The sequence below is a fragment of the Scyliorhinus canicula genome, chromosome 4 (assembly GCF_902713615.1).
Source record: "Scyliorhinus canicula chromosome 4, sScyCan1.1, whole genome shotgun sequence".
NCBI classification, from domain to species: Eukaryota; Metazoa; Chordata; class Chondrichthyes; order Carcharhiniformes; family Scyliorhinidae; genus Scyliorhinus; species Scyliorhinus canicula.
The window spans coordinates 24075602-24212657 of NC_052149.1; the positions used below are offsets into that span (position 1 = coordinate 24075602).

Sequence of the window (137056 nt, forward strand, 5' to 3'; positions counted from 1 at the left end):
GATGGCAACCCTTCCTAGACCTCTTGGATCAGAGATAGAAACTGAGGCCATGACAGCAGCAACCCGGGAGGGGAGGGGAGGGCGGGAGGGGGGGGAGGGGGGGGGGGGGGAGGGGGGGAAAACGACGAAGGAAGTACCGGTAGCGGCGGTGGCACGGGCAAGGCCTGCCCGAGGACGCTGCTAGAAATGATAAGTTGGTCTGACTGTCGGTTCGCCGGCGGGGGGGGGGGGGGGGGGGGATGCGCGGGTAGGGGGGGGGGGGGGGGGGATTCTTTTTCTCTTTATTGTTAAGTAGGGGGGTTTGACTTTGTGTTGTTATAATTTAAATGTAAATGTAGGGGGGGTTAAAATGTTTGTATTTTGAAAAATTCAATAAAAATTATTTAAAAAAAAAAAAAGAGAGTGGCAATCTGCCAGAGATTGCCACTCTGAGAAACTTAAGCTACTCCGAAAGTGTTAAAAGGAAAAAGAACTCCAGACTGAACCCCCACACGGTGTATCTTCCGCCGTGTCCGGATTCGCCCACCTCCCCCTGCCAGTGTCTGAGCATAGAACATAGAACATCTCATTTACTTACCGTGGAAACTTACCTTTTCCCTTTCACTGGGACCTTTAATCTCACCTGCTGTACGGCAGATGATGGCATAAAAGGGGGCCTGTTCTCCTTTGCTCCCGTCCTTTTGCACTTTGTTGGAGCCGTGGGTGCGCTTTGCTTCTTCAGTCTCACCGGCCTGAGTCAGGAAGATCAGATGAGACGGGCGCTTTACAATTTAAATGCTGGTGGCTACTCCGAGGACTTGTCTTTAACATGAATGAATAAAATATGTTGATTTCTGTTTAGGTCACAGTATTTTAGGTGAAAGTAAGTGGCTTTTGAGTACACAAGCGTTTCATTTCTTTGCTATGTTACTCCGCAAAATTTAAATTCTATGCATTTGGGAAATAAAATGTAAATATTTTATCTTGCCTAGATGAAGGAATATTAAATTTTCAGAAATACCACACACTGAAGCCATGGCCTCCATTGAAGATGTAGAGAGGGGTAGAAAAACAGAAGGAAGCATACAAAATGCTGATTCAGATCTAACATAAAACAGAGGGTAGGCAGCGAGAATCCACCCATATGCAGTAATTCACAAAATTTTGTTGTTGAAAGTTTTGTATTCAGCCAGCACCTTTTTGTTTGACAAATTGCTGTTGCAATTTAGTTACATTTTGCCCCCACACCTGCATGCATTTGTTCTGTACTCTATAATTTGGATACTTTAACCTTAGTTCTCCAAAATTGATGCTGTTCTTACAAGCTGCAGTGTTCCCGTTGGTTTCTTAAAGTGGCACTACCACTCGGTTTAGTTCATATTCATTAACTCATTAGGCCTTAGTTTTTTTAAAACATGAAGATTATTGAAATATCTAGTGCTTTGCTCTTTCGAGGTCTACTCATCCTCATGGAAACTCAGTGTGGAGATTGCTTTTGTCATTGGACCAGTTGAAACTTCTGTGATGACATTTAATGATTGTTGCCTACCTCATTCCCTATGCTCTACTTCTGCTAACCATCTGCCGATGGTGGCTTAAATCTACAGGCTGCCAATCGCCATTTCTGTGTTTAGCACACTCCTCTAATGTCCTCCAACTTTGCTAACATGGAAAGACAAAAATAGTTTAAGGTACTTGTGTAACTATAAGTTATTTATAGCTGTGGTTGTTGCTGGAAAACTGGCTTTGTAGTTAATCATAGGGAATGGAATAGCAGAGGTTGGAAGTGTGGATAATAATGAGATGGAATAAGTAAGGGGAGAGAGTATGGGGCAGAAAAAGGAAAGGGACAAAGGAATGGGCAGGAAATAGGAGATTAAAGAGCAGTGGATGAGGTGAAAGTGGATGAAAGAGTTTAAATTGAGGAAAGGGTTGGTGCAAAACAAGTTGGGAAGGAAATGATGGTGTTATGGAGGCGTGAAGGGGTAAGGAGCATATGGGGGCTAATGCGGAAAGTCGGCAGTGAATGCAAGTGTGAGGGAAGAGACAAAGGGAGAGTGGGAAGGTTAGAAGAAGTGAGGAAAGTGAACGCAAAATAGCAGTAGTAACAAGGGGTAGGCAAGCAGAAGTGGAGGAGACAGGTAGAGGAAGGGGATGAGGTTGAAGGAAGTGTCGGGAGTGGGGAACCAGGGAGGATACAGAGTGAAATAGGAGCAAGTTGGGAAAGGGAGAAAGGAACAACAGAGAATAGGAGGCAGAGTAGGGCTGGTCGGGCAGAGACTGGGCAGGCGGCTGGACCACCTGTCGCTTGGCATTGCTTTTTACTACTATTTTGGAAGTGTGTATGTTAATGGGAAGGATGAAAACCAAAGGAAAGAAGTAAAGGGGCCAGATTATAGCTCTTTGAACTGAATGGCTGTGGGAATTCATTCATTTTGAATACATGGGAATAATAATAATAATGATACAGAAGATAAATCAGTTCCTTCTTTGGTTTACATAATTTATTCACAATTTTTCTGTGTAACACCTTCATTGCTAAATCTTTCATTACAGTAAGAATGATGGGAAAGTTTCTCTTCAGAATGAAGTAAGTATATCATGAAAATATATCACAATGTTATTCATTTAAATTATATATTTGCTTGGTTGCTTGGGAATTAAAAAAGTTACCCCTCCCTGCAATTTTTCAGAAAGAAGGGAAAAAAGAGAAAGCAGTTGTGGATGGTGTTTTCTTTGGAAGGATTTGGCAGATCTTGAAAATAATGGTGCCTGGAATGGTTTCACAAGAGGTAAGTGTTGCATGGACATGTTTATTCAAGTGAAGGCTGATACTTAGTGATTTGTCAGTTGGGTATATTAAACAAAAATAAATCAGATGTGACTCCAAGGAGAGGTGAGAGACCGGCTTTCTGAGAAAGAGGGTGATGTGTTATCTGAGTTGGTCTAACATCGACTGCAACTGGATGCAGTGAGACGCTAATCAGGCTTCCGACACAGGAGATGGTCCAACACTGTTTTATTGAACTTGCTTGTTGCTGTACATAATCTGCTGTGGGTTGACACTCTATTAATCTAAACTGATAACCTCTGACTGGCTTGACCAGACTAGCTCTCTATCACGTGGAGAAGGTGCTCATGGCCTTGTGCACTCTAACTATCTCTGCAGCTGTATCCAGTGAGACGAGGCAGAGTCTTAATGCCTCGTGTGTTTTCTAGTGGTAGTGTCCTGTCTGGTGATTGGTTGTTCTGTGTCGTGTGTGTTCATTGGTTATCCTGTGTGCCAATCACTGCCTGTCTGTATCTCATTGTATCCATGAGTGGATATTATGACAGAGGGGAAACCCAGTGGCTAGTAAACCTGAGGTGTTATGCATCCCTTCCTGTTGGTTAGGGAACATGAAGAGCTGCTTTGATGCAGGTTATCTACTCTGTCAACCAGGAGGAGACGATGCAAGCTAGTGGCTGAGGAAGAGAAAGAGACCAGAAGAAAGGAAAAATGTTTCAGGTTGAGTTTCATGCAATTTTAACATTTTGAGAGGCTAGTGGTTGATGTCTCATGGCTGAACGCTCATCAAAGTTTAGGCCAATCAATAGAATCCTGATATAACAACAAAATACTGTAGATGATGGTAATTTGAAACAAAAAAACACAATATGCTGGAAATACTCAGCAGGTGTGACAGCAACTGTGGAGAGAGAAAAACTGAGTTATCACCTGGAAACAGTACGTCGATCTGTAACATTATTGGCTCGAATATTCTGTGGAGTGGCACTCGCAGTAAGATTGCCATTCTGCTTCTAGATACTTCATCAGGCTCAGTCAGGGCACTTGAGAGTTACAAGTTAGCCAGGAAGGACCTAAAGGGAGAGTTAAGAAGAGCGAGGAGAGGACACGAAAAGTTGTTGGCGGATAGGATCAAGGAAAACCCTAAGGCTTTCTATAGGTATATCAGGAACAAAAGAATGACTAGAGTAAGATTAGGGTCAATCAAGGATAGTAGTGGAAAGTTGTGTGTGGAATAAGAAGAGATAGGGGAAGCGTTAAATGGATATTTTTCATCAGTGTTTACACTGGAGAAAGACAATGTTGTCGAGGAGAACACTCAGGTTCAGTCGACCAGGCTAGATGGAATTGAGGTTCAAAAGGAGGAGGTGTTAGCAATTTTGGAAAATGTCAAAATAGATAAGTCCCCTGGGCCAGATGGGATTTATCCTAGGATTCTCTGGGAAGCCAGGGAGGAGATTGCAGAGCTTTTGTCCTTGATCTTTATGTCGTCTTTGTCGACAGGAATAGTGCCGGAAGACTGGAGGATAGCAAATGTTGTCCCCTTGTTCAAGAAGGGGAATAGAGACAACCCTGGTAATTATAGACCTGTGAGCCTTACTTCGGTTGTGGGTAAAATGTTGGAAAAGGTTATAAGAGATAGGGTTTATAATCATCTTGAAAAGAACAAGTTGATTAGCGATAGTCAACACGGTTTTGTGAAGGGTAGGTCATGCCTCACAAACCTTATTGAGTTTTTTGAGAAGGTGACCAAACAGGTGGATCAGGGTAAAGCTGTTGATGTGGTGTATATGGATTTCAGTAAGGTGTTTGATAAGGTTCCCCACGGTAGGCTATTGCAGAAAATAAGAAAGTATGGAATTGAAGGTGATTTAGCGGTTTGGATCAGTAATTGGCTAGCTGAAAGAAGACAGAGGGTGGTGGTTGATGGCAAATGTTCAGCCTGGAGTTCAGTTACTAGTGGTCTACCACAAGGATCTGTTTTGGGGCCACTGCTGTTTGTCATTTTTATAAATGACCTGGAGGAGGGCATAGAAGAATGGGTGAGTAAATTTGCAGATGACACTAAAGTCGGTGGAGTTGTGGATAGTGCTGAAGGATGTTATAGGATACAGAGGGACATAGATAAGCTGCAGAGCTGGGCTGAGAGGTGGCAGATGGCGTTTAATGCGGAAAAGTGTGAGGTGGTTCACTTTGGAAGGAGTAACAGGAATGCAGAGTACTGGGCTAATGGCAAGATTCTTGGTAGTATAGATGAACAGAGAGATCTTGGCATCCAGGTACATAAATCCCTGAAAGTTAAGTTAAAATTTGGAGATATATCAAAATTGGAAGTGTATTTCTTTAAATTACAGGACATAAACAGGGTTTTTTCAAGTTGGCAGGCAGTGAATAGTGGAGTGTCGCAAGGGTCAATGCTGAGGCCTCAGTTATTAACAATCTGTATTAATAATTTGGATGGAAAGACAGAATAATATATCTAAGTTTGCTGATTTTCCAAACTCTGGCATGCCGATGTTCCCCTATTCAAGCGATACGGAAGACGAGGAGAATTTGAACCCTGGACCCCACCCTCATTTTGCGCTCCCCGGTCTTACAATTCCACTTTCCCAAGTCCTGACTCTCACTTCTGATCCCATTACCAATGAAACTCCCGCTAACGTATCCCCCGTAGCCACACGCACTCGGTCACAGATGCAAGCCGTAAATATCGAACAACCCTTCTCTACGGAAGACATGATAATTGACTAAAAGGTGTTGATTAAAAGATCCACAATAAGGAAATTATAGAAGTGAAGTTAATGAGTTACCAATTTAGAAACATGCTGGGAATAATGACTGGATTTTAACATTGTTTTTGAACAAAATTTAGATGATCAGATGATGTTAACTAACTACTGCTTGGAATGTTGTACTGGCCTTATTATGATAACAAGTGGTTCTTCTAAAGGACAACAAAATGCGTACTCGAATTGTTTTTAAACTAATGGCAAAACATTCATAATTCCTCTTGCAAATGTTCCCAAAGTTGTTCAGTTCACACAGTTTAAAAGAAAGTAACTTTACAAATAAGAGTAATTGAAATATGAATAAGTTTTTAGATTGCGTGAAAAGACGTAAATGACATCACGCCAAATTCTCCGCCCCTTAGATTCTGCAGGAAACATTAACTAGTTCAACAGACAGTTGGTCTTTTCTGAATTGACAAAGAAAAAATACTTCTCAAAGAATAGCTAATACCTCTAAAATTAATCAGTGCAAATTGACTTAAATGGAATAACACAGATAAAGTTTTCGAAGGAGAATGAAAAATTTTTGTTCAAAATTTGTCTAAGTAGTAGATGACATTTTATATCTGTAACTATGAGGTGATGCATTTTACAATTTTACAGCCCTTCGCTGACTGCCTCCTGATTTTGTAGCTAAGTTTTGACTACAGCATTAGAGCTAACTATCCCTCTAGTGGCTTAATTTGGCAATAAGCCTTACTGAGTTCAGATGAATAGAGTTGTCACAGCAACAATAACTATAGACAATTGATGGAATGTCAAACTATCTTTCACCGTCTCCAGTATGCTGATTCGGACACCCCACCTAAAATTTGATCTATACCTGGAATCCCTACTTTGCTGTGAATTTAATCCTTTGAGAACTAAGTTTAGCTAAGTAGTAGCATTTTAACAATTCACCCAAGGTTTCCCATGGCAGCATAATCTAAAATTACAAAACATCATGGTGCTGTAAAAATAATTATTTTATTTCTTTGAGTTGGCAATATATGTCTGGCACCTACACCATCCAAAAACTTGCCTGATGTATTCATAATCAGAGCACTTGTTAGAATGTTTATAGACTTAATCCATGATGCATACTTGTCAAACAATTTAATTTATTCACTTGTGGCTAAAACCTGTAAAAGATGCCATTTTCTTAAACCTCAAATATTTATATTTCTTGCAACTAATACATTCAAGAGCTCATCGTAGCTCTTTTATTTATTTATTTATTTATTTATTTATTTATTTATTTATTTATTTATTTATTTTTATTAAATGATATTTTATTAAGGTATTTGAAATTTTTTATAACAGTAGCATAAACAATGACATCAACATGGCAAAATAAACATTTCATCCCCCAGCCCAATCTTCACGTACCTCAACCATACAACAACAATCTGCACCCCCACTTTGGAATACTGCATCTGCTGACATTTTAATTTTCCCCGAGAAAGTCGACGAACGGCTGCCACCTCCGGGAGAACCCTAACATTGACCCTCTTACAGCAAACTTTATTTTCTCGAGACTGAGAAATCCAGCCATGTCACTAACCCAGGTCTCTACACTCGGGGGGGGGGGGGGGGGGAGCGGACAGAGCGGGGGGCGGACCGGGGGGGGGGGGGGGGGGGGGGGGGGGGCGGACCGGGGGGGGGGCGCCCTGGGGGAGGGCGGCCACCGCGCATGCGCTGGTTGGCACCGGCCCAACTGCGCATGCGCGGGACCCGAGTCTCTGGCGTCCCCTAGCACATGGCGCCCCGGGCGACTGCCCGAGTTGCCGGTGCCTTGAGCCGGCCCTGCCTTTATCTCTCCTCCTTGCTCGTCTTCCCACTTGCCCTTAAGCTCCTCCAAATCCGCCTCCGAATGCTTCTAGTAAATTCCCCTCTCCCACCCAGCATAGCTCTTTATTTTAAATAACAATCCTAATTTCCCAGTGTCTCCCATATTATTGAAACAGTAAAGTTGGAAAATCACCTCACTTATTTTCATGTCAGCTTGCAAGGGATATCAGTCTTGTGTCACTAAAGTAATTTTTCATTATTGATTTAAAATACATTGGGAAAGTAATTGGGCTGACTCACACCTGCTTTTGGTTGTTATGAGTGCTCTTAGAACTCCAAAATAGCATCCATGATATGTACATGGTGAATGCCCACCTGAAGTATGCAGATCAGGTTGATCATAATATCACACTGATTTGACATCAGCGGTGCCATTTTGGAGCTGGACACTCTCTAACCTTGTGCGGCTGAACACCTGTCAACCAGCTGGAAGAATCACCACCTGCCTCATCAATATTATCAAAGGGACCATCAAGTACTTACAAGTTAGTTGCTGGTTGGTTTCTTCTGGCTGCTGCAATGATTCTACAAATATTCGGTGTTCTTATCCATTGCTTCAAGTCGCAAAAGCCTACAGCAAGTAGTGTGGCAAGTACATAAGGAATTTTTTGCAGAAAGTCGTTGCTTCCAGACATGTGTGCATTAGTAGACTTTCTCCTTAAAATGCAGGATGACCTGGGAGAGTGAACTGAGTACAGAGCAGGTAAAGCTGCTGAAAATGGAAGGGGTGGGATGGCTGCAGGGACAAGCGATGCATGCGGTGCACATTGGGGCATGTAAATCAGAATAGTACGAGATGAGGGGGAAGTGGAATGTGAGAAGGAAGATGAAGTACTAGGACACAATCCTCTCCAATGGTTTCAACCTTGCGCGCTGGTCATGGCCTCACCAATGGGTGGCCCAATATTGGACAGTCTCTTCCATGGATCCTCAGTTTAACATCAAAACCCAGCACTTCTGACAGTATGGCACTCTCTCAGTAACGTACTGAAGTGTCAGCCTTAATTTATGTGTTTTTAAAAATGTTTTTAAAAAAATATTTCATTTGATACACTACAATGAACCAGGCTATGTGCATCGGGTACAAAATACAAGACATTTCCCTTGATATCGACCCCCTCTCATCCTTTTGTTGTTTTAAGATATTTTCTTAGGTCACTTATTATACAGTGGTTAGTTATCCCCTATTTACATGTATGCGGCGCTTCTCTTCTCCCCCCCCCCCCCCCCCTTGTCATTTGCCCCCACTCCCATCTTATTTTTGGTGTTTCTTTGGCGGTTCCGTCTGGTTTAGCTCACTGGGCTAAATCGCTGGCTTTTAAAGCAGACCAAGCAGGCCAGCAGCACGGTTCGATTCCCGTACCAGCCTCCCCGGACAGGCGCCGGAATGTCGCGACTAGGGGCTTTTCACAGTAACTTCATTGAAGCCTACTCGTGACAATAAGCGATTTTCATTTCATTTTCATTTTTCATTTTCCCCTCCCCCCGGCGCTCTGTTGGCTGTTGGCTTTGAACAGGTCCTGGAACAAGTTGATGAATGACCTCCACGCTCTGACCCTCGGAAAGTGAATTTGATATTCTCCAGGTGGAGAACTTACGACCGGTCTGCCAGCCAGTCTGCAGTGGGTGGTGCCGCTGATGGCAGCTGAGCAGGATTCTTTGGCAGATGATTAGTGAGGCAAAGGCAAGGGCGGCAGTCCCCTTCCCCATGAATAGTTCTGGCTGGTCCGATACCCCGAATACTGCCACCCTCGGGGACGGCTCCACACTCACCCCGAAAACCGTGGACATTGCCTCGATGAAGGCTGTGCAGAATTCGACAAGTCTGGGGCATACCCAGAACATGTGAGTGTGGTTGGCCGGGCCCCTCTGGCACTGTTGACATTTATCCTCCACCTCCGAGAAGAACCCGCTCATTCGGGTTCTTGTCAGGTGCGCTCTGTACACCACTTCCAGTTGCATGAGGCTTAGCCTTGCACAGGAGGAGGTAGAGTTTGCTCTGTTCAGTGCTTCGCTCCAGAGTTCCCACCCTAATTCCAGTCCTAATTTTTCCTCCCATTTTTCCCGTGTTTCATCCAGTGGCGAGTGTGACCTTTTTAATAGTCGTCCGTACAGGTTCCTGCAGTTCTTCCGCTCCCCCCCCCCCCCCCCCCCCCCGATTATCCGCATCCAGTAGTTCCTCTAGCATTGTGTGTCTCGGGGTCCATGGGTATCGTGGGTATGCTGTCGTCTCCTTGCGGAGAAAGTTCATAACCTGTAGGTGTCAGAGTTCATTCCCGTTGGGTAGCTGCAGTCTTTCTGTCATTTCCTCTAAAGTCGTTAGCCTGTTCTTGCACAGGCCTGGCTGGATATAGAATGCTTGCAGCATCTAAATCAGATGTTAAAGCTTCACAGGATCACGAGAAAGGATGTTCAGACCTGTTCACTCCAGCTGAGGGACCAGAGAGAGAAGAGGCTCCAACCTTCTTGGGAGAAATATCCAACAGAATCCTGCACCGCTCCTGCTCACATTTTGTGAAAGATTACCAACCCCAATCGAGAATAGAAGATGTCCCAGAATTTACGAAGAGGGGATTGGTTGCTAGCCAAGTCCATCAAAGTGACATCACGGACTATGCCACAGAGCATACTGAACCAAGGAGTCTGCCTGGACCAGTCCAAATAGCAGCTTGCAGCGGGAGTTTCAGTTCAAAACCAAAAGTCTGTAACTTTAAAAACAGCAGCCAGCAAAAAGGGGCCAGTAAGACAGAGATTAAAAAGGAAAACAAGGATTGGAAAGAGGCTCCTGACATTTTACATCTGAAAGGGCAGAGAAAAGAGCTTGGTGTTCCTTAAAGGAGTAATGTGAGGTGAGATTTGAAAAATAAGGATTGAGTAACAATATATAGATGTTGGAGTAGGTGTGAAGACTTGAGATATTTTGTCACTCCAGACATAGTGTTCTGATTCAACTAAATCTCTTGCTGTTGTGAACCCTGCACATCACCCATCAGTTGGAGTAGCAATGATGAAAACCTTATAATTTAGTACTTCCTTAATATTGATATTGAATGGAATTAAAAGAGAATTTTAAAATCTAGACTTGTGATTTTTTCACCAAATGTTTTTCTCATTTTTCTGTAGTGACAAATGTTTGTGATACTATTCATTGATGCAGGCACAGAACTGTACCCGAAGTATTAGACAGTGTTCAATTGCTCTGGTCCATTTTTCCGACTGAAGCTGTCACTACTCAGATAGTGTGCATGGGCTGTTCAAAAATTCACAGCTGAATCTGATTTTATTTTCGCTTTACATCCGTATGCAGCTTCCACCATGTAGCAATCCAGGAGACATGAAGAGGAAGGTTTAAACAGATTTATGCTGAACTCCAAGAAAAGCCGCATCCATGAGTGTCCCAGCCCAGTGCTAAAGGAACTCTGGGTCAGCAATTAAAGGGCTCAGTACGGAGCCCCGGATTGGCGAGCATCCACCCGTTACCACGGGAACTCGTACTCCACGAGCCCCTCGGGGCGGGCGATACGTGATTCCCTGTGACCCTTGTGAGGGTTGTCACTTGACGATGGGGTTTCCTTTGTCTATTTGTGCACGGCCCTGAATCCACTGTCCGTGGAGCCGGATCTGGGGGTGTGAAGCAGATGGAAGATCGTTGCTGCCTTGCCGAGCATCAAAGGGTCACTGGTAGGGGCTCTTTCTCGATGTTGACTTTTGGCAATGGGTTAGTCACCTCACTCAGACTAGCTGGGCAGCACTTTTGGGAGCTGGTGTGGACACATTGGGCTGAAGGCCTTATGTGCTGTAAAAAAGAAATAATAAATAAACAAACATATATGTATTGTTGTAGAATAGTATTCAAATTGTTACTACATCTGTGTCTTTTTCTATTCTAAAATTTGGATGCAGTGCATATGAATTTTCCCTGCTGTTTGATTTCCTCCCATACTGTGTGTATTTCCCTTGCCAGAAGGCGTGAATGGAGAATGTTTTCTGAACTACTTGCCAATGCAGTTCCCAATTGAGTTGCTAGGCTTTGGTTATTTCTCTCTTCTCCTCGTTCCCAAGCTGCCTTGCTTGAATCAGGTGAACATTAAATACTTGTTTTCTCATTCCAGACTGCGTACCTGATGCTCATTGCAGCAATGCTTGTTGCTCGAACCTACTGTGATGTCTGGATGATTCAAAATGGGACCATGATTGAAAGGTACGTTTGCAGATTTCCCTATTCATGGCATCTCAATGTCTGCATGTAGTTATAGGAACAACTGGAATGAGAGTTTTATTTCTGAGCAATTAACTTCAGTTTTGGACCTGAATCCATGCTACCCTCAGTTGGGAAGGTAGATTTGTACAAAGAAGATTGGGGTGAATTTCCATGAGTTGAGTTATGCTCCTTTCACACCAATGGAAAACAATTTTCATCCAACTGTGATCATGCGACTGTGATCATGCGAATTCCTCCGGGAAAGCTTTCTGGGCCACTTCATTTGCTTAACCATTGGCACAGTAATTGATGCAAATTCCATTTAAATCCAGTATACTGTGCGAGAATGCCTGGGAATTAGAATGTAGCCTTTATAAAGATAGGATAGCCTAGCACTCTTCTTTGCGAGGGTTCAGCTTTGTCACCTAGAAACCATCTGTTTACATGTTTTTCCCCCCCTGAAGAATTTGGGGAAGGCAAAATATCAAAGTAGTCAAGGTTTAATGACAACTTGCAACATATCAGGCATTGATCACTAGGATCATCTGTATGTTGTTATACATCTGTACATTCAGTGAATGGGTGTTGGAAGGGTTGTTCAGTGTGGAGCTTGAAAGCAACAGGGATATAATTACTGAAAGAGCAGTGCATGCAGATGAGCATGGCTGAGGATCTTCATGCATTTTATTTAAAGGGTTTTTTCTAAGCCTATTTAGAGTGATAGTGCACCTGTATTTTGATCAAGTTAGCATTGCATAATTTCACACCTAATCTCAGTCTCGTACTCATGTCATGGTTTGCAGTGCAATTATTGGTCGGAGCACCAAAGATTTCAAGAGATACTTATTCAACTTTGTTGCAGCAATGCCAGCGGTAAGTTTGTTTTCTGTTATTTGTTATATCAACAGTTTTAGATAGCTATTGCTGGATTGATGGTGATAAATGGGCGCATACATTACTGTATCTACATTTTCTAATACCTCATTTACTTTGCAAATTGAAGAATTGTAAAGATTACAAATTAAAAGTTGGATGAATATTTCCGTTTGGATATTCTTGTTGGTCAAAATTTTAAGCTGTGCCTCTTAAATTCTGTTTTTAGCGATGCTAATGTATAATTTATGTTACTTCAGATATCTTTGGTAAATAATTTCCTGAAGTTTGGCTTGAATCAGTTGAAACTTCGATTCAGAGTAAGACTCACCACCTACCTGTATGAGGAATACTTAAAGTAAGTCTGTAGCTATTGGAATAATATAGTATGGTATAGTAAATTTATATTGTTATTTAGAAATAAGACAGTCTTGTGCATTCTGACTATTTTAGAAGTAAAGTTGAAATGTGCATGAACAGCAAGTTGCATGAATAGCTTGTCATTACCCTGTTTGACAATTATTAAACAACAATATCATTTCAAATACATGTTGAACAAAAAAAAGTTGCTTCTTGCATTTTAAAAGATGTCCAAGTAATTGATTTTAATCTGCAGTGGTTTTCAAACAAGTTGGTAGTGGGGTTGAGGGGAGCGCACAGAGGAGTGATTGCAAAACACACATAAAGATCTCACGACCAGAGTATGTTAGCTATCAGGCTACATCTGTATGCCAGCACTCAGCTGGTTGCCTGAAGTGACGGGGAAAGTAGCAGCAATTTGGTATGTGGAAGAGGAAATTCAGAGAGCCTAAAACCATGGCCAATGCGAAGCATGTCATTAGAGAGGATGTTTCAGGAGGGTCTGGGGATGAGGGAAGCTGCAGCTTCACTTTTATTTTAACTACTTATTTTACAGCAGTTAGGTGGCTGAGGGGCATGCTGGAAGCAGGTAGAAAGCAACCTCGTGCATTAATGCAAATCGTCAGTTTGAGGAGCTTGCTGGAAGTTCCTGAGCTGCGAAGCAGCAACAAAGGAAAGCTTTTCACTCACCTTGCAAGGCCTCGACATTTTTCTGGACAATTGGACCAGCTTTCATCTTGACGGAAACCATGCTGGATGCTCCACTCAGTCTTGGGTATAAAATGTAAGCAGGATCCCATTGATATATTAGGCCCCAGATTTGCATTAATTCTTGAGGCCCCAACAGCTTCCAGCAGGCACCTCATCACCTAACTGCTGTGAGCAGCTAAAATGATGGCCAGTGCAACTGCAGTGACCATAGACCATAAGACGTAGGAATAGAAGTAGTCCATTCGGCCCATTGACTCTGTCTGCCATTCAATGAGTTCATGGTTAGAAGTCTCACAACACCAGGTTCAAGTCCATCAGGTTTATTTGAAATCACAAGCTTTCAGACGCTGATCTTTCATCGACTTCACCTGATGATGGGGCAGTGCTCCGAAAGCTAGTGATTTCAAATAAATCTGTTGGACTTTAACCTGGTGTTGTGAAACTTCTTATTTTTAAAGTTTAAAAAAAAAACATTCAGAGTACCCAATTATTTTTTTCCAATTAAGGGGCAATTTAGCGTGGCCAATCCAACTACCCTGCACATCATAGATATCATAGAATTTACAGCGCAGAAGGAGGCCATTCGGCCCATCGAGTCCGCACCGGCTCCCGGAACGAGCACCCCACCCAAGGTCAACACCTCCACCTTATCCCCATAACCCAGTAACCCCACCCAACACGAAGGGCAATTTTGGACACTAAGGGCAATTTATCATGGCCAATCCAATTAACCTGCATATCTTTGGACTGTGGGAGGAAACCGGAGCACCTGGAGGAAACCCATGCACACACGGGGAGGATGTGCAGACTCCACACAGACAGTGATCCAAGCCGGAATCGAACCTGGGACCATGGAGCTGTGAAGCAATTGTGCTATCCACAAGGCTACCGTGCTGCACATCTTTGGGTTGTGGGGGTGGGACCCACGCAGACAAGGAGAGAATGTGCAAACTCCACACGGACAGTGACCTGGGACCTCGGCACCATGAAGCAGCAGTGCTAACCACTGCGCCACCGTGCCGCCCCCTGTTGTGCGACTTCTTACTGTGTCCATCCCAATCCAGCGCCGGAATCTCCCCATCAATGAGATCATGACTAATCGGATATGGTAATCTTCAACTCCACTTTCCCACTATCCATTACTCATTTAAAAAACTGTGTCTCAATCTTGAAAATACTTAACAACCTAGCCTTTACCGACCTCTGGTAAAGAATTCCACTGGTACACTCCCCTCTGAAAGAAGAAATTCCTCCTCATTTCAGTCTTAAATGGGCGACCCCTTACTCTTAGATTATGTGCTCTGGTCCTAGACTCCCCCACAAGAGGAAATAACCTCTTGGTATCTACCCTGTCAATCCCCCTAAGAATCCTACATGTTTCAATTAGGTTGCCTCTCAATCTTCTAGACTCCAATGAGTACAGACCCAACCTACTTAACCTCCCTCTTAAGAAAATCCCTCCACACCCGGGATGAACCTTCTCTGGACTGCTTCCAATGCCAGAATATCTTTTCTTAGATAAGGGGACCTAAACTGTCCACAGTATTCCAGGTAGTGTCACACAACACAATGGGGAATATCTTCAATGTGAAGACGGGACTTCAACTCCACAAGATGCAGTGGTCACTCTTGCTGATACTGTCCTGGACAGATGCATCTCCGGCAGGCAGGTTGATAATGATGAGTTCAAGTATGTTTTCCCTCACTACCTGCCACAGTCCCAATCTAGCTGCGATCTCCTTTAGGACCTGACCAGCTCGGTCTGTGGTGGTAGTACTGAGCCACTCTTGGTGATGGACATTGAAGTCCCCCACCTAAAGCATATTCTGCATGCTTGCCACCCTTCGTGCTTGCTCCAAATGGTCTTCAACATGGAGGAGCACTGATTCATCAGCTGAGGGGGGACGGCATGTAGTAATCAGCAGGAGGTTTCCTAGCCCATATATGACCTGGTGCCATGAGACTTCATGGGATCTGGATTTGATGTTGGGGACTTCCAGGGCAACCCCCTCCCGATTGTACACCACTGTGCTGCCACGTCCGTTGAGTCTTACCTTGTCTTTGAGACAGGACATACTCCGGAATAGGGATGGTGGTGTCTAGGACATTATCTGTAATGCATGATTCGTGAGTATGCCTATATCAGGCTGTTGCTTAACTAGCTTGTGAGGCAGCTGTCACAATTTTGGCACAAGCCCCCAAATATTAATAAGAAGGACTTTGCAGTGTCGACAGGGCTGGGTTTGCCATTGTCGTTTCCGGTGCCTAGGTTGATGCCGGATGGTCCATCAGGTTTCATTCCTTTTTCGTGTTTTCTTTGTAGTGGTTGAATACAACTGAGGGGCTTGCTGGGCCACTTCAGAGGATATTTAAAAGTCAACCACATCACGTTGGTCTGGAGTCACATGTAGGCCAGACCAGGTAAGGACGGCAGGTTTCTTGTCCTAAAGGACATTAGTGAACCAGATCGTTTTTTACAACAATCGACAATGAATTCATGGACATCATTAGACTTTTAATTCCAGATGTTTTTATTGAGTTTAAATTCTACCATCTGGCATGATGGGATCCAAACCCGAGTCCAGAGAGGATTACCGTGAGTCTCTGGATTACCCCAGCAAAAATGCCACTGTTTTCCCTTATCCGAGTGTACTGCCGAAGACTAGGGTGAAAATTAATGGGACACTGGCTATGTAATGACTTGATTCATTGGGTACTTGAATCGTTCCAGAGGTTGGAAGCTTGCAAATGTTCCTGCAACAATGGGACCAAATCTCTGCAGATGAGTTTTGCCTTGCACCAGTGCAATTTAAAATAATGACAAGTACCAATCTTGGTTCTGCTTTGAGCTGTTTTGTAAATTTTTGATGTGCACAATTATGTGCATTGTACACAAATTTCCAATTCTCTCACAGTCCTTGCTTTGATTGGCAAGAACTTGAGTCAAAGCATTTGGGTTTTTATTGGAACAGAGAAGGCTGAGGAGAGACCCAATTGATGTATATAAAATTTTGAGAGGCCCAGATAGATTGGAGAGGAAAGCCCTATTGCCTTAGGTTGAGAGGCACATAACAGGGAGCTGTAGATTATGGGTAAGATGTAGGAGGTTTAGATGGGATACAAGGGGAACTCGTCCAGAGGGTGGTGGGCACCTAGAACCCGCTGTCTGAAAGCGTAGTAGAGACAGAAGCCCTCATTACATTTTAAAAATACTTGGATATGCAGTTGAAGTGCTGTAACTTAAAGGCTACAGACCGAGAGTCAGAAAGTGTAATTTGGCTGGATGGCTCCTTGTTGGCTCTCACAGATACCATGGCCAAGTGGCCTCTTTCCGTGTTGTAAATTTCTATGATTTAAAATTTATACTTTTAGAGGGTTGCAGAGTTTGTTGCCTGCTAAGCTCTTAATTCCCCCTTCCCCTGCCACCTCTGAGTAAAAATTGATCTAATTGATTTGTTCAGTTTCCATCTTTGATCCCATTGACATCTGCCACTCAAAAAACCAGTTGAGTCCCAAAGTCTGTTGTGCAATTTATTTAATTGAGGAAATTTACTAGAAGCTACAGTATTAAGTCAATTTTTAAAATATTTTGAATTAAAGTTTCACTTACGTTTTTGTCCCAACAGAGGTTATACCTATTATAAAATGGGTAATCTTGACAACAGAATAGCAAATGCAGACCAACTATTAACTCAAGATGTGGAGAAGTTCTGCAACAGTGTAGTAGACTTGTATTCAAATCTCAGCAAGGTAAGTTATATGCATCGCTTCCCTTATCCTCCAGGAATTACCACAAGTTATAAACTTAAAATTGGATGATTCTATTTATATTTCTATCCTCTGCGATTGTTAGTTTTTATGAATAATTTTGTGATTTTAATGTTTATTCACCGTACTCTTGCCACATCATTTCATAATCTAATTTTTGACCTGTGGCTTTTCTTTTCAGCCCCTTTTGGACATCTTTCTGTATATATTCAAACTAGCAAGTGCAATAGGTGCTCAGGTAAGTTGAGAATAAGTGATCTAATTTTTTAACTAATAGGGCTGCAACATCTTATTTTAACTTTGTAAATACATGAGAGAAATTTTCTACAAACACAGCATGGAGCACAGTGGTTAGCACAGTTGCTTCACAGCTCCAGGGTCCCAGGTTCGATTCACGGGTTGTGTCACTGTGCGGAGTCTGCACGTTCTCCCCATGTCTGCATGGAATTCCTCCGGGTGCTCCGGTTTCCTCCCGTCGTCCAAAGATGTGCAGGCTAGGTGGATTGGCCATGCTAAATTGCCCTCCGGTAAGGTGGGTTGCTGGGTTACGGGATAGGGTGGTGGTGTGGGCGTAAGCAGGGTGCTCTTTCCAAGAGCCGGTGCAGTTTCGATGGGCCGAATGGCACTGTAAATTCTATGATTCTATGAAATCTTTCTTGTGGCATAATTTCAAAAATACCTAACCTAAAATTCCTTGATGAGCAATACGTTTTGACTTAACTAAATATGATAAAATCCTTGGCATTTTGATGTTAAAATGGTGATGCAGCTGGTGAGTAATTAGTTTTGGGTGTAAATCTTTGCTCGTTTTGGTATGCATGTATGAATATGCCCTATTGATATTACTGCAAAAAAGGAAATGTATTTTTCAATTAATTACTGTCTTCGTTTTAGGGCCCTACAAGCATGATGGCTTACCTGATCGTTTCAGGCCTGTTTTTGACTCGCCTTCGAAGACCAATTGGTAAAATGACAGTGTCGGAACAAAGATATGAAGGCGAATACAGATATGTCAATTCACGGCTTATCACAAATAGGTGAGAAGCATTTGGTACCTTTTTTTTGTATTACTTTTTCTGAGTTACAAAGCCAGAGCTCGGAGTGTGGACAGAGGCGAACCCCTAATCCAGCTCCTTGCCTGCTCCAAAAACAAATTCAAATTGAATCCAGTTCATGGTCCTCAAAAGAGAGACATGCCAGATCTGAGCCAAAAGGCAGAGCAGATACTACACTTGATCTTAGCCAAAAGGCAGAGAAGTGATTGCATTTGGTACTTTTGTAATTGTTTCATAACTATATTTTAATTGTTGATGTGGAACATTTTCATTGTCAAGATATGTGATATGTTTCAATGAACCCTCTCGCCACTTTCTCCCTCCACCATCCCTTTCCTATCTTTTTCCCTCTCATTCCAGCTGCAATAGATTTATGGGAGTGGTCTGTGCTGGCATGCTGTTTTACCTTCGCTATACCTTTCGATATCTGAAATCGAGGAAGTCTGGGTCCATATCTATACACTTTGGCTTTCTGTAGGATGACCTGTTATGCACTAATGTACTGCTTGATTGTTAAATGTTTGAAGCTAAGTACAAAGGGCTTAATATTTGTGGAAAAGGTGTGGGGGAAACCAAAATCAACCAAAGAATTCCATGAGATCAAGATCATGGAGTTCCTTCCGAACTTACTGGCAGGATCACGTTATAATTTTTCTTTCTTTTGTTTCCTGCTTGGCAGCCACCTAAATTGATACCCTGGTCAGTGATTTGAAGTTAGCGATCACAGCAGTTGAGACCACAGGCTGAGGAGGGCCTGGAGATTTCCTTGATGGGGCCGGGGGAGCACACTTGCTACTCCCAGTCCACTAACAGTGATGAAAAAACACTCACCTTGTGGAGCTCACAGCGCCCAGCTTCTTTACATTGCTGGGTTTCCTGACTCATGGAAAACCTGTGCAGCAACAATTCAAGTTAAATCGGTGTAGGAACTTGATTTAAATATGCCATTTCGCCATGGCACAACACTCGTACACAAAACCTGCATCTGTAACATGTAAGATGTATCTATGGTGAGTTGGGATTGTGCTACCCATCATTTTTAATCTGCTGCTCATTGTGGAAGGGGTATTAATAGCAAGTCCAAGGTGTATGCTTACAAGAACCAGAATAAATTATTAGTACTTGTGTTCTTACAGTGAAGAAATTGCTTTTTACCATGGGAACAGTAGAGAGAAACAAACTATACATACTACGTTTAAAAGGCTGGTAAGCAATCACTTTCATTCTGTGCAAATCTTTGTAAAGTTGTAATTCAATAGATCTTGTAGTTACTTTTAGACTTGGTGGTGAATTGTGAGATAAACCAGAATTCTAAGAACATGACCAACTCTGATAAGATTCAACAGAAAATTAATCTTCTTGGAGATTACTGTGGTTGTAATATGCTAAATAGCAGATATGTTCACAAAATATTGGGGAATAATTTAATATTTTTCTACTTCCAATTAAAGTACCAATGGCAAATAATATATACCAGTGTAGTCTGATGTCACTCCGTAATGATTCTCATAGGTTTCATATTCATCATTTTATACCCCACAGTTGTTGAGATAAAGGGTTTCAGCGAGCCTGTTCACAATTAAATGTTGTCCTTCTCTTTCTGCAATTTCACCCATAACAGCATTCTCATTGAACCATGGAACCTTGCAGAGTAGTAGGAGGCCATTCAGCCCATCATATTTGCAATGGAGTTTTGCTATTGCAGTGTGTGTGTGTGTGTGTGTGTGTGTGTGTGTGTGTGTGTGTGTGTGTGTGTGTGTGTGTGTGTGTGTGTGTGTGTGTGTGTGTATGCATTTTGTGGCCCCTGAATCACAGCTTTAGCAGTCACGTGTACCGCTAACTTTACCCAGTTCCAGGAAACCGTACCTAGCAAAAGGCAGTTATATTTTTTGGGGTTTGTGTCTGACAGGCTTTTTTCACAGGCACGGCTTGCTGGGTGTTAACAGCTAATCCTTCTGTGGCAGGTCTGAAGCAGCTACTGTTGCACAAGTTTAATCATCTTCTGATACACTCCTTTTGAACTTCCCTTTTCTGAGCTAACTTATTCAGAAGGCAAACTTTATAAACCTTCATTTCGTAAGTCTACCTTTTGGTGTGCAAATGCAAAGTTCACACCTTGTCTCTTCCTTTGAACCTTTAACACCTTATCCAAACCCTTTAGATTCTGTTCCCTATTGTTACCAACTTGCCACAGGTAACATCTGTTCACAGTGTTGCTAGGTTCATCAAAATCTCAAAGGTACTACAGTAGTGCCATCAGAATAAGCAAACTGTCCCTGCCTTAAGCAGCTTACATTTTGCAATAGTTTAAAAAAAATATATAACCAGCAGAAAACATTCCACTTTATTGGGCTTCCCTAGTATTTTCATGTCATCACTATTTTTCCTGACGGCGGCAGTGAATGTGGGTGTGGGAGAGAATGTTGTCTTATACCCTGTCTCAGGTTTCTCACTTGCTCTCAACACCCCATATTAACACATTCTCGGTACCCACTCAGAGTGGGCAATGATGAGTGAGTGAGCATCCTGAAACTGCGAGTGAGCCAGACGTGCGCACACATACTGACCCTTTCACTTTTTTTTCAATTTATGAAAATTAATGCTCGAACATTGCTTTGCATTTTCTCACAAATTATTTCCTTCCTTAATACCTCACTTTTTTGATATCCAGTTTATTGTGCCAAATATTATCTTTCTGGAATTTTCTCATTGGTCCCTTGAGTGAGGTTCCCCTGAGGGAAAAGGGTCGACAAGCCTATTCTAGGTGTTAACAGCCGTGGGTTTGAAAGGTGTTGTTTCAGGAGCTTTGGTGAGTTCCTGCAGTGCATTGCATTTTTTAGATGGTATACACTGCTGCCACTGTGTGTTGGTGGCGGAGGGAGTGAATGTTTGTGGAATGGGTGCCAATCAAGTGGGTTGCTTGGTGAATGGTATTGAGCTTCTTGAGTGTTGTTGGAACTGCACTCATCCAGGCAAGTAGAGAGTACTCCATCACATTCCTGATTTATAACCTGTAGGTGCTGGATGGGCTTTGGGGAGTCAGGAAGTGATTTAGTCTCTGTAGGTCTCCTAGCCTCTGACCTGCTCTTATCGGGGCTGGTTTAGCACAGTGGGCTAAACAGCTGGCTTGCAATGCATAACAATGCCAGCAGCGCGGGTTCAATTCCTGTACCGGCCTCCCCGAACAGGCGCCGGAATGTGTCGGCCAGGGGCTTTTCACAGTAACTTAATTGAAGCCTACTTGTAACAATACGCTATTATTATTTATTACTATTATCCACAGTATTTATATGGCTAATCCAGTTCAATGGTAACCCCCCAGGATGTTGATAGTGGTTTAAAATATTAATTGTATTCTTACTCGCACTGTCATCATTATGTTAAATGCCTCTATTCAACGTTCTCTAAATTCTCTCTCACCAGTGGAAATCTTGTATCTCTCGTTTGATACTAATTTCTCCTCTCTGTTAATTATCCTGAATGTATTTTTGATAGTTCAAATGAAAAAAACAATGTCGGCTGGAGAAACACTTTCTTAAGTTTTGTTCTTTCACAGTTACTTTTGAAATTATCTGAAATAAGAACTGGGCTGTACATCATAAATCTTTATGTCCTTGTATGCATTAATTATAGTAATTTTCCTTTCACGATGGGTCCATAAGCCAGACTAGCTATTTGCCTACAGTTGGGAGCGCCAGGGCCCTCACATTGCATGTCTTGGAGCCAAACCTAATACTTCTGAAGCCTGTGGGAGGCTGAGTTTCCTAATGGGCCATGACTGAGGACTTGCCAATGGGGAGGCTGTGTAATGACAAGGAGAGATTTACACATTTGACCCTCTTCGGCTTCAAATGAGAAGCAAACTTCCACATACGAGCAGAAAGCATATTAAGTCTCTTCACCCACTCATTACACACATCACACGGATGTGTAAAGTCTGGTGCTATGGGAGTATACCCTGACAAAAGGTTTGGAGTGGAGCTCAAAGGCGATTGATGTCTCTATGTAATCTGTCCAGTAATTCCTCCAACCAAGCTAGTGCCTCAATTGTGGAGGTCGAGAGGAGACCCAGAATCTCCATAGGTTTTGCTCAGGCCTCTGCCCAGGAGAGGACACACCAGTGTCAAAACAAAGTATTAACACAACATGGGAAATGAAATGAAATTAAAATGAAAATCGCTTATTGTCACGAGTAGGCTTCAAATGAAGTTACTGTGGAAAGCCCCTAGTCGCCACATTCCGGGCCTGTTCGGGGAGGCTGTTACGGGAATCGAACCGTGCTGCTGGCTTGCCTTGGTCTGCTTTCAAATCCAGCGATTTAGCCCAGTGAGCTAAACAGCCCCTGAGATAGCAGTTAAGACTACTGAGACTCACTCAATTGAATAGGGGCAGTGGGATGTTTGCAATGGTGGGAGGGATGACCGTATCCCATCGGTCGGCCACTGTCCACCTCAAAATGGGCAGCCCCTGTCAGTGAAGTGCTGTCCTGCCACAGTCCATTTGCCTCAATGGGTGCTTGGTGTCTCTGCTCAATAAGTGCATGGAATCCATCACAACTGGCAAATGAATGGAAGAAACAAAAATAAAAGACAAAGGCCAACTCTTTGATTGGCAAGCTGGAATGTCAGGACCAAATGCACAGGATTGACTGATGGCTTGCAGACGACTCAATGGATTGTCCCCTTGAAGTAAAGTGCAACAGACTGCAAGGCGGTGCGCCAATGGTTACTTTGCCAGAATATCTAAATGTATTTCCATACAGCAAATGCTAGGGGCATATATGAAGGGATCAAAAAGTTAACAGGTCCATCAGCAAAGAAAATGGCTCCATTGAAAATAAAGGCAAGGGCTGACTGACTGCAATAAACAATTGGAGTGATGGGTGGAACACCACCATGAGTTGTACTTGTGAGGGGGAGGGGGGGGGGGGCGGCGGGCGGCGGGGGGGGGGGGGGGGGGGGGGGGGTGGCGAGGGGGAGGACACTTGCCGAGGAAGTTCTGGACACTGTAGAAAGCCTCCTGCCTGTCATGGCAGAGCTTGATATTGAACCCATAATGAAGAAACTGAGCAAAGTTATTTACTTGCTTGCTGTGGCCAAAGCTCCAGGTGCTAATGCTGCACTGCCCAAACTGATCAAGCATGGGAAGCTGACAATCTTGCAGCATCTGCACAAACTTCTTCATCTTTGCTGTGGGGAAAGGGCAGTGCCCCAGTAAAGGCCTGATGAGAAAAGATTGTAACTTTGTGCAAGAACACAAATGACGTAAAAGTAAGGATGTTACGCTTCAGTTATACAAGGCATTTGTGAGACCACATCTGGAGTACTGTGTGCAGTTTTGGTCTCCTTATTTAAGGACAGATGTGAATGCCATGGAGGTGGTTCAGAGGAGATTTACCAGATTGATACCTGGAACAAACGAGTTGTGTTCTGAGGATACGTTGGAAAGCCTGGCCTTGTTTCCTCTTGAGTTTAGAAGAGTGAGGAGTGACTTTATTAAAGTATAATAAGATCCTGAACGCTATTAACAAGGTAGATGCAGAAATTATGTTCCCTCTTGTGGATGGGTCCTTAACCAGAGGGCACTGTTTTAAAATTAGTGGTCACTCTTATAGAACAGAGATGCAAATTTATTTCTCTCAGTTGTGCAAATTTGGAATTCTATCCTCAGAAAGGGAGGGGGGGGGGGGGGGAAAGAAAGCAGGGTCACTGAATGTTTTTAAGGAAATAGTAGATGAATTCTTGTAGGGCAAGGGAATTGAAGGTTATCGGGAGTAGATGGAAATGTGGAACTCAACACCAATAGATCAGCCATCGGAGCAGGCTCGAGAGCTGAATGACCTACTTCTCCTCCTATTTTGTCTATTTGTGCGCCCACAGCGAATGCAACAGTTATCAAGGTACCTCCCTGCTGAGCAGCATGAGGAATCAATTTGCCTGTTTTACTCTGGTCAGACTGCAGATCCTGGTTGACTGCATCTACTCCAAATCCCAGTATCGTTTCTGAACTGGAAAATCTACAATTGACATGAGCTTCTTAGGCTGCTGCAAGAGAAATGCATTGAACCAAGCAAGACTCCTTTTATATCACCTTCATGACCATGTGAACAGAGACAGTCTATTAAAACTGCCAGAGAAAATTGACTGCCCGCTGAAACTACTCAATGTCATCTCTCTCCATTACAACCTGGTGGATAATGTTAGCTGTGATGGGGCAACTTTGGAACTCTTTTGAGAGCCACCGTGAGGTTAGACAGGATGTGTTTTGACACTGATGCTCTTTGGCATATTCTTCTCTTTGTTGCTGTAATCTGCTTTCTGGTCACCTATGCAGTGTGTCTACTTGCACACTGGAACTGCCAGAAAGCTATTCAGCTGTGCTCACCTGAGATCCAAGACAAAAGATGTTCCAAGGCTTCGTCAGAGAATTTCTGTATGCTGACCATGTCACGGTTTTTTTCCATTCTGAGGAATACCTTCAGTAGTAAATGGACAGACTCTCATGACTATAAGGAGTTTGTTTGGCTATCAGGATCAAAGCAATTGTTGGCTGGATTTCAAGAGTTTGTGTAAAAGCTTGAAAGCATTCAAGACAAAGGAATACTGAGGGCGGCACGGTGGTTCGCACTGCTGCTTCACAGCTCCAAGGACACTGGTTCGATTTTGACCTTGGGTGACTGGAATTTATACATTCTCCCCGTGCGAGTGTGGATTTCCTCCGGGTGCTCTGGTTTCTTCCCACAGTCCAAAGATGTGCAGGTTAGGTGGATTGGCTTTTCTAAATTGTTGGGAAACCTGGAGGCAGATCCTTGATGAAAACAGCTGCGGAAAAGCATTGTTTAAAAGAACATTTTAACGCCTATCTTTTTACGAGGGAGTTTGGAAACACTCGTGCGACAATCATCAGGGGGAGAATTTGAGGAAAAATCCACCAGCTTGATTGATTGGCATCTGCCACTGGGTTTCAGAGTGGGATGTTGTCTGACCACAGTTAGCCTGTTGGGTTACAGGGACTGCGTGTTTATTGAGAACATTTAGCGTAATATATATATTGTAACCTGTGCTATCCTTAAAATCTGTGTACATGTGCAAAGGTTCCTGGGCGTGTAGGAGTATTGTTTAGAAACAAACAAAACAAAACCTTAAGAAGAGAGCCCTGAGAAAACAGATATCAACAAGTCCTGTAGCTTCTCAGCCCACTGTCTCCCATCGCAGAAAATGTGACAAAGGTTTCCAATGGGACTTAGAAGCCACAACAGGCTGCACACAAAAATGATCACCACGGCACAAACCATTGTCTCGCGATACTGAAGGCTGCCATCACTTCCTTTCAAATGAGACCAAGCACATGTTAGGTCACATGCAAATATTTGGTTACTTGAATTGTGCGTACAATTGTAAAGCAATTTATGTATTTACCTGTTAACCTGTTCAAAATAATATATTTATGATATAGTTGCCACATATGGGGCGGCACGATGGTGCAGTGGTTAGCACTGCTGCCTCACGGCGCCAGGGACCCGGGTTCAATCCCGTCTCCAGGTCACTGTCCATATGAAGTTTGCACATTCTCCCAGTATCTGCTTGGGCCTCACCCCCACAACCCAAATATGTGCAGGATAGGTGAATTGGCCATGCTAAATTGTCCCTGAATTGGAAAAATAGAATTCGGCATTCTAAATTTATAAAAGAAAACAATAGTTGCTGCATATGTAACAAGGCACTACTGTGGTGCTAAGCTGGAGTGTTAGGCAATATGTACGAGTTATTCTGGTTGTCATATCTAACATATCCCGACATGGACTTGATGGGCCAAATGCCCTCCTTCTGTGCTGGAATGACTCCATGCCACATGCTAAGTGTTTCATAGAATTTATAGTACAGAAGGAGGCCATTCAGCCCATCAAGTCTGCACCGGCTCTTGGAAAGAGCGCCCTACTTAAGCTCATGCCTCCACCCTATCCCCGTAACCGAGGAACCCCACCTAACCTTTTTGGACACTAAGGGCAATTTATCATGGCCAATCAACCTAACCTGCACACCTTTAGACTGTGGGAGGAAACCGGAGCACCCGGAGGAAACCCACGCAGACACGGGGAGAGCGTGCAGACTCTGCATAGACAGTGATCCAAGCCTGGAATCGAACCTGGGACCCTGGTGCTGTGAAGCAACTGTGCTAACCACTGTGCTACCGTACTCCCCAATATCACATCATTTTGCGATTTCATAAACTAGAAACATAGAAAATAACAGCAAGAGGAGGCCATTTGGCTCTTCGAGCCTGCTCTGCCATTCATTGTGATCATGGCTGATCATCCAACCCCCACCCCCCCATATCCTTTGATTCCCTTTAGCCCAAAGAGTTATATCTAATTCCATCTTGAAAACATACAATGTATTGGCCTCAGCTGCTTTCTGTGGTAGTGAATTCCACAGGCTCACCCACTCTCTGGGTGAAGAAATTACTCCCCATAGTTCTAAATTGTTTACCCCGTATCCTTAGACTGTGACCCCTGGTTCTGGATTCCCTCAACAACGGGAACATCCGTCCTGCATCTCTGCATTTACTCTGTCTAGCCCTGGTAGAATTTTATAGGTTTTATTAGATACCCCACATTCTTCTGAACTCCAGTGAATATAATCCTAACTGACTCAACCTCTCCTCATATGTCAGTCCCGCCATCCCAGGAATTAGTCTGGTAAACCTTCACTGCTCTCCCTTTTATAGCAAGAACATTCTTCACAGATGAGGAGACCAAAACTGCAGACAATATTCCAGTGTGGTCTCACCAAGGCCCTGTATAATTGCAGCAAGACATCGCTGCACCTGTACTCGAATCCTCTTGCCATGAAGGCCAGCATTCCATTTGCCGCCTTTACTGCATCATGCACGTGAATGCTTACTTTCAACAACTGATATACAAGAACACCCAGGACTTGTTGCACTTTCCACTCTCTGGCAATAGCCATTCAGATAATAATCTGCCTTCCTGTTATTGGTATCAAAGTGGATAACTTGACATTTAGCCACATTAAACTGCATCTGCCATGCATTTGCCCACTCGCTCTACTTGTTCAAAACACACTGAATCATCTTTGCATCCTTCTCACAGCTCACTCTCCCACCCAACTTTGTGTCATCTATAAATTTGGTGATGTTACATTTAGTTCCCTCATCTAAATCATTAATATATGTTTTGAATTGCTGGGATCCTAGCACTGAGCCCTGCCGTACCCCACTAGTTACTGCCTGGCATTTGGAAAAATACCCATTTATTCCTACTCTTTGTTTCCTGTCTGTCAAATAGTTTTCTATCCGTCTCAGTATACGACCCCCAGTCCCCTGTGCTTTACTTTTACACATGTACGCAATCTCCAGTCTAGCATGGTCTATTCTCTTGTTGGTTCCTCAACATCCTGTTGCAGAAAACTATCCCATATACACTGTAGGACTTCCTCCTCTACGGCAGTGTTTTTCAAACTTGTTTTGCCGGGACCCATTTTTGCCAACCGGCTGACCTTCACAACACACGTCGATTTACCTTTGCGATACACGCAGACCAAACTTCGCAACACATGCCACGTTGCTTACCCTTAATGCGAAAGGGGAGCCTGCTTGGTCCTCACAATCTCATGTGAATCAGATTCAAAGGAGCAGAGGGCAATGCATATATCAGGTGCAGCTTCAGCCAATTCCTTTTGTGCCGTCTTCATCTTTATGAAAACTGAAAACCCAACCTCACACATGTAGGTCGTCATGAAGGGCAATAGCAATAATCGCGTTTTACTCGGCGCCTGATAGCCTTGGGAGATGCTACACCAGAATGGTTGACAGCCTCATGGGCTTTTGGCATATTTTTAATGTGGCATTGCAGGTCAGCTACAGCAGCTAAGTTAATAACTGACTCTGGGGTATCAACATCAAAAGGAATTTGTCACCCACCGCTTCTCATTCAAAATGTGAAACTTCTCTCACTTGGCAGGACTTCTCTGCTTATAACACACATGGGCATTGCATCCTTAGTTACATTGGCACTATTGACAAAACCATGCGTCAAGAAATCATCTTTATACTGCTTTGTTCCCACGTTAATTTCTTCTTTATAGGCTGATTTAGTACAGTCGGCTAAACAGCTGGCTTGTAATGCAGAGCAATGCCAGCAGTGCGGGTTCAATTCCTGTACTGGCCTCCCCGAACAGGCGACTAGGGGCTTTTCACAGTTACTTAATTGAAGCTTACTTGTGACAATAAGCGATTATTACTATTATTATTAACCAGAGGCCTTGGAGCTCTGTACAGAGATAACACTAGCACTTGTTCTGGCCCTGCCCTGTTTAGGCTCTCCTAAACAGCTCTCTCTAGTAGATTCAGTTGTGAGATCTTGTCCATCACGTAAACTGCCTATTTGAGTCTCTAGCCATCTTCACAGTTCACTTGCTTTGCTTGCCAGCAGCTGGAAAATGGAAGCAACACTGCTGCGTGATTTGGTGCCAAAAGCACGTACCTGGAGGGCGCTTGACGTCAAGTGTGCGTGCAGAGCCCGTGACCTCTCTGCTGCAGCTCTAGCTGGAAAACTTTACACATCCTCATTTTCATTTATAAGGCGGCAGCGGTCACCATTCTCGATGTAAAAGCCGGTGGCGGCTGTCGGGCGCTTTTCCCACGATTGGGATCACCGTGGGAATGTCCGACTTATTGCTCTGAGATCCTCCCTACACATACCCATGACCCACACGTTGAAAAACCCTGCTCTACAGTACTCTTACTAATTTAATCTATATGCAGATTAAAGTCACCCATAATTACAGATGTTCCTTTATCGCATGGGCCTCTAATTTCCTGTTTCATGCCATTCCCAACAGTACTACTACAGTTTGGGGTTCCAAATACAACTCCCATTAAGGTTTTTTGCCCCTTGGTGTTTCCTGACTCTACCCAAACATGTCACAGATTGCCAGAGCTAGTATCCTTACTCACGATTGTGTTATTTCCCTCTTTCACTAGCAATGCAAATCCATTGCCTTTTCCTTTCTGTCTGAATACCCCTGGATGTGCAATTCCCATCTCTGGTTATCCTGCAGTCACGTCTCCATAATGTTGACTCTCTCACATCTGTTGACATCTGTTTGCCTGATTAATTCATCCACTTTATTGCAAATTCGCCGTGCATTAAGGCACAAAGCCTTGAGGTTTGTCTTTTTAACATTCCTTGCCCAATTCCCATTATTTTTCACTGAGACGCTGTTTGTTTCTGGCCCTTGATTTCTCCGCCTATCATTTTTCCTATTCCCTTTTCTGTCTTTTGTTCTTGTCCCCGTTTCCGCCTCTTTTGACTCCTTGCATATGTTCCCACCCCTCTACCATTTTAGTTTAAACCCTCCCCAACCACAAGCAAATACTCCAGCGAGGCCATCTGTCTTGGTCTGCATGGTGGCACAGTGATTGGCACTGCTGCCTCCCAGCCTCAGGGACCTGGGTTCATTTCTAGCCTATGGTGACCGTGGAGTTTTCACATTCTCCCTATATGTGGGTTTCCTCTGACTGTTTGGTTTTTACCCCATAGTGCAAAGATGTGCAGGTTAGGTGGATTGCTCAGACCAGCCAAATCAATGCCTGGGGAGGAGGGCGGATGCCCTTGCCTTTGCCTCCCTGATCGCCCGCCGTAGAATCCTGTTCGACTGGCGGTCAGCAGCACCACCCAAAGCTGCAGACTGGCTGTCCGACCTCTCAGAATCTCTCCAAATGGAGAAAATCAAATTTGCCATCCGAGGGTCAGACGACAGCTTCCACAGAACGTGGGATCCATTCACCCAATTATTCCAGGACCTGTTTGTGGCCAACGCACAAGCAGAAGAATAGCCAGGTAGCCAAGAATCAGGGGAAAGTAGCCAAGGCGTAAGAGGGAGGGATAGAGTTGGGGGGGGAACAGCTATACCTAAGAGAAAAGAAAGGAAACCAAAGGAGAAGGGAAGGGGGGCAGAAGGGGGAGGGGGGGGGGGGGGGGGGGGGGGAGAGGAGGAGACGGGGAACAATAGAGGGGAATCAGAGAAGGGGGAGGCAAGGGAATGATAGCCGGAAGGAGAGCACGGGAAACGGCAACAAACTTGGCAAATACAGTAACAGAGAGCAAGGAAAATACGGGCGAAAGACGGGACGAACGGCCGAATCAGAGATGAACATGCGACGACAACGGCAGCGAAAACCGTCCGGGAGAAGCAAGTAACACCAACACCAGATCCATTCTCGTATAGCCCTCTCTGTATTGGACATAACTGATGTAATTGTTTCTCCGGCACCCAAATGTATATGTTCCTCCTCCGTCCCCCGACCCCCCCCCCCCCTCACAAAGAAGTGCCTACTTATTTGTTAAAAATAATATTGCTAACGGTACAGAGTTGCTGTTGCTGAGCTAGTCCACAATATCATACCTGTCTTTTTTATTGTTTTTCTTCTCTTCTCTATATATTTTATTCTGTGTACATAACTGTAAATATAATTTTTTTCAAAAACCCAATAAAAAAACATTTATATAAAAAAAAAAGGTTAGGTGGATTGGCCACCCTAAATTTGCTCTTAGTGTCCAAAGATGTGCTGGTCAGGTGCGGTTACGGAATAGGGCAGAGGAGTGGGCCCAGGTAGGGTTCTTTTTCAGAGGGTCGGTGTAGACTTAATGGGCTGAATGTCCTCCTTTTGAACTATGATTCTATAGATTCTGTGGAGATTGTTCATGATCCTGTCCAGTTCCCATTATTTTTTACTGTGTAACCCATCAAATTTGTACAGGTCTCACCTCTCCCACAATTGGTCCCAATGTCCCAGGAATCCCCTTGCACCCTTTCTTCAGCTACGTAATCATTCTAATAAATCCTGCTGTTTCTGCTCTGACTAGCACGTGGTACTGGTGGTAATCCTGAGATCACCACCTTTTTGAGGTCTACTTTTCAACTTGCTTCCTAACTCCTTATATTCTGATTTTAGCATCTCATCCCATTTTTTTTACCTATGTCATTTATATTAATGTGTACCATGACCACTGGCTGTTCACCCTCCCCCTCCAGAATGTCCTGTAGCCACTCCTAGACATCCTTGACCCTAGCACCAGGGAGACAACATACTATCTTGGAGTTTTGCTTGCAGCCACAAAAACGCCTAACTATTCCCTTTACAATAGAATCCCTTATAACTATTGCATTCCCACACTTTTTACTCCTCCCCTGTGCAGCAGAGCCAACCATGGTGCAACTAATTTGACCGTTGCTGCTTTCACCTGAGAGGCCATTCCCCCACCCTATCTCCACTGTGTACCAGTCGCCGCTCCAGCCCCGCAGGAGCTGCAGTTGGAGACACTTCCTGCACGCATGCTGGCCCTGGGCACTGGAAATGTTCCTGGCTTTCCAAATGGAGCAGGAGGAGCACACCATGGCTTTGACCTCTCCTGCCATGACCTAACCCATTAAATTAAACCTTTTGGAAGATACTTAAAATGAAATAATATGAATTACTCCAAGGCCCTTCTTCCCTGGTCCTCGTTACTTCAAAATAGAGCCATTACAATGTTTAGACCACAAAATATAGACCGTTCAAACTATAAGCAATAAAAGTAGTAAATACTTGCCCGAACGACTCACCCAATCAGCTGCTTCCACTTGCCCTGTCACTTTTGAATCTTGATGTCACCTCAGAAGCTCCAAATTCCAAGCTAGCACTTCGTGTTCAGTCTCGCTCTTTCTTGTGCTCTTTTATCCGCCCAGCTCTGCTCCCAGTCTGCTTCCTTCTCGTGTTCTTTTATCCTCCCGGCTCCGCTGTTAGTCTCACACTTTCTCGGGCTCTTTTATCCTCCTGGCTCTGCTCTTTCTCGCACTCTTTAATCCACCTCCGGCTCCGCTCTCAGTTTCAGTGATTCTTGCGCTCTTTTATTTCTCGGCTTCTCCCTCTGATGGTTAATAAATGGCCATTTATTCCACATGGACTATTCCCTACACGCGTACGTTGTATTTTCACTGTCAGTAACGCTTTATATTATCTACGTTCCTTCTTGTTTTATTTACCACAATAGTTGTATTTTGATTTGCTTGGTTAATATAAGATAATGTAGAAGTCTATACACTAGTCCATTTGCATCAGATTCTGACAGGTTTGACACTTCATCTTTAATACAAATTTTTATATTTTTCACAACAGGTTGATCACCTACACAATTTCATTGTTTTCCGCTTCACCATGGGATTTGTGGACAGTATAATTGCCAAATGTAAGTAATATATGCAGTTAAAAATGGTGAGTTTTTTTAATAATAACCATCCTAATAGATGGAGAAAAATACAATGTCACCTCAAAATGTAAATCATCTTGTACTTTATTAACTTTCAGTTATTGTGCCAGTGTGCTTGAGTGCCATTTAGAAATTTATTTCTTCAAAGATATTTAAGAACATAGTTTGCTGCAACATTTCCAAAGGACACTAACATATACAGTGCATACTTTACAGAGAAGTGGTTATGCAGAAAAGGAGATGTAATGTTGAACAGTCCCAGGTACAGATGCTATCAGAACCCAATACTGATCTTGGTCAAAAAATATTATTTTGGAGTACAGTTATCTGTTTGCAGTGTTGGAGAAGTTTGGGATTGGGCCTACGTTTGTCGCATGGGTGAAGTTGCTGTATAAGAAGATCTGATTGAATGGCAGTGCAGGCTCGAAGGGCTGAATTGCCTACTTCTGCTCCTAATTCCTATGTTCTTATTGGGTGGGGGGTTTAATATGTTCAGTGTTTTTGTTCTAAAACATTGAAAAATTGAATAGAAATATTTTTAAAAAAAATATTTGATTTGTAGCGCTTCTACAATCTAAAACTTCAGTTTTGTATTTGTCCTTTTCTGGTCAAGATTTTATCGGTCAAGTTATACCCTTTTTGAAATATTGTTGGACCTTTCTTTGAACAAATATGTGGAAATTTGTATACAAAGTTGTCAGGAAGCAAAAGTAGTTGTAAGCAATCTGTATTGTTGGATCTGTATTAGAAATAAGGTATAGATTTAAGTGGGTTTAATTTAGTGTTTTTGTATAAGAAAGGGTAAAACTCATGTTAAACAAAGGTGTTTGCATGTGCTTAGAGAGTTTATGACAAAGTAACCACAAACTTAGAAACACAAGCTGTTGCTTAGCAACCAGGGGCACCTTTTGGGTTGACAGGCTTCTTGAGTTTCTTTTTAGCTAAATTCTTAGTAGTTGGAGCTTAGCAGTGACACAAAACTGTGTGGGAGGTTGAGCTGTGGGGAGGATGCAGAGATGCTTCAGTGTGATTTGAACAAGCTGAGTAAGTGGGCAAATGCATGGCAGATGCAACATAATGAGGATAAATGTGAGGTTATCCATTTTGGTAGCAAAAACAGGAAGGCAGATTATTATCTGAATGGCTATAGATTGAGAGAGGGAAATGTGCAACAAAACGGGGTATCCTCGTACACCAGTTGTTGAAGGTAAGCATGCAGGTGGAACAGGCGATAAAGAAGGCAAATGGTATGTTGGCCTTCATAGCGAGATATTCGAGTACAGGAGCAGGGATGTCTTGCTACAATTATACATGGCCTCGGTGAGGCCACACCTGGGATATTGTATGCAGTTTTGGTCTCATTATCTGAGGAAGGATGTTGTTGCTCAGAGGGAGTGCAGAAAAGGCTTACCAGACTGATTCCTGGGATGGTGGAACTGATGTACAAGAAGAAATTGAGTCGGTTAGGATTATATTCGCTGGAGTTCAGAAGAATGTGGGGTATCTCATAGAAACCTATAAAATTCTGACAGGGCTAGACAGGGTATACGCAGGAAGAATGATCACGGTGGTGGGGGTATCCAGAACCAGGAATCATAGTCTACGGTTACAGGGTAAACCTTTTTAGGACTAGATGGGGAATAATTTATTCGCCCAGAAAGTGGCAAGCCTGTGGAATTTGCTACCGTAGGAAGCAGTTGAGGCCAAAACATTGCATGTTTTCAAGAAGGAGTTAGATATAGCTCTTGGGGCAAAGGGGATCAAAGGAAATGGGAGGGAACGTGGGATGAAGCTATTGAGTTGGATGATCAGCCATGTTTATAATAAATGACAGAGCAGGCTCAAAGGATTGGAATGGCCTACTCCTATTTTCCATGTTTCTATGAGAGTGAATGTAGCTCCCACAGCCCTAGTAATGGGCAAGAAAGGAAGTCCAGAACAGTTAGTTCAAGAAAGTGGAGAAATTAAGGTACGTTTCCAGGAAGATTGAAGTAAAAAGGAACATGGAGGAACTGCCATTGGAACAGGGTACTGTTTGTTGAAGTCAAAATTAGAAGTGAAAAGTGCAGACCTGGTGGAGTTGGCTAGTGAAAAGCCAGCAGTGATATCTGAAGCACTGGGTTTGGTGATATCTTACTACAGCCTGTGAAGTAAAAGGTTGAAGCAATTGATGGCTTGACCCCTGAGAGACTGTGTGAAAGATTGAAAGCTCCTGGCTAATCTAGACAAAGAAGGAATGAAAGGCGAGTTGGAAAACCTGGATGTGCTCCTTGCTAGGACCAGCTGAGAGAAAGCATTGTTTAAAGAAGATTCCAAGGAGAGTCTTTTCAAGAGTGGAGTTTGGAAACACTCGAGTGACAATCTTCTGGGGCAATTTCTGGAGAAAATCCACAGCTGTCTGACTGGGTGACATCTACCATTGGTTTCAGAATGGAATTCTGACCACAGTTAACCTGTTGGGTTTCAGGGACTGTGTGTTTATTGAGAACATTAAAGCATAAAATATATTTTGTAACCTGTGTTGTTCTGTAAAACTGTATATATTTGTGAAGATAAGGGGGATTGAAGTATTGTATTCCAGTCAAACTTTCCATGTTTAAAAAATGTTTTTGTTTTTGAAAGCTAATTGGCATTACTGTGACACCATCCGTCTACATTTAAAAAAAAAAAAGAAAACCTACGGTCTTTTGAGCCAGAGTTCCATTCTGGGATCTTTCTGTTCACAAGTAACATCAACTGGGATGGTAAGAAAATATCCTTGGCACATTAACTGGATTTTCTAAAATGGTGTGTTTTTAAATTTATTGCAGATCTTGCTACTGTTGTTGGTTATCTGGTAGTAAGCCGACCCTTCTTGAATCTCTCTCACACTCGCCATCTGAAAAGTAACCATGCTGAATTGTTGGAGGTAAGTTTTGTTTAGCATTTAGCATATACGATCCAAGGAAGAAGTATACAGATTGTACAAGAATAAGTCTGAGGATTGGGAGCAGTTTAGAATTCAGCAAAGATGGACCAAGGGATTGATTAAGAAGGGAAAAGTACAGTACGAAAGTAAGCTTGCAGAGAACATAAAGACTGACACGAAGAGTTTCTATAGATATATGAAGAAAAAGCGATTGGTAAAGACAAATGTAGGCCCCCATACAGACAGAAACAGGGGAATGCATAATAAGGAACAAATAAATGGCTGAGCATTTGAATACATGCTTTGGTTCTATCTTCACAAAAGAGGACACAAATAAGACACCAGAAATGCTGGAGAATGAGAGGGAAGGACTGAGATCAATATTAGTAGAGAAATGGTGCTGAGAAAATTGATGCGATTGAAGGCGGATAAATCCCCAAGGCCTGATAATTTGCATCCCAGAGTGCTTAAAGAGGTGGCTCTGGAGATAGTGGATGCATTGGTGGTCATCTTACGGGATTCTATAGACTCTTGAACAGTCCCTGCAGATTGGAGGGTAGCTATTGTCACTCCAATATTCAAAAAGGGAGGTAGAGAAAAAACGGAATTATAGATCAGTAAGCCTAACATTGTTAGTGGGAAAAATTCTTGAATTCACTATCAAAGATTTTATAGCGGAATGTTTAGGAAGCAGTGGCAGGATCAGTCAGAGTCAGCATGGATTTATGAAGGGAAAATCATGCTTGACAAATCAGTTGGAATTCTTTGAAGATGTAACCAGTACAGTTGACAAGGGGAGCCAGTCGATGTATGTTTGGACTTTCAGAAGGCGTATGACAAAGTCCCGCATAAGAGATTATTGTGCAAAATTAAAGCGCATGGGATGGGGTGAAGTGTATTGAGGTGGATAAAAAACTGGTTGGCAGAGAGGAAACAAAGAATAGGAATTATTGGGTCCTTTTCAAATTGGCAGGCAGTAACTAGTGGGGTGACACTGGGGTCGGTGCTGGAGCCCTAGCTATTCACAATATATATTAATGATTTGGATGAGGGAATAAACTGTAACATCTCAAAGTTTGCAGATGATACCAAGTTGGGTGGGAGGGTGAACTGTGACGAGGATGCAGAGATCCTACAGCATTGGGCGAGTGATCAAATCAATGGCAGATGCAGTATAATTTGAATAAGTGTGAAGTTATTCACTTTGGAAGCAAAATCAGGAAGGCAGATTACTACCTGAAAGGAGTAAATTGGGAGAGGGGAGTGTGCAGCGGGACCTGGGTGTCCTTGTGCACTAGTCGCTGAAGGTAAGCATGCAGGTGCAGCAGGCGGTAAAGAAGGCTAATGGTATGTTGGTCTTCATGGCTTCGATTACAGACGCAGGGATGTGTTGCTGCAACTATACAGTGCCTTGGTGAGGCCACACCTAGAATATTGTGTGCAGTTTTGGTCTCCCTTTCTGAGGAAGGATGTTCTTGCTCTCGAGGGAGTGCAGTGAAGGTTTACCAGACTGATTCCAGGGATGGTGGGACTGCCATATGAGGAGAGATTGACTAGGTTAGGATTGTTCTCACTGGAGTTCAGAAGAATGAGGGGAGATCTCATAGAGACTTATAAAATTCTAACAGGAGTAGACAGAGTGAATGCAAGGAAGATGTTCCCAATGGTGGGTGTGTCCGGAACCAGGGGTCACAGTCTGAGGATTCAGGGTAAACCATTTCGGACAGAGGAGACATTTCTTTACTCAAACAGTGGTGAGCCTGTGGCATTCATGACCACAGGAAGCAGTTGATGCTAAAACATTGAATATATTCAAGAGGCGGCTAGATATAGCACATAGGGCGAATGGGTTCAAGGGCTATGGGGAGAAAGCAGGATGGAGTTGTATAATCAGCCATGATTGTGATAAATGGTGGAGCAGGCTTGAATGGCCAAAAGACCGCCTCCTGCTCCTATCTTCTATGTACCTATGTTTCACCCCCTACATTTAAGTGCCAAAAGGGGCAGTTTATTGCTTGCAAATACCAAATCTGTTTCCTTGCAATGTGATGAAGAGTATAACCAAATATATTATTTTAAAATTGATTAAGCTTTGCTTTCTTAGGACTACTACCAAAGTGGTCGTATGTTACTGAGAATGTCTCAAGCACTTGGAAGGATTGTGTTGGCTGGTCGTGAAATGACAAGATTGTCTGGGTAAGCTTAGTGTATCCAGCTAGATGTAATAGTTCTTATTTCTAGGTATTTTTCATTGGTTTCCTGTCAATGCCAAGTTCAAGGATGTACTAAAATTGCTTTATGTTTTAATAGAAAACATGTACAACAGCCTGTTGCTCTTTTGGCATCGGAATAATGTTGCCAATTAATAATGATGCTCTTTTTAATGAGTGGAATACTATACCAGTAGCGTCACCAATAATGTTGCCAATCGACACCAATAATGTTGCCACATTAACTAGATATGGCAGTTATTAATGATAATACTGCTTTACAGAGTCGCCAGTTATCAAATGATACCACCATAAAGCTTTACCGGATATCGATCAAAGGACTAAACAACCAGTTAGTCAGTTCAAGTTCAAAGATAGTTCATTATACACAAGGATTACTTCGACATGCAACATAAAACACTACATGTTAAACTACACCTAACAACTACAATAACCTATACTTAACTTTAGGGCAACCGGCTCTTTGCAGATGAACAAGGCCTTTGTTCGGAACTTGCGTGGCTGGGTAGAAGAAGTGGCTTCGTTTCTGCTGGGCTTATCTGTCTGGTAGCAATCGTTGGTCTTGAACTTGTCTTCTGGTCGTAATGCTACACTTGGTTTTAGGCGTAGGCCGGAGCCAAGAGAGACTGAACACATGGCTGTGTCTCTTTTTTTATCCCTCTGGGATTTTGCGCTCTTTGGGGCTGTCCTTAGCTTTGGACCCAATAATTCAACAGGCTTCGATCACTGCCTTCGATTTTGGCCAATAAAGGGCGGGTGCCTTGATTGCTGGGCATGTCCTGAGCGGTCATTGACCTTGGCTGTTTGGGCTCCCTGATTAAAGGGAGTGGCGCCAGTTAGTTTGCATCTGTATCGGTTACCTGAGTACAGTCCTTTTGTTCTGGAGAAATGGGCCATTCGAATATAAACGAGCGGGGGTTTCAATCGCGTCTAGTTATCTGGGTTGCAAACACACAAGCTCTGAGTGTGTCTGAGTCCTGGGTTGGCCATAATTCCCATGGTCCTTTGCAGGTGGCCATCTGAGATGGCTACAAGCCAGAGAATGTATTCTATCAAGTAACATCCTAACACACAAACTTAGAGGAAAATCTATTTGATGTCATGAGAACTGGAGTAGGTCAATCAATCCCTTGAGACTGTTCCCATCTTCCATTTAGATTATGGCTGTATTTGATTATGATCTGTATTTCTACTCCACTTGTCTTTGTGCCTTGGTGCATTTACCAAACAGAAATATATCAAGGCCAGTCTTAAAAAAATTCAATTGTCTCAGTAGCCATGGCTTTTTGAGAGAGAGTTCTTGATTGCAGTGATTTTTTTTCCTTATTTGATTCCTTTTCATTACTTAGCTCCAAGATTATGTCCCCTTGTTCTGGATTCCCCATCAGAGCAATTAGTTTCTGTGACACCTTTTCTCTTACATCTTGTCTCCTAAATGCTAGCGATTGTAGTATTTGTGATTTTATGACATCAGCATTACTTAAGTGTAATGTTTCTTTCATTAATATTTGCAAAAAAAAAAATCAATGTGTATAAAGTAAATTTTAGCTAACTCTGGTCAAGTACTAATGTGTGTAAGTAACTTGTTCTGAATACAGTTTCATTTGTGGCTTTAGAGGGTTAATGATCTTTGCACTTAATATTCGCGATTGCTACTTGCTTTAATATTTTTCCTGCATTAGTTCTATTAAAAACGACAGCTGTTAAATCACTAGAAATCTACTGAACCTTTCAGGTGTTATTTTTCTATTTAGCTTCACAGCTCGAATCACTGAATTAATGCAAGTTTTGAAAGAGTTAAATAGTGGAAAATATGAACGCACAATGGTTTCCCAGCAGGATAGGGGTGAGTATCTCAACAAACATGGCACACTTAGTGGTTTTTGACCATGTAAAAGAGAACAGCTTTATATCAACATAAATTTAGACATAAACAGTATCCTTTCAGTTCTTAATCTGATATTTTGAGTTGTATATGTTTTGTTTCTGGAATCTTGACCTGCGTTAAATTAGCCTAGATGACAGTGGACATTGCAAAAACAAAATACTGCAGATGCTAGAAATCCGAAATAAAAACAAAAAGTACTGGAAGTACAGAGATCAGGCGGATCTGTCCAGAGCAAAATAGAGTTAATATTTCAGGTCAATGACTCGATGTTAACCAGTGGGGTATAATAGCTGCTCTTGGTGACCCCCTCAGCTGTTAACCAGGATGCATATTACTGATTGGTATCCAGTGATTGCTACAAAAATGTTCATATCTATGAACGCTTGGCAAGGAAAGGAAAAACTTTCACAGTGGAATAACCTCCCCAAAGTCTTTTTCTAGGCATAAAAGTCACATCATAGGTAAAGAACAAATCAACTGCAGAGCCAAATTGCGGCACATAATCCAGCATTTGAGAGGAGACAAAATATCGGGGAGCTGACAAATCAGCTAATCCCCAAGTGCAGAATTCTTCCATTTGTTATTCCCTTTGTCATGCACATGCAAGATGTAGTCACTTAAAATTTATGCGTGATCTTTAATTTTCCTATTTCAGGTTCTAAAAGAATACCTTTGATACCTGGCAGTGGGGAAATCATTATTATGGATCATGTTATCAAGTAAGTGTAGTATTGTATACCGAGCTTGTGGAGTGCAATGCAAAGTCTAGGCAACTTTTGGCTTTTTCCAGTTTACCAGTAACAGTTGTTTCATAATTATTTGTGAAAATCCTTTCATATACACCCTGTTGGCAAATCATTTTACAGTTTTTAATTTTTTTTATCCATTAGGGAAAAATGTTAGCTGAAATCTAGGTTCAGTGATTTTGTTTAAAAAAATTTTATTTTTCCAATTAAGGGGAAGTTTAGCATGGCTAAACCATTAACACTGCACATCGTTTTGGGTTGTGGGGGTGAAACCTATGCAGGCACTGGGAGAATGTTCAAACTCTTCAGACAGTGACCCGGGGCCAGAATCGAACCCGGGTCCTCGGCGCCATGAGGCAGCAGTGCTAACCACTGCGCCACCGTGCTGCCCTGATTCAGTGATCTTGTTAAAGCTTATGTAAAAGTGTGAGGCTGAGAAGGATGAATAGAAAAAAGATCCCTTTTACTCTGGTTCTCTGACCTTGAATAGTGATATAAGATTTTTTTTCTCTTTCAGATTTGAACATGTGCCATTGGTGACACCAAATGGGGACGTTCTGATTCCAGACCTTTCTTTCGAGGTAAAGAATATATCTAATGTACTTGTATTTCCTTGTACTGCAATACCTTTGATATTTTGCAGTTCATTAGTTTTTGTGAACTGAACAGGGATCAATCTAATACAAAAGCTAACATACTGCGGGTGTTGAAAATCTGAAATAAAAAGAAAATGCTGTAAATACTTAGCAGATCAGGCAACATCTGTGGAGAGAGATTTATCATTCTAAACCTTCATTGGTACTGAACTGTGCAAAAACCTATTCCGTAGTCTCATTTTGTGGGATTGTTGGTAGTTGGCAATTATTATTAAGAAGGATCCAGGAGAATGATGGACAGGCTTCACATGCCACTGTACAAAACATCGGAATGAACTCGAGCATAATAAAAGCAAGAGCGTTGGATGCTGATTGTTGGGCAGATATTAATTAATTAAAGTAATTAATGCAGGGGAACCAACATTTTTTAATGTTGCATAAACCTATAGTTTTAACCTTTTACCTCCTAATAAGTGGACTGTTAAGTTTTGTTATTAGAGATGAGAATTGCCTGAAGCATACAATTAAGGTTTTACTAGTTAAAAAAGCAAAACATTTGATTAACTTAAGTTTTACTCCAAGATGCACTATTCAAGAAGGGATTTTGAAAAATGTTTTAGATGCAGAATATTTGCTTTAAATTTGTTCTCATTGTTTCAGGTGAAGTCGGGGGCAAATGTCCTGGTCTGTGGTCCAAATGGATGTGGGAAGAGCTCACTCTTCCGTTGTTTAGGAGAGGTAAGTGCAGATACATGAAAAGTTACATTGAATGTTCCAATATTATTTGTTCTCGAGTAGCACTGAGATGCAAAGTTAAGCTGTCATTTTTTATTATTAATAGCTGTGGCCCCTATTTGGAGGACGTCTGACAAAACCAGACCGAGGGAAGCTCTTTTATGTACCACAGGTAGGACTGGCTCATCTTGTTGGATCTTGATTTGTTTGACCATTTGCTTTCACTTTAATTTCATCTAATTCAATCAAATGCCTAGCTGCAAGATATGTTTCATAGAATCAGCCCCTCAGATTTTTTTGTATAGTTTAAAAAAATATATTTTTATTCTCCTTTTTCACATTGACTTCAAAGTTTACACCCCACCAACAAACAGTAAACGGTAACGAATACAATGTCAATCCCCCTGCCAACAACAACGATCCCATCCTCCCACCAACCCCCAAACAACGGCTCACATGACAATATAAGCATCAAATAAAAAGAAACCTCCCAAGAAAAGAAAGGGGAATCAGGAATCGCCCATGGTTACCATTAACATATATAATCACCCCCCCCCCCCCCCCCGAATAATATTCAAAGCCATCCAATCCCCAAAAGTGTACTGTAAATGACTCACGTGAATTGTAGACCCCCCCGCCCCCACAAACAGATTCCTCCCCTCCACTACCTCTTATAAACTCCTCCCCCCAGCATCGGTTCCTTCCCCCAACTTTTCACCCTGGCTGGACTCATTGAAACCTGTTCTGCCAGGCTCCGATGGCCGCAGCCCCTCCCCCCACCTCACTCCCGTTCACTGGCTGGCTTAAGCCAGTCAGCGTGGAGGACCCCGCCGGGGTCTCCTACCCCCCCTGCTCAGTCGCAGGGAAACAAAGAAATCCCCTTTTAACGCACAACCCCAGTATACACAGCCAAGCACCAAAGAACCATCATTGTAAATGAAAGTCCCAACTCTTCCCTTGTCCAAATATACGGCATTGACTCATTTAGTACATACACCAACACGCAGTGAAAAAATAAAGTTACATGAGGCTACACCAGTACAAGACCAGCTCTCAGTCCCATTTCTCAATTCTGCCACAGTCCTTCTGCCTTCGCAAACCCTTCCGCCACTTACAACGTCCCAAAATAAAAGTCCTTGGATTTGTAGGACACCCTCAATTTAGCTGGATACACTATGCCGCACTGCACCTTTCTGTTGTACAGTGCCTTCTTCACCCGGCCGAAGGCTGCCCACCTCCTCGCCAACTCCACTGTAAAGTCCTGGAATATGCGTATACCAGCTCCAGCCCACTGCACCACCCGCTTCTGCTTTGCCCAGCACAGGACCTTCTCCTTCACGCTGTTCCTACGGGAACAAACAGTCACTACACTTGGCGGCTCACTCGCCCTTGGTATCGGCCTTCTCGACCTATGAGCCCGATCCAGTTCGTATTGAGAGCGATTGTCCCCCTCCCCCAATAGCTTCGCCAACATCGCGGCAAAATACTCCGTTGGTCTCGGGCCTTCCACCCCTTCGGGCAGACCCACAATCCTCAGATTCTGCCGCCTGGATCTGTTTTCTAAGTCTTCCATTTTGGCTCGCAGACCCTTGTTGGTCTCTATCACCCTCCGCAGCTCCTTCCCCATCGAGGTGAGTTGATCACTGTGCTGCGATAACACCTCTCCACTTCCTTCAGTGTCTCACCTTGCTCCCGCACCTCCGCCGCTGTGCTTGATACCGCCGCCCTCACTGGGGCAATCGCCTCCCCTACCAGCACTTTCAATACCGCCCCATTTCCTTCTTCATCGCTTCCATGTGATTTGTGAATTGTTTTTCAAATTCCACGGCCATCACCTTGGTCGTTTCTTCTGCCGTGAGCAATGCAGCCTCCCCTGGTGCTCCAGCCTCCGCTTTCCTTACAATTCCCGCGCCGACCGGCAGGCTTTCATTAACCCTCTTTTCACGGCCATTGTTTTCAAAAACTTGGACATTTCTCTTCACTGTATCTTCCTACAACTTTTTCAGCCTCCGTTGCCCCTGGGACCGGGCATTAAAACCCTGAAAATTCTAATCCCGAGCGGGAGCGCTCCAACGTGTGGCTACCTCCTGCCCGCTGTTACCGGAAGTACCCAGATTTTTTTGTGTAGTTAATTGTTTTTAACTTTAAAAAGAATATTTTTTGCAAAATCATGAGTTTTCATTTTGTTCAGATCCTATGATGACATTCTCTTTATGTCAAACAAAATAGGGGCACAAAATTACAAATTAACAATCTATTAAAAATACATGCAAAGATTGGTGTCTCTTAACATCAGGAAAATAGAAGTGAAATCATTGCATGTGCACTTGACATTCATTTTTAAAAATGTGTTCATGGAGTGTGGGCCAGTATTTATTGCCCATCACTATTTGCCCGTTGAAGGTGGTGGTGAGTCCCTTTCTTGAACCACTGTAGTCTGATCTGTTGTAGACAAGAAGAGGGTTCCAGGAATTTGACCCAGCAAGAAGGAAGGAACGTTGATATGGTTCCAGTTGGTTAATATTTGTGCATTTTGGAAGGATTATCCCAAATTTACATGACTGAGGCATGATTTGTAGACAATTAATTGGTGCTCTTGTATTTATAATAATGATTTGGCCAACTTAAAATAATTGGTCCAAGAATTCCTGGAAAGGTGATGACGAGTTCATGGCATCCATAAAAAGATAAAAAGCAATTTGCGGTGAAGATAAATGACATGAGATCCAGTCCACCATAAATGGCTAGATGATTTACTCTCTTCATCTTAGACTCGCCAAAGTAAAACAAATTATCAACTTTCCCCACTATGTGGCTTGAAATTGTTGGATATATGCCATTATTACAAATTTTGCTGCATCAATTTAGGACTGATAATCTCATCCTAAGAACCCTGTTATAGTCCCGACATTCCATTCAACCATGCAGGCCCACTAAGGGAACTATGAAACTGCGGAATATCAGTTCTGTAGTTCGTAAATTGTTTCGTTTTCTTAAGTTGAAAATTGCAATGTTTTTGCTATGTCATTTTTCTCCCTTATTCCACTGTCTTTTATTTCTCTTCTTGCATCTAATTTGACTTAATTTGTCCTATTTCCTTTTCTGTCATTCGCTCAATTTCTTTCCCTAACCATCAATTTAATTAGTTAAGGAGCTGGACCATTGGACCTGATGTTCATGTGCTCCTATGCACTGTTTTGTCATTACCACTGTTGATGATATTTCCAGCAGTTTAAGGGGCAAAACTAATATCATTTGAATAGTGCAGAGAAAAAACAAATTTGTGACACTTGCTGTATGATGTCCTGTTCCTTCAATTTCTTGGCTAATGGGGAAGCATGGTGGCGCAGTGGTTAGCACTGCTGCCTCACGACGCCGAGGACCCGGGTTCGATCCCGGCCTCGTCTGTCTGTCTGGAGTTTGCACATTCTCCCCGTGTCTATGTGGGTCTCACTCCCACAACCCAAAAAGATGTGCAGGTAGGTGGATTGGCCACGCTAAGTTTAATGGGGGGGGGGGGGGGGGGGGGGGGGGGGAAAGAGAATTGGGCACTTTAAATTAAAAAAACAATTCTTGGCTAATAAACAAGATTTAAAGTTTGTATCTTATAAATGTGAATGAATAGGTGGTTGCCAGTTTCAGCTGCATTCATTCTTGGTGGATGAGAACTTTATCTGCTTCAGTAATGCTGTAGTAAGATTTTATATGCTGACCAAAGGAACATGGCACAGCATAAAAAATATCACCTTGGGGGTCACTATCTGCTTTATTACTTGAATATTACAATGAGGTGCTGAATAAGGCAGATTTATTGCAATCAGGGAAGAGGAAGCAAGGTGAACTCTCCGTGGTTAGTACCTGAATGAACAGTTCAAAGGCTTGAAAAAGAATTGAAGGGAAACAGGAGCTACGGTCATGTTGCGATGAATGCTGAATTCTAATTTTCCTACATATATCTGCTGAACAGATACAGCATAATTTTATTTTTTTTAAATAATTGGTGTCAAACATCTTTTGCACATGGGACTGTGGGTTAGCTTTAATGGTGAGATCAGAATATTTAACAACATGAATAAGGGTCTTTGTATGTGCTGTGCAGATGGCTGAGTTGGGTCAGATCTGCATGATCGTCCCTAAAGAGTAAATGTCTGTGATTCAGCTGGGTGGGTCCAAGACAAAAATGTTCTTTTTAATTTACTTCAGCAATTCAACAGTTTGCAAAACAAACTTGGGAGTAGCAATACTTGAATAGTCAAGTCATTTATTAGTGAACCAGATGGGCTTTTGCGACAATCAATAATAATATTCTTTATTGGTGTCACAAGTAAGCTTACATTAACATTGTGAGAAGCCTTACAACACCAGGTTAAAGTCCAACAGGTTTGTTTCAAACACGAGCTTTCGGAGCGCTGCCCCTTCCTCAGGTGGACCTGAAGAAGGAGCAGTGCTCCGAAAGCTAGTGTTTGAAACAAACCTGTTGGACTTTAAACTGGTGTTGTAAGACTTCTCACTGTGCTCACCCCAGTCCAACGCCGGCATTTCCACATCATGGCTACATTAACATTGCAATGAAGTTACTGTGAAAATCCCTGAGGCGCCTGTTTGTGTAAACAGAGGGAGAATTCAGAATGTCCAGTTTGCCTAACAAGTACGTCTTTCGGGACTTGTGGGAGAAACCCAGGGGGAGAGCGTGCAGATTCCGCACAGACAGTGACCGAAGCCGGGAATCAAACCTGGGTCCATGGCGCTGTGAAGCAACAGTGCTAACCACTGTGCTACCCGTGCCAACAATGGTTTCATGGTCATCATTAGGCTTTCCAATTCCAGATTTTTATGGAATTCAAATTTTACCATCTGCCCTGATGGGATTCAAACCCAGGACACCAGAGCATTACCCTGAGGCTGGTACAGTGACAATACTGCTATGCCACTGCCTCCATGGGTAGGTAAAATGGGTCAGGGAAAATGTTACCCTTTCAGTTTTCAATCATAGATTTAGTACTGACTTTTCACATTCCTCGCAAAGTAATGTTGGAGTACCTAGCATTATTTTAACAAAATAGGTTACATTTATTTTATATTTACAAGCGTTATTAATATCTCCAAGTGGAAAACACACTGGCTTGACTACCTGAGGCAAATTTGAGGGAAGGATCTAGATATCACCTTCTCAATAGAGGAAGTCACACACTACAGCAAGAAAGTCTTGGGCCAAGTGAGTTTAATGGCTTGGAGTTTTCGGTCAATGGCAAGACAAGGAAGCTGCTGACCTTGAAGAAAGCCTCGCTGAGACAGCTAGCATTTTTTTTTGTGGTGAGAACTTTAACTCCCCTTGTCGTGCAATGGGTAACAGCCTTCTTTGATGAGGTTTAGCAGCCTGGAGCTGCAGTGATGTTATCAGGTTAGCCAAGTAGCCAATCATATGAAAGGATTTTAGCTATGAAGAGAGATTGAATAAACTGGGGTTGTTCTCTCCTAGAGAAACAGAGGCTGAGGGGCGACCTGATAGAAGTTTATAAAATTATGAGCTGTAAAGATAGGGTGAACAGTTAGAGGTTTTTACCCAGGGCGGAAATGACAATTACAAGGGGGCACGAGTTCAAGGTGAGGGGGGAATAGGTTCAGTGGAGATGTGCGGGGGACGTTTTGTACACAGAGGGTGGTGGTAGCCTGGAATGCGCTGCCAAGTGAGGTGGTTGAGGCAGATACGTTAACGACCTTTAAGACTTATCGAAATAGACACATGAACAGAAGGATACAGGTGGTTGGTGTAGATAGGACATGTGATCGGTGCAGGCTTGGAGGCCTGAAGGGCCTGTCCCTGTGCTGTACTGTTCTTTGATTCTCAGACAGCCAACCAAGGGAATGAAAAACACTTAAAATCAAATCACTTTAAAAAGGTTCACATTGAACAATTTAAAAGATTGAGATGTATACATGTCAATCTAGTAATTAATGTAGACTCTTTGGAAAGCTCCATTACATAATTTTTTTTCATGGCCAGATTTGTTCAGCAATAATGATTTTGCTGTTAAACCCCCAATCACACTTGTTTGAAGAAGCTGCCACTTTCTATGGGGTTTCTATAGGGCAGCACGGTAGCATGGTGGTTAGCATAAATGCTTCACAGCTCCAGGGTCCCAGGTTCGATTCCCGGCTGGGTCACTGTCTGTGTGGAGTCTGCACGTCCTCCCCGTGTGTGCGTGGGTTTCCTCCGGGTGCTCTGGTTTCCTCCCACAGTGCAAAGATGTGCGGGTTAGGTGGATTGGCCATGCTAAATTTGCCCGTAGTGTCCTAAAAAGTAAGGTTAAGGGGGTAGGGTTGTTGGGTTACGGGTATAGGGTGGATACGTGGGTTTGAGTAGGGCCTGTTCTGTGCTGTACTGTTCTATAAGTCTATACATCAGTGTGAGTGAAAAAAGGGGACATTCTCACTAAATCACGTAATTTCTGTCATTGCTGGCCCAAAGAGGGTGCAGGTCACAGCAAAGCCTATGTTGGAACAGTGAGTGAAGGGAAGATTTAGTATTTCCGCATTAATCTGTCTATATGCTAAATGCTGACGTTGGGGTCAGCTTCAGTGAGGTAACGACAGTGAATGAATGTTGATAGTTCAGTATTAGAAATCCTCGCAAAATTCAGGCAAATATTGAAATGCTGTACGCTGGGCACCAATGCTAATGGTATCCAAAGATTAATGGTGATTTTGACGAGAAATACACTTAATCCTATGTGTGTTTTTGTGACAAACTTTTTGGTTTTGAGTAGTCTGTTTAAATCCATAGTTGGCCTTAAGATTCCTATGACCAAAGCGCTTGGAAGCACCTCGCGCAATTTCTGCAGTAGACCGAAAGAAATTATGGGAATTCCAAATTCAGATTTGGTTAGGGTAGCCCGCCATCCTGGGATTGTCCTGGCATATCTGGCAATGAAAGATTAATGACCAAATACTTTTGCAAGCTCCCCTGGGGGTAATACATCAGAGATGGGGGCAGCTGGGTGTTGAGAGCTGAAAATGAAACTGTTTAATTGTTGGAAATTTTCAAATCAGGGTAACAAAACATATCCTTGTTTTCTAATTAGCATGGGTAAGCAGGATACAAGCCAGGCATCCAGTCATAAGAGTATTTGTGGGGCAGTTAGAGGTAGAATGAAACATACTGCAATACGTCCAACCAAAGTTGGCAGCCCCACGATGCTGGAGCAAGTCTCTTTGAGGATTGTGAATTATTCAGTCACTTTAAATTATTTAATAAATATATGATTTGAATATTGTATGAAAACTATGCCAAGCAAGTGGATTTTGGCCTGCATTCTCCATTCCGGAGTCTAAGTGCTCTCGCCAGCTCAGAATCAGGACTGGCAACATGGCGCTGCTTTCAGCGCCAAGGTGCCATCCTCTCTCCTTAACAAGTATATGCATGGGGAGAGCTCATCAGATTCTGTTGCAATCCTGGTATCAAGCTGCCATTCTGAGTGTGCAGCTTGATCCCGAGGTCCGTCGGCAAGCCCCCTCCCCACAACACTAATCCTGCCCCCATCCCTGCTGACAAGAAGGAGCATTTCCTTTCCCCCAACCATAGGAATTAGGGGTCACTCCCACAGCACACATGCATAAGGGTGATCTCAGACCCCCTCCCATCAGTCATTCCCATCAGAACCCCCCGTTAGAGACCCCTGTGGTGATTGCAGATCTGAGTAGATGCAATACAACTGAGCAAGCACTAGAGGGAGCACGGGAGAGCTATATATACACAGGGACAGGAAGTGAGGACACACTTCACGGAAGGCAGAACTGAAAGCAGGACACAGACACACAAGCAGGCAGCATTTGACGTAGCTGTAAGTTAAGCTCTGAAGAGAGAACAAATTCACAATAAAGCATCTTCTCCACCATTGAGACTACGAGCTTTATTAAGACATGAGGAACACCACAACCCCCATCGGTCACCCTTGCCTGAAAGCTGAAGAGCAGTCCAGTGACTTACCCTTCCCTAATACATGCTGCCTCAGATAAAAGTGTTTCAAACAGCAGCTGTTACAAGCCAGAGGCTTCCTCCAAAGCCAAGTACGCTTGAAAGGGCTTCAAATCCCCTGACAGCCTTTGAAATGCAAAACGCCCATACAGCAATGTATTGCACTAGCCGATGATTCCGTTTTTTTTACTCCAGAGACAGGTACTTGATCGATTCATTATTTATATTTCCCTTCACGCTTTAATACATCACACGCACCCTGCTTTGATGTTAACCACAATGTCTATAAGCACTCTTGCTATGACTGACTGACATCACAAGGAGCAAATTGGTTTCACTTCCTCTTATTCATTTTGATGTGGTGAAAAGCTGCTATGATAGCAAGAGTATTTCTAAACATTGTGGTTAGCATCTAAGCAAGCAATGGAAATGCATTCAAGGGTAAAGGGAAAGATAGATCAATCATTCACCAAGTATAGGGGCTGTTTAGCACAGAGCTAAATTGCTGGCTTTGAAAGCAGACCAAGGCAGACCAGCAGCACGGTTCAATTCCCGTAACAGCCTCCCCGAACAGGCGCCGAATGTGGCGACTAGGGGCTTTTCACAGTAACTTCATTGAAGCCTACTCGTGACAATAAGCGATTTTCATTTCATCTGTCACTGGAGTAATAAAACTTATCAATCACTGGTTAATGCAATGTATTGCCGTATGAAATTGAAGTTTTACATTTCAAAGGTTGTCAAGGGATTTCAGGTCTTTTGAAGTATACTGAGATTTTGAGGAAGTCTCTGATACTTGTAACAGTTGCTGTTTTAAACACTTTTGTCTAAGGCAACAGATGTTATGGAAGGGTAAGTGAAAGGCCGGTGATAATTCAGTGTACTGCCTTAACTGCTCTCCAGCTTTCAGACAGGAGTCTTTGATGGGGGAAGGGGGCTGCGGGGGGGGGGGGGGGGGGGGGGGTCGGTCGGTGGAGGGGGGGAGAGGGTCACCCTCGTGCGTGTATGCTGGGGTAGGGTGACGACGGGTTTGGCATCGGTCAGCAAACCTGTTTTCCACTCTTTACGGCATCAGGAAATGGAGAATCCACCCCTTTGTTTGGAAAATTTATATATTTGAAATAGTTTCTTCTAATAGAGGATTACTGGGCATATGGATCCTCAGCAGTTGCCGCTTAACTGTCTCGCTTGACTTCCATCTAGAATAGGACATACACGTGTTAAATATCTGAGATTTTATTTTATCAACGTATTTCTTTTTTTTTTAAATAAAATATTTAGTGTACCCAATTTTTTTTAAAAATCCAATCCTACCCTGCACATCTTTGGATTGTGGGGGTGAGACCCACGCAGCCTCGGGAGAACGTGTAAACTCCACACGGACAGTGACCCAGGGTCGGGATCGAACCCGAGCCCTCGACGCCGTGAGGCAACAGTGCAACCGCTGCACCACCGTGCCTCCCTGTCAATGTATTTCTATATGTATACAGCAACAAAACATAAAAATCAGAGTTATTTTAAATGAAATTTTGAATCCTGAATTATTTCAAAATATGTGTTTCCAAAGAGTCCAATAAATCTATTTTAGATTCTCAAATTAAAGCAACATGTATTTATTATTTTGCAGCGACCGTATATGACCTTGGGAACTCTGAGGGATCAGGTAATCTATCCAGACACAGTGGAAGAACAGAGGCGGAAAGGAATATCTGATCAGGTATAACAAATATTATTGTCTAATGAAATTAGCTGCCCACTTTGTGTTGAGACCCTCTTGGCTTAGAACAAAGAAAGGTACAGCACAGGAACAGGCCCTTCGGCAATCCAAGCCTGCGCCGGCAATGCTGCCCATCTAACCTAAAACCTTCTACATTTCTGGAATCCGTATCCCTCTATTCCCATCTTATTCATGTATTTGTCAAGAAGCCCCTTAAATGTCATGATGCTTGTTCACTGTGCCTGATTGCCAAATACTAATTTTAGAGTAGAGTGGATAATGAGGAAGGAACTATGGAAAATGTAGCATGCACTGTAAAACTGAGACAAGTGGCAGGGATTCCGTGGCCACCCAGCTGCGTGTTCCTCATCATTCGCTGGGGGCGGGATTCTCTGCTGCTGCTGCCGTCACCGAAAACCGGGAGATGGTGCATTGCCAAAGGGACCAGAGAATCCCTCCAGCATGAACGGTGGAGAATTCCAGCAAGGACTTGGTTAAAGCTCCCATTTTTATGCCATAGCATCATCATTCTCGTCCATGCCGTAGTTTGCCTTACTGTATCTCTCCTCCTAAACAATTTATTGGAATCCAGGCTCCATGCCAAGTTGTTGCATTCCACTAAAGGTATTTATAAAACATTGGTCAATCTCCCATATAGTAAGTCAGAAAATGTCGTACTTTTATTGCTGTTTTCCTTTGTCTCCTCCCTCGTGCACTCCCCCTTCACAACAAAACTCACATTTTCCTTCGCCATCTGTCCTCCTGTGCTTTTCTCTCTTTCTTTTTCCTTTCCTTACGGTTGGGGAAAAAGTAACTGTGTGGTATGCAAATTCAGTCTGTATAATACCTAAGTTGAGGAAAGTGTGACCCTCAGCAGTTCGCTACCAATCTCTTTTCAGCCACTTAAGCTTTTCCCCTATCTTTTCAGATTCCTCCTACCCATTCTCTTTCCTACTATCCCTAACTTGTGTCTATCATTACAAGAAAAACTGTAACTGAACAGTGGTTAGCACTGCTGCCTCAACGTCAGGGACCCGGGTTCAATTACAGCCTTGAGTGACTGTCTGTGTGGAGTTTGTACATTCTCGCCATGTCTGTGTGGGTTTCTTCCGGGTGCTCCCGTGTCCTCCCACAGTCCAAAGATGTGCCGATTAGGTGGTTGGCCATGCTAAATCGACCTTCAAGTGTCCAAAAGGTTCAACGAGGTTATAGGGATAGGGCGGAGGAGTGGGCCTAGGTCGAGTGCTCTTTCAGAGGGTCGGTGCAGACTTGATGGGCCAAATGGACATCTTTTGCACTGTAGGAATTCTATGATTCTATGAACAAAGAAGCTATCTTTAAGGTAGAGATAGTTTGAGTATGGGTCAATATATATTCCCACAAATGGAAAAGATGGGGCAAATAAATCTAGAGCTGCCTGGATGATGAAAGAAATCAAGATTGAAATGAAGCAGAGAAGTGTGGTTATTACAGATGTCAGGTGGCTAATACAATTAAGAACCAGGCCCAATACAGAAGGTTCAGAAGAAACTGAAAAAGCAAATAAGAAAAGCAAAAAGAGAGGACGAGAAGGAACTACCAGCTAACGTAAAAGGGAATCCAAAAGACTTCAATAGGCATATAAATAGTAAAAGGATAAAAAAAATATTTACAAATGGAGGCATGTAATGACTAGAAGGTAATAAATGAATACTCTGCATCTGTTTTTACCAAGCTACAAGATGCCACCCAGTTAATAGTTGCAGAAGAGGTAGTTCAGTCACTTGAAGGGTTTAAAGTGATAAGGAAGGTATTGTCTGGGCTGTACGTACTTAAGGTTAATAAGGGACCAGGACTGTATGAGATTCATCCAAAGATATTGAGGGAAGAGAGAGTGGAAATTGCAGAGGCACTTGCCATAACTTCCTTCGGGTACAGAAGACTGGAGAATTACAACTGTTCAAAAAAGGGTGTAAAATTAGCCTGGCGTCGACAGACCAGTCAGTTTAAGCTCCTTGTCAGGGAAGCTTCTTGGAATGATAATTCAGGACAGAATTAATAGTCATTTGGGAAAATGTGGGTTCATTAAAGAAAGTCAGCATGGGTTTGTTAAGGACAAATCATATTTAGCTAGGATCATAGAATTTACAGTGCAGAAGGAAGCCAATCGGCCCATCGAGTCTGCACTGGCCTTTGGAAAGAGCACCCTACATAACGCCACACCTCCGTCCTATCTCCGCAACCCAGCCACCTCACCTAACCTATGTTTGGACACTAAGGGGCAATTTAGCATGGCCAATCCACCTAACCTGCACATCTTTAGACTGTGAGGAAACCAGAGCACCCGGAGGAAACTCATGCAGACACGGGGAGGACATGCAGACTCCGCACAGACAGTGACTCAAGCTGGGGATTAAACCTGGGACCCTGGAGCTGTGAAGCATCAGTGCTAACCACTGCTACCGTGCAACTTTCTTGCATTTTCTGGAGTGTTAACAGAGGGGGTTGATGAGGGTAGTGCGGTTGAAGTATCGTACATGGAGCATTTTGTAAAGTGCTGGACATCAGAATTGTGAGAAACGTTAGCGCCCATGGAATACAAGGACCGGTAGTAATATGAATAAGATATTGGCTGTGTGATAGGAGAGTAGTTGTTAATGAATGTTTTCAGACTAGAGGAAGGTTTATTGTGGGTCCCCTAGGGATTGGTGTTAGAATTCCTTTTCGTCATGATATATATTAAAGACCTTGCTGTACAAGGCAGCATTTCAAAATTTGTGAATGCTAGAAACTTGGAAGTATGGTGAACCATCAGGAGGATAGTGTAGAACTTCAAAAGGACAAAGACACATGGTGGAATGGGCAGAAAAGTGGCAGATTAAATTTAATACAGAGAAGTGTGAAGTGATTCATTTTGGTAGGAAAATGCAGAAAGACAATATAAAATAAAGTGCACAATTCTAAAGGGTACAGGAAGTATATGTGTGCAAAATCATTGAAGGTGGCCCATGTTGAAAGTGTGGTTAATAACATACAGCATACTGGACTTTATCAGTAGAAATATAGAGTAGAAAAGCAAGGAAGTTTTATTAAACCTGCATAAAGCACTGGATTGTCCTCAACTGGAGTATTGCATCACTTTGCAAAGGATGAAAGATGTGAAGGCATTGGGGACGGTGCAAAAAAGAAGCATAAGAATGGTTTCAGGGATGAGGAACTTGATGTAGAAAGATTGGAGAAGTTGGAATTGTTCCTCTTGGAGAAGAGAAAATTGAGATGAGATTTGATAGGGGTATTCAAGATCCTGAGGGGTCTGGGCAGTGTAGATAAGGAGAAGCTGCTCCCATTGGAGGCAGAATCAAGAATAAGAGGGCACAGATCTACGGTAATTGATAAAAGAAGCAATGGAGGAATGAAAAGAAAATTCATGCAGTGAGTGGTTAGGCTCTGGAATGCAATGGTAATGGTAAAGTCGCCATGGTCCCAGGTGACCATAGGCTGTTTTCCCATTTGAGGCGGGAGAGCTGACTGGTGGTGATTTAACCTGAGGATCAGCACCCCTCAATGAGGGGCAAGGTTGAGAAGGAGGGGCCTTTATGAATAACCTCAGCCAGTACGGGAATGGAACCCGTGCTGCTGGCCTTGCTCTATGAACCAGCTGTCTCACCAATGAGCTAAACCGGTTAAACTGGAATGCACTGCTGAGTGTGGTGGAGGCACGGTCAATTGAGGCTTCCTGGTTTTGCTATCATTCACCTCACCCTAAACCATACATACACTCCATCCAAACCTGCTTGCCACCCTCCAGGTGAGGTGTCAAGCGTAGAATTTCCTTACTACTGCAATGAAGTGTCAGCCTAGGTTACATTCTCATCCCCTCCTGGCCACTGCCTTGAGTCAAACTGGGCTGTTTGCAATCTCAAATGACCTATTTTGACCCATGAGCTATATTCTATCCATCACAAAGATTAACTTGAGCTGGATTGAAGTCACCCTTGTGGAACTGGCTGTGATGTCATAAAGATGCCTATTCATATCGAACGAAGATGCAGGGAATTGGAATTAGTGTAGATAGTTCTCCTTCAAATATATCACCAGCACAAGTATGATGAAATAGATGGCATCCTTTTGCCCTGAAATTTAAATCAGCCTATGCATTCCTTAATTACACCTCACCCTATTTGAAAAATGTGATAATGAATATGGTCTTTTTTTTGTCCATGCAGTGCCTAATAAACTATGTTAAGTGTTTCTGGGTTCATGAAATATACAGGAAAATCATTGCCTTTTTAAAATCTGTTCAGTAATTTTTAAAAAGGGTAAACTCCACCTGCACCGTGCCATGTTTGCCACGAAACCTTTAATAAATGGTTCACTCCACTTGCTGAATTTATCAACAGGTACTGAAGGAGTATTTAGACAACGTCCAACTTGGCCACATTCTGGAACGTGAGGGAGGCTGGGATAGCATTCAGGACTGGATGGATGTACTCAGCGGAGGGGAAAAACAACGAATGGCGGTATGTCTTGCAATTCACTGATGATTTAAAAAGTGTTATATCTACGTATATATGTTTTTACATATTTGAGATTTATTATTCATAGATATTTTCTATAGCTGGGTTTTCGTGCGGGTCGTGACTCACAGGTGGGTCGTCGGCATGTGTCAGAAAGGTCCCAGAGCTAAGGGTCACGGTGTTCCCAAAAGATAGAATTGTTTCTCACTGCGCCCATTAGCCACCAACAGAGTTTCCCAACGGCAGCATTCAGAAGCCTGCAGCAAAACACCTGCCTAAAATGTATCAATTCAGTCCTCCAGAGGGAAGAATTTGACGGGGGCGGGGGGGAATGCAAATTAGTATCTGACAGGAAAAAGTAACAACTATGAGAGAGTGTCTCCTTGTATTCGCAGTGATGGGAGAGTTTGAAGCTCCAGGACTTTGAAATGATTGCAGCTACTCCCTCAATCTCGTGGCATCTGAGCAATCTCGCCAATAAAACTGTAATATTAATATGGGCAATATTTTAAAATGTCGCTGCTGTAAACCTTGAAGTTCCCCCCCACCCCACCACCACCACCACCCCTTCCCAGCAGCAGCTGTGCTTTGAAAACCATGTCCCGTGGAACCTTTGGCAGATTCCTCACCCTCCCTTCATCCGGGAGACCGCCCTCCAGCAGAAAGAGACCATCATGAATCAGAAGGAGACCATCACAGAACTCACTGCCAGGCTCAGCAGATGCACGAGTCAGAGTATGTCAGAGCCCTTGATAAGTGAGCATAAACCCATGCAGGCATTCCATGGCAAGCAGTCGGGGAACAGTAGGAATACTCTGGGAGATCTCTCTCTAGCTCAAGCAGACACATTAAATCAACTTGGACTCAGATTTCAATCATTCAAAACATACCTGGAGTATTTAGAGGTAGGTATAAGTAGAAATAAAACTTCTAAATGTTGTCAAACTAGATTAGAACAAGAAGAAACGTGGAGATCACCCAATCAGATCCCCTTATTAAATAGATACGACTATTTAGAAAAGAAACTGAATCCCTGCAAAATGTTTGTCCATGTTACAGGCAGTGAAAGTTTGAGTTGTTTATATGTGAAGTGGCAGTTCCCATTCCTTTTTGACACAACTCTTGTTGACATGAGTCATATCAGAAACAGTTCACTTTCAGATGCCAGGCACTCTCATTCAAGCAGTCTTGACCGTTTTGTTAGTGTGGGTCAGTGCAATGCCCGCAATGCAGATTGTCCTCATTCTGAAACCTTCTTCCATCCCTCCCTCTCTGTGCAAGTGTTTATTGTGTTCTCGATGACAACAGCAATACAACCAAGGTAATGTCTCTGTGCAGACAATTGCCTGACAAGTCTTTTGCAGATCTTCTTGCCGTTGCGGAGGAGCCAGCAGCGTGTGTCAGGGATGTCATGGAGGCAACTTCAGTGGGAGGGAATTGGCTACCATTGCAGCAAGAGTTAAATTATTGGAGACATCAGTCCATGAAGTGGCTGCAATGGTATGTCTTCTGGTTGGGGAGACAAGAGCACATCACACTGCCACAATTGAATATCTGAGAAAATAATAAATATCCAAGAAAACTTTGTTCAATGTCCATTCTGTCTGATTAATGACAACCAGAACAGTTAGTTTGTCAGCTCTCTGTGGGACAATTTTAGTGTTGGCAGCATCCATCAATATTGATGAACTTGTTCCTAACGATGTATTTTGAAGTTGAATAAACTTGCATCAAGTAATTGAATTGCATTTAAGTCAATTATAAATCAAGATTTTAATATGATTGTCTTCAGATGTATGACCTCTCCCAGTATTACCTGCTCTTTGTTCTCCTCGCCTCAGTCTTCTTCATTTGTTTCTTTGTTTCCTTGAGGTAGTGACCCACAATGATTGCAGGTTCACAATCGTTGGCGGCCCTCCAATATCTCTCATGAGTAACTATTCTTCATGCATGACCCTGGACGTGAACCTTTATCGATGGGAGGACGTGACAGGCATGTCTGACCCTGTCCTCACTCAATGCTGAAGTAAATTCAATGTACCAGGGGCTACTGGATATTGATTAAGAACAGGAAAGCTAGGTGATTTTCTTTCCCTCCCTTGTCTGGGACAAGAAAACTTTAATGTCCCAAACACTGCCTCGACTCAGGATAGACTGGGTAAGCAAATGTGGTGTGGTCCCCAAAGGTCAGCCAGTGTGGGTCCCGAAGGTTGGCCAGTTGGCAAAAGTGGGTCCTGGGAAAGGAAATTTGAAAAACACTGTTCCAGAACCTTTATACACTTTTTAAAATTATTTTATATTATGAACATTGAATTGTTTTTAATCAAAAATAACTTTTTTTTAAGCAGTGCAAGTTTTTTGTTTTTACATATAGGCTGAACATACCGTGGGCAGCATGGTAGCATAGTGGCTAGCACTGTGGCTTCACAGCACCTGGATCCCAGGTTCAATTCCCTTCTGGATCACTGTCTGTGCGGAGTCGGCACGCTCTCCCACAGTCCAAAGACGTGCAGGTTAGGTGGATTGGTCATGCTAAATTGCTCTTAGTGTCCAAAAAGGTTAGATGGGGTTATTGGGATAGGGTTGAAGTGAGGGCTTAAGTGGGTCGGTGCAGACTAGATGGGCCGAATGGCCTCCTTCTGCACTGTATGTTCTATGTTCTAACAATATAGACATGAAATGATGCAAACATGGTTTTAAAGAGAAATCCCAAGTCAGTGTTCCATGAAATGTCAAGCCATTTTAACAGTGATGCTGAGAATCTTGCCAACATTAAGCCACCCTCCAATCAGCAGATTGGGTGGAGAGGAGTAAGTAACGAGGCTAGTATTTGAAGAGCAAGCCCCAGTAGGCCAGAATACTGGGAAAGCAGATGCTGCATAGTGTTGCAATGTAAATTGTTGCTGTTGTGGTGTCATGATTTTTAGCAAATCTTTCAATATTTCTGAAAATATATTCTGTGTATTGACAGACTAACTCTATCACTTGCTTCCTCTTTAGTTCATTCTCTTGGTCTGAAAATATTTTACCAGATAATAACTGGCATATTTTCTTACCCGACAGTCTGTTTTCCGATGGTAATTATTTGTGACACTTAATCTCAACTAACAACTTCTGAAATGGTAGCTAATGAATTCCACAGATTTTCCTGGAAAAACTCTCTGATGAAGAAAATCTTTGTTTGGATAATTCCTAATAATTTGTCAATTTAGGCATATGCATTTATTAGCTTTTCAACTCAATTTTGACAATTTCTTTACCCCTCCTCCTGAAAGCATATTCCAGCCCAAAACAGCATTGATAAATATAGCTTATAAATATAGCCCTCAGTTGATGCATAATGTATACCTAAAGGAATCTTGAAAAAAAATGAAACATTGTGTTACTTTATCCTGTCCCTTCCTTAAATATCTTCTTTCCTTACTCCTACTGTTAAAAATAATTTTGCTGCCTTTGGCAACTTCCAACCTTTTTTCACATAAAATGCTTCTGTGAATTTGCTGCTTTGTACGGAATGCTAGAGAATGGTCTACTGACAACACTTTCCCCTTCTCTTCCTTAGTGTAGAAGAAGTGTTTTCTTCCTGCTCTCCCTTCTCTGTTGACCCAGATGAGATTATGAACTGCATGGTCAATTGCAGACACACAATATGTTCAACCAGCTTGTGGTAGAGTTCTGATGTTATGGGCCAGGGTTTAGAAAACTCCAAAGTATATTATAGAGTTCACCTGACCTGCAACTGTTTATTGATTTTGGCTACGATGAGCACAAGAGCCTGCTTTTCAGGTGTTACTCAACAGACTTCTTAGGCGCTTTTAATAATAAAAAACAAGCTTTATTCTAAGAACTTAGTCAACATTCGTATAAACACACACAGCAAGAACTTTTATCAATTACAAACACAAAGACCCTACACAGCTACAGTAATCTATGTATAACCCTTAATGAATTCCCCCTTTACTGTTCCAATTCAATAACAAAATCCAAGTAAAACCAGAAACACCTTTTCAAAGGTGTGGCCCAGCACACGGCATTCTTACTGGTATAAGACTTGACATTGGTGCTCTGTTCCCCTTTTCAAACAGTGGATTTGAATTCCTTCCAGGAAGCAATTATCTCTTACCAAATAGTCTGGAATAGCTTTTAAAATGGAGATAGAGAAAAAACATTTTTCCAACCTGTGCAGTTCAAACCAGTCCGAACTCAAAGCAAAAGTAAAACAGAGCCACAGCCCAGTTCCATCCACACAATGACATCACTAAAGCCATGTGATGAGACAAAAGCCTTTCTTAAAGGGACACTCACATGACACTTGTCTCATCAGCCAACTGCATCATCTTGTAAGATCTACAATCTATGCTACTTACTTTAGTGTCTCTCTTTGGAATCCTAGTGCAGTTTCACCATTCAATGTATATTTTGTTTGATATTTTATTTATAGTTGGTTGATTTAGATTCTATGGATTTGCATTTACACATTTTATGTCTTCAATTATAATGCTGTCGTATTTTCAAGACATTTGTACGATTCTAGCTTAATAAAGCCAGAACAGACTGACAGCTCGATTGATCAAAAGGAATATCACTAAAAAAATACATTGACTTCTTTGAGTCTCTGCTGATGTTGTGTTGTGTCATTTTTCTTTCATGCAGATGGCTCGATTATTCTACCACAAACCACAATTTGCTATTTTAGATGAATGTACCAGTGCAGTTAGTGTGGATGTTGAAGGTTATATCTACAGCCACTGCAGAAAGGTAAGCCATACTACAGGAGAGAAATATGAAATAAAATGCTATTCCCAGGCATAAAGTAAATGCAAGCAAAGAGCAGAATCTTTGTAAATTCATTTTTATACCGGAAAGAATTCTGCTCAGTTGTAAATAAAAATGTCTTGCATTTAAGATTGGCATTTAGACTGTAAAAATTGTTTTATTGTTAATAGAATGTACTGATAAATTGGAGCAAAACCCATGTAAATGTGATAGAGTAGATTTTGTGAATGAGCAGGATTTTACATGCAAGGAGTACTTTAAAGGATTTTGGGTAGAGATCACTGGTTTTTCTGTCCATTTGGACATTTGGGGATGGTCAATAAATGCTGGCCAGGCCAATGATGCCCACATCCTGGGAAAGAATAAAAAACTCAGCAGGGCGAATAGGAATTTTATCCGCAATTGAATTTCTTGGTCCACGTGATCACTTGAGGATGTCATTGAGGAATTTTCCAGATTATTTTTTCTCTTATTAGCCCGAGTTTATTCTCTCTCTTAAACCGATCCTAGGAGATTATGCGGCCGTGCTGGAGGGGAGGGATGGAAAGTATATGTTTGTAATGCTCCTTTCATCATGGTTGGGGCAGGCTGGTCCTTTCCTGCTAAATCAGTTTTGTATGTCACATATGCAATTCCTGCATCTTAACATCTGCACAGGGTGGGCAAATTTGTAAAATCTATCCTGTGTGAATTTGCTTGGAAACCTCTTTTTGGAGGTGAACTTCAGTGACATTTTTCTATTTTACACAAATTAATGGGTCTTAAACATAACAACATATTATATGGGGGCCAGTTTGCTCAGTTGGCTGGACAGCTGGTTTGTGATGCAGAACAAGGCCAACAGCACGTACCGGCTGAGGTTATTCATGAAGACCCCGACTTCTCGACCTTGCCCCTCGCCTGAGGTGTGGTGATCCTCGGGTTAAATTGACACCAGTCAGCTCTCCCCCTCAAAAGAGGAAGGTAGCCTATGGTCATCTGGGCCTATGGTGACTTTACTTACTTTTACTAATATTACATGCAAGTTTGCAAGTTCTTTTGTACAGAAATAAAATTTGAAGAATGGTAGAAAGGGCAAATAATATATCAAAAATAATGGTTGTAATGATCTTTTGGTCAAGCCATCAGGGACATTAAAATGTATGAGATGCCTGCCTAAGTAATCATAATAGATGCTCTTTCCATTAGCTTTCAAGAATATATGAGGATGAATTTGGTCTTTGGTAAAACTTTAAAGTGATCAATCAAAAATTGGCAGCTTGTGTTATAGAACATAGAACAGTACAGCACAGAACAAGCCCTTCGGCCCTCGATGTTGTGCCGAGCAATGATCACCCTACTCAAACCCATGTATCCACCCTATATCAGCATGCTTGATCTTCAAGATTTTACATTTCCCACTATGAGTCTTCATGCATAAACACTTTGCAGTGATTTCTTTTTAATATGCTTTTAGAAAATGCTGCCATATTTGTTAGACTTTTTAAAATAAATGTTATAAATTATCCCATTATTACAACTTCTGCACAGTCCTCTCTCAGATGGACACTCTTTAGTATTGTGCCCCATATGTTGACTGTAATCTGTATCTTTTGTGTTAAAGGTTGGCATTACTTTGTTCACTGTGTCACACAGAAAATCTCTCTGGACTCACCATGAGGTTGGTACTGTAAAGCTGGGTGACTGGGTATATATTTTGAAAAGCAATAAAATAAAATCCAGAAAATAAATGGGTCAATACTTCCACTATAATAACAAAGAAAGGATCCTCACATGAGCACATTAAGCATTTAACAGTATAATTTTAAACAATTGCATTTCGAGAGGCTCTATTTGGAAGAGAGCCCAGCAAACCGGATGAGTGATGTGTAACCCTAATGTAGAACTGAGTTACATTAGATTGATTTTATAAAAAGACGCACAAATGTAGGCACAGAGACATTTTAATTGCTCGTGAATCAAATGGTTTCCAAAGAATCTGTATATCGCCAGAAGGCATATCAACAGATACAGTTGAACAAATGTTATCCACAGATAGCAAAGAGTAGCACAAATGCGAAGTTTTTTCTGCTTTTACCATGTGAGTCCAGATCTCCACTTCTCGGCCTCTCGCACTGCATTTCTACATGGGAAATGATTATTGCTCAGAAAGGAGAACTGTGTGAGATTTATCAAAGTTGAACACAAAAGCAAGATGTTGCAGTTGCTGGAAATCTGAAATACTCAGCAGGTCAAGCATTCAAGGAAAAACAAAGTTAATGTTTCCTTTTTCTTCAGATGAGGATTCTGCAACCTCCCCCACCGGTCGACCAGACCCGTCACTATATCTGTCCTATCTCTCCCCCTTCCTCCTTCTAGAAAAATGATAAGGTTCCACATCCTCACCTTCAACCCCACCAGGCCTGATTCAACAGATCATCCTCCTTCACGTTTGCCACCTCCAGCATGTTGGCAAAATCAAAAGCAACATCACCTCCTTTCAACGTTCCAAAGGGACCATTTCTCGTTCGCCTCAACATTCCCTTCTCTTCCCAGGGCACTTTTGAGTGGAAGCGCAGGAGATCCAATATCTGCTCTTTCACTTCCTTCCTATCTGCTTACCGTTCAAGTCCTCAAGTACACATTCAGGATGAAACATCAATTTACATGTACAGTAATTTCCTGTTCTAAGCTGCCCTCCTTTAAATCAGCCCATTAATAGGACTGGTATTCATGTTTAGCATTGTGGGTTTCATTTTAATGTTGTGTTGCTCCAGGTCTGAGTAGGGTTTTATGATCTGATCAACACCATTTTAGAGCAGCGCGCCCCACTTCTCCACCCTTTATCTCACCGTCGACACTCCCTCTCAACGCTGACATGCCCTCTTGCCGACCTGTTTGCTACCGACCCTTTGTCTCTTGAAGCTGAATAATACAGGGGTTGGATGGCTTGCACCCCCGATAAGCAAAGTTGGGCGGGCTTAATAAGGGCCAAGTGGAACTTCTGCCTCTCACTGGGGAGGAAGTCCTGGCAGCAGCCTTTGGCACTGCTGGCAATGCAATAAGGAGGATGAAGGCCCATAGATCCCCGAAGCTGGTAACTCCAGAGTATTGAGCAGGGAAGGCTTGGCAGAGCAGGGAGAGGGTTGGTGGAGCTGTTGGGTTTAAGGCTCAATGGAGTTATGAAGAAAGGGAGGGTTCCTTCTTTGTTGGGTTGTTCCTCCATCTGCAAAGGGCAGACTGTGAAGATCAAACCCTGTCGTCCTTCCAGCCCTTTGAAGAAATTATTTTAAAAATTGGGCTACCCGTGCTGCCCAGCCTCCTTGGTAACAAGTTTTTGAGACATCTTATTTGAGGTACACCGCGCATATTTCTGGACTGAAAGTGGTGGCCTTAAGCCCATCTATGAGTTTGCACGATATACAGCGAGTGATGATTTTGTAGCCATTATCCCGTAGGATGGCTTTGATGCACACCCTATCTTCAGCATCACGCTTGCCTGGTGAGAAAATGGCTCGGGGCCCTATTTCGAGGTTGCCAATAAGGCTATAGTCACAGCTCGTGACACTGTAGAAATCCAACTTGGACATTGACCAGTGACGGTAGGTCAAATTTGTTCAAATTTTTGAGCAACAGGTGGGGCTAGCTGTTGATACGGCTGGTCTGATACCCCGACTATGGCCTCCTGAGGGCCCGGATTCAGTTCCACGTGCACCACTTTAGAGATTACCCTAAAAAACCTCCTTCCAGTAATCCTCCAGCTTTGGACAGGACCAAAACATATCAACGTGGTTTGCCCCCCCGCCTCCCCAGCCTCCCCAAACATTCACATGCATCTTCTATCCCAACAAAGAGCCGGCTCATCCTCGCCCTTGTAAGGTGTGCTCTATACACCACCTTCAGCTGTATCAGCCCCAACCTCGCACATGAAGTGGAGGCGTTTACCCTCCGGAGCACCTCACACCAGAACCCCGCCTCCATACCCTCTCCCAACTCTTCCTCCTACTTTGCCTTGATCCCTTCCAACGGGGCCTTCTCTTCCAAAATAGCCCTGTAAACCACCGATACTACCCCCTTCTCCAGTCCCCATTCAGCACCTCCTCCAGCAATGTGGAAGCTGGCTCTATTGGGAAGCTCTGTATCTCCTTTCTGGCAAAGTCTCGAACCTGCATGTATCTAAATATTTCCCCCTGCTCCAGCCCATACTTCGCTCCCAGCTCCTTCAATCTGCAAACCGGCCCCCAAGAAACAAATCATTTAGTGTCCTAATTCCTTTCTCAGCATTTTCTGTTTTAATCAAAGTTTAAGTTCATTATTATGATAATACACAAGAAACATTCCACAACTCTCAAGCAGTGACCATCTCCAACAAGAGAGAACCCAACCATCTCATCTTGACATTCGATGGCATTACCATCCCCAATATCAACATACTGCGGGGTCACCATTGACCCGAAACTGAACTGAACCAACCATCAATGCAATAGCGGGTCAGAGGCTGGGAATTCTGTAGAGAATAACCCACCTCCTGACTCCCCAAGGCCTGTCCAACATCTACAAGGTACAACTCGGGAATGATGGAATACTCTCCACTTGCCTGGATGAGTGCAGCTCCAACAACACCTAAGATGCTCAACACCATCCAGAATAAAGCAGCCCGCTTGATTGGCACCCCATCTACAATTTAAACATTCACTTCCTCCGTCACTGACACGCCTTGGCCGCAATGTGTACCCTCTAAAGAATGCACTGCAGCAGCTCACCAAGACTCCTTCAACATAACATTCCAGTCTGTGACTTATACCACCTAGAAAGACATGAGCAGCAGACACATAGGAACACCACCACCTGCGTGTTCTCATCCAAGCCACACACCATCCTGTCCTGGAAATGTAACTTCGTTCCTTCACTTTTGCTGAATCAAAATCCTGGCCTCATTTAAATATCTGATACCCAAAGATTGCATTGCTCCAATAATTAGGGTCCTCTCATTTTGCTTTCTGCATTTCGAACTGCAGACCTAAATAAGAGGCACATTGGACTTTGCATAAACGTTGAAACATCGTTCAAGTTCTAGGCAGTTTGGTAGCAAAGCCATACTTTGAAACTTATAAGTTCTTGAATAGAACTTTAGATTGTTATGCAAATATTTAAGCAACTTAAATTCTTACTGCTCTACATCCAAGTATCTCCCTTTACAGATTGAACAAAGCTGTTAATTTGAAAATTAAGTAGATAATGATCCTCGGACGGGTTGCCTTAGTGTTATAACCCACAAGTATCTTACAGGGTGGAAACAATTAACTTCCCTGTGAACCTTGCAGAATGCAGGCTCCCCTGTTAAGCGGGCAGTAGACCTCTGAACAATGTTTAGTTGGAGGGTATATAAAGCTAGCCAGTTAGGGCAGACCAAGTTGGGATAATACCATGTGATGTATATAATCGTTATTGTAAATAAATTAAGTTTCTTTGAAATACTCGGTGTGGACCCCTCCGTGGCCTTATAAAACATTGTAATATTTTACAGTAATACAGTGGGTAGTTGTGTGTGATCACAAAATATTGCGTATCCCTAACATTTCTTCTAATTCATTATTGTTGATATCCCTTAAAAATAATTCATTTCAGCTGTGCATTTCATTTATTTGACACTTCTAGGTGATTAATGACATATTTATTTTTGTTCACAGTATTACCTGCACATGGATGGCAGAGGGAATTATGAATTTAAGCCAATTACTGCTGATACAGTGGAATTTGGTTCTTAAGCTCCGTCAATTTGATTATGGCAGACGCAGACTGAATTGCAGAATAAATCTGTTCAATATGCATTCTCTTGTACACTAACTTAATACTTCAAGTCATAATTAATGTTAGTTTTAAAAGTACTGTAAAAATGAATAATTACACTGATTAATTTGTAGTGTTGTTGAGAGCTGTATATTTGGAAATATTAATATGGAGACTCATACATCTAGTAAAATCTATCTAGGAAATGTTGTTTGAATTAATTCATACCCTAATTAAGATAAATTAAAATGTTTTATGTACAGTACAAATGATGTAACCTAGGAATGCACTACATAATGGCATGTTCTTGATATGCAATAATTTGATATCTGCAAGTCATTTCCTAATGTTTTACAGAAAAAATAAATGTTAAAACATTTCACATTTTATGTGTTCCTGCATTATGACTGATTAATTGCATTGCTGGTCAACAAACCATTATATTTAGAGTGTAACATCTAGTTTGGATCATTAATTATGAAAGCAGTTCACTCATTGGGAATAGCATCTGTGAGGCAGATGGGCACAAAGATCTCTCATTAAAAAAAAAATCTCTCCAGCTGGATGATATCATAGATATCATAAAATTTACAGTGCAGAAGGAGGCCATTCGGCCCATCGAGTCTGCACCGGCTCTTGGAAAGAGCACCCTACCCAAGGTCAACACCTCCACCTTATCCCCATAACCCAGTAACCCCACCCAACACTAAGGGCAATTTTGGACACTAAGGGCAATTTACCATGGCCAATCCACCTAACCTGCACATCTTTGGACTGTGGGAGGAAACCGGAGCACCCGGAGGAAACCCATGCACACATGGGGAGGATGTGCAGACTCCACACAGACAGTGACCCAAGCTGGAATCGAACCTGGGACCCTGGAGCTGTGAAGCAATTGTGCTATCCACAAGGCTACCGTGCTGCCCATTTTGCTTTAAAACCCATTTTGCTCTCCATCTTAAATCAGACACAAGTACGAAACATTGCAGCAGTCAAACCTATCATTAAAAAAAGTACAAACGTATTAATCCTCCGTTCTCCCCAGTACACTGGCACATGCAATATGAAAAAGCAACAAATTCACTTCAGGGTGTCCCCATTTCGAATGAGACCAAATGTGAATTGGCTTCAGAATCAGCAGAGCGCCCACAGTATTTATTCCAGTTAAAAACGGTCAGCCGCAAGTGAAAGGTGCAGAAACCTAAATGGTTCTGACAACAAAGTAGAAGAGCGGCCACTTCCTCCGGTAACATTCTCTCACCACAGAGCCGACTGCAACCTCCGATTGTGACGCAGTGCCCCTCTCGCTCCAGGGATGACCTACCTGTCCAGTGTCATCGCAACTTCACTGGCTACATTTTAAGGGGACTGCACTCTCCCATTTATGAGCGACTGATTTTGAGGAGAAGGGCAACTTTTCAAGGCTCGGAAGTGCTTGTTGTGAAGAAACTCTGAATCAGTCCAGTGGCTCGTACTGACCACTTGGTGCACGATTCAAAGCTCATGGAGCGGCTGCTCTTTCTCTCGGAAACAGCGCGCTACAATTTTCTGCTTTGAGATGTAATGAGTTCCGAAACGAACCAAATCACAAGTGGAAGTTGGTCTTCACCGGCGGCGTCCTGATTAGTCTCTTCCTGCAGCGAGATCATGGACCCGTTTAACCGGGTGCTTCACTTGGTAATAGCTTATTTGCAGTTGGCGATGTCATTTCCCCAAAGAGGTAAATTGGGTCATTTCACTGGAATCCTATAATTTTATTTATTTGCTGGCCTGTTTGTGTGTACTATCTTTAATAAAGTAAAAGCATTGTGCATGGCAAATTATCATTGCCAGTTTCGGAATTACTTCATCCACAGAAAACTAATAATAACCTTGATTTTTAAAAATACATTTAGAGTACCAATTCACTTTTTTCCAATTGAGGGGCAATTTAGCGTGGCCAATCCACCGAGCCTGCACATCTTTGGGTTGTGGGGGCGAAACCCACGCAAATTCAGGGAGAATGTTCAAACTCCACATGGACAGTGACCTAGAGGCAGGATCAAACCTGGCACCCAACTGGAGCTCCTCACAGACCGCATGGTTCGGTTGGAGCAACAGTTGGATGCACTCCGAAGCATGCAGGTGGCGGAAAGCTTCATAGATAGCAGTTATATAAATATGGTCACACAAAACGTGCAGCCTCATAATAATCTTTATTAACTAATCTTAAGATATAATTGTAAAATATTAAATAATTTAAATATTAATAAATACACAATGTGCAAATAAAATTGCAAACCTTTTTTGTGTACCATTCAATTAATGTGTGCTCAGTAAAATCAGTAACAAATATATTTGCATTGTGATACATGTTATGTTTCTGTTGACTTTTCTGCTTTAAACACGCAATAATTTTCTACAAATGCTGATGTTGTGGTACAAATTGGTACTAACGACATGGGCAGGAAGGGGAATGAGGCCCTGCAGCAGGACTTCAGGGAGCTAGGCAGAAAGTTAAAAGGCAGGACCTCAAGGGTTGTAATCTCGGGATTATTCCCTGTGCCACGTGCCAGTGAGGCTAGAAATAGGAAGATAGGGCAGCTAAACAGTTAGAGTCGGAGGGTGGGTTTCAGTTATGTGGACCACTGGGAGCTCTTCTGGGACAGGTGTGACCTGTATAATAAGGATGGGTTGCATCTAAACTGGAGAGGCATAAATACCCTGGCCATGAGGTTTGCTAGTGTCACACGGGAGGGTTTAAACTAGTATGGCATGGGGGTGGGCATTGAGGGAGAACTAGGGAATAGGGCCACTATGGCTCTGAGGAAGAGCAGACAGGGAGATGTTGCTGAAAACAGCGGGACTGGTGGCCCGAAGTGCATATGTTTTAATGCAAGAAGTATAACAGGTAAGGCAGATGAACTTAGAGCTTGGAATAGTACTTGGAACTATGATGTTGTTGCCATTACAGAGACCTGGGAAGGACAGGATTGGCAGCTAAACATTCCAGGATTTAGATGTTTCAGGCAGGATAGAGGGGGAGGTAAAAGGGGCGGAGGAGTTACGCTACTGGTTAGGGAGAATATCACAGCTGTACTGCGGGAGCACACCTCAGAGGGCAGCGAGGCTATATGGGTAAAGATCAGGAATAAGAAGGGTGCAGTCACAATGTTGGGGGTTTAACGACAGGCCACCCAACAGCCAGCGGGAGATAGTGGAGCAGATAGGTAGACAGATTTTGGAAAGGAGTAAAAGCAACAGGGTTGTTGTGATGGGAGACTTTAACTTCCCCAATATTGACTGGGACTCACTTAGTGCTAGGGGCTTGGACGGGGCAGAGTTTGTAAGGAGCATCCAGGATGGCTTCTTAAATGTAGATAGTCCAACTAGGGAAGGGGCGTTACTGGACCTGGTATTTGGGAATGAGCCTGGCCAGGTGGTAGAAGTTTCAGTTGGGGAGCATTTCAGGAACAGTGACCGCAATTCAGTAAGATTTAAAGTGCTGGTGGACAAGGATAAGAGTGGTCCTAGGGTGAATGTGCTAAATTGGGAGAAGGCTAATTATAACAATTACAGGCGGGAACTGAAGAACATAGATTTGGGGTGGATATTTGAGGGTAAATCAACATCTGACATGGGAGACTTTCAAATGTCAGTTGAAAGGAATTCAGGACCGGCATGTTCCTGTGAGGAAGAAGGATAAATATAGCAAATTTCGGGAACCTTGGATAACGAGAGATATTGTAGGCCTTGTCAAAAAGAAAAAGGAGGCATTTGTCAGGGCTAGAAGGCTGGGAACAGACTAAGCCTGTGTGGAATATAAGGAAAGTAGGAAGGAACTTAAGCAAAGAGTCAGGGGAGCTAAAAGGGGTCATGAAAAGTCAGAAGGAACTTGAGAAAGGAGGCAGGAGAGCTAAAAGGGGTCATGAAAAGTCATTGGCAAATAGGGTTAAGGAAAATCCCACGGCTTTTTGCACGTACATAAAAAGCAAGAGGGTAGCCAGGGAAAGGGTTGGCCCACTGAAGGATAGGGGAGGGAATCTATGTGTGGAGCTAGAGAAAATGGGCAAGGTACTAAATGAATACTTTGCATCAGTATTCACCAAAGAGAAGGAATTAGTGGATGTTGAGTCTGGTGAAGGGTGTGTAGATAGCCTGGGTCACATTGAGATCCAAAAAGACGAGGTGTTGGGTGTCTTGAAAAATATTACGGTGGATAAGTCCCCAGGACCTGATGGGATCTACCCCAGAATACTGAGGAGGCAAGAGAGGAAATTGCTGAGGCCTTCACAGACATCTTTGGATCCTCACTGTCTTCAGGTGATGTCCCGGAGGATTGGAGAATAGCCAATGTTGTTCCTTTGTTTAAGAAGGGTAGCAAGGATACTCCAGGGAACTACAGGCCGGTGAGCCTTATGTCAGTGGTAAGGAAATTACTGGAGAGAATTCTTTGAGACAGGATCTACTCCCATTTGGAAGCAAGGGGTCGTATTAGCGAGAGGCAGCATGGTTTTGTAAAGGGGAGGTCGTGTCTCACTAACTTGATGGAGTTTTTCGAGGAGGTCACAAAGATGATTGATGCAGGTAGGGCAGTGGATGTTGTCTATGTGGACTTCAGTAAGGCCTTTGACAAGATCCCTCATGGCAGCCTGGTACAAAAGGTGAAGTCACACAGGATCAGAGGTGAGCTGGCAAGATGGATACAGAACTGGCAAGGTTATAGAAGGCAGAGAGTAGCAATGGAAGGGTGCTTTTCTGATTGGAGGGCTGTGAGTAGTGGTGTTCCGTAGGGATCAGTGCTGGGACCTTTGCTGTTCGTAGTGTATATAAATGATTTGGAGGAAAATGTAACTGTTCGGAGTGCTAAGTTTGCGGACGACACAAAGGTTGGTGAAATTGCGGATAGCGATGAGAACTGTCAGAGGATATAGCAGGATTTAGATAGTTTGGAGACTTGGGCAGCGAGATGGCAGATGGAGTTTGATTCGGACAAATGTGAGGTGATGCATTTTGGAAGGTCTAATACAGGTCGGGAATATACAGTGAATGGTAGAACCCTCGAGTATTGACAGTCAGAAAGATCTTGGTGTACAGGTCCACAGGTCACTGAAAGGGGCAACACAGTTGGAGAAGCTAGTCAAGAAGGCATATGGCATGCTTGCCAGGGCATTTTCGTAGTAAAATTGGCAAGTCATGTTGCAGCTATGTAGAACCTTAGTTAGGCCACACTTGGAGTATAGTGTTCAATTCTGGTTGCCACACTGTTAGAAGGATGTGGAGGCTTTTAGAGAAGGTGCAGAAGAGATTTACCAGGATGTTGCCTGGTATGGAGGGCATTACCATGAGGAGAGGTTGAATAAACTTGGTTTGTTCTCACTGGAATGAAGAAGGTTGAGGGGCGACCTGATAGAGATCTACAAAATTATGAGGGGCATAGACAGAGTGGATAGTCAGAGACTTTTTCCCAGGGTAGAGGGGTCAATTACTAGGGGGCATAGGTTTAAGGTGCAAGGTTTAGAGGAGATGTACGAGGCAAGTTTCTTACACAGAGGGTAGTGGGCGCCTGGAACTCGCTGCCGGAGGGGGTGGTGGAAGCTGGGGCGATCGTGACGTTTAAGGGGCATCTTGACAAATACATGAATAGGATGGGAATAGAGGGATACGTGACAATATTGAGTTCTTTACCCGTCAGTCCGGCCTGAATAAAACTCGAGATGGATTTGTAGGTATAGTATTATTTATTTTTAACCACCTTGCAAGGCTGACTCGCTCCACAGGGGCTCAGAACACACAGTCGGTCTTCTGAAGCCCCAGAACCGAGTGAAATCAGAGACAAAGTAATCTCTGCAAATATCATTCAAATGGCATCAAGTTTCACAACCAAGATTCCCATAGGTCATCCTATACACCTCCTGACCTGGCCATATATCCTGATTGGCTCACTTCGCATTCCTCAACCCTGGGCCTCTTGTTACCCAGCATCCTTTTCCCCATCCTCCACGAGGCGCCCCTCCCCCCCTTCCTGGCCATGCTTTTTGAATCCCTTTGTACTTTGTTTGTGAACTCACTACTATCAGACTGGCTCTATCATCTACATTATTGTAACTAATATTTTAACTAACTATTTTATATCACATCCGTTTGTTCAATTCCTCATTCCCTCCTTTTATCATTTCATGATAACCTATTGTTGCTTGTTATGCTTTTACTTAATTGCTCTGTTTTAATAACCGTTGCTCTAGAATCGCCAGGTATCTTTCTGATGCCACCACGAGGTTCAAGCCAAGTGCTGATCAATAACTCAATACACCAGTTAGTAAGTTTCAAATCAATACACATTTATTATACACACAGTCAATCACTACTCATGCATAAATTCTACTTACTAAACTATCACTGCTACTAAAGACCTATACTTAGCTTTCGAATGGCCCACCAGGTCAGAGGAACAATGGCCTTTGTCCGGTTCTGATTCTGCTGGCTTCAAACTTGTACAGAATAGTAGCTAGGAGCGTCTATCTCATAGCGTGCGTTGATCTGAGGCTTACTTGGTTGATGCAGCTGCTAGGCAGGTCTCTCCTCGCTGAGAGCCACGGTCAAGAGTTCTTTGAGAGCTGCCAAGAGAGCTAACTGAACGTGGGGACGCTATTTTATAGGTCCCAGGGGTTTCGCGCCCTTTTGGGCGGACCCCGGACTTGGTCCCAATTAATTGGACCAGGTCACAATCGTTTTCATCAATTTTCTCCAATACTGGAGTTGTTCCCTGATCATCGGGCGGGCCCTATGTGTCCGTTGGCCTATCTTTGTCCTAGCTCCCACTGGCGCCGGGGAGTCTGTCTTGGTCCCGATTGTTTCAATGTTTCTGATTGTTTCAGGGGATCGCTCATTAGTATGTAAATGGCTATTGGTTTCGGTTCTGTCTGGGTTCTGCAAATCTTAATACACAGGAAATCTTGCACCTGCTTGCGTTCCCTGTAGCTGACCAATTTTCCCTGCACTCTTTGCGGGCATCCATTTTGGAATCGGGACGTGGCCAACCCAGGTGGCTACACTATCGGTCCAATCCGTAGCTACGGCCCCTCATCTAAGAAGATTTGTTGCTGCATTTCCAATTCCTGTTGCAGCACCCCGTCATCCGCTGCACCCTCGTGGATCCTAACAGCCAAGATTCTTGGGGCATCTATCTGTTCCAGTGCACCCTGCATTTTACCCATCACGCATTTAAGGATGGCCAGGTAGACAAAGATGCAGCCGCATGCCACTGCTAAATACATGACCATATTTATCAACCAGTCCTTCCAACCTCCGAATCCCCAGTTACCCCAAGAGCCAGGGTCCTGCACACAATCCTGGTGATCCCGTATGCGATCCATAAATTTAGTGATGTTAGCGGTTAGGTCTTGAACTCCCATGATACACTTGCCCTGCACTATGGCACATACCCCACCCTCATGGGCCAGAAGATAGTCAAGAGCATACCGGTTCTGCATGGCAAACAACCGCAGCTTGGACAATTCCTTGGTTATTGCCCCGAGGGATCCTAAGGTTTTGTTTCCCAGGATGGTAAGGCCACAAATAAAATAATTCCTATCGCTGACCGCCAAGGAACCCCCCACACCTCCCAGTATCAAGACGCTCAGAATTCCCCATCCGGCTGAGTGGCCCCGGTTGGGTGCTAGAACCTGAGGGTTTTTCCAGTTTGCGCAGAATTCGGCTGAGACTGCCCAGCGTGCCAACTGATTGTGCAGTATCCACGCAGAGGGGCAGGGGACTGTGGTAGGGACTAGGGTCCCGATAGCAATTTGGCGGGGAAATGGGGGTGACAAAACATTGGTTGCTGTGCCATTTTAAAAAAGTAGTATCCTTGCTCCGTGTACAGGCTAGCATCACAATCAGTATATCGGTTGAGTAGGGATCCCCCAGTAGCCCAGTTTATCCAGCTTTGGAACACCCATTCGGGCCTCCTAGCAATGCAGAAAGCCCTAGTCCCAACAGTGATATGAGAGACATTCGCCCAGCCACAAAGGAGCTAGAGGCCGGCGTTCACTGGAACGCAGGTGGTGTTGTAACAGACGCATTGGCCAGACGCCTGAGTGACGTGACACCTCCTGTCCGTACAGGTGGGGAACAGACATGTTATATTCGTTTCCACCTTCACCAGCAAACAGCAATACCCCTCACTGCTGAAACAATTCTCGTATGACCGGGAGTCTCTATTGGGAGTGAAGTGGCTAGGTATATACGCCCTCCACTGTTGAAGCTTATCATACTGTGAGTGGGAATTATCCCGAGGAAGGGGAAGGCAAATAGCTGGTGGTGCTGAACCCGGATCGTAAGGAAGAGTGACTTGCTCGGGCGGTGGCTTGGAACGCTGACAATGAACCACCGTTTGGGGAGTGCCCCAAAGCGGTGAAACAGGAAATAACCTAGACACCGATGCAGGGTTTGGGTAGCAGACAACCTGTCCCTGGCGATATATGGGGTGGTAGATCTGGTAGAAGAGATTCATACTGCCCAGGTTTCCCTCATTCTGGGTCCTAAATGAATTAAGCATATCTCCTGATAACCTACGTTCTAGTTGTACCCCCCTTCTCACACGCTCCGTCCTCTCTCTAGTCCCCCTCTCTCTCTCACAACCTCTTCCTACCCTCTCCGCACGGTCTGACTTTACCTTTATGGCACCAATCTTAACACATCCAAAATCAAATTTACATGTACTCCAAAAACAAGGCAATGTCCATGCAATGCTCCCTTCCCATCGCCGGGACCGGTGCAATTGCTTCATGAGTCCTGCATTGTCCGTTAACCGGATGACCTTCCATGAGTCAATACCTTGTTCTCGTATATGGGGGCAGCGAAGAACGTCACCTCTGCATAAGTGAAATGTCCTTGTAGTTTGGTTGGGGTTACAGATGTAGATGATATTTCCCTTTTCCATTTCCGCCGCCGATGTCACTCCAAGCAAGACGAGGCCGAAGATTACACAGGTGGCGCGTATCCAACCCATCATGCTCCACACCTGGAAAACAGCGCTGGGGAAGGGAGGCAGGTTAGTGACCGACCTTTTTACAGTGGTGGAGGTGGACCCAAGCACTCCGCCCCTCCACTTTAACTGCAGTGGGGGTGGTAAGGAGAACTTGGAAGGGCCCCTCCCATCGTGGCTCCGACCCTTTCCGAGTCCAATTTTTGAACATGACATAACTACCAGGCTGCACTGAAAGCGAGCTATGTAATGGGGACGGTGACGGGTGAGCCATGCGGACCTGGCCATGGAGCTCCTTGAGGGCCTTAGTGAGGGTGAGAACATAGGTAGTCATTTCTTCAGTCATATGGTGAAACTGAACCAGTCTGGGAACATGCAGGTTCCAGGGAGTTTGAAGGGGCCTGCCATAAAGGATCTCGGCAGGAGAGAGCCGGGCCGGTCCCGCAGGTGTAACCCACAGGTGGAAGAGGGCAACGGGGAGCAACTTAAGCCATGTCAGTCCCGTGTCTGCTCTTAATTTAGCCAATTTCGTTTCGAGGGTCTGATTGTGTCTCTCAACCAACCCGGCCGCCTGCGGTCTGTACGCACAGTGTAGCTGCTGGCGTATGCCCAACTGGGAGCAGAACTCCTTGTTAATCTGTTCAATAAAATAAGGCCCGTTATCAGAATTTAACTGAGCTGGTATGCCGTACCGGGGAATGATTTCCTGCATCAGAACTTTAACCACAGTAGCAGCTTTATTATCGGTAGTCGGATACGCCACAACCCATCTGCTGAACACATCCACAATGACCAAGACATATTTATAACATTGACACCTTTCCAACTCAATGTAATCCATTTGGAGCGTCTCAAAGGAACCACTGGGCAACGGGGTTTGCCCCACCCCACAAAGGATACCTTTACCGGTGTTATATTGCTGACAAATCAAACACCGATTACTGATACTCTGGGCCAGCCCCTGCATTTTAGGGTGCCACCAAGTGTCCAGTAACAAATCACTAGTCCCCCGAGCCCCACAATGAGTTGCAAAGTGTACACATTCAATGACCCATAAAGCTAGCACATCAGACATACAAGTCTGATGTGCTGGCGTGGTCCATAAAGAAGAAACAGAATCATATGTACAACCTAACCATTTCCACATTTGTTTATCACTCTCAGGAGCGTCCTCCTGTAACCTTATGACATCTTGGATGGTTGACATTGGCTTGTCAGAGGCAGACCTATTTATTGCAGAACGTTTAGTCTGACTTAACATTTTAGGCACCATCACTTGCTGAGTTTGCGCGGCTGTCCGCGCTGCACAATCTGCTCGTTCATTACCAACGTCAACCGGGGTCTTACCGTTTATATGGGCAGCACATTTAATGACGGAAATCTGCGCGGGCATAAGGAGGGCCTGCAGTAGGTCATTAACTAAACCCCGGTGGGATATCTCCGTGCCGGCCGAGGTAAGGAATCCCCTATTCTTCCAGAGCTGTCCAAAGTCATGAACTACCCCTAAGGCGTATCGTGAGTCAGTGTAAATATTTACCCGGTGATCTGCCCCAAGTATACATGCACGGGTAAGGGCAAAAAGTTTGGCTTGTGGGGCTGAATAAGGGGTCTGAAAAGCGGCCGCTTCTAGGGTCAGGCCATCCTGATCCACGATTGCGTAACTGGACAGTCTCCGGCCAGTGGGGCTTATTAATGCACTGCCATCAACATACATAATCATGTCAGGTTGATCTAACGGAATATCGCTCAGATCTTCCCTTATTGTGGTAGCTTCCTGAATCAAGGCTAGATAGTCGTGGCCAGGCGCGTCTTCATGGTCGGGGGACTGCTAAGAAAACAGGCTGGATTGATAGTGGTACAGTATTTAAATGTCAGACGTGGATTGTTTAAAAGGTATATTTCATACCTATTCTGACGAGCTGCGGTAAGATGCTGAGTCTGCAGTTGCCCCAGTAGTGCGATGACCGAGTGGGAGCTATACACCGTAATGCCCTGTTGGAGAGTTATATTGGCAGCAGCCTGCAGACTATTGTATATCGCTGCCAGGATCTGGGTGCAAACAGGGTGGCCCAACGCCACTGGATCAAGTTTGGAAGAGTAATATGCCATGGGCCGTTGCTTATCCTCATGTTGCTGGGTGAGTACCGCTGTTGAACACCCTTCCAGAACAGTACAGTATATCTGGAACGGTCAGTCGTACAGGGGCCTACCGAGGGCCGGTGCTTGTAACAAGGCCTGCTTCAGGCAACGGAAGGCTTTGAGTGCCTCGGTGGTCAGAGTAAATTCCCCCCTTCACTAGTGTAAGGCATCAGCAGCTTTGTATAGACAGCGATGTTTGGTATCCACTGCCTACAATAATTCACCATACCCAGCCAATGACGGACCTCCTTGGCTGTGGTAGGGACGGGGAATTGGCATATGGGTTCAATCCTACTGGGTTCGAGACTTCTGTCTGTGGCTGTAAGTAAAACTCCTAAGAACTTGACCTTTGTCTGAGCCACCAGGACCTTTGATTGTGAAACAACGTAACCCAACGAGAATAGGTGGTTTAATAACTGGATCACATCATCCCTGTTACTGGGCTCGTCGGGACTCGCTACCAATAGGTCATCTACATACTGCACTACAGTGGAACCATGCTCCAATATCAAAGCCTGGAGTTGGGATCTGCAGACATCTGGAGAAGAGCGTAGGTGAGTTGACGAACCCCTGAGGCAGTCGGGTCCAGGTATACTGCTGCCCATTGTAAGTGAAGGTGTGGTATTGTGCAAAGCAAATAATGGCATGATGGGAAAACTAGTCAAGCTTCTTGGTACAATTAAATTTAAACTGACTTTGCATAACCTAAGGCACAAATACAAGCAGCCAAGGTCAACTTGACCCGAGAACTGGCTGACTCTAAACTCGGATAAAGCTCATTCGTCATAAGACCAGAGCATTCTAAATACACACGATAAGCTAAAAACTTGTCTCTTTCGGTACTTAAACAAGTTTGCTCCATTTCTTAAACATGGACCAAAAGACAAGATAATGATATGAGACCCCGAGTCCTCTAAAGGTCAACAAGGTGACGCCATTGTAACGATTATTACTTATGTTTTACTTTTGATCAAATTACTGACCAAGCTGTATTCATGTTATCTTGATCCTATAATGTATAAAAATTGTCTTATTCTTTTGTGATATTGCAGACTTGGAAGGGAACTAGCAGTTTGTACTTGACTGCCTTTCAACTCCAAGTCTCAGCCATACTGCTAGCAGTTGTAGTTAGTTTTGCTTACCTAACGAACCTTGTTTGAATCTTTCTATCACAGTCCAGAAGCGGGGAAAATATTGACTACGACAAAGGCAAACAAATATTGGCTTTCAGATGCGAGTGGAAGGGCAAAGAAAGCGTGCTGGAGGTCAACTATGGCGAAGACCCGGGCTCGAGCTGGAATTTGAGCCAGTATGTGGGCAGGATTAGGGATGAGAGCATGTAACGGTTATGCAATGGCACTGATTGAACGTAATTCCTGTACTAACCGGTACTGGTCTGGTTTGCCTGGTTTGGGAACTGCAAGTATGGGGGTGTTATATTCTGATTGGCAAGGGACCAGAATACCCTGTTGCAACAGCTCTCGGATTAATTTGTCTTTAGACGGGGCAGCTTGGGGTTTCAGGGGGTATTGCCGAATGGAAGGCAGCGTTACATGGTCCTTAATCATTACCTTAATGGGTGTAACATTTGCCTGTCCCACTTGTGATGGGTATTCTGCCCAGACCTGTGGGTTGACATATTCCAAGACGTCACGTCCCAGGTGATGCTGAAGTTGAGTGTTAATCGTTTCAGGGACCTCAAAATATTTTATGGAAGTGCCGTCTGGCAAGAGTTGAAGTGCGTACTCTGTTGGATCTGAATGATCCACTGCCCTCCTTACCATAGGCCCCAGATCTTGGCATGGTACTGGTCGTGGACTTGACGTGTAATATGAGGGCCGGCAGAAGCTGACTGTTGCCATAAATGTGGTGGTATTGTAACAAAATCGGCTGCACCTTCTTTTCCCGTGACTGTGGCTGTAATCTTGACTGGCCATTCGGTCCCAATTAACGGCCGGTATTTGTCCTCCAACTCCCTGTTCTGTCCGGTTCTGTCGTAGGCCAGGGTAACGCGATGCAGAGAATGTTCAATGTCCAACGTCCACCACTGGGGTGTGATAGAAATATAGCACTGTTGTCTCGTCCTCCATGATTGAACCGTTATCCCTTGGTCTCCGCACTCGAGCTGTAGCTGGAAGATACACAGTAAATCTCGGGCCAACAAGTTACAGTCCAATCCTGTAGTCACCACAAACTGATGATCTGTAGACTTATTCTCATAAGTGACTGTCACAGGATCAGAAATAGGATACTCAAATTGGAACCCCGACAAATGCTGGGTGTGGTCGGATAGTGGTAGCTGAAGTTCTGATTGCACTGAAGACATGGCTGCTCCAGTGTCGATTACAAATGGGTGATGTTGATCTCCTACCTGCAGAGAGATAATAGGTTCCCTGTCCGATTGGAGAGTCCTTATGACTAAATTAGCAAGTCAATCTTGTGTTGGGAAAGGGTTTGCCTGGGAGAAGTCGGTGTACCTCGTCTGTCCTACCCTTGGTGGGCACCCCCTCCTTTGGTTCGGGTATTCTCCTTCTGCTGCCTGTCTTTTAAAGGGGCATTCCTGATGCCAGTGATCTGTACGGCCACAATTAAAACATGCATTGTTCCCTCTATATCTGCCCCGTCCCCTTTTCCCAGTAGACCAATGGCCCCTCAGAGGGGGCGGCAGTTGTAAAGCTGTTGGTGCATACGGTGGGCCATAAAGAGGGGCTGTGGGTCCATTCAGGTGGGTTTGATATCCTCCCCCGTGTTGATCCACCCACCCAGGGTCACAATATTGGGGTTCCAGCTGGTAAGCCACTGTATCTGCCACTGGTTGGGGTCTCAAATCATCCTTTTTCATTACATACTCAGTCTAAATCATTGTAACTGAGCCTCCTTCCTGGCTTACACCCTCCTTTCAATAAAATCTGACTGCCCGGGCCATCTGGGAAGGGTCGTTCTCTGTCCAATTCATGTTATTACATTTCACGGCAGTAGCCACGGAAGGTGGTAGGCAATGCATTAACATAGCACAATATTGAGGGGAATTCTGACCATTTTGGTACAGCAAGTCGCCTGACTACCCACAGTAGATTTCATTACAGCATTCCAGAAATTCCTCTGGCTCCTTAGTCTTTTTAGGTTTGAGGTCTAAGATAGCAGCGACGTTTATGGGCTTTTGAAATGTGGCATTCAACGCATTCAGGATTTGTGCCCATCTATCATCGTCCAAGGCATGGGCTTGCTGAAGTGCGGTGTGGCTAGTATAATTCAAGTGGTTGAGGTGACTGCGGTACTCTGCTGGGGTTAAAACCTGCTGGACTAGGGCCCAGAGGTCCCTAGAATCAGCTTGATGGTAGAGATGGTAGTTCTCAGATAGTCCACAAAAGCAGCAGGAGATTTCTTCCTGTCTGGGATTGCAGCTATAATAGCCATCATCTCACTGGGTCTCCATGGGAAATAAACGTCTATCGTGGGCTGGGCTGCTGCTGTTGCAGCATCAGGGTTGGGTATTTTCCTAATCGGCAACTGTCTCAGAGTCTCACTAGGGGGCGCTTTAGCGGATTCCTCTGGCTCTTCAAAGACTTCGATGTCCTTCCCTTCCGATTGGGGGAGCTCCGTCTCCTCAGAACCATTCTCGTCCTGTTTCTTTGTTCTCATACTTTTCTGTCATACGGGATCTATGTGGTATGCGTAATTGTTTCTGGATAGAATCAGGCCCCTCTCTCATTGTCCGAGACCGGGTCCTAGAGCTAACTGGGCTTGTGGAACAGAGCTCCCCTTCTCTAACAGACGGTGAAGGTGCAGAAATAGGACCCAAACTATCAACCAAAGGGACTGGAGAGGCTGGCATGATTTGAATCTGGGATGCAGTGACTGGATATAAATTATGATACCCTGGTGGTTCTGGAATTAGTGCAGACAATGCTACTGGTGCAGTCGGGACTCTACCCGACAAGGTCCAATTCTCTAGGTCATCATCTGTCTCTGTCAATGCAAGGCCAGCCATTGAACTCCATTTTTTAAACTTGAGTCTGCCCCGCTAGGTGTCTCCCTCTCTTTACTTGCGCGTTTTTTGAATGCACACTCCTTTTTCTGGTTCCCCCTTCACTAATTGGAATCCCCATTTTAAGGGCATTTTCTTGCCAACTTGATAACATGATCTCATCCCTCTCATCTTGACAATATTGTCTCCATAATCCAATCAACTCTTTGGCCCGTACACTTTGGTGTTTCTTCCATATTTCACCCTGAACTTTTAAAATAATCTCCAGATCTTTAGTGCCCCCCAGTGGCCATTCGTCACCCAATTTCTTCCTTAAATTTGCTGACATTTTTCTAAAATCTCTCGCTTTATCTGGATAAATATCACATAATATTTGCAATGAACTGTTTGGATCACTCGTGTTATCCAAGCAATTCCCCATAATCTCGAACTAGTCCTCAAGACTGCGTTGTTTGCCACTACAGTCCAAGGATACAATTTTAGCTCAATCAACTATAGTTTCCAAAACACACGTGGAACTGAACTGTCCTTCCGACGTCCCATCAATTCCGCAATCAACCCTTAACTGAACTATCAATATTATGATATCCCATCAGTCTTTTTCAACCCTCAGTCGCACCTACATCGACTGAATTTTTTTCATTTTCTAATCCCCAGACTGACCTTTAATTTCGTCGAGACGATCTTTCCGTACCAACCGCGAGTGACCAGACCAATCAGACCATGAGAAAAGGGGAAAATCAATGTGGTCATTTTCCAGCTGCTCACATTGCGGGTCCATTTCCACTTTCCTTGCCCAACATCCGTCTAATCAGATTTCGCAGCTGGCCGGTGACCGTCTGGAGAAACCCCGGGTTTTCGGCACCAAATGACAATATGAGTTCTTTGCCCGTCAGTCTGGCCTCAATAAAACTCGAGATGGATTTGTAGGTATAGTATTGTTTATTTTTAACCAACTTGCAAGGCTGACTCGCTCCACAGAAGTTCAGAACACACAGGCAATCTTCTGAAGGTCCAGAACTGAGGGGCAGCAGGGTAGCATGGTGGTTAGCATAAATGCTTCACAGCTCCAGGGTCCCAGGTTCGATTCCCGGCTGGGTCACTGTCTGTGCGGAGTCTGCACGTCCTCCCCGTGTGTGCGTGGGTTTTCTCCGGGTGCTCCGGTTTCCTCCCACAGTCCAAAGATGTGCGGGTTAGGTAGATTGGCCATGATAAATTACCCGTAGTGTCCTAAAAAGTAAGGTTAAGGGGGGGGGGGGGTTGTTGGGTTACGGGTATAGGGTGGATACGTGGGTTTGAGTAGGGTGATCATTGCTCGGCACAACATCGAGGGCCGAAGGGCCTGTTCTGTACTGTTCTATGTTCTATGTTCTAAATCGGAGACAAAGAAATCTCTGCAAATATCATTCAAATGGCATCAAGTTTCACATACAAGATTCCCATAGGTCATCCTATACACCTCCTGACCTGGCCATATATCCTGATTGGCTCACTTCGCATTCCTCAACCCAGGGCCTCTTGTTACCCAGCATCCTTTTCCCCATCCTCCACGAGGCACCCCTCTCCCCCTTCCTGGCCATGCTTTCTGAATCCCTTTGTCCTTTGTTTGTGAACTCACTACTATCAGACTGGCTCACATCTACATTATTGTAACTAATACTTTAACTAACTATTTTATATCACATTCGTTTGTTCAATTCCTCATACGGACCCCGGAAGTGGAGAAGATTTTAGTTTAGTCGGGCAGCATGGTCGGCGCAGGCTTGGAGGGCTGAAGGGCCTGTTCCTGTGCTGTACTTTTCTTTGTTCTTGGTATTAAATATTGTAGTTAGATGAATCTGCACAGTTGACAACTGAAGATAATATACAACAAGGTAACAAAAGCAGACACCTTATCGCATGGTGTCAAATATGAAATCCATGGAAGGAGGCTATTCGGCCCATCGAGTCTGCACCAACCCTCCAAACAAGCACGCTACTGAGGCCCGCTCCCCCACCCGATCCCACTGACCCCCGTGCATTGATCACAGCCAATCCACCTAACCTACACATCTTTGGACTGTGGGAGGAAACTGGAGCACCCAGAGGAAGTCCACTTACACACGGAAAGAATGTGCAAACCCCACAGTCACCCGAGGTCAGAATCGAACTCGGGTCCCTGGCGCTGTGAGGCAGCAGTGATAACCACCATGCCATCCCATGGAGTTTGCCATAGGGAGGCATTGACATAGTGGTATTGTCATTGGACTAGCAATACAGACTCCCAGCAAATGCTCAGGGTTCGAATCTCACCACCACAGATGGTGAAATTTTAATTACATTTTTATAATCTGGAATTAAAAGTTGAATGATGACCATGAAACCATTGTCAATTGTCATAAAAACCCACCTGGTTCATTAATGATCTTTCGGGAAGGAAATCTGTTGTTTGGCATACAGGTGACACCAGGTCTCCACAGAAATGGGAAATAAATGCTGGCCCATAAAGGGAGTTTTAAAAAAATAATTGTTAAAGATTCCCAGCTCTGCAGTCAGCTCTGGTCTGTCCTGGCATTGGGACAGGACATCCCGAGTGCTGGGGGTGTCTGGGACATTCTCTGAGTAGGTTTATTGAGTATGACTGTGTCATGCTGTTGCTTGAGTGGTCTTCCAATTTTGGAAGAAGCCAAAGGAGGACTTTGCAAGGTTGACAGGGCTGGGTTGGCTGTTGTAATTTGCAGAGTCTATGTTGCGGCCAGTGGTCCATTCGGATTCATTCCTTCAGAATTCAGTTACGATACAACTGAGTGGCTGTCTCGGCCATTTAAGAGACACATTACTGTGTGTTTGGAGTCAGGCGGAGGCCACACCAGGAGCAGATTTTCTTCCCTGAAGGGAATTAGCTTGGGCCTCTGGATTACTAGTCCAATGGTGTCACCACGACAACACTGTCTCCCAATTCCTTGCATTAGAATTTTTTTAAATATAAATTTAGAGTGCCCAATTCTTTTTTTCCAAATTAAGGGGCAATTTAGCATGGCCAATCCACCTAGCCTGCACATCTTTTTTAACCCGGGTCCTCGGCGCCGTGAGGCAGCAGTGCTAACCACTGCACCACCATGCCCACCCCCCACCCCTTACATTTGAATTCTAACCTGAATTCAACATCTAGTGAGCTGAATTTATCATAATGAAAGAATTTACCGCAATATTAATTTCCCCAAAATCCATCCAGGTTAAAAATTCCTGAAATCTGACACTTTAATGGCAGCACACCTAACTCCACTGGATACTCTTCATGTGAAAAATCAAACAGTGGATACCAGAAGACTACTCACCTGATCCTGTGCTTAGCTATGCAGTAACATATATTTCCAGTTAGGAATGGCTAGGAGTAGGAATGCTGGCAGATTCCTCTCCTACCCCACTTAAATTTGGCACCGATTGTGGATATAACCGAGGATCTCACCTTCATTCTGCCCTCCCCAAGCTCTCGTCAGAATAACGGTAAAGATGGTCAATATAGGGCAGCACGGTAGCACAGTGGTTAGCATTGCTGCCTCACGGCGCTGAGGACCCGGGTTCGGATCCCAGCCCTGAGTCATTGTCCATATGGAGTTTGCACATTCTCCCCGTGTCTGCATGGGTTTCACCCCCACAACCCAAAGATGTGCAGGGTAGGTGGATTGGCCACGCTAAATTGCCCCTTAATTGGAAAAAATAATTGGGTACTCTAAAATTAAAAAAAAAAAATTATTTAAAAAAAAAGATGGTCAATATTGCGATGTGAGCTTCACGGCGAGCAAACGTGGAACTTATGAGCAATGAAATAGACAAATCAGCCGATGACATTGCTGCAGCACAGGCCAGAATGAGCCAGTCCAGAGCAGTAACAAATACCCCAATCAACAAGATACATAACGGTGCCATTCAGTATACTTCAGAGTCTCATTCAGTTTTGAAAATAAAAGTTAACTTCCTTACTTCCTCTCACAAAATCAATTAAGCTATTGCCGCAAACTCAGGTGAGAGGAGTCCAGTGAGTCCATGTCCAATATCAGTAGCTTTGTCTGGCAGGATATCATTCTCTGTCCAAGAGACTTTCTGAAGGCCAGTCTTGAGAATGATGTTGGTTAGAGCTACCATCATGTGACCAGCAATGGTCCATTTTGAAAAACAGAATTTAAACGGGATTATGGAAGAGGGACAAAATGTTAAGATTTTCCTGCTTCATCCTTTATTGACATGGCAATCTAGATAGCTTTTTTTCTGCACTTTCTTTACAAAATCATCAATTGTATCACTGCAGGTAAAATCTTTTAAAGTCGCACTTTCAATTGTCAGTATTGCTGAACTTGTCAAATGTTCCTGACTCCTAGCGCTTCGCAAATAATTTTGAATTGTTTTCAACACAGAAAAAGAACGTTCACTGGAAGTATTTGTTTTGTTTTCTGACAGGTATTGTTTTCAGAATAGTTTCCACATTTGGAAAGGTTGCATACAAGTCTATAAATATCAGTTGGTCATCTCGAAGCATGGGGCTCATCATTATCAATGAAATGAATGAATCGTTTCACTTCATCTTCAAAACAATTTGTGTCTGTGGCCTCCCGGTAGAATTTACTCATTTTCCTGCTGCGTGGCTCTTAGCATTTTCATCCAAACTTCTGTGAAAAGGCAGGGAAAATAAATCTTCAGATTTTTTTCAAAGTTTTCTTCAGAGATTCACTTCTACTCTGCAATTGCACCATTATTGTGTCACAAATAACATTGACAGCCTCAATGATGATCTTCTCTTTCCCTTTTAAATTGATTTTTATTATCTCCAGTTTCATTGAAAAATAATTTCCTGAGTCTTGTATGCTTCTCATCAGATATATCAGAGGAACCAGTATTTTTTGTAAATGTAGTGCCTCTGCTTCCACCGACCGTTAGTCATTTTGAACTTCTATGACAGAACTTTTAACTGAGGCTAACAATTGTGCAGCATTCAATAAATTTGTATCAATATTTTACAGAAATTTGCTGATGGCATTCTTTGAAGTAAACGATTCCACAAAATCAGCAATATCGCATCATTAGCCAAATTCATTTTCAAAGCCAAAACAGTGTCTGTACCTGGTGGCATAAATTCTTTTGACTGTCAAATGTTTTCCATGTGTCTGCTCCAAGCATGATCGCAACATATTCCAGCGATGCATGGAAACCAAAAATAGGCATATACGGTTTGAACAAAGTCAAAAGAATGTGCAGCAACTCATAGGGTTCAGCTGCTGCATTATAGATTAAATTCAAGGAGTGACTGGAACATGGGATGAATAATGCAATCTTGCTTGCAGATTTGAATATTTTCCTGTCATATTTGCGGCAATATCGAAGATCTGACCATGACAATTTTTGATGCCCAAGCCTATATTGCAACGATTTCCAAAATCTCCAGATACTCAGAAGTGTAGGATTGTAGCTGGACAAAACAAAGATATCCCTCTACAACTTCACCATCGCTGGTCACATATCTTAAAATTCATGTCAATTGGTCCACATGACTCACATCTGGTAATGAATCAACTACGTGGAACAGTATTTGGCATCTTTGACTTCATTAGTGAATTGATTTCTGACCCGCTCTACCATTATAGTGATGAAGTCACCGTAGATTTAGCATAGTAAAACGTTGGCCTTCCCTGAGCCACAATATTGATAAAGTTTCAAATGCTGTGTGAGAAGCTCAGCAAATTCACTGAGATAGTCAAGGCAGGCTAAAAAATTACGTCTTCGATTTGACAATGATGACTCATCATGTCCCCAGAGGTAGTCCCAAAGAAGACAACAGTCTAACTGTGACAACAACATGTCTCAGCACTTTCCTCCATTAAGAACACTCATTTTCGAATTAATGAAGAACGCAGAATCAATTCTTCCAAATAATTAAATCTTTGAACGAACGCACACATGGCTTTAATATGAGCTTTGGAAGTTTCATGATCAGCAATATTTTGTAGTTCCGTTGTCATTTCAGAGTTCAATTCTTGTTCAGCTTTTTCAGCCAATATGGTATCTCCGGAAATCAGCATGTCGAAGTCATCAAAAATTCACCCCGTACGTTCGGGTGAGGATGAATGTGCAGTTTGTGCACTGTTTAATACTTCAAACGTTTTAAAAGTAAAATGACAAACTGTGTTTTTGCCCAGTTTCATCCTCTTGCCTTGCCTTTAATTTTCAGCCTTTTAGACTGCCAGATTGATAGTGTCGCTTCATATTGCTAAAGAAACTAATCTTAATTTTAGGCAGCTAATGAAGTGTCTGAAAGACAGGTGTTTGCACAGTCACCCCCACGTTTTTATTAAGTTCAAGCTCTGCAAAAGTGGGATTCACCTTTTAACCATGAAGCTGTGATTCTGATCATGGATTTTAAACAACATTCACTCTAATCTCCTCCCTCCCATTCCCCCCCTCACAAACTCTCCCTCCCCAAGGACCCCGCAATCTATAGATGAACTATAGAAAGCATCCTATCGGGCTGCATCACAGCCTGGTATGGCAACTGCTCGGCCCAGGACCGCAAGGAACTTCAGAGAGTCGTGAATACCGCCCAGTCCATCACACGAACCTGCCTCCCATCCATGGACTCCATCTACACCTCCCACTGCCGGGGGAAAGCGGGCAGTATAATCAAGGATCCCTCCCACCCGGCTTACTCACTTTTCCAACTTCTTCCATCGGGCAGGAGATTCAGAAGTCTGAGAACACGGACGAACAGACTCAAAAACAGCTTCTTCCCCACTGTCACCAGACTCCTAAATTACCCTCTTATTGACTGACCTCATTAACACTACACCCTGTATGCTTCATCCGATGCCAATGCTTATGTAGTTACATTGTATATCTTGTGTTGCCCTATTATGTATTCTCATGTATTTTCTTGAATTTTGTTTAATTCCCTTTTCTTCCATGTACTGAATGATCTGTTGAGCTGCTTGCAGAAAAATACTTTTCACTGTACCTCGGTACACGTGACAATAAACAAATCCAATCCAATCCCCTCACAATCTCCCCCTCCCCTTGGACCCTCAACTCCACCAGAAGGTCTCCCTCCATGCAAGTCTGCAACCTAACCCCCTCATGCACTCTGCCTCCCCACCATCCCCTCACAGCCTACCTCCCACCCCTCATGCTCTCCCATTCTCACTCACCTCGCTCGACTGGGGGTCTTCAAGGATCTAGAATTCCACCACTTGTAGATAGAATCCTGCCTCAATCTCTGAGTATTTTTACTTTTTAGGAGTTGTTGGCTGCTGTAAATTCAGAAAATCTTCATTGGTGATTCTGCGATTCACGGTTCAAATGAATTGTTCATGTTTTGTCCTTCTGTTTCCTTACAAGGCAGTGACATCCAATTCATTGCATTTGGAGATTGGGGAGGTGTGCCTGATCCACCTTATGTAACAGTCGTTCAGAAAGCCACAGCACACGAGATGGGGAGAGTTATGCAGAATTCAAGAACAGATTTTGTACTCGATGTTGGAGATAATTTTTACTACCACGGTGTGGACAATGTAAATGATTTCAGGTTTAAGGTAACGGTTTGCTGTTCATTCATATTGGCCGTGTTTATTTTATTGTCGATTGCAACCTCCAGGATCTTTGTTTGCCTTACAATGGATATGTGGTTTAGAGTTAGCGACAGTGGTCTAGCTAAGAGCTTGTGGTTTATTAATTAACTTATAGAAAGAGTCCATCAAAATGTACTTGCTTAATTCACAAGTATAGCCAGCAGTTGTCATTTCCACTCCTGCTCAACTCCAGTTTGGAGTGTTGCAAAGGCTACAGAGAACATGGAACCCCCCCCAACCATTACATGGATTAATGAATGAATTTCACATCCCTATTCATATTGGAACTCAATGTGGTGAATGTAACTTAGTAATTCACACTGTATTTACCAATACCATTGTAAGTGCAGTAGCGTTATCCGACCACTAGGGGGAGTAGCTCTGGGAATGCTCAGGAGTTTGTACAGGGCTCCACCCTTGGCTCCGCCCACGACGCCTCCCCCTGGACTTGCTGTCTAAATGCCCTTGTCCAGAGCCAGCCTGCAGTTCATCGAGAGTTCAACGGGTAACAGGCTGGCTCTGTAGTAAATAGATTAAATCCACTGTTCATCTCTCAAAGCATGTGTCTAGTGAATTGATGGTTCCATCACTCAATATTTCATAAATCCTATGTTTTTCAGTCTCTGATCGATTGTTACTTTGCTGCCATTAATTATCTGTCAACAAACAATCCTGCTCTGGGTACGTCGGCATCACATTCTAACATCCGTATTCCGCCAGCAGTTAGAAATGTGGTGAACAATGTGATATCAACCAGATGATCTTATTGAGGGATAGTTATTGGCCTGGACACCAGGGATGACTCCCCTGCTCTTCTCTTACATCCACCTGAGCAGGCAAACAGCAACTCAGTTCAAAACCTCATCTGAGAAATGGCACCACCGGCAGTGCAGTGCTCCCTCTGTACTGCAATGGAGTTCAGCTTCGATTGTACATGCTGGAGTCCTGGAGTGGGGCTTGAACCTGGAACCTTGTGATCCAGAGGTGAGAGTGCCGCCACAGCGGACACTAACAATTATTTTGGGTTTAGGTTTAAGAGGCATTTTGTCACATAATGAAAATATAAACAGATTCACGTCTTCTGTCATTAGTTCCAGCAGGTGTGGCGGTGGAAGGGGTGGGAGGGGAGCAGGTGGTGGGGGAAAAGGGGTGACGGGGAGAGGGTGGAATGGGTGGAGGGTGGTGGAGAAGGGGGTGATGCAGGAGGGAATGGTGAGGAAGGGGACGGTGGGGAACAGCATGGTGGGGAAGGGTTGGTGGGGGAGAGGTTGGTGGGGAAGGGAGTGGGGAGGCACAGGAGACTGTTAAATAAGTTAAATAAGCCCATGGTGTTAAGGGTAAGATCCTGGCATGGATAGAGGATTGGCTGACTGGCAGAAGGCAGAGAGTGGGGACAATGGGGTCTTTTTCAGGATGGCAGACGGTGACTAGTGGTGTGCCTCAGGGCTCTGTGCTGGGACCATAACTTTTCACAACATACATTAATGATCTGGAAGAAGGAGCTGAAGGCACTGTTGCTAAGTTTGCAGATGATACAAAGATCTGTAGAGGGACAGGTAGTATTGAGGAAGCAGGGGAGCCGCAGAAGGATTTGCACAGGCTTGGAGAGTGGGCAAAGAAGTGGCAGATGAAATACAATGTGGTAAAGTGTGAGGTTATGCACTTTGGAAGGAGGAATGGAGGAATAGACTATTTTCTAAATGGGGAAGTGCTTAGGAAATCAGAAGCACCAAGGGACTTGGGAGTCTTTGTTCATGAAGAGCTTGTCATATGAGGAACGGTTGAGGACTCTGGGTCTGTACTCGTTGGGAGTTTGGAAGGATGAGGGGGGATCTTATTTAAACTTACAGGATACTGCGAGGCCTGGATAGAGGTGACATGGAGAAGATGTTTCCACTTGTAGGAAAAACTGGAACCCGAGGGCATGACCTCAGCTAGAAGCTGTCATAATATACACACAAGTATATGATGGTGCACAGACAGGCATTGATTGGCACACAGGATGACCAATGAACACACAGAACACAGCAGCCAATTACCAGACAGGACACGGCCACTATAAAACCAGAGGGCACTAGTTTTCCCGCTCTCTTGGGATGCAGCCTCTGAGTCAGTCAGAGCCCGTAGGCAACAACTAGAACATCCACCATGTGGTAGTGAGATAGTCTGGTCAGGTTAGCCTCAGGTCTCCAGTCAACTCAGCATAGTGTCAACCCACAGTTAAAGTATGTATAATAGTTAAGAGTTCAATAAAATAGAGTTGCATTTCTTCAAGTGTTGGAAGCCTGTCTCTCTCACTGCTATAGTAAACGCAGTCCTCGCAGACCCAGCTTACCCAACACATCATGGTACCAGTGAGTCATGCTCGAGTTTGACGGACCTACCTTGAAATAGTCTGCCTTTGACCAGCGATCAGCCATTCGGAAACATGGATCGGTCCGCCCTCCCCCGCCGCTCCGCGTCGCCGGCAACCACGGTGCTAACGGGAAGATTTTCAAGCAAAAGTTCCAGCTGTATCTTGAAGCCACTGACCTCGAAGCCGCATTGGATGCCAGGAAGATCGCTCTCTTCCTCTCTACAGCCGGGGACCACTTTATCCACATCTTTAACTCCCTCACCTTTGCTGAAGGCGAGGACAAGACAAAGTTTAAAACAGTCCTGCTGAAGTTCGACAGCCACTGTGACATCGAAGTCAGCGAGAGTTTTGAACGCTATGTGTTCCAGCAGAGGCTTCAGGGTAAGGATGAACCTTTTCAGTCCTTCTTAACCCACCTCCATATCCTCGCGCAGTCCTGCAACTACAGCTCCACTTCCGACTCCATGATCCGCGACCAGATCGTTTTCAGGGTCCACTCCGATCCCCTTCGCCAGCAGCTCCTTAAAGTTAAGCAGCTCACCCTTACCATCGCCATCGAGACCTGTGTCCTACATGAGCACGCTAACAACCAGCACCCCCATATCAAGGCGGCAGAGACAGCACTGCAAGGCCCCCACGATGCAGAGCGGGTGCAGGCCGTAAAACAGCTCCAGGGCCTGAGTCTGGATGAGGGCAGCCATTTCGCATGCTTTTCCCGGGCTCCTGCGCATGCGCGCAATGACCGAGGGGACGGCGAGGCCGACGACCAAACTGCACAGGTGCGCACATCGTTCAACCGCACCGCGCATGCGCGGTGGCGCACGGAGCGTCCTGACGTCGGCGCCATTACGTGCAACAACTGTGGCTCCGCCATTTAAAGCGGCAATGTCTCGCAAAATCTCGACGCTGTCTCCAGTGTGGCAAGCTTGGCCACTACGCAGCCCTGTGCTGATCTACTCAACTGCCCAACACACAGCAATCCCAGCCGCAGCACAGGAACGTCCGGTCAGTACAGCAACCCGTTGCAGACTCCAACATGCTTCCAGATCCCAACACCGAGGGCCTCTCATCCCCATTCCGGGTGGGCATCATCACCAAGCATACGATGCTTTCATCCAAGAAGGCGAAACAACTCCCAGTGATGAGCATTGATCCGGACGACGAGTGGTGTGCCACCCTTACGGTCAACAAGGCTCGCATACGCTTCAGGCTGGACACAGGCACTTCAGCAAACCTCATCTCAAAGTCTGACCTGGATACCATCCACGTCAAGCCAAGCATTTTTCCATCGGCCTGCCAGCTTTTCGACTACAATGGCAATGCCATTGCTGCCAGTGGCTCATGCCAGCTTGTGGTATCCCATCGTTCTTCAAAAGTCACCCTGCAAAATCCTGAATCTTGTGCAGCGGGTTCACATCATGTCGTCCGCTGAGGCATCAGGCTCGCCAGATGCCAACTTCCAAACCCAATTAGATGACATCATTGTCTGGTCCGCAACTGCTCAGGAGCACATCGATCGCCTCAAGCGAGTGTTCCATAGGATCCACGAGCATGGCCTCCGACTCAACAGAGCCAAATGCTCATTCGGTCAACCAGAATTCGTCGCCCGCCACAGAGACTGAACTTGTAGATTGAATGTTGCATTGCCTTGTGCTTCGTTTACACATCTGTACATATTGTTTCTTCCCAATTTGTTGTATTCCCTCTATCTGCACTGGACACCTACCCATGTGAATACGTTCACGTATTTTGTACACACTCACTATTTATTGACCTATACACATTTTTTTTAAAAGGGGGGAGATGTCATAATGTACACACAAGTATATGATGGTGCACAGACAGGCATTGATTGACACACTGGATGACCAATGAACACACAGAACACAGCAGCCAATCACCAGACAGGACACGGCCACTATAAAGCCAGAGGGCACTAGTTTTCCCGCTCTCTTGGGATGCAGCCTCTGAGACAGTCAGAGCCCGTGAGCAACAACTAGAACATACACCATGTGGTAGTGAGATAGTCTGGTCAGGTTAGCCTCAGGTCTCCAGTCAACTCAGCATAGTGTCAACCCACAGTTAAAGTATGTATAATAGTTAAGAGTTCAATAAAATCGAGTTGCATTTCTTCAAGTGTTGGAAGCCTGTCTCTCTCACTACTGCAGTAAACACAGTCCTCACAGACCCAGCTTACCCAACACATCAGAAGGGACGATCCTTTAAAACAGAGATGAAGTGGAATTTCTTCAGCCAGAGGGTGGTCAATCTGCGAAGCTAATTGCTGCAGAAGGCTGTGGATGCCAAATCACTGATTGTCTTTAAGGCAGAGATAGATAGGTTCTTGATTAATAAGGGGATCAGGAGTTATGGGGAGAAGGGGTTTCCTCTGCCCTCCTAATGATTGCTTGTCATTGCGGAACTCGGAGTAGAGCACTTGGTTTGGGAGTCTTGTGTCGAGCATGCGGGCAACGTGGCCCGTCCATGGCAGCTGGCTGAGTGTGCCCAGTGCCTCGATACTGGGGATATTGGCCCGGAGAGGACGCGCACGTTGATATGCCTATCCTGCCAGTGGATTTGCAGGATTTTACAGAGGCAGTGTTGGTGATATATCTCCAAGGATTTGAGGTGTCTGCTGTACATTTTCCATGTTTCTGATGCATACAGGAGGGCAGGGACCACAACTGCTCTGTAGACCATGAGCTTGGTGCTGGATTTGAGGTTTTGGTTTTCGAATACTGGGCGGGATTCTCCCAAAGGGAGACAAAGTGCCGACGCCGGAGTGAAAACCGGAGTGTTTCACTCCGGCGTCGGAGGCTTCTCCTCGCCCCCTATTCTCCCACCCCCAGGGGGCTAGGAGCGGTGGCGCGTCAATCTCGCGTGCCAGACCTTGACACTTGCGTCAAAGCGGCGCCGCCTGAATGACGTGGGCGGTGGTGCCTAAATGACTTCACCCGCGGATGCGAGGTTGGCCGGTGCCAAACCGCGCATGCGCGGTTACCGTCTTCCCCTCTGCTGCCCTGCAGGACACGGAGGGTTGATCTTGCGGGGCGGCGGAGGGAAAAGAGTGCGTCTTGCAGAGACGCCGGCCCAACGATCGGTGGGCATTGATCGGCGACCAGACCCCTCCTGAGCACCCCCCTGGTGCTCGATTCTCCCTCCGCCCCCCACAGGCCCCACACGCAGCGGTCTCGCGCTGTTCACGCCGGCAGCAACCAGGTGTGGTTGGCGCCGGTATGAACCCGTCGCCCATCCGAGCGGCCTGTCGCAAAACGCGACACGCGGTTTTGCGGGGGGGGGGGGGGGGGGGTGGGAGAATCGCGTGCGGGTGCCAGGGTGGCGTGAATCGCCCGGCACTCCCGTGATTCTCCCACCCGGCGTGGGGGTCGGAGAATCGCGCCCACTGTTTCTCGGGCGTCGGAAGACTGCACTGGCGCACTGGAGTTGATGTTGGATTTTGTCGTCGATGTCTGCTCGCACCGAGAGGAGGCTCTCGAGGTAAGGGAAATGATCCATATTGTCCAAGGGCTCACAGTGGATATTGATGGGGGGGGGGGGGGGGGGGGGGGCAGGGGGGTGGGCTGGTAGTGAACCTTTGTTTCCCGGATGTTTAATCTGAAGCCCATTCTCTCATTTGCCTCGGTGAATGTGTTGCCGATGGTTTGTAGCTCAGCCTCTGAATGTACGCAGACATAGGCACTGTCTGTACACGCAAACACTGGGGTGGAACATTTAAGTTATGAAGATGAATTGGATATGCTTGAATTGTTTTCGTTGGAGCAGAGAAGATTGAGGTGTGTAAGATTATGAAGGGTATGGACAGGATGAATAGGGAGCAGCTGTTCCCCTTAGTTGAAGGGTCAGTCACGAGGGGTCACAAGTTCAAGGTGAGGGGCAGGAGGTTTAGAGGGGATGTGAGGACAAACCTTTTTACCCAGAGGGCGGTGACGGTTCGGAATGCACTGATTGCACACGTCGACGGTATCACCAAGAAAGCACAACAGCGCCTATACTTCCTCAGGAAACTAAGGAAATTCGGCATGTCCACATTAACCCTTACCAACTTTTACAGATGCACCATAGAGAGCATCCTATCGGGCTGCATCACAGCCTGGTATGGCAACTGCTCGGCCCAGGACCGCAAGGAACTTCAGAGAGTCGTGAATACTGCCCAGTCCATCACCCGAACCTGCCTCCCATCCATTGATTCCATCTACACCTCCCGCTGCCGGGGGAAAGCGGGCAGCATAATCAAGGATCCCTCCCACCCGGCTTACTCACTTTTCCAACTTCTTCCATCGGGCAGGAGATTCAGAAGTCTGAGAACACGGACGAACAGACTCAAAAACAGCTTCTTCCCCACTGTCACCAGACTCCTAAATGACCCTCTTATTGACTGACCTCACTAACACTACACCCTGTATGCTTCAACCGATGCCAATGCTTATGTAGTTACATTGCATACCTTGTGTTGCCCTATTATGTATTCTCATGTATTTTCTTGAATTGTTTAATTCCCTTTTCTTCCATGTACTGAATGATCTGTTGAGTTGCTTGCAGAAAAATACTTTTCACTGTACCTCGGTACACGTGACAATAAACAAATCCAATCCAATCCAATCCGATTGGGAGGGTGGTCGAGGCAGGTTGCCTCACATCCTTTAAAAGGCACCTGGATGACCTGTTGGCACGTCATAAGGGTAGGCAGCATGGTAGCATTGTGGATAGCACAATTGCTTCACAGCTCCAGGAACACAGGTTCCATTCCGGCTTGGGTCACTGTCTGTGCGGAGTCTGCACATCCTCCCCGTGTGTGCGTGGGTTTCCTCCGGCTGCTCCGGTTTCCTCCCACAGTCCAAAGATGTGCAGGTTAGGTGGATTGGCCATGATAAATCGCCCTTAGTGTCCAAAATTGCCCTTAATGTTGGGTGGGGTTACTGGGTTATGGGGATAGGGTGGAGGTGTTGACCTTGGGTAGGGTGCTCTTTCCAGGAGCCGTGCAGACGCGATGGGCCGAATGGCCTCCTTCTGCACTGTAAATTCTATGATTCTATGATAACAGTCAAGGCTTTGGGCAAGTGCTGGCAAATGGGATTAGCTAGGTAGGTCCAGAAGACCATAAACTATAGATTCATGGTTGATATGTTTCTCATCCCCATTCTCCTGCCTTCTCCCCTTATTAATCAAGAGGTCATCGCTTCTTGGCCTTTTGGCTAAGGTAAGTGTGAGGTCAGTGAATGCCTGGATCTGCTATTTCTGTCTTGTGGGGACCATGAATTGGATTCAATTTGAATTGGTTTTTGGAGCAGGCAAGGAGCTGGATTAGGGTTTTGCCCCTGTCCACACTCTGAGCTCTGGCTTTGTAACTCTGATAAAGTAATAAAAAAAAAAATGTTTTTAAATTAATCGAGGTCAAGTTTATTTTTCATTCACTGTTAGCACTGTTGCCTCACCATGCCGAGGACCTGGGTTCAATCCCGGCCCTGTCGGTGTGGAGTTTGCACATTCTCCCTGTGTCTGCCCCCCACAACTCAAAACGATGTGCAGGCTAGGTGGATTGACCATGCTAAATTGCCCCTTAATTGGAAAAAAAAGAATTGGTTGCTCTAAATTATTTTTTTAAAAGTTTTTTTTCACGTGTCCGCGGAGACTCGATGGGCCGAAGGGCCTCTCCTGCATTGTGCGATTCTGTGATGAGGAAATGTCTTGCTTGAAAATACATTCCATTTTATAAATCAGTGCTCGGTCATAATCCGTGGCGAAGAATTATTTTTTCTCTTTCTTACTGACCAATTATTTATTTTCAGTTTTGCTACATTTGAGAATCACTGTAAATTAACTCCCCTCCTGCCGCCTATTGCTGATATACACAGTTGCTGAATTAGATTTTGATTTATTTGAACAGGAAACGTTTGAGAATGTGTTCACAGCTCCGTCCCTTACCAATAGTCCCTGGTATATTTTGGCAGGAAATCACGATCACCTGGGTAATGTGTCAGCTCAAATTGCCTACTCTGGGCTCTCGAAGAGATGGTGAGTGATTCTGAACATCTGTCTGTTCATGTGACGTAGTGTTTGTATTTTAGGGAGGGGTATCAATTAGGTCATCAGTCCCAGCGATCGAGCAATAAACCCAGCATCCAAGAAATCTGCATCATCTGGAAACATCTGGAACAAGAAAGAAACAGATGGCAAAAGCCACGATGAGTTCCGACGTTATTCCTCTTTATTGTGGAGATTGTAGAGTTCAAAAAAAACGTAGTCGCAAATGTTAAGGTGATCATCATTTAATTAATATTCCCTGCAAAGGGATATCATCCAACCACGCAGCAACATTATGTAAGCCCATCTTGAAAGAGAACTTTGTTGAAGATGCTTTAAGAGTTTTTGCAGATATGTTAATTCCTTTCAAGGCAATCTGGCAAACTTCATTTCCTCATTTGGTGTTACATTGTCCTGAAATCACGAGGAACGAATTAGTATTTCTATCTGACCTGCTCCATTTGCATTGTCCCTTTGTCTATACTGTAATGTTTTTGACTCATCTACTTTTAATGTTGTTTTGCCCAGTAAGACATCTGCACCCTTCTGCGAACAATGGACAATGTAGTGAACTGTGAAGTGTGGTAACAAGCAGAGGATGATTTCTGGGCAGCATCTCCTGTATGCAAGGAGCACTTTATAAAGCATCTGCCCTGTACAAGGATTTTGTTTAGTATATTATAAGTCTGCATGGGTTGTGCGCAGCTATGGTGATTGCACATCCCTTCCTGCAGAAGTGGGCCCATGCTCAAGGAACACTCTTGAGTGCGCTTTCATTGTTGGTTGCCTGCCAATGAGAAATTGGGTCACTGAACAGCTCTTACAAGGGCTGCAGCTGGCCCTTAAAGGGGAGAGACTTTAGTATGAACTTTTGATCCACAGCGCACCGATTAGAATTGTTGAGAAGTTATGTGATGGGTAGACAACATCATCCAACCCCAATGTGCTGATGGGAGAGGTGTACCAAAGGAGGTTTTCTGTCTTAGGGCAGAAGGACAAATGTTCTGACAAGCCACAGGCTCAAACACTTTGCAACATAGGAGCAGGAGTAGGCCATTCGGCCCATCGAGACTGCTCTCCTATTCAGTGTCATCATGACTGATCACCCACTTCAATGACTTCTTCCCACATCTCCATACCCCTTTACATCGTTGGGATTTTAGGAATCTGTCAATCTCTGTTTTAAACATACTCAACGACTGAACTTCCACAACCCTCTGGGATACAGAATCCCAAACATCCACAACTCTCTGAGTAAAAAGAAATGATCCTACTTTCAGCTCTAAGTGGCTTCCCCTTCGATTGAAATTGTGTCCCCTGGTTCTAGACTTGCCAGCCAGGGGAAACATCTTACCCGCATCGAATGGTACAGAAGGTGAAGTCACACAGGATCAGAGATGAGCTGGCAAGGTGGCTCGGTCATAGAAGACAGAGGGTAGCAATGGAAGGGTGCTTTTCTGAATGGAGGGCTGTGACTAGTGGTGTTCTTCAGGGATCAGTGTTGGGACCTCCGCTGTTTGTAGTATATATAAATGATTTGGAGGAAAATGTAACTTTATAAAATAATCTTTATTTTCACAAGTTGCGTTACATTAACTTGTCTGATTAGTAAGTTTGTGGACAGCACAAAGGTTGGTGGAATTGCAGATAGCGATGAAGACTGTCAGAGGATGCAGCAGGATATAGATCGGTTGGAGACTTGGGAGGAAAGATGGCAGATGGAGTTTAATCCGGAAGAATGTGAGGTAATGCTTTTTGGAAGGTGAAATACAGGTGGGAAATATACAGTAAATGGCAGAACCCTTGAGAGTATTGACAGGCAGAGGGATCTGGGTGTACAGGTCCGTGTGTGACTGAAAGTGGCAGCGCAGGTGGATAAGGCAATAAAGAAGGCATACACGTGCTTGCCTTCATCGGCCGGGGCATTGAGTATAAAAATTAGCAAGTCATGCTGCAGCTGTATGGAACCTTAGTTAGACCACACTTGGAATATAGTGTTTAATTCTGGTTGCCACACGACCAGAAAGATGTGGAGGCTTTGGAGAGGGTACAGAAGAGGTTTACCAGAATGTTGCCTGGTATGGAGGGCATTAGCTATGTGGAGAGCTTGTATAAACCCGGTTGGTTCTCACTCACTGGAATGACGGAGGTTGAGGGGCGACCTGATAGTCTACAAAATTATGTGGTACGTGGGCAGAGTGGATAGTCAGAGGCTTATTCCCAGGGTGGAAAAGTCAGTTACTGAGGGACGTAGGTTTAAAGTGCGAGGGCAAAGTTTAGAGGAAATGTACAAGGCAGGTTTTTTGCACAGAAGGTGGTGAGTGCCTGGAATTCGCTGCTGGGGGAGGTGGTGGAAGGAGATACGATCGATTAGGGATGTCTTGACAAATACATGAATAAGATGGGAACAGAGGGATAGAGACTCTGGGAATGTAGAAGGTTTTAGGTTAGACGGACAACATGGTCAGCGCATGCTTGGAGGGTCAAAGGGCCTGTTCCTGTTTCTGTACTTCACATTGTTCTTTGACCCTATCTATCTCTTTAAGTATTTTGTGGGTGTCGATGAGACTCCCTGTGAGTCAGTGCGATATTCCATCTCAGCTCAGAAAAGGTTTCATGGTACAGGAAGCGTTCAGGTAAATTACAGATACCTAGCCTTCATACATGGTGTGGTCTCAATGCAAAATCTTTTTGTTGGATCCACTGGGAAAGCAACTGGAAAGATTTCACATTGTATTTTCCATTGGTGGCTACAACTCCAGCCTTGGGTCTGTGCAGAGTCTGCACGTTCTCCCCGTGTCTGTGGGTTTCCCCCGGGTGCTCTGGTTTCCTCCCAAACTCCAAAGATATGCAGGTTCGGTGGATTGACCTTGCTAAATTTCCCCTTAGTGTCCAAAAGGTTAGGTGGGGTTACTGGGCTACGGGGATAGGGTGGGGACGTGGGCTAGGGACTAGGGTGCTTTCAGAGGGTCGGTGTAGACTTCATGGCCTCGTTCTACATTGTCGTGATTCTATGATTCTACACACCTTCATAGTGTAGAAATTGCATGACACATCGTAATGGGCGGACTTATGATTCTTTCAAAATAGATCTGGCTGGTAAAGCAGCATGATAACTGTAATGTTCTTGTCAGATGGCCTGATTTATATTACAAGAACACTTGTAGCTAAAGCTATAAACAATTTATTAACATTAACTGTGGGTCAACTATATACAAAACACAGATGAAAAACAGTATTAACATGCACAAGCAACCTCTCTCTCCCAGCTCCCGAGTCAGTCTGAGGTCAGCTGACTGTAACATTCACTTCCAAACTAATGCGACTCCTAGTGGTCAGTTGATGAATTACAACACAGCCATGATATCACTACAATAATCGGAGTAAGTAAGATGGCTTGCTGGACCCATCCTATCCTTTTTCTCATGCATATTATAAAATGTCTGAACATTGGGAGCAAGTAGACATAGCACAGCTGCTTGCATTGCTATTCAGCAGTTAACATGTTCATCGATGAAAGGTGGTTCCTGGGTAAATCTGTCCATAACCATAAAGGATAAATCATAGGCACTGTTCAGTGGAGTTGAAATAAGATCTGGTTTCTGTCGCATTTGACGGGGTGTTTCTTGACGGCTGCAGCGCCGAGATTCATCCCACTATTCACCGGCACTTTGCCTATTTTTTGGGCCTTAGGGAGTTTCTCCCCGTCAAGGTCACACTTTAGTTGATTTTGTACACTGGCGAACTGACCAGCAGCCCCGATCTTCGCAATCCCAGCTTTAGTCCCCTTCACCGCTGCTTTTTGCACCCCCCCCCCCCCCCCCCCCCCCCCACTTGTCCCTCCTAAACATCTTGTGGCCCCTGGCTCATCAACCTCTCATCAGCAAGGCCACCCCAGGCTCGACTTCTGGACTACCAAGGTGCCAGGGTGGCAGCACCAAGGTGCCAGAGTGGCAGTGCCAAGGTGCCAGGGTGGCAGCACCAAGGTGCCAGGGTGGCAGCACCAAGGTGCCAGAGTGGCAGTGCCAAGGTGCCAGAGTGGCAGTGCCAAGGTGCCAGGGTGGCAGTGCCAAGGTGCCAGGGTGGCAGTGCCAAGGTGGCAGCATCAAGGTGCCAGGGTGGCAGCACCAAGGTGCCAGGGTGGCAGTGCCAAGGTGCCAGGGGATTGGCAGGGTACTACCCTGCTGTCGCCGACCAAATGTGGTCTCAAATAACCTGTGAGACCCCCAGAGGTGCCATCATGCCTGGTCCATGTTTATGGAAGCCAGTGTTAAATGGCGCCCGCTCGAGGTCTCCCGAGTGCATTTAAATGGCTCATTTAACCAGCCAGTTTCTTTCTATCTTTAACCAGCCAGCCGGGGGCTGGTTTAGCAAAGTGGGCTAAATAGCTGGCTTGTAATGCAGAACAAGGCCAGCAGCACGGGTTCAATTCCCGTACTGGCCTCCCCGAACAGGCACCGGAATGTGGCGACTAGGGGCCTTTCACAGTAACTTTATTGAAGCCTACTTGTGAAAATAAGTGATTACTATTATTATTAAATATACTGATTGGGTGGCTTGCGGTCAGCTTGGTGTGGAGCCTGAGTTGAGGCTCTCCCAGGATTCCGCTGTCACACCTGGCTCCGCGCTGGATGAAACGTGCTGGCTGAATTGCACCCATAGAATCCCTAGAGTGTAGAAGGAGGCCATTCGGCCCTTCGAATGAAGGCTGGAGCTGGACCTTACTTAGATTTAGTTCCTCCCGTCCCATGCGGGACAATGGGCAGCAAGACTCCTCCACCAGCCCCCCTCCATCGCAGACTCTTCAGTTCCAACCCAGCTAGTGCCCCACTCTTGGAGTCCCTCCTTAAATGTAGCTCGCTAGGTTTGCTTTGGCCGGCCCCGTCTTCTTCTGTCTCTGGTGTCCATTCTACTTCCTTTCTGGCTTGGCGCACATCCAGGAGTTGAAATGCATATCCTGCCAGTCTCAGTTGTCCCTCTGTCATAGTGTCTCTGTAATACTCCTTCATTGGTAATGTCATCTCTCTGTGTGATGCCGGGTGGCACTGGTGAAAGACATCCAACTTCCTTGGCACCTTTGCTGTTCTCATCCGTATCTCACTGGCATGGATTGTGGTTGGTATTAATATGGGCATGTAGAGTCACAGCCTCATGGCCGTATTGATGGAGTTGGCTGCCTCAAGAAGCTGAAAGACTGACGCTGCTTTGCCGATTCTTGTGTGGGTGTCAATCTCTACAACACCCTCCCTGTTTCCTAGGTAGGGGGCATAGTTGATGTCTTTGAATGCTGTTTCCCAGTGGTGATGGGAGGGCCTTGTTGCCATGGTCTTTTCGCAGCTGGTGCGTAGACCAGCCTTGGCGCCATTACTCTCAATACCGGTGGTCCTGTCTTGGACTGCTTGCAATTCTTCAGCCAGAAAGGCAATGCCACGTGAAATGACCAGGTCCATCAACCAATGGTGTTGCCACATGATGCCAACATCCACACCCACCATCGCCTTCTTCATGATGAAATCAGTAACCTACAGGAAAAGGAATAGAGATGATATACAGCCTTGTTGTCCTCCTGTGATGATGTTGAAAGAGTCTGTGATGCCCGTGCTGGTATTGACACAGCAGCTGGAGTCATGCAATAAGCCTTTGAGGATGGTAATATACTGCTCCAGGATGTACTGTCCTGGATTGTGCATATGGGCCAGGGTTTAGAGAACCCCAAAGTGTGTATCATGGAGTTCACCTGACCCATAACTTTTAATAGATTGTGGTATGGGGAGCACACGGCCCACTCTACAGGTGTGGTGCAGCAGAAATGGAAAAGTATTTTTTAAAGCAAAACAATGTTTATTCAATTAACTCAAGTTAACCTTTTTAGAACATCAGTGAACATCTTAGCAACCATCAATTCAAATACGACCCCCAAAGAATACAACAGGTATTACAAAAAACATAACCTTTAACTGAAGCACATCAGGTTAAAGTCACTACTGAGAGCAGTTATTAGTTTTAAATCACCAAAGGATCGATTTACATTATTTAGATTAAGGAGAGAGATACTAATACCCCTTCTGGCTGTCACTGCAGCTATCCAGCTCTGAAAATGAAACTAAAACACACCCTGCAGCAAACAACCTAAAACAAAAGTAAAAAGCTGACAGATAGCCCAGTTCCACCCACTCTCTGACATCGCTGCAGTAATAACCACCCATTTCTTAAAGGTACTCTCACTGCAGATATTTATATACACACCCATTTATAAACACTAATTTCTTAAAGGTACTCTCACATGACAAGAGGGACTACCAAAAACCTTCTTAAAATCAATGAAGTTGATGACAAGTGGCTCCTGATGCTCCAGGCTCTGCACTATATTTACTGCAGCTCAGCCTTCAACACCATAATCTCAGCCAAGCTCATATCAAAGCTCCAAAACCTAGGACTTGGCTCCTCACTCTGCAACTGGATCCTTGACTTTCTGACCCACAGACCACAATCAGTAAGAATGAACAACAACACCTCCTCCACAATAGTCCTCAATAGTGGATAGCAGTAGACGTAATTACACTGATACTCGCAAGTCTGCGTAATTAGCCCCCTACTCTACTCCCTGTACACACACGACTGCATGGCAAAATTTGGTTCCAACTCCATCTACAAGTTTGCTGATGATACTACCATAGTGGGCTGGATCTCGAATAATGACGAGTCAGAATACAGGAGGGAGATAGAGAACCTACTGGAGTGGTGCAGCGACAACAATCTCTCCCTCAATGCCAGCAAAAATAAAGAGCTGGTCATTGACTTCAGGAAGCAAAGTACTGTACACACCTCTGTCTGCATCAACGGGGCTGAGGTGGAGATGGTTAGCAGCTTCAAATTCCTAGGGGGCACAGCACCACAAATCTGTCCTGATCCACCCACGTCGACACTACCACCAAGAAAACACAACAGCGCCTATACTTTCTCAGGAAACTAAGAAAATTCGGCATGTCCACGCTCACTCTCACCAACTTTTACAGATGCACCACAGAAAGCATCCTATCTGGCTGCATCACAGCCTGGTATGGCAACTGCTCGGCCCAAGACCGCAAGAAACTTCAGAGAGTCGTGAGCACCGCCCAATCCATCACACGAACCTACCTCCCATCCATTGACTCCTTCTACACCTCCCGCTGCCTGGCGAAAGCGGGCAGCATAATCAAAGATCCCTCCCACCCGACTTACTCACTCTTCCAACTTCTTCCATCGGGCAGCAGATACAAAAGTCTGAGAACACGCACGAACAGACTCAAAAACAGCTCCTTCCCCGCTGTTACCAGACTCCTAAACAACCCTCTTAAGGACTGACCTGACTAACACTGTATGCTTCATCCGATGCCGGTGCTTATGTAGTTACACTGTATACCTTGTGTTGCCCTATTATGTACTTTCTTTATATTTTCTTTTCTTTCCATGTACTCAATGATCTGTTGAGCTGCTCGCAGAAAAATACTTTTCACTGTACCTCGGTACACGTGACAATAAACCAATCCAATCCAATAATGTTCATGCTCATTGCATGATCTTGTTAAGAACCCCGATTGTGTTAAATGTGAGGGTATCCCAAACCTCAGAATGATAACTTGGAACACCGGTTCTTAGTGGTGTATATGTTCAATTTGGTATACTGTGAGAAAAGGTATACAAACCCCAGGAGAAACACTCCAGCGTTTTGCCATCAATCAATAAAGGATATTTATTCACTTAAAAGAAAAACACATGACAAGAAGGGCTATATACACTACAACAGTAGACGTAATTACACTGATACTCACAAGACGTTACCCCTTGTTTGCTGAGTTCTGAGATGCCCCTTTTTGAAAAAAACCATCCAATATTATAGAACTCCCATGAGCTAAATCCAGCAGATAGTTACCATGCCCAGGTTATCTGTCCACATTTGGGAAAAACATCTTCAGTCTCAGCGAAGGCATAATCTTCTCTGTTCGAGTTTTGGATTTTAACCTTTCGCCTTTTAGCAACAACTTGTTTTCAGGGGAGACTGTTTTCTTCAGCTGGGTGTGGCTGTGATGGTAGAGGCGTCTACTGTGTCCCTTTCTCCACTTATTGTGCTATGGCTATATCATTCTTTCCTTTTGATGTTACCCACCCTGTGGACCCGGCTTTTAGCATAGCAGTTCCCTTATCTCACCACTTTGAAGTTACCTCTTCTACGCTTCATTGATTTCCCTTGGTCACATAGGTATGTTCATTCACATAACCCCTTCAGACAGCTGCACTTACCAATTCCCCTTTTTATCTAACTTACCCCAATTTCATTTTTTAACCTTAATTTTCCCCAATTCCTAGGAATCTGCCACCCCAGAAACCCCCTTCCAATCTCTGCGAAAGGCACCATTTACTCCTGCTTTCAATCTGTTTGGGAACACCTTGCTGAACACCTTGCCAGGTACAACACAATGTTATGTTCCTCCAGTTGTTACAGACGCTGAGGTTCCCTTTCTTTGGCAGCTTGACTCTTAATCATCACCTCCAGTCATTCGGGACGTCCTCCGCAATCCACATCATGTTAAACAGGTCTGCGAGCTCCATCATGACAATGGTATTCCCATGGAGATGGACCCGACATCCTGAAATAGATAACCGTTTACGAGTTGGGGCTCACTCTCAAGGGCAAGTTTCAACTTGAGGTGGATACTGACAAGTATTCTTCACACTGCCAGCGCCTCGTGCAGCTCTCACACGATTCAGCCATTTGCACGAGGCACTAACGTCATGCCAGCTCGGAATCCATTGCTGGGAGGATGCATTTAAAATCCTGCTCCTTTTCCTGTGTGTCCTGCCCGAGGTGACGAACCCCGAAGGAATGTTGCCACCATTATCTGGCAGAACATTCTGACAAACGTTCCACCTGCTCCTACTGCTCCAGGAAGTACAAAGAGTGAATTGAGGGAAGAGGCACAATGCAACAATAAAGAAGAGCGAGTGGAGGTGACAGGAGAGGAATACGAACCAAATAGCAGCAAGCTCTCATTCTGACTGATAGTAGCATCAGCAACTGATTCAATATTCAATCGATCCAGTGTTCAGAATGGGACAAATGGAGCCGCTTTTGGGAACAGCTCCTGTTTCCAGCAATGCACTTCTGATAGTTCTGTGGGAAGAATTTTATTTTTATTCTTTCATTGAATGTGGGCATCACTCGCAAGGCCACCCTTTGTTACCCATCCCTAATTGAATCAAGTGGCCATTTCGGAGGGAAGTTAAGAGGCAGCCATATTGCTGTAGAGTTGGACTCACACGCAGGCCAGACCACATAAGGATGTCAGATTTGCTTCCCGAAATGACATTGGTGAAGCAGACAACAATTGATGATAGTTTCACGGCCACCATTACTGAGGCCAACTTTCAATTCCAGATTTATTAATAAATGAATAATTGAATTTAAATTCCATCAGCTGCCACGGTGGAATATGAACCTACGTTCATGTCCCATCAGGACAGCACGGTGGCACAGTGGTTAGCACTGCTGCCTCACAGCGCCAGGGACCCGGGTTCAATTCCTGTCATGGGTGACTGTGTGGAGTTTGCACTTTCTCCCCGTGTCTACGTGGGTTTCCTCCTGGTGCTCTGGTTTCCTCCCACAGCCCAAAGATATGCAGGTTAGTTGGATTGGCCATGCTAAATTGCACCTTAGTGTCCAGGGATGTGCAGGTTAGGCAGGGATAGGGTGGGGGAGTGAGCCGAGGAAGGGCGCTCTTTCAGAGAGTCGGTGGAGACTTGATGGGCCAAATGGCCTTCTTCTGCACGTATGATTCTGCATTGCCAGAACCTTAGTTGGGCCTCTGGATTACAAGTCTAGTGACGTTACCACTAAGCCACTGTTTCCCATTAGCGTGGAGCCTGTGACCCACCACAAGAAGCCCTAATGCAGGGCGGGGGCAAGAATGTAGGAGTTCTATCACAAATCTGATGCAATCAAAATCTTGAGCACCTAGGTACGGGAGCCTGCCACTGCCAGCTGTGGCCAACGAGACAAGCATCTAGATTGAGCCGTCATGGCAACCACCACAGCAGAGGCCCCCGATAGGCTGCTGTCACCCAATGGGTATTTAGTTGAGAAGCTACATTCCAAGGACAGAGCGAAGAAGGGTTCCGTAAGATAGCAAACCTTCAAATGGACCATTCATGTCCCCTCAAATGCAGCTGGTCAAAAATGCTCAGCTGGAGAAAGCATTCAGAAATTGTACAAACAACCCGCACTCAGCCAATTTCAATAAGAGATTGAAAGCAGTCCAGGCCACTGTCAGAAAGACCGGTGGTTGAGAAGTTGACTGAACATCTGCTTTGGGACCTGATTTATGTATTTTGCGATATTCACAAACGCATGGGAGAGGTATATGTTTGCCAGTAAAAGCAGTCATTAGGAAATTTGGTGTGGGAGGAACACAGTACGCAGAGTCCAAGAACATTTGTGTCAAGTTAAAGCCAATCCATTCGGCTATGTTTTGACAGCTAAAAAAGCCAACAGTTCCAAAATGAATGCAGATAATTTAGGTGTTAAAAATGCGGGAATGTCTGGAACTCAACATCCCGGTTCGGGAAAGTTCCTGTCTTCCCATCAATGTTGAGAGTTCGGAACTCACACTGGCAGGAGACATGTGGTACCATGCAAGTTGTCACGCTCATTACATAGAATTTACAGTGCAGAAGGAGGCCATTTGACCCATCGAGTCTGCACCGGCTCTTGGAAAGAGCACCCTACCCCCTACCCAAGGTCAACACCTCCACCCTATTCAGGTGGCTGGAAATCGCTGGCTTTTAAAGCAGACCAAGCAGGCCAGCAGCACGGTTCGATTCCCGTACCAGCCTCCCCGGACAGGCGCCGGAATGTGGTGACTAGGGGCTTTTCACAGTAACTTCATTGAAGCCTACTCGTGACAATAAGCGATTTTCATTTCTCATTTCATAACTCAGTAACCCCACCCAACACTAAGGGCAATTTTGGACACTAAGGGCAATTTATCATGGCCAATCCACCTAACCCGCACATCTTTGGACTGTGGGAGGAAACCGGAGCACCCGGAGGAAACCCACGCACATATGGGGAAGATGTGCAGACTCCGCACAGACAGTGACCCAAGCCAGAATCGAACCTGGGACCCTGGAGCTGTGAAGCGATTGTGCTATCCACAATGCTACCGTGCTGCCCTTTTGTAATAACTTTTGTAATAACTGGCTAAACCTGTTGCAGGAACTTTCCAAATCTCTACTACAAACTGAATTTTAAGATGCCTGACGTCAATGTTTCTGTCACCATTCTGATGATCGATACTGTTGTGATCTGTGGGAATACCTATCAAGCCAACCAGCCAGGAGGACCTGAAGACCCTTGGTTAGCCAGGAAGCAACTTCAGTGGATCCGGCAAAAATTGGCACAATCCAGGTAACCTTTCAACTTGGAACAAAAAAGTAATCACGCCCAGAGTGGTATTTTATAGAAAAGGGCAAACTTTACCAAGAATGGTCAGCTGGAAGGCCCAGTCATGTGTAGGGTTAACATTCTGTGTTCACAATATTGGGCTAGGTTGTTTGAGCATTCTTGGAGACACACATTTCGTTTGAGGGAGTAAATGGGAATGAAAGCGATAACCGTTATTAAGTCAAATGTTAAGTCGACAGTAGTTTGTTGCTGTTCTTTGTGCACTTTAATGGTATAAATTCACGAGAAATCAGCGAAAGTACAGCAATGCAAGTCCATTCAGCCCATCTAATAGGAGCTATTTACTCTAATCCCATTTCTCTGCCCTAGTCCTGTACTCTTTCGGATCTGTTGGCTTCTGTTTCAGGTCTGACTATTTGATGGTTGCCGGCCACTACCCAGTTTGGTCAATAGGTCAGCATGGTCCGACTCCATGTCTAGTGGATCAATTGAGGCCACTTCTAAAAAAGTACAACGTGACAGCCTACATCAGCGGCCATGATCACAGCCTGCAGGTAGGCGAATATTGAATCAAATCCCATTGTTGTAAAATGATCACAACTTTCCAGTTGTGGAATTTAGGAATTTTGAAAAGGATCAATCACGTGACCTCAATGGGTTTATTCCGATTGTTCCTAACACATTTTTGGCTATTTTGTAAAAGCTAACCTACGAGTCTTGGTGTTGTTCAGTTAAGTGCTGTTACATAACTCCCATTCTCCAAAACTGTACATAATTAATGCATAGATCCCTGCAGTGCAGAAGGAGGCCATTCGGGCCATTGAGTCTGCACCGATTTTCTGAAAGAACGCCCGATCTAGGTCCACTCCCCCACCCTACCTCCGTAATCCCATCTAACATTTTGGGCAATTTAGCACGGCCAAATCCATCTAACCTGTACACCTTTGGACCGTGGGAGGAAACCGGAGCACCCGGAGGAAACCCACCTAGACACGGGGAGAACGTGTCAACTCCACACGGAAAGTGACCCAAGGCCGGAATTGAACCCGCTGCTGTGAGGCAGCAGGGCTAAGCACTGAGTCACCGTGCTAATTCACTCCTATAATTTGCCAACACCCCTAGCTGTAGAATATGCTTAACCGAGAGATTTCAGTACCTTCATAATGAACCATAAAACCTCCCAAAATTTAGGGATTTGACCGCTCAATGACTTTTACTCACAGGAGAGGGAGGAACATGTTCAGCGAAAAGTATTTCTACATATTCATTACCTGCAAATTGTGAGGAAGACTTTACTTTCAGACAAAATACCACAAGGGGCTGGAAGTCTGAAGTTAAAGCAGGAACTGCTCAAAAAGCTCAGTTGGTGAGTCCCATCATGTCCCCTGTACCAGGCTCTGCCATCTCTATTGACCTACTGAACACTTGCTAGAACCAATGAACATCACAGTGTAAAGTGGAATGTGTAAAAAAAAAAGCTTGGGAAAAATGTACTCCATTGATAAATTTCTGAATTCTGTGAATTTAATCTGTATGTAACTATCCATCCAGATTGATGCTTCCCATACAATTGGTACAAGAGGTGCACTGCGAGAAGATTTGCTACTCCTCCAATTTTCATTGGGGCTTTTCTATCAGTTACTGTTGCTGCCGCCTCACTTTTGTAACCAATTTCCTTCAAACTTCAGATTCTTCTTGAAGAAAGGAACTGTGAGGGCAGCAGGGTAGCATGGTGGTTAGCATAAATGCTTCACAGCTCCAGGGTCCCAGGTTCGATTCCCGGCTGGGTCACTGTCTGTGCGGAGTCTGCACGTCCTCCCCGTGTGTGCGTGGGTTTCCTCCGGGTGCTCCGGTTTCCTCCCACAGTCCAAAGATGTGCCGGTTAGGTGGATTGGCCATGCTAAATTGCCCGTAGTGTCCTAAAAAGTAAGGTTAGGGGGGGGGGGGGTGGTTGTTGGGTTACGGGTATAGGGTGGATACGTGGGTTTGAGTAGGGTGATCATTGCTCGGCACAACATCGAGGGCCGAAGGGCCTGTTCTGTGCTGTACTGTTCTATGTTCTATAAAGGTCACTTAATGGAATGTGGAGTTGAATCATAGAATTTATAGTGCAGAAGGAGGCCATTCGGCCCATCGAGCCTGCACTGGCTCTTGGAAAGAGCTCCGTACTTAAGCCCACGCCTCCACCCTATCCCTGTAACCCCACCTGACCTTTTTGGACACTAAGGGCAATTTATCATGGCCAATCCACCTAACCTGCACGTTTTTGGACTGTGGGAGGAAACCGGAGCACCCGGAGGAAACCCACACACACACGGGGAGGACGTGCAGACTCCGCAGAGACAGTGACCCAAGCCGGAATCGGACCTGGGATCGTGGAACTGTGAAGTAACTGTGCTAACCACTGTGCTACCGTGCTGCCCCCTCTGGGGTTATAACTCTGGGGCGCTGTTGGCTGAACAGTTGGTTTGTGACGGAGAGCGAGGCCAACAGCGTGGGTTCAATTCCCGTACCGGCTGACATTATTCATGAAGGCCCCGCCTTCGCAGCCTTGCCCCTCGCCTGAGGTGTGGTGATCCTCAGGTTAAATCAACACCAGTCAGCTCTCCCCCTCAAAGAGGAAAGCAGCCTATGGTCACCTGGGGCCGTGGCAACTTTAACAAAAAATAACTCTGAAATGAATGATCCAAGGAAACCATGCACATACATACATCCTATGAATTAGGAGCATCATTCAGCCCTTCGAATCTGCTTTGATATTTGATAAGATCAATGTTTGATCTGATTGTGGTCTGAACTCTACTTTCCTCTCTACCCGAGAACTTCTGATTCCCTTTCCAGTCAAGAATCTATCTAACTCAGCCTTAAAGGTTTCCACTGTGCCAGCCTCCACTGCTTTGCGTGGAAGAGAAATCCACAGGCCAACAACCTTCTGAGAAAAACAAATTCTCCTCACCTCCGTCTTAAAGGGGAGATTCCTTGTATTTAAACTGTGTCCCCGAGTTCTAGTATCTCCCATAAGGGGAAGCATCTTTCCTGCATCCACCCTGTCAAGTCTGTAATGATATGTATATGGTCAAGATAGTGAAGGGTTAATAATTACATTTCAGTATAAATCAAACACTAGAGGGCGGTACTACCTCTCTGTATTTAAGACAGCCTCTCAGGGAATTCTGGGAGTAGAATAAGGAGCATGAAAGCACAAGGAGAAGCTTAGAGTAGATAGAGATAGCACAAGATTAGATCATAGTGTAGTTAGTGACTAGATGAAATGAAATGAAATGAAAATCGCTTATTGTCACGAGTAGGCTTCAATGAAGTTACTGTGAAAAGCCCCTAGTCGCCACATTCCGGCGCCTGTCCGGGGAGGCTGGTATGGGAATCAAACCGTGCTGCTGGCCTGCTTGGTCTGCTTTAAAAGCCAGCGATTTAGCTGAATGAGCTAAACCAGCCCCTGGTTTATTATATATTAGATATAATATTGAGTACTGTAAGACAGATTCAATATCATTTAATTATTATCTGTAGCTCAGTAGAGTGTTCGAACTTCATTTAATTAGTAGTGTAATAATAAATTAGTTTGTTTAAATTGTTTGATTGGTATATTCTTTGTCAACACTACATTGGGTCATTCTGGAAGAAAGGACAAAGAATACAACATATTACCAATCATGGGAATATAACAAAGTCCTCTCAGGATCTTACATGTTTCAATTACAGTAAGAAGTCTTACAACACCAGGTTAAAGTCCAACAGGTTTGTTTCAAACACGAGCTTTCGGAGCACGGCTCCTTCTTCAGGTTCACCTGAAGAAGGAGCCGTGCTCCGAAAGCTCGTGTTTGAAACAAACCTGTTGGACTTTAACCTGGTGTTGTAAGACTTCTTACTGTGCTCACCCCAGTCCAACGCCGGCATCTCCACATCATGTTTCAATTAGATCACTTCTCATTCTTCTAAACAGCAGTGGGTACAGACCCAACCTATCCAACTTTGCTTCATTAGATAACACCTTCATCCCCGGAATTGATTGATTCAGAAGACATCTGTGTTCGCCCAGCGATGACAGTCAATCCATACTTGTTTATGAAATGATCAGCAGTAAACACCTGATGGTTGATGGGGAATGTGGTGAATGTAATATATATGATATGATAATTCACACTGTCTTTGTACGCGCAGTAGCATTATCCAACCACTAGGGGTAGTAGTCCTGGGAGTACTCAGGAACTTGTACTGGGCTCCACCCTTGGCTCCGTCCACGACTCCTCCCCCTAGTACTGCTGTATAAATATCCTTGTCCAGAGTCAGCCTGAGTTCACTAAGAGTTCATCAACGGGTAACAGGCTGGCTCTGAAGTAAGTCGATTAAAGCCTAGATTCATATCGGAAACACGTGTCTGGTGAATTGATGGTTCCATCAGGGAATAGTCCAAAACAAGATGGGTTTTTAATGCATTTTTCTTTTGCTTCGCAGTTCATTCAGGAAGGTGGTGGGGTTGCTTACATCGTCAGTGGAAGCGGGAGTTTCGTCGACACATCTACTGAAAACAAAGAGAAGGTGCCAAGAGAATGGCTGTACTTCTACAACTCGGATATCAGTGCCCTGGGTGGATTTGTACTCATTCAAATCACGGCAGAGCAAATGTTTGTGTCATACAGGCAGCCATATGGGATGGTGGTTTTTGAAACTTCACTACCAAGGCGCAAACTTTAAACTAGGCGGGGGGGGGGGGGGGAGAAAATTGGACTGGAGAAAAAACAGATTTCTCTCAAAGTTTTTGCTCATATATTCCATTCACTTCAACTGGTTTCTGAACCACTGACAATTTGGATTTGAAATGTTTTTCACTGTTAATTGACCTGATCGGCGCGGTAGCACAGTGGTTGGCACTGTTGCGTCACAGCACCAGGGTCACGAGTTCCATTCCCGCTTGGGTTACTGTCTGTGCGGAGACTGCACGCTCTCTCCGTGTCTGCGTGGATTTCCTCCCACAGTCCCAAAAATCGTGCTGTTCGGTGAATTGGACATTCTGAGTTCTCCCTCCGTGTACCCGAACAGGTGCCGGAGAGGGGCGACTAGGGGCTTTTCACAGTAACCTCATTGCACTGTTAATGTAAGCCCACTTGTGACAATAATAAAGATTATTATTATTATATCGCCTGCTGACAATGGGGTCGTGAACTTCATTTTAATCCAGCGGAATAATAAAAGAATAAAATAGATAATTTGAGACAGAAGTGGGGTAATTTGTCAACTGTGCCTTACAGTTGGGGGGGGGGGGGGGGGGGGGGTCTTGAGGTCACATGTTGGAAAATGAGGCCAGAAACATCAGTCACGGTGTCCTCTGATTTCTTTTTCTTCATAAATTTAGAGTACCCAATTATTTGTTTTCCAATTTAGTGTGTCCAATCCAGCTACCCTGCAAATCTTTGGGTTGTGGGGGTGAGACGGAGACACAGGGAGAATGTGCAAACTTCACACGGGCAGTGACCCAGAGCCAGGATCGAAGCCGGGTCCTTAGCGCTTTTGGCAGCAGTGCTAACCACTGCGCCACCGTGCCGCCCCCCTCCAGCTGCAGCTTAACTAACGTTTTGCACAGTTGCAGAATAACCTCCCAGATTATTGAGGGATTCCGATGATAAACCAGTGATTTTGAGAAATAAGACATATTGAATAGGAAGATTTTTCTGAAGGAGGGGGTCAGGTTTAGCTCAGGTGGCTGATCAGATGGTTCGTGATGCAGCACAAGGCCAACAGCGTGGGCTCAATTCCCATACCGGCTGAGGTTATCCATGAAGGCCACAGTTTCTCAACCTTGCCGCTCGCCTGAAGTGTGGTGATCCTCAGATTAAATCACCACCAGTCAGCTCTCCCCCCTCTCAAAGGGGAAATCAGCCTATGGTCACCTGGGACTATGGCAACTTTACCTTACCTGGAGAGATAGGGGAATAATTGAGGTTAAATTTGTAAATCAGTGCTATAAATAAGTAGCTGGTGAGAATTTTACACAAGGAATTTGGGAAAATCTTGGAATCATTTGGAAAATACAAGGATGGGATTTTAGGATCTTTCCAAGTGGATGAAATAAGATGGGCTGAATGGCTTCCTCACCTTGTAGCCGGCAAAAAAGTGGGGGGAGAGGGACCACGGAGAGAACAGGAGATTGTACTTGATATATAATGAGTTGGTGAAATTGAAGGTTAAGAGCAGGGCTATGGTTCCAGGCACCGAGGGAAATGATTGAGATGGGCTGATTTGAAAAAGTGTTGAACTAATGGTTTTTTTTATTTTTGTTTGGATTTAATTGCAATATACAAGTGGTTATAAAAAGGTGAAGGAAGTACAGTAATCTGTTGCTTGAGTGTCGGCACCATTATTTTAAATATTTGCTCTGTAAATAGTATCAAACTGCATATTCTCCAAATGAAATCATCCTTTCAAAATGATTGTGGGTTCTCATATTAAACGTTTTAATTCATTACTCCTCTGTGCTTGCACACATCTCGCCTTTACGCAAAGTGTGTGAATATCGATTTGACTGTGCTCTGGGACGGTAACGGTTAACTGGCGGAAGTATCCATGTCCGCCTAATGCCAACAATAAAATAAAATTGGAGAAGATAAAGTCTGTGCGCAGTGTTTATTCTGTTAACACTCCGAGATTGCAGAAGTTCTGCCTAGTTTCTGTCCTCGTATCTGTAGTTTGAACTGCAGCTGAGCTCAAAGGGCGTCGGCCGCCTCAGACTCCCTCTGCTCGAAGAACCATGCATCAACTGGCCTTTCACCATCTCTGCCTGTGATAGAAGAGTGGTACCAGGAGGAGCCAAGGATGGTCTGTGTGGAATGTGACAGCACTTGTAAAACAGCAGGTCCTGTCACACACATTTCTGCGCTGAGCCTCTGCAACTTCCATTCCCAGCATTACGTGGAGGCTGCTGATTTGTCCCTGTTTGGCTGATTTATCTATCGTTAGCACCCATTCTGTCAGGCCACATTATCACTCACATTCACTGATCCGCCGTGAGCATCCTCCACATTCTTTTAACCCCCCCCCCCCCCGCTTCCCCATTCCTTCCTGTCGTTTGCAGTCTGCTTTCTACTCCTCAGTCTAATGAGCCAGCAGTACAGGCTCTTGGGCCTTGGCCTGGCAGCCACTACTGCTCACTTAGCCCATGCACTCTTTCCAGAAGAAACTGTATTAATGAAGAACACGGGCTTTGGCTGACTGCTATGACATGGGCCTCCAGCTTGCCTGGCGTTGCTGGATAACTTGTAACAGAGGCGAGTGCTGAAATGTGAGGAGGCATCACTCAGAAGTCAGAAGGTGGTTGTGCGAGATGTCCGGGTTGGATCATTTTCTTGTGCGTTAAAGGATTCTCCTAAGTGAACAATTTTACCCAATATGGTCAAACAGTGGATGTAGAGTCCTACCCTGGCATCTTTGGTTGTTTCATCATTATAGTGACTAATGGTCCATTAAAGGAAATACTGGACTTTTTAAAGCAGCTTTTGCAATTGCGGAATTTTCCCAAAGCACTTCACAACCAAGGAAGTACTTTTAAAGTGTTGTCAGTAGGAAACGTGGCAGCCAGCATTAAGCAGAGTGATCTTCCCACAAACGGCTGTGTGATATTGACCAGGTAATCCGCTTCTTCTGATGTTGGTTGATGGGCAAATATTGGCCATTATACTGGGAAGAACCCCTCTGCCCGCCTTCAAGATGGTGCTGTGGAATCGTCTACATCCATCTGAGAGAGAACAGACAGGGGCTCGGCTTAACATAGAATCCTCGACATTCGGCCCATCGAGTCTGCACCGGCCCTCCGAAAGGGCACCCTGCCTAGGCCCACTCCTCCGCCCTATCCTCATGACCCTGTAACCCCACCGTCCATGCCCATCTCTTGGCACTAAGCGTGGCCAATGCACCCAACCTGCACATCTTTGGACTGTCTTACCGAAAAGGCAGCACTCCCGTGGTACTCGACTATTTTGCGCTCAGCACTCGGGAGTGGGATTCGAATCCATAACCTTCTGGCCTGGAGGTTTGAATGTGACCAGCTGAACCACGACTGACTTTCACAACTTCAGCATCTCATCTCAAATATTGCCATACCCCCACTGGTTGCTCATGAGAGATGCCCGCGGACTGAACTGACAATGCACGAGACATGACGGTGAGTTAACAGAAGGAAATGTAATTGGTGGGAATGTGGTAGAGAATTGGAGTGGGCTCCGCCTTCAGTTTTAGGACTACTGCTTACCAAACGGTCGGTGCATGCATCAGTCAAAGTAATTTTACAGCATACGGTGTAAATGTAATATTTATTTCTGTCCAAAATTAAAAGTGGGGGTGCTTGGTCAGAAATATGGAACACATCAGTTAAACTCGTGAATAAACTCCCCCCTCCAAATAAAGAGGTTTCGCATAATTGGCATGAATAACTTGCTGATTCAATAGCAGGCTGTGTCGGAGTTGCAGTTCCTTAAAGTGTCACAAGATGGCAGTGGATGTCAGAATTGTATCAATTACTTCTGTGCAATTCTATCTGACTGCTGTGGAGAAGATTGCACCCAAACCCCAGCACTTTCTGTCTTTATTTCGGATATCCAGCATCTACAACATTCCCCTCCTTGCTCTGTGCGACTACCCACAAAATGCAGTTTCTGAAGTCTGCAAACTTTTAAAGTTCTGTGAAAATTGTGACGGTGTGCCCTTAACCTATTGCATTGCATGGATGAAATGCGTACTGCATATCTGTCACTAAAATGTATTAAAATGGATATTTGATTTGATTTTGATTTGATTTATTGTCACATGTACCGAAGTACAGTGAAAAGTATTTTTCTGCGGTTGAGGGAACGTACACAGTACGTACATAGTAGACAAAAAGAATAATCAACAGAGAACATTGACAAATGGTACATCGACAAACAGTGATTGGTTACAGTGCGGAACAAGGGGCCAAACAAAGCACATACATGAGCAAGAGCAGCATAGGGTGTCGTGAATAGTGTTCTTATAGGGAACAGATCAGTCCGAGGGGGAGTCGTTGAGGAGTCTTGTAACTGTGGGAATGAAGCTCTTCCTGTGTCTGGATGTGCGAGTCTTCAGACTTCTGTACCTTCTGCCTGATGGAGGGGTCTGGAAGAAGGCAAAGCCTGGGTGGGAGGGGTCTCTGATAATGCTGTCTGCCTTCCTGAGGCAGCGAGACAGAATCAATGTGGGGGTGGCAAGCTTGTGTGATGCGTTGGGCTGAGTTCACCACACTCTGCAGTTTCTTGTGATCTTGGGCCGAGCTGTTGCCATACCAGGCTGTGATGCAGCCGGATAGGATGCTCTGTATCGCATATCTGTAGACGTTTGTGAGAGTCGATGCAGACATGCCAAATTTCTTTAGCTTCCGTAGGAAGTGGATACGTTGTTGGGCTTTCTTGACTGTTGCATCAACGTGAGTGGACCAGGACAGACTGTTGGTTATGGTGACCCCCAGGAACTTAAAGCTATCGACCATCTCCACTTCTGAGCCTTTGGAGTAGACGGTGGGTGTGTGTCATGCTGCGCTTCCTGAAGTCGATGATCAGTTCCTTGGTCTTTCCAACATTTAGAGACAGGTTGTTTTCGATACACCATCCAACCAAGTGATTTATCTCCCTCCTGTCGTCTGATTCGTTGTTGTTTGAGATATGGCCCACCACAGTCGTATCATCCGCAAACTTATACATTTAAAAAAATACCCCAGTTTCAATAATAAATTTCATGTCTCTTCCTCGCCCGTTTAAATACTCATCATGTGAGGATAGAGCAGAAAGGTAATGTGGCATTTTTACTTTCCCACTGTTCCCCAGGCGGTGGACAAGGGCACATTGTTCCTTGATTCAGTGCAGATAATTTATTGGCAATATCATGTGCCCTGTATTGCTGCCAGGGAACTGCAGTGTTGCACAGCTCCCTCAATGATCAGCGAGCTGTGTGAATACTCTCTGCAATGAACACATTACCAGCTGTTTCTGTGCCTTCTCTACCCTGACAGTGCACTGATGCTTAAATGGCATTCATCAACTTGCACAAGCCTCTTTTGTCTTTGTTCTTTCATGGGATGCAGTTGTGGCTGGCAAGGCCAGCGTTTGTTACCCATCCATAAGTACCCTTCAACTGAGTGACTTGCTAGGCCATTTTCAGAAGGCCTAGGTCAATGGCTGTGGTTCTGGAGTTACATGCCGGGTAAGGGCAGCGATAGTGGAGAAAGTAGTTTGTCCGTGGTCGTTGTCATGGTCATTATTACTGAGACCAACTTTTAAGTTCCAGGTTGTATTCATTGAATTTAAATTCCACCCACTGCCACGGTGGGATTAGGACCCGTGTCCCCAGAGCACCAGAGGGCCTCTGGATTACCAGTCCATTACCGCTCAGCCCCCACTACCCCAGCTCAGGGCCATCGATTGGAATGGACAATGCACGCAGCCTTCAAAATGAGCTTGAAGTAAAGTTGACCCATTCATTGAACTACAGAATTCACAGGATCTAGAAGGAGGCTATTTGGCCCATCATTCCTGGGCTAGCATTAGCGCTTCAACTGGACCCATAGGGTCATCACCCCTCTAGGATTGCCCTGAAGTCGTCGGGAACTAAAGACTAAACTCCAGGAAACGGCTATGGCCAAACTCAGTGGGAAAAGCCACGGAGGCAACAGGAAAGAGTCTTCCATTTTACTTTCTTTGAACATTATATTTGAAAAATATTAGATGTGGGTATATCAGACAATGAAGAATCCTCCAGACAGATTATGATGGAGTGAGCAATTCCCATTCATCCGGTGCTGGTGCTCCGGTTTCCTTCCATAGGACAAAGATGCGGATTGGCCATGCTAAACTGTCCCTAAATATCCTAAGGTTATGTGGGGTTACAGGGATGGGGTGGGGGGGGCGGGGGGGGGGGGGGGCGGTGAGTGGGCCTGGGTGGGGTGCTCAGTTGGAGGGTCAGTGGGTCAAATGGCCTCCTTCTGCCGTATAAGGATTCTATGATGCTAACTGGGGGTTGTGGGGGAGAGAGTGTGAGGGGGGGAGGGGTGAGTGGATGTGGAAGGTGAGGGTGTGGAGTGATGGGGAGGAGGGAGGGGTGAGGGGATATGGAAGGTGAGGTTGTGGAGTGATGGGGAGGGTGAGGAGGGAGGGTGAGGGGATATGGAAGGTGAGGTTGTGGAGTGATGGGGAGGAGGAAGGGGTGAGGGGATGTGGAAGGTGAGGTTGTGGAGTGATAGGGAGGAGGAAGGGGTGAGGGGATGTGGAAGGTGAGGATGTGGAGTGATGGGGAGGAGGGAAGGGTGAGGGGATATGGAAGGTGAGGTTGTGGAGTGATGGGGAGGAGGGAGGGTGAGGGGATATGGAAGGTGAGGTTGTGGAGTGATGGGGAGGAGGGAGGGGTGAGGGGATGTGGAAGGTGAGGATGTGGAGTGATGGGGAGGAGGGAGGGGTGAGGGGATGTGGAAGGTGAGGGTGTGGAATGATGGGGGAGGGAGGGGGAGGGGATGTGGAAGGTGAGGGTGTGGAGAGATGGGGGAGGGAGGGGGAGGGGATGTGGAAGGTGAGGGTGTGGAATGATGGGGAAGGTGAGGAAGGAGTGGTGAGGGGGTGTGGAAGGTGAGGGTGTTGAGTGATGGTGAGGAGGGAGGGGTGAGAGGAGGGAGGGGTGAGTGGATGTGGAAGATGAGGGTGTGGAGTGATGTGGAGGGTGAGGAGGGAGGGTGAGAGGATATGGAAGGTGAGGGTGTGGAGTGATGGGGAGGAGGGAGGGGTGAGGGGATATGGAAGGTGAGGTTGTGGAGTGATGGGGAGGGTGAGGAGGGAGGGTGAGGGGATATGGAAGGTGAGGGTGTGGAGTGATGGGGAGGGTGAGGAGGGAGGGGTGAGGGGATATGGAAGGTGAGGGTGTGGAGTGATAGTGCAGGGAGGGGAGAGGGGATGTGGAAGGTGAGGGTGTGGAGCGATGGGGAGGAGGGAAGGGAGAGGGGATATGGAAGGTGAGGGTGTGGAGTGATGGGGAGGGTGAGGAGGGAAGGGAGAGGGGATGTGGAAGGTGATGAGCCATCAATTGTACGTGAGATGAGTTGCTGTACAAAAGTTAGGCTTTAATAAGCTAGAACTTAGCCCTGCCGTCGACTACAATAAATGGACGACCGCCGGGCGTTCTGACTATTTATACCTCGGTATGAAGGCGTGGTTAACTCAGCTTCTCGACTAATCGGAGAGCCGTCACATGACTGGTCTCAACCAATTGGTCGAGAGGCAAATGACCGACCAGGGCCAATGGTAAGCCGGTGTTCTGCACCAATGGCAGACAGCTATGCAAATCATACCACCACAGAAGGTGAGGGTGTGGAATGATGGGGAGGGAGGGGAGAGGGAATGTGGAAGGAGGGCTTATGGAGTGATGGGGAGGTGGGAGAGTGAGGGGATGTGGAAGGTGAGGGTGTGGAGCGATGGAGAGGAGTGAGGGGTGAGGGGATGTGGAAGGTGAGAGTGTGGAGTGATGGGGAGGAGAGAGGGATGAGGAGAGGAGGGAGGGGTGAGTGGATGTGGAAGATGAGGGTGTGGAGTAATGGGGAGCAGGGAGGGGTGAGGGGATGTGGAAGTTGAGGGTGTGGAGTGATGGGGGCAGGGAGGGGAGAGGGGATGTGGAAGGTGAAGTTGTGGAGTGATGGGGAGGGTGAGGAGGGAGGGTGAGGGGATATGGAAGGTGAGGTTGTGGAGTGATGGGGAGGAGGAAGGGGTGAGGGATGTGGAAGGTGAGGTTGTGGAGTGATGGGGAGGAGGAAGGGGTGAGGGGATGTGGAAGGTGAGGATGTGGAGTGATGGGGAGGAGGGAAGGGTGAGGGGATATGGAAGGTGAGGTTGTGGAGTGATGGGGAGGGTGAGGAGGGAGGGTGAGGGGATATGGAAGGTGAGGTTGTGGAGTGATGGGGAGGAGGGAGGGGTGAGGGGATGTGGAAGGTGAGGATGTGGTGATGGGGAGGAGGGAGGGGTGAGGGGATGTGGAAGGTGAGGGTGTGGAATGATGGGGGAGGGAGGGGGAGGGGATGTGGAAGGTGAGGGTGTGGAGAGATGGGGGAGGGAGGGGGAGGGGATGTGGAAGGTGAGGGTGTGGAATGATGGGGAAGGTGAGGAAGGAGGGGTGAGGGGGTGTGGAAGGTGAGGGTGTTGAGTGATGGTGAGGAGGGAGGGGTGAGAGGAGGGAGGGGTGAGTGGATGTGGAAGATGAGGGTGTGGAGTGATGTGGAGGGTGAGGAGGGAGGGTGAGAGGATATGGAAGGTGAGGGTGTGGAGTGATGGGGAGGAGGGAGGGGTGAGGGGATATGGAAGGTGAGGTTGTGGAGTGATGGGGCGGGTGAGGAGGGAGGGTGAGGGGATATGGAAGGTGAGGGTGTGGAGTGATGGGGAGGGTGAGGAGGGAGGGGTGAGGGGATATGGAAGGTGAGGGTGTGGAGTGATAGTGCAGGGAGGGGAGAGGGGATGTGGAAGGTGAGGGTGTGGAGCGATGGGGAGGAGGGAAGGGAGAGGGGATATGGAAGGTGAGGGTGTGGAGTGATGGGGAGGGTGAGGAGGGAAGGGAGAGGGGATGTGGAAGGTGAGGGTGTGGAGTGATGGGGAGGGTGAGGAGGGAGGGGTGAGGGGATATGGAAGGTGAGGGTGTGGAGTGATGGGGAGGAGGGGGGTGAGGGGATATGAAAGGTGAGGGTGTGGAGCGATGGGGAGGAGGGAGGGGTGAGGGGGTGTGGAAGGTGAGGGTGTGGAGTGAATGGGTGGGTGAGGAAGGAGGGGAGGGGGATGTGGAAGGTGAAGGTGTGGAGTGATGGGGAGGAGGGAGGGGTGAGAGGATGTGGAAGGTGAGGGTGTGGAGCTATGGGGGAGGGAGGGGTGAGGAGATTTGGAGGGTGAGGGTGTGGAGTGATGGGGAGGAGGGAGAGGAGAGGGGATGTGGAAGGTGAGGGTGCGGAGTGATGGGGAGGAGGGAGGGGAGAGGAGATATGGAAGGTGAGGGTGTGGAGCGATGTGGAAGAGTGAGGGGATTTGGAAGGTGAGGGTGTGGAGCAATGGGGCGGAGGGAGGGGAGAGGAGATATGGAAGGTGGGAGTGTGGAGTGATGGGGAGGAGGGAGGGGAGAGGAGATATGGAAGGTGGGAGTGTGGAGTGATGGGGAGGAGGGAGAGGATAGGAGATATGGAAGGTGGGAGTGTGGAGTGATGGGGAGGGTGAGGAGGGAGGGGATGTGGAAGGTGAGGGTGTGGAGCAATGGGGAGGAGGGAGGGAAGAGGAGATATGGAAAGTGAGTGTGTGGAGCGATGGGGAAGAGTGTAAGGAGAGGAGATGTGGAAGGTGGGGGTGTGGATTGAAGGGAGGGGTAGGAGAGGAGATATGGAAGGTGGGCATATGGAGTGAACGGAGGGGGAGGAGGGAGGGGTGAAAGGATGTGGAAGGTGGGAGGGTGGAGCGATGGGGAAGAGGGAGGGGAGAGGAGGTTTGGAAGGCGGGAGTGTGGGATGATTTTTGGAGGGAGGGGTGAAGGGATATGGAAAGTGGCAGTGTGGGGCGATGGGGAGGAGGGAGGAGAGAGGAGATATGGAAGGTGAGGCTTTGGAGTGATGGGAAGGTGGAGGAGAGGAGATATTGAAGGTGGGCATATGGAGTGAAGGGAGGGGAAGGAGTGAGGAGTGAAAGGAACTGGAAGGTGAGGGTGTGGAGTGATGGGGCGGAGGGAGGGGAGAGGGGATGTGGAAGGTGGGAGTGTCGAGTGATGGGTGGAGGGATGGGTGAGGAGATCTGGAAGGTGAGGGTGTGGAGCGATGGGGAGGAGGGAGGGGTGAGGGGATGTGGAAGGTGGGAGTGTCGAGTGATGGGTGGAGGGATGGGTGAGGGATGTGGAAGGTGGGAGTGTGGAGCGATGGGGGGAGGGAGGGGAGAGGGGATATGGAAGGTGGGCATATGGAGTGAAGGGAGGAGGAGGAGCGAGAGGTGAGGAAATCTGGAAGGTGGGAGTGTGGATTGATGGGGAGGAGGGAGACGTGAGGGGATGTGGAAGGTGAGGGTGTTGAGTGATGGAGAGGAGGGAGGGGAGAGGAGAGGAGGTAGGGGTGAGGGGATGTGGAAGGTGAGGGTGTGGAGCGATGGGAGGAGGGAGAGGAGAGGGGATGTGGAAGTTGAGGGTGTGGAGCGATGGGGAGGAGGGAGAGGAGAGGGGATGTGGAAGGTGAGGGTGTGGAGCGATGGGGAGGAGGGAAGGGTGAGGGGATGTGGAAAGTGAGGGTGTAGAGTGATGGGGCGGAGGGAGGGGAGAGGTGATGTGGAAGGTGAGGGTGTGGAGTGATGGGTGAGGAGATTTGGAAGGTGAGGGTGTGGAGTGATGGGGAGGAGGGAGGGAAGAGGAGATATGGAAGGTGCGAGTGTGGAGTGAAGGGAGGGGGAGGAACGAGGGGTGAAGGGATGTGGAAGGTGAGGGTGTGGAGCGATGGGGGGACGGAGGGGTGAGGAGATTTGTAGGGTGAGGGTGTGGAGCAATGGGGCAGAGGGAGGGAAGAGGAGATATGGAAGGTGGGAGTGTGGAGCGATGGGGAGGAGGGAGGGGAGAGGAGATATAGAAGGTGGGAGTGTGGAGTGATGGGGACAAGGGAGGGGTGAGGAGATTTGAAAGGTGAGGGCGTGGAGCAACGGGGAGGAGGGAGGGGTGAGGGGATATGGAAGGTGGGAGTGTGGATTGATGGGGAGGGTGAGGAGGGAGGGGATGTGGAAGGTGAGGGCGTGGAGTGATGGGGGAGCGAGGTGTGAGGAGATTGGGAGGGTGAGGGTGTGGAGCGATGGGGAGGAGGGAGGGGTGAGGGGATGTGGAAGGTGAGGGTGTCGAGCGATGGGGAGGAGGGAGGGGTGAGGGGATGTGGCAGGTGAGGGTGTGGAGCGATGGGGAGGAGGGAGGGGAGAGGAGATATGGAAGGTGGGCGTATGGAGTGAAGGGAGGAGGAGGAGCGAGGGGTGAGGGGATCTGGAAGGTGGGAGTGTGGAGCGATGGGGAGGAGGGAGGGGAGAGGAGATATAGAAGGTGCGAGTGTGGAGTGAAGGGAGGGGGAGGAACGAGGGGTGAAGGGATGTGGAAGGTGGGAGTGTCGAGTGATGGGTGGCGGGATGGGTGAGGAGATTTGGAAGGTGAGGGTGTGGAGCGATGGGGAGGAGGGAGGGGAGAGGAGATATGGAAGGTGGGTATATGGAGTGAAGGGAGGAGGAGGAGCGAGGGGTGAGGGGATGTGGAAGGTGGGAGTGTGAGGCAAAGGCAGGAAAGGGAGGTGGATGGGGAGGATGAGAGAAAGGGGCGGGGTGCGGCGGTAAAGAGAGAGGTTTGACCCGAGCAGTATCATCAACTGCATCATCGCACATTGAAGCTGCAGTATAGAAAACCCAACAACATCTCTACTGGGGCTGGTTTAGCACAGGGCTAAATAGCTGACTTTTAAAGCAGATCAAGGCAGGCCAGCAGCACGGTTCAATTCCCGTACCAGCCTCCCCGGACAGGCGACGGAATGTGGCGACTAGGGGCTTTTCACAGTAACTTCATTGAAGCCTACTCGTGACAATAAGCGATTTTCATTTCATTTCATTTCATTTCCCTTCCAACGGAAGCTAAAGAAATTCGGCAAGTCTGCATTGACTCTCAGAAACTTCTACAGATGTGCGGTAAAGTGCATCCTATCCGGCTGTATCACAGCTTGGAATGGCAACTGCTCGGCCCAACCCATCACACCAGCTTGCCACCGTCCCATTGATTCTGCATACACCTCCCGCTGCCTCAGGAAGGCAGACATCATTGTCAGAGACCCCTCACACCCAGGCTTTGCCCTCTTCCAGACCCTTCCAGAAGGTACAGAAGTCTGAAGACCTGTACATCCAGACTTAGGAACTGCTTCTTCCCCACAGCTACAAGACTCCTCAACGACTCCCCCTCGGACTGATGTGTTCCCTGAAAGATACTATTCACGATGCCCTATGCTGATCTTGCTCATGTCGTACTTGCATTGTCTGATCCTTGTTCCGCACTGTAAACAATCACTATTTGTCGATTTACTTTGTCGATTATTCTTTTTGTCTACTATGTACGTACTGTGTATGTTCCTCGGCCGCAGAAAAATACTTTTCGCTGTACTTCGGTACATGTGACAATAAATCAATCAATCAATAGCTGCAACCAAACATGAAGAAATCAATGATCCAACATTGGACGAATTGATTAAGTTTACAGTGTAACTGCAAAGTGAAGTTGTCAGAGGAAGTAAATTAATAGTCAGAATATAGATGATAAAAAGATATTTACTAGATACATTTCCATAGCGATGACACATTAACAGCTGCTATTAATACCGAATCTTTCAGGAAATAATGGTACAAGCAACTTATGGCTATTGGTCAATTCACAGTATAATTTAATAGAATCTACAGTGCAGAAGGAGGCCATTTGGCCCATCGAGTCTGCACCGGCTCTTGGAAAGAGCACCCTACCCAAGGTTAACACCTCCACCCTATCCCCATAACCCAGTAACCCCACCCAACACTAAGGGCAATTATGGACACCAAGGGCAATTTATCATGGCCAATCCACCTAATCTGCACATCTTTGGACTGTGGGAGGAAACCGGAGCACCCGGAGGAAACCCACCCACACACGGGGAGGATGTGCAGACTCTGCACAGACAGTGACCAAAGCCGGAATCGAACCTGGGACCCTGGAGCTGTGAAGCAATTGTGCTATCCACAATGCTACCGTGCTACCCAATCTGTGGATAGCCTCACCTAGGAAGAATTTGGGTGAATTCTCCACTCCTGGGAAAAATCGGGAGGGCAGTCGTGAACTCGGCCGAGTTTCACGACGGCCTCGGAGGCCGCTCCTGCCCCTATTCTCACCTCCCGGCGCGGCTAGGAGCGGCGCTTTGTAACTCTCGGCCGCGGGGGCGTCGCGCCAAGAATGACGCGGCCGGCGCGCTTAATGACGTCAGCTGCGCATGCGCAGGTTGGCCGGCTCCAACCCGCGCATGCGCGGCTGACGTCATGACGGTGACGGCACGAACCCGTGCATGCGGGGTGGCCGTCTTTCCCCTCAGCCGCCCCACAAGACGCGGCGTCTTGATCTTGCGGGGCGGCGGAGGGGAAACAGTGCGTCCGATTTGGACGCCGGCCCGACGATCGGTGGGCACCGATCGCGGTCCTGTCCCCTCCCGAGCACAGTCGTGGTGCTCTTTCCTTGCTAGGCCACCCACAAGCCCCAAACGGGCTTCTCACTCCCGTTTCACGACGGCAGCGAACAGGTGTGTTTGCCGCCGTCGTGAAACGGCCGCGAACGGCAGGCCGCTCGGCCCATCCGGGTCGGTGAATCACCATTCGCCATGAAAAATGGCGAGTGGCGATTCTTCTGAGGGGGGGGGGGGGTCGCGGGGGGCGCCAGGGGGGCGTGAAATTTGCCGGAGGGCCCTCCCGCCATTCTCCCGGCGTGGGGAGCGGAGAATCGCGCCGTTTGTTCTCGTTGCTCTGGCTCTGGCAGGTAAGTGTGGGGACAGCATGTCACTCAGGGACCAAGATCGTCACCACAGTGGACAATGAGGGGTGTGACATGAGCGGACACAAGTGTAAGAGCTGTAGGATGATTCTGATCTGGGAGAGATTTTCCAGCATCTGCTCAACCAGAGGAGAATTCTCTCTGGCTGATAACGCAGGCGTCACAGTTAACTACGATGCTCCACTTTATCCTCCTTTGCAGATACAAACCCCTGTGGTTCCTCTCTCAGTGCCCCTCGCACTGGGCTGAAAATCAACCCTATCTCTTAGGACTAAGACAGAGCTTCTCTCCTGCCCACATCCGTGCCTCCAACTCCTCTCCCTGAAATTCTCCCGGGGTTTGGTGGTGGGGTGGTCCCCAGGTTGTAACACAGACACAGGGTGAAGGGGGGAGTCAATGGGGAAATGGAGTGAGTCCCCACTCTGTCTGTACCCAGGGTGCAGGGTGGGCATTGGACTCTACCACTCAGCCTCTTCCTGCCTCCTCCCCATCCCTAAAATCCTCACGGTCACTTGGCCGTCTCCTCATTGCCCTGGGCCCTTCTGTCCACTGGTCCTTATGGAGTAATGGGAAGGAGGAATGGTGAAACATATTGAGTCAGTGGAGTATTTACTGAGCTCTACATTCAATGTGCAACAGGGAAAAAGACAATTCGACCAATTTAATGGCGAACCTTTGGATTTCTCTTCCCCAGATGTTGTGGCGGCTCAGGTCATTGAGTATGTTCAAATCAAAAATCGATAGATTTCCAGACATTTACAGGAAAGTGATGTTGATGTCAAAGATCAATCAGGATCTAGCTGAATGGCAGAGCAGGGATTGATGGGCTGAATGGCCGGATCCTGCTCCATGACCCGATGCTCCTAATGCGATGTTGGTTGCTGTCACAACTTACTCTCATTCTGATTTCCTTCTCCCACCACTGAAGCTAAAGTGGTTTTCCCATATTCAGCCTTCTTGAACACCTGCTTAATCTCAAACATCTCTCTCATCTCACCCTCTTAGCTGGACTGTGGCCCAAGAGACAAAGCAACCGGCCGTGGAATCCATCTGGCAGTGCCAACCTCAGAGTACAAGACCAGGGATGTACCTCTGAGGCTCTATAAGGCTCTGGTCAGACCCCATTTGGAGTACTGTGAGCAAGTTTGGGCCCCATACCTAAGTTGGCCTTGGAAAGGGTCCAGAGGAGGTTCACAAGAACGATCCTTGGAATGAAGAGCTTGTCGTATGAGGAACGGTTGAGAACTCTGGGTCTGTACTCGTTGGAGTTTAGAAGGATGTGGGGGGGATCTTATTGAAACTTACAGGATACTGCAAGGCCTGGATAGAGTGGACGTGGAGATGATGTTTCCACATGTAGGAAAAACTAGAACCAGAGGCCACCATCTCAGACTAAAGGGATGGTCCTTTAAAACAGAGATGAGGAATTTCTTCAGCCAGAGGGTGGTGAATCTGTGGAACTCTTTGCCACAGAAGGCTGTGGAGGCCAAATCACAGAGTGTCTTTAAGACAGAGATAGACAGGTTCTTGATTAATAAGGGGATCAGGGGTTATGGGGAGAAGGTAGGAGAATGGGGATGAGAAAATATCAGCCATGATTGAATGGCGGAGCAGACTCGATGAACTGAGTGGCCTAATTCTGCTCTTATGGTCTTATGGCCCACAGGCACAGCACTATGGAATCCTCACACTGTCGAACCCTCTCTTCCTGAGCCACAACCTTTGACCTGTGGAGGTGAGCAATGACACTCTGTATAGGGAGGCACACTTACTGAATGTATCCAGAGAGAATGTCATAGAATCATAGAATTTACAGTGTAGGAGGCCATTCGGCCCATCGGGTCTGCGCCGGCTCTTGGAAAGAATACCCTACTTAAGCTCACGCCTCCACCTTATTCCCGTAACCCAGTAACCCCACCTAACCTTTTGGATATTAAGGGGCTGCTCCTTAATATTGCTCCTTAATACTGCCTCTGTAACTTTATTTAAAGTTACATCTACATTTTAAACACTAAAAGTATTGTTGTTATGTTTTCACAAACTCACAAGTACGACAGACGATTTCACAAAATATCCAGTTAACATTACACATATATTCTCTTAATTACCCAGTCAAACTGTAACTGTAGGTTTGTATTTTGTTCTGTGCAGCAACTCGCCAAGACGTCCTCAACAGCACACCCCAAACCCTTGACCTCTACCACTGAGAAGGACTCAGCAAGCACTTGGGAACAGCGCCAGCTGCAAGTTCCCCTCCAAGTTCCCTGCCTTCCTGACTTCGAAGTATATCGCCGCTCCTTCACTGTCGCTGGGTCAAAATCCTGGAACTCCCTCCCTAACTGCACTGTGGGTGTACCTACACCTCAGGGACTGCTGCGGTTCAAGACGGCAGGTCACCACCACCTTCTCAAGGGCAATTCGAGATGGGCAATAAATGCTGGTCTAGATAGCGATGCTCACATCCTGTCAATGAATAAAATAAATAACCATAACCATGTGTTGTGTTGACATTCATATTGAACTGCAATTTCCTCTCTGTAAAGGGACAATGCGAATGGCTGTCAGACTGAGGTTGGATTGCATTTATAAATGTGAGTCTTTATTCCGACATTCTCCTCACTGCCCTCCCACTCCCCAAACTCCCACACAACCACCGGCATCCTTTCCTTCGCTGTCAGCAACAAGTTTTGACGGGTATGATTTACTTCAAATTTATTCTATACATTTGAGATTCCTGAGATTAAACGTGAAGCAACATCTGTACCACGCTGAGCATGGCCCAGACTTGCTGGCGATCAATTGACAAGAGGCCCCAGTTCAGAACATGTGAACATTCTTGAAGTTACAGCCCTTCATTGATGTCTTTGAAGCTGTGTTGTGTTTGGAGTCGCTAATCTTCTTGTGGGTTTTCTTTTGTACACATGTGTAATTCATGAGAGTGGAAACTTGAGCAGTTAAAGTGCCCTCCAAAAAAATCGAGATAATAAGGGGCGGAATGTTGCGGCTCTGTCGTGGCGCGGTCAAAGCTGGGGCCAGGGCCAGGGCTGGGGCCAGGGCGGGAGCCAGGCTGGGGACAGGACTGGAATACATGTGAGACATCGCGAACTCCACCCGATTCGTCAGGACTGGAAAATCCCACCAGCACGAGGGGCCGTAAAATCCACCCCAATGAGTTTCACGGATTCGAAATCCATCGGATACCAGGCTTGATGATATTCTGCTATCAGATCCCTCGCCAGCTCTCCAGCTAATAGAATCCCTCTGACAGGAATCTCCCCCAGCGCTTCGATCCTCGGAAGACTCCTCCAAGTCTGGCTTCTTGTCCACCCCTCGTTTCCTTCGCCCCATTGCTGGCCCCGTCCATTTATAGACCGGCCTGAAGAAATATCACTCAGGCAAAGCCTCAGGCCTCCAAGGAGCAGCTGCCATCTCTCCTCCGTTTTCAGCCAGACCATGCACCACCAGACCATGCAGCACCAGACCATGCAGCACCAGACCATGCAGCACCAGACCATGCAGCACCAGACCATGCAGCACCAGACCATGCAACACCAGACCATGCAGCCCCAGACCATGCAGCACCAGACCATGCAGCACCAGACCATGCAGCACCAGACCATGCAGCACCAGACCATGCAACACCAGACCATGCACCACCAGACCATGCAGCACCAGACCATGCAGCACCAGACCATGCACCCCAGACCATGCACCACCAGACCATGCAGCACCAGACCATGCACCACCAGACCATGCAGCACCCAGACCATGCAGCACCAGACCATGCAGCAACCAGACCATGCAGCACCAGACCTGCAACACCAGGACCATGCAGCACCAGACAATGCAGCCCCAGGACCATGCAGCACCAGACCATGCAACACCAGACCATGCAGCACCAGACCATGCAGCACAGTACATGCACCACCAGACCATGCAGGCCAGACCCATGCAGCACCAGACCATGCAGCCCCAGACCATGCAATACCAGACCATGCAGCCCCAGACCCTGCAGCCCCAGACCATGCAACACCAGACCATAGCAACCACCAGACCATGCAGCTACCAGACCGTGACAGCACAAGCCCATGCAGCACAGACAATGCAGCACCAGACAAGTGCAAGCCCAGCACCATGCAGCACCCAGACCATGCAGGCACCAGACCATGCAGCACCAGACCATGCCAGCACCAGACCATGCCGCCCTCCAGACCAGCAACACCAGACCATGCCCGACCAGACCATCGGCAGCACCAGACCATGCAGCACCAGACCATGCAGCCCCAGACCATGCATCACACCAGACCATGCACCCACCAGACATGCAGCACCAGACCATGCAGCACCCAGACCATTGCAACACCAGCCCATGCACCACCAGGACGTGCAGCCACCAGACCGTGCAGCAACCAGACCATGCAGCACCAGACCCTGCGAGCACCAGGACAATGCAGCACCAGACAATGCAGCCCCAGGACCGTTGCAACACCCAGACCGTTGCAGGCACCAGACCGTGCAGCACCCAGGACCATGCAGCACCCAGACCAATGCAGCACCAGGACAATGCAGCCCCAGGAACATTGCAGCACCAGACCCTGCCCACCACCAGGACCGTTGCAGCCACCAGACCGTGCAGGCACCAGACCATGTCAGCACCAGGACCAGCAGCACCAGGACACTGCCCAGCCACCAGGAGGGCTGAAAACCAGGTTATCCCCCCACCCCCCCCCCCAACACCCACCGCCCCGACCAACCTTTGCTGACCCATTTCATCCGACAGTGATGAGTGAACTTTCGAAAATTCCTCAACTTGGGGCTGCCTCCTCATCTCTGGTATTACTGGGCTATTTGACTATGGTGGGCGTTCACACCCAATTGGATTTCCTCATTGGACCATCCTCATGTAAATTTCCCAGCAGAAATAACCGTAGAACAGACTGAGACGTGAACCTGTACCATGGCTCCCCCCCCCCTGACTGACTGACCCCCCCCCCCAAACTCAAAGCCTGCAGACTCATAGACACCAGCACAATGAAATAAAAACATGCACATTTAATAATGAATAATAATAACATTTATAACGATGAATGATGCATAATTGCATCTTTAAAAAGCAAGAACAGGATTTTATGAATGTAGAGCTTCTCACATTTCCAGCACATCCCTCAGCACATTTCAACCAATGGAATATATTTGAAGCATAGTCCCTGTTACTACGTTAAAAAAAAATGGCATCCAGCAAGAGGCCACAAACAGAAATGAGTTCAATAACCAGTTAGCCTGTTTGTGGTGGCGTTGGTTGAGAGCGGCTTGCCATAAGACATCAGAGCCATTCGGCCCATCGAGCCCACTCTGCCATTCAATGAGGTCAAGACGATCTGGGGCAACTTCATACCCATCTTTGGGCTCTTGTATGTCCACACGTACAGGCTGATGGGACATATGATCATAACAAGATCACAAGAAATCCTTGGGGTAACTTTGTACACCTTTGGTGTCTCATCTCATTCCGTTAGGGAGATTTCTTTCAGCAATGCAGAATTTCCTCAGTAACGCATTGAAGTGGCCGTCATTCTGTGTGCGTGTGTGCAGAAGTCTCTCTTGCTGCGGGCCAGTCCAGACCCCCTTCTGCACTGTAACAATGCTGTGATGCAGTGAAGTCAAAGCCACTGGCTGCAGCTGCCAACAGCTGTCTGATTGCAATTGTTGTCAGCAGAACATGAAAAACAACTGCTAAGTCATCATCACCACCATCACTGAATGGTTACCTGCTCCGACAAGGTCTTGTTAAAGAGGAATGTACAGCTCGAGGTATAAAGGTAGATTCAAGTTAAGGTTAAAAGGTGACTGCATGGAAATAACTCTTCCAACTCAAGATTTTAATCAAAGCGAGGAATATCTGGTATGTGGGCAATGCTATGAGTGCAGTGAAGCAGGTCTGGAGAAGTTACCAGCAGATATTCCACCTATTCCTCGGCATCTGCTGTGTTGGACAGGAATCATTGCAATAATAGTGTTGATGAAGCACAATTCTCATACATTTGAGCACAAAAATTACACTGCTTAAACACCTTAATTTTATTGAGGACTGTGGGAAATTAAACATGTTAGATACTGCTCACCTGTGTTGACAAACCTCCCTGCAGTAAGTCACCGCCTGACTGTCCCCAGGAGCCTTAAAACAATGGTAACTCGCAATCCCCCTTCAAATAGAGAACAGCTGGTGTAGGAGAGGGAAAATGTCACACTGCTGAGAGCCTATTTTGTCAGATTGGGTTTACACTTGCTGCCTGCCCAATGTTGACATTGGGGGCGGACATGGAAAGAGTTTTCATCGCTAGCATTAACATAATCCGTCTTAATGAGTCTGAAACTCACTTTTTAAAAAGTTGTTTAAGAACAAGCTGTGCAGTCAAAGGTTGCATCCAGCAATAGGCCACAAACAGAAATGAGTTCAATAACCAGTTAGCCTGTTTGTGGTGGCATTGGTTGAGAGCGGCTTGCCATAAGACATAAGAGCAGAAGTAGACCATTCGGCCCATCGAGCCCACTCTGCCATTCAATGAGGTCAAGACGATCTGGGACAACTTCATACCCATCTTTGGGCTCTTGTATGTCCACACGTACAGGCTGATGGGACATATGATCATAACAAGATCACAAGAAATCCTTGGGCTAACTTTGTACACCTTTGGTGTCTCATCTCATTCAGTTAGGGAGATTTCTTTCAGCAAAGCAGCATTTCCTTAGCAACGCATTGAAGTGGCCGTGATGTGTGAGTGCAGAAATCTGTCACAGAAAATCTTTTCGTTTAGGGATAAAGTTACTCAGGCGAAAGCAGGAGATTGTTGAGTGCAATACATTCTACCTGGTAAAGGACAAACCAGTGTGTGATTCACTTTGCCACTCAGTTGGTAATCTCCGTATGCTGACATTTTGTGGTCTGCGTTCAGAAGGAAAACCTTTGCGTTGTACAACAGTTAGTTATTGAAGCTGTGCAAAATGATCAAGAAATCGTTTCATAGATGCTAGGCACTTCATCATCGTCATGGCGCAGAGTCACATTATTCTTGCTCAGAAGAGAGACATGTTGTCGAAGCTTTTTGTCCGCACGCATCAGGACAAACACAAGAGTGCCAAATTTTCAAATTTATACTGTGTGAGATAAAGAGTGCTGATTGGTTGAAAAGTTGACTCGGATTGGCCGAGGTGTTTCCATGGAGAAAGTAACGGGAAGCTACAGGGTCACCAAGCTCCTGGGTAATTCAGAAAAAGTGCAAGGCTCGTTATTGTTTGGAACCTTTAATCATGCCTTCCAGATCATGATCCTTCCATAAGAGTGTTCACTGGCAGCAAGAAACATTAACTGGTAATGCTCTTCTGATGTGAATCACTACCTCCGTACAATGCAGCATTCCTGCAAGCGTACATGTGGTCAGAGCCTTTTTATTTAAAGCTCTATCGATGGCCCTTACAGTCAGTAAATTCAAAATTTACCAAAAGAATTACACACAAGGAAAACAGCATTACCCCAAGGGCTACATCGGGAGGCGTTGCAGACAGTAGTGGCATTGTCACTGGGCTAGTAATCCAGAGATCTGGGATAATGACTCTGGGGACTGGGTTCGAATCCCACCACGGCAAATGGTGAAATTTGAATTCAATAAAAAACCTGGAACTAAAAGGTGAATGATGGAACCATTGCTGTTTGTCGTAAAAACCCATCTGGTTCACTAATGCCCTTTATTGAAGAAAATCTGCCGTCCTTACCTGGGCTGGGCTACATGTGACTCCAGACCCACAGCAATGTGGTCGACTCTTAAATGCCCTCAGGAATGGGCATTAAATGCTGGCCCACCAGCAACACCCACATCCCTGAAGCTTTTACTTTATCTGATTCTGTGATCAGTATGATATTCATCACACTAGTCGTGGTTTGATGCATGGATAGGGCGATAAAGTCAATCCTGGATTTAGGGCATGGGCATATGTGGAAATGACTGCTCCATGTTGGCTGTTTCAGTCTCATAATTCAATGTCTCCTCAATTAGAAACTTGCTTTAGGCGAGCAAGTTTTCTGATTCATTGAATGTCACTGCTTGTCTTGTCTTGCCTAAACCACAGCAAGGTTCCTGTGCAGGACACAACAGGAAATATTCATTTTAGAGATCTAGGTAAGGCTGTACTGCACTCTCCCAGGCAGCTTCATCATTGCCTAAAGCCGTTGAGTGTCTTTTCCTGCGATCCTGATAGAATTGTTTGCCTCTTTACGCTGCTCTTCACTTTTAAAAACATGTTTCAAACCAAACTAGGGCCTGCATACTTGCCTGGGGATTGGTGATGTGTGGTCCAGCAGTATGTGAGTGAGCAGTGGTTGGAGATGGGGGTGAGCTGGGAAATTGAGTTAAGCGTGGCAGCAACATACACAGCAAAGGGTGGGTTGGCTTTCTCACCTAGCGGGGGAGTGTGTACAGAGAAATGCTGAGGGCGGCACTCAGATCATCAGGTAGCCTTACAGGTACCACGGAAAGTCATCGACACCAAGTGAGCTCCGTTTTGTTCATTTCAAGGCAAATGTAACTAGTTAAATTCAAAGAATGGGCACCAAAATGAAAAAGCAACGAGATATAATGAGTATTATCAAATAATTTATGATAATACAGGTACTCCACTCTGGAAGTCCAGATAACTACATCTACAGGATCCCCCTGATCCACTTGGCTTGTTAAATCTTCAAAGAACTCTAGCAAATTAGTCAAACACTATTTACCCTTCATAAAACCATTTTGTCCTCCACCGTGAAAACTGGGGCAAAGTATCGATTTATCATCCCCGCCATTTCTGTGTTGCCCACTATTAACTCTCCGGTTTCACCTTCCAAGGGACCAACATTCACTTTAGTGACTCTCTTCCCTTTTATGTACTTATAGAAGCTTTTGCTATACTTTCTAATATTTTGCACTAGCTTTCTTTCATAATTTACCTTAGCTCTTTTTATTATTTTTTTAATGTTTGAAAGTTTCCCAATCTTCCAGCCTGCCACTGGCCTTTGCAATATGATATGACTTAGTTTTTGTCTCTATATTGTCCTGAACCTCCTTGATTAGCCATGGATATATTTTGCCCCTCTTACCGTCTTTCTTCGTCTCTGGAATATATTTGAGTTGCGAGGAATTGAGCATCTGAAATGAAACTGGCTTATTGTCACGAGTAGGCTTCAATGAAGTTACTGTGAAAAGCCCCTAGTCGCCAGATTCCGGCGCCTGTCCGAGGAGGCTGGTACAGGAATTGAACCCGTGCTGCTGGCTGCCTCGGTCTGCTCTAAAAGCCAGCGATTTAGCCCAATGAGCTAAACCAGCCCCTATCTCCTGAAACAACTGCTACTGCTCATCAGCTGTCCGACCTTTTAGCCTTCCTGCCCACGCTACTCGGCCCAAATCATTCCGATGGAATTCCCTTTGTTTAATTCCAGAACACCAGTGTGGGACT

The 137056-nt window shown here is 45.5% G+C and overlaps 2 protein-coding genes and 1 pseudogene across 10 annotated transcripts; 2 read left to right on the top strand and 1 right to left on the bottom strand.

The window, feature by feature from the left end:
• Positions 1-2431: 2431 nt before the first annotated feature.
• Positions 2432-66850, top strand: abcd3a (ATP-binding cassette, sub-family D (ALD), member 3a). Its single transcript, XM_038793881.1, has 22 exons — positions 2432-2569; positions 2673-2771; positions 11499-11587; positions 12391-12460; positions 12721-12818; positions 17158-17281; positions 17481-17537; positions 18194-18336; positions 19491-19560; positions 32536-32605; positions 35437-35534; positions 37639-37730; positions 39520-39611; positions 40309-40372; positions 40917-40980; positions 41656-41733; positions 41837-41902; positions 51333-51422; positions 55802-55921; positions 60572-60676; positions 62298-62354; positions 66364-66850. The coding sequence occupies exons 2-22, from the start codon at positions 2745-2747 to the stop codon at positions 66439-66441; spliced, it is 1752 nt and encodes a 583-aa protein (XP_038649809.1). The 5' UTR covers positions 2432-2569; positions 2673-2744; the 3' UTR covers positions 66442-66850.
• On the bottom strand, positions 18346-18561 carry LOC119965513 (annotated as a pseudogene).
• Positions 66851-67480: 630 nt separating the features above from the next.
• On the top strand, positions 67481-113971 carry acp5b (acid phosphatase 5b, tartrate resistant). Of its 9 annotated transcripts, none has more exons than XM_038793886.1 (7): positions 67481-68183; positions 97409-97536; positions 105892-105991; positions 108797-108988; positions 109392-109539; positions 110209-110351; positions 113459-113971. In XM_038793886.1, exons 2-7 carry the CDS (start codon positions 97422-97424, stop codon positions 113805-113807), a joined length of 1047 nt encoding a protein of 348 aa, XP_038649814.1. In that variant the 5' UTR covers positions 67481-68183; positions 97409-97421; the 3' UTR covers positions 113808-113971. The 9 variants fall into 9 exon arrangements, with proteins under 9 accessions (XP_038649814.1, XP_038649815.1, XP_038649812.1 ...); XM_038793884.1 differs by lacking the exon at positions 105892-105991 and adding an exon at positions 88922-89111 and having other exon boundaries at positions 67491-68183; XM_038793882.1 differs by lacking the exon at positions 105892-105991 and adding an exon at positions 88918-89111 and having other exon boundaries at positions 67493-68183.
• Positions 113972-137056: the final 23085 nt, after the last annotated feature.

Coding starts and splice junctions, on each gene's coding strand:
- acp5b (XM_038793882.1), top strand. CDS start 68,111: ATGGACCCGTTTAACCGGGTGCTTCACTTGGTAATAGCTTATTTGCAG. Junction 89,112..97,408: donor TAAATGATTTCAGGTTTAAG/GTAACGGTTTGC, acceptor TTATTTGAACAG/GAAACGTTTGAGAATGTGTT. Junction 109,540..110,208: donor GCCATGATCACAGCCTGCAG/GTAGGCGAATAT, acceptor TTTTACTCACAG/GAGAGGGAGGAACATGTTCA.
- abcd3a (XM_038793881.1), top strand. CDS start 2,745: ATGGTGCCTGGAATGGTTTCACAAGAG. Junction 12,461..12,720: donor TTGTTGCAGCAATGCCAGCG/GTAAGTTTGTTT, acceptor ATGTTACTTCAG/ATATCTTTGGTAAATAATTT. Junction 35,535..37,638: donor ACCATGCTGAATTGTTGGAG/GTAAGTTTTGTT, acceptor TTGCTTTCTTAG/GACTACTACCAAAGTGGTCG.